At 47.6% G+C, this 144179-nt stretch overlaps 3 protein-coding genes and 1 pseudogene across 3 annotated transcripts in view; 2 read left to right on the top strand and 2 right to left on the bottom strand.

Moving 5' to 3' along the window:
- The window catches only part of LOC149326774 (uncharacterized), a 53921-nt gene extending 37636 nt beyond the window's left edge, over positions 1–16285 (top strand). The window contains exon 6 of the mRNA XM_089563967.1: positions 16143–16285. Coding sequence (XP_089420093.1) covers positions 16143–16285 — 143 coding nt within the window. The remainder of the gene's footprint in view (positions 1–16142) is intronic.
- Positions 11203–15560, bottom strand: LOC149326775 (uncharacterized; annotated as a pseudogene).
- A 33996-nt stretch (positions 16286–50281) lies between the features above and the next one.
- Positions 50282–51469, top strand: LOC149326776 (uncharacterized). Its single transcript, XM_089564672.1, has one exon. The coding sequence runs from the start codon at positions 50282–50284 to the stop codon at positions 51467–51469; it is 1188 nt and encodes a 395-aa protein (XP_089420798.1).
- A 2-nt stretch (positions 51470–51471) lies between these two features.
- LOC149326777 (uncharacterized) lies at positions 51472–113378 on the bottom strand. The gene is made up of 8 exons (XM_089564673.1): positions 113259–113378; positions 109536–111869; positions 109411–109452; positions 107219–107305; positions 105269–105516; positions 102999–103158; positions 102127–102446; positions 51472–51546 (listed from the first exon to the last, which is right to left on the bottom strand). The coding sequence occupies exons 2-8, from the start codon at positions 109642–109644 to the stop codon at positions 51472–51474; spliced, it is 1041 nt and encodes a 346-aa protein (XP_089420799.1). The 5' UTR covers positions 109645–111869; positions 113259–113378.
- Positions 113379–144179: the final 30801 nt, after the last annotated feature.

The raw sequence follows: 144179 nt of genomic DNA on the forward strand, positions 1-144179 counted from the left end.
AATTCTGGTGTAATGAACTTCACGTGGGATATGCCAAAAGAGAACAGGATCCAGTTTTTAGATCTGTTGCTGGTTTTTAGTGGTAAGCGAGTGTGTTGGTCGTACAACGTTAGATCGAAGAAAGGTTTACTCCCCTTCGACAGTGCGCATTCCAAACTTGTCAAGCGGGCAGTCGCAACTAGCGCACTTCATGCGTCACTAACAAAAAGTTGCGAGCACATGGCTGATTGCAGCTTTGATAACCAGGTTAAACGCCTTCTTTTAGCTGGCTACTCACCTTTCCTCATAGCAGGCCTGTGCGAAGCCTTACTACAGAAAATGAAGCTAGGAGAGGGAAGGAGAGAGCCCAGGGAAAGGAAACGTGTTGCCGTAATTCCTTATATCCATAAGCTATCGCACAATGTTAAGAAGGTTGCAGCCAGGTACGATGTGAACGTTGTGTTTTCTGCCCCAGGTAAGTTGGCAAGAGTGTGTCCGATGGTAAACCGGAAGAAGCGGGCGACCTGCTCAGTAAAACATTCCCGTCAGTACACCGAATGTCGATCCGCAGTTGTCTACCAGATATCCCTCACTTGTGGAAAAGTATACATCGGCCAGACCGGACGCTGCTTCAATGACAGAGCAAGCGAACACTTCCTGAACGTAAAAAACAAGTCTGGGAGCCACATGGCACTACATTGTAACCAACCCCGTCACGATTGTCGACCTATGTTTTCAGACACCAAGTTTCTGGCGACCGCAAGGAGTAGAATAGAAAGGGAGATTATTGAAGGTTTTTTGATTGAAAAGGCTGGGGACGAGTGCATCAGCAGCTCATCTGTCTGTTTACAGGAGAAAGAAAGGTCCTTTCTTGAACGGACGCGATTCTTGCGTTTTAACTGCTAGACATCCTGACAAACGGTTTTTCCTGCATCTCACCTTATAGTGTTTTATTTTGCGTTGTTTTGTTTGTTGACCTTATGCGGAACTTTGCTCCTCTGTCTTTTAAAGACTTTTAGTTGTTTTACCGTCTTCATTGCTTGGCCGGTGGTGGTTCATGTTTTTGTTGTTTCTTTCAGTTTTCCCTTTTTAACGATTGTTACTTTTACCGTGTTATTTGTTGGTGTCGGTTTCTTGTTTTCGCTTTTAGCCTGCTGACTGTGCCTATTGCCTAGCAACTTTTACTTTTTTCATCGCCATTTTGCTCATGCTTTTCTCATGCTTTTACGCCTTCTCGCTCTCTTGAATGTTTTTTACGTAGCCCAAAGATTCCGCTTTGCTTTGAAGTACTCATTTTCTTGCCTATCTGAGCTGCAGTTGTCATTGGCTGTAGCTGGTCCATGCACATCTTTTAATAATATAAGAACGATAAAAAAGTTTAGTAACACACAACAAAAACTAACGTGCCCATCGGAATCAACATTTGTCTAGGAATTATGCTTCATCATCAGTGAGAAACCAGGTAGCCATGCTGTTGTAATTATTTTAAGTTTTAGTGATATGAGACGCTTCAACTATCTGTCGTGTTGTGTTATTTAAATGTATGTAGAAAACTCTTGTGGAGCTGAACCCCTCGCATGCGAGTTAGTGAGCTGCAATGCCTGCATTCAGATTTGCGTTCATCATATTTTTTCCGCGCTCTTGAGGGCATTAAGAGAAACAGCAGCCTGTCTGCCTTATTACTAGGCTCCGCATGCTGAATTTATCTGACAGACACCTTCGGTGCTCTGAACAAATTATTCCTCATCACAGATAGTACTGCCGTTGCCAGCAGCACTGTTTGGAGTCTAGTTTCCGATGCATAAATTTGCAGATAGCTTGTAGTTTCATAGCTCGAGATATCGCCTGATATCGCCTTGTACGTTCTTGATAACACGTGAGTTTGGTGAAATGTGATTTGTGAATTTGTTTCTCTTATTCCCATCGAGTGGCAGGGTACTGTGCAAGGGTGTCAGTTTCATTTATTTCGACCAGTTCTCAAAAGATGCGTGCTTAAAGCTGTCGCTGGTATCCTCCTTTCTCTAATCTGCTGAACTGAGCTTCGAAGCTGCTATCCATTGACTGGAAACGCATATTTAAGGCATTCTTGAGGCATGTTTTAGCTGCGCAGCTGATCATTATCTTTCAGTGCCCTGAGCTAAAAGGAATTATTGGTTTTACTTATCATATGTTATAGCACCAGCATAGACGATTTATTTCCTGCCTGGCCTTTATGCCTAAAAAACTCTAAAGATTGCGTTTGGTAGCCTCACAAAGAATTTTATTCCTCAACCACATGCCTTGAAAACTTTCAGGATGTTTATCATCTTGTTACTGAAACCCGAATGATCAACAAATACCAGGTAATCGTGGACAATCCCGACAGTTTATTGTTGAAGCCCAGTTAACGGATGTTCGAGCGATCTACCAACACAGCTTAGCTAGATTTTACTTTGTATCGGTGCTGCACTCCATCAAATGCAGACTCCCGCTTTGTGGGTAAAGAGTTGCTATGCCCAGCGAGCAAACATACAGCGTAGAAAAAAAAATGGTGCAGTTCTAGAAAACTATCAACTAAAATTACACATCTGTCTCTCAAGGTGTGCTTTTCGTTGTCCTCCGTGATGCAGTTGCATGCAGAGCTCAGAAAACAGTCTTATGGAAGTGAATAATGCAAGTCCACTACGTCTGTACTGAAGGCCTCGCATGTCGTTGTGTTCGTGTAGCTGAGGTACTTTACAACGGCTATGTATATGATCTATGTACACACTCGAAAGGTGATGCTTCAGGTACTTACAGATTATTATTTGTCACGTGGCTTCTGCAGAGGCTATGGCTCGAAGTAGAAGGTCTTCCTTATGAATCTTGGAAAGAAAGAAAATTTCATGCTGAAGATTGGTGCCCCGTTGACAGGGCAAGCAGCGTTTTCAGATTTAGATTTGACAGAAGAAAAAAGGTGAGCTTTTCCACGGTGGCCTTTCTGACGGATATTGTTTCAAAGCTCGTTTCCACCGCTTGTGCTGCCTTAGATCGGGACATTTCCTCAGGAAATACTGTGAAGTAGCCTCTTTGTCGGACATTACAATCTACAGGTTCAGGAAAACAGTCAGTCAGAAACAATGCTTACTAGACTGCGCTTATCGATGCGCCCTTGTTGCGCTGGAGAACGAAAACACATGCGTTGATGCACGAGATTTTGTCTTCCTCTGGCACTAGCTTGCCGACAAACAAAGTTTGAAATAAAACAAACTTCAAATTAAAAAACTTAAAAAAAATACCCTGACATGGCTATTTTGTCCGCGGCGTTAAGGTACGGTTCGTGGGCGTACTATGGGCCTGGTTGAAGAAGTTTTCTTATCTGTTCTGGTAACTCTTGGCCACCGAAGACTTGAACGTTGTTGCTTCTTTGGTTTATGGTCTATGAGGTTTAATGCCCTAAAGTGACTCAGGCTTTGAGGGACGCCGTAGTGGAGGGCTCTGTAAAATTTCGACCACCTGTGGTTATTTAGCCTACACTGACATCTCAGAGTACACTGGCCTCTAACATTTCGACTCCATCGAAATGCGAACGCCGCGGCCGGGATCGAACTCGAAACTTTCGGGTCAGCAGCCAAACTCCATAACCACTGAGTCACCGCGGCAACCTCGCTGTCGTGTGTGCTGGCTCTCTTCTTTCTTGTCGGAAGTTGTGGTCTAACCGTGTTCCAGACGAATTCCGTTAAACACTCGGTGGTCCTTTTCCATTCCTGGGAAAGCTGACCTCTAGAATACTAGCCGGCAACTTGTTTACAGAAAAGTCGAAAACAGTCAATTAAGTGAAGGGCCTCTCGCCAACACCCGGAATTCAGAATGCGGCACATTCTTACCGGATGTCAGATAGACGTAAGGTGGAAAGTTGGGCGAGTTGAATCTTATTCATGATGAAGTTAGCGCCAAAAACGAGGACTAAAGTAGGAGAGAAGACACAACACGAGCGCTTTTTCGCAACTAAAACTTTAATGGAAGAACACATGACATATATATCAATCTTGTGAAGTAAATAAAAAAGAAACATACATGATATCGTCAAGATAAACCTTAGAGGGCGATACATCTGAAGAGTGCTGAGGGTGCAAAAGGTACATAAAAAGTGCAAAAACAGGAAACTTCATGGTCACAATCAAGAAGGGCAAACCAAAATACCCCAACCCCCCCCCCCCAAAAAAAAAGGAGGGAGAAGGAAATGATATTAATTCCACGTGTGATCCAGATATGCCAGATCCTTTGCTGTTAAAGAAATGGACGGCGCGCTTATGCATGAATTTCCCTGTCGCGAAATATAAAAAGCCTCGGTAATTTCGCGCTGGAGGCGTTCTTTATGATGTGATAGAATTTCAGCCTGCGCATAAAGTGGATTGCATTTTTTCTTGCACACTGGCCCACATTCCGGCACACAATCCAGCTTACACTCTTTACATCCTTGGCAATGGTCAACCAAATGCGAGGACTTCGACCCAGAGAGCGATTTCTCGTGTTCTTTTAGCCGCACGTTTACACAACGCCCTGTCTGACCTATGTAGGTCTTGCCACAGGAAACGGGCAGTTAATACACCACACCCGTTTTGCACGCGATGAATCCCGAAGTATGGCATGTCTTCTTTTTTTTGTTTTGTCCTCTCTGGTTCCCTATTGTTCTGCTTACTAGGCCGCACACTTTCTTGAGCTTGTTTGGAGCCGAGAAGATTACCTGTACGCCATAGCGCCTGGCCACATTGGCAAGGTTGTGCGAAAGTTGATGCTTATATGGTATCACCACTTTTTTCTTCTTTATCTTCTCGTCCTTTTCCTTCTCTGGGGCAATACCTTTTACCCAGCGGATAAGTTTTTCGCATGCAAAACTAAATGCACTGTCCGGATAGCCTGATGACTTTATTCTATTTACCTGTTCATGAAAACTTTTACCCATGTCGTGCGTGCAGGACTTTACCAGGACTGAACGTAGGCATGAGAGTACAATGCCATTTTTAACAACTTTCGAGTGGCCTGAGGCGCAATTCAGTAGGGGTTTTACTGATCGCGGATGATAGCGCCAACAAACATGAGTCTGGTTGAAAGATAGCAGCACATCAAGAAACTGCAATTTATCTCCGACTGGTAATTCGAATGTGAAAACGAGACCATGTCCACATTCCCGGAAGACCTTCGAAATATTCACAACGTTGTCGGTGAAGCGTGCACTTTCCACAAATACCAGATAATCGTCCACGTACCTAAACACATGAGAACACATGCCGTTTAGACGGCTTTCAAGACATCTGTCCACGCTACCCAGGAAGATGTCGGAGAGTACGGGCGCCACACATGAACCAATACATACACCTGACTTCTGTATGTACGTTTTGCCTTCCCAGGTGGCATAGGTAGACTTTAGGTAAAACGAAAGCAATTCAAAGAAAGACTCCACCGGGATTCCTCAACTATTTCTTAATATTAACTCATCATTTGATTCACAAATGCAGTTCTTCACGCTATGCATAAGGGCCGAGTGAGGCAAAGAATAAAAGAGGTCGGTGACATCAATGCTGAAAGCTTTGCTGCTACCAGGGTTACACTTCAACAACACATCTACCAGTTTTTCAGAGTTTGGAACCAAATATGGGTCATTAATATGTAGGCCGGACAAGTACTTTACTAGATAGCTCGAGATGGCATGTTGTCATGTGTTTCTTAATGTAACAATCACACGGAAAGGGATATCTGGCTTGTGTGTTTTCGCCGAAAAGAACATATCTGAATGAGTTCTTTTCGCATACGTGACTGCCGTGGCAAGTCTGTGCAGGTTCATGCCTTTACGTAGCTCGATAGCTTGCTTTTTGACCTTCGAGGCTTTCACGTCTACACCGTTGAAATTCTTTACGATCGCCTCCTGTCCTTTGACTGCATGCATGCTCTCGGGAATAACAACGAAGAAGCCTTCTTTATCCGACAGAAGTAACCGTAACCCGGAATAGACAAGGAAGTTAGCTAAGCCATAGCTTGGATCAGACTTACAAGGTTGTGTCCCAGTGTCAGTTCTTGCAATCATGTCGACACATTCCTCTACACACCTGGGGCGAGTCTGTTCAGGCATGCACTGGGCGATGGTTCTACCAAATGACAGTTTATCGATGGGTGTCCAGGACGGTAGGTAGGCGAACTTCGGTCCCTGTTGGAGGGTCCTCGTTATGGGGAACTAGTGCCTTCCGGATCGACACCTAAAGACCCTTCAACAGGGACCGAAGTTCGCCTACGAACCGTCCTGGACACCCATCGACAAACTGTCACGGAGTCTTTCTTTGAATTGCGTTCGTTTTACCTGAAGTCTACCTATGCCACTTGGGAAGGCAAAACGTACATACAGAAGTCAGGTGTGTGTATTGGTTCATGTGTGGCGCCCGTACTCTCCGACATCTTCCTGAGTAGCGTGGACAGATGTCTTGAAAGCCGTCTAAACGACATGTGTTCTGATGTGTTTAGGTACGTGGACGATTATCTGGTATTTGTGGAAAGTGCACGCTTCACCGACAACGTTGTGAATATTTTGAAGGTCTTCCGGGAATGTGGACATGGTCTCGTTTTCACATTCGAATTACCAGTCGGAGATAAATTGCAGTTTATTGATGTGCTGCTATCGTTCAACCAGACTCATGTTTGTTGGCGCTATCATCCGTGATCAGTAAAACCCCTACTGCATTGCGCCTCAGGCCACTCGAAAGTTGTTAAAAATGGCATTGTACTCTCATGCCTACGTTCAGTCCTGGTAAAGTCCTGCACGCACGACATGGCTAAAAGTTTTCATGAACAAGTAAATAGAATAAAGTCATCAGGCTATCCGGACAGTGCATTTAGTTTTGCATGCGAAAAACTTATCCGCTGGGTAAAAGGTATTGCCCCAGAGAAGGAAAAGGACGAGAAGATAAAGAAGAAAAAAGTGGTGATACCATATAAGCATCAACTTTCGCACAACCTTGCCAACGTGGCCAGGCGCTATGGCGTACAGGTAATCTTCTCGGCCCCAAACAAGCTCAAGAAAGTGTGCGGCCTAGTAAGCAGAACAATAGGGAACCAGAGAGGACAAAACAAAAAAAAAGAAGAAGACATGCCATACTTCGGGATTCATCGCGTGCAAAACGGGTGTGGTTTATGAACTGCCCGTTTCCTGTGGCAAGACCTACATAGGTCAGACAGGGCGTTGTGTAAAAGTGCGGCTAAAAGAACACGAGAAATCGGTCTCTGGGTCGAAGTCCTGGCATTTGGTTGACCATTGCCAAGGATGTAAAAAGTATAAGCCGGATTGTGTACCGGAATGTGGGCCAGTGTGCAAGAAAAAATGCAATCCACTTTATGCGCAGGTTGAAATTCTGTCACATCATAATGAACGCCTCCAGCGCGAAATTACCGAGGCTTTTTATATTTCGTGACAGGGAAATTCATGCATAAGCGCACCGTCCATTTCTTTAACAGCAAAGGAGCTGGCATATCTGGATCACACGTGGAATTAATATCATTTCCTTCTCCCTCCTTTTTTTGGGGAAGTTTTTTTGGGTATTTTGGTTTGCCCTTCGTGATTGTGACCATGAAGTTTTCCTGTTTTTGCACTTTTTATGTACCTTTTTCACCCTCAGCACTCTTCAGATGTATCGCCCTCTAAGGTTTATCTTGACGATATCATGTATGTTTCTTTTTTATTTACTTCACAAGATGGATATATATGTCATGTGTTCTTCCATTAAAGCTTTAGTTGCGAAAAAGCGCTCGTGTCGTGTCCTCCTACTTTAGTCCTCGTTTTTGGCGCTAACTTCATCATGAGTCAGATAGACGGTCAGAGAAAGCAACGAGCTGCTTGAAGCTCAGGTGGCCAGACTCCTAACCCGATGTACCTGGGTGAAACTTTCTCTCCAGACTGAAATTTGCAATTCAGGCTGCCAAAGACGACCTTCTATAGTTTTTAGACGTACAGGCAAGGTAGGAAATGAATATTTTACGGTGGTCGTATAACACAAGAACAGTAAAAGAAATCAGTAGTTTCATCTCGGGGCACTCAGGAATAGTGAAGAAATATGTAGCTAAACATGCCTCAAGAATGTCTTAAATATACGTTTCCAGTCAATGGATAGCAGCTTCAAAGCTCAGATCCGCAGATTATTTATTTATTTATTTATTTAAAGTACCAACAGCGCCCATGAGGCGTTATTGTAAGGGGGATATTACTTAATACAATAACACATGCAAAGAAGATATTGGGAAACATGTCAGCATCACGGAAGACAACGAAGAGAACACCTTGAGAGACAGGTATGTAATTTTAGTTGGTGGTTTTCTAGAACTGCACCATTTTTTTTTACTCTTTATGTTTGCTCGCTGGGCAGGGCAACTCTTTACCTACAAAGCGGGAGTCTGTTTGATCGAGTGCAGCACCGACAATAAGTAAAATCTAGCTGAGCTGTGTTGGCAGATCGCTCGAACATCCGTTAATTGGGCTTCAACAATAAACTTTCTTGACTGTCGACCAACCAAGATAATCAACGTCCTGAAAGTTTCCAAAACATGTGGTTGAGGTCTAAAATTCTTATGTGAGGCTGCCAAACGCAATCTTCTACAGTTTTTAGACATAAAGGCCGGGCAGGAAATAAATCGTGTATGCTGGTGCTATAACATATTATAAGTAAAACCAATCATTACTTTTAGCTCAGGACACTCAAAGATAATGAAGAACTGCGCTGCCTAAAACATGCTTCAAGAATGCCTTAAATATGCGTTTCTAGTCAATGGATAATAGCTTCGAAGCTCAGATCCGCAGATTAGAGAAAGCAGGATACTAGCAACAGCTGTTCGCACGCATCACCGGAGAACTGGTCAAAGAAATGAAACTCACGCATTCGCACATTACCCTTCAACACATTTGAGATAACAGCAACAGATTCACAATCATCCCGTATATCATCCTCCTCTCACATGGTATCAATAACATGGCAGAGCGATATCAGCTGGATGTGCTTCTCTACACCCCTATGGAACTGACCGGTATCTGCGCATCCATGGATTGCAAACTAGACTCCGAATCTTGGTGCTGACAACGGCTGAATCATCCGTCATGACGAATCATTTCTTGAATGCATCGAAGGTGTCGTCTAGCATACAGATTTATCACGCGGAGCCCAGTACATTAGGCAGAAAGGGCGTTATTTCTCTACATGTCCTCGAGAGCACGGAAAAAATGCGGAAAACCAAGACCCAGATTCACGCAGTGTAACCTAGTGTCTTGCACGCAATGGGTTCAGCACCAAAAGCGTGTTGTAGAAAAATTTAGACAACACAACATTGGAGATTGTTGTAGCGTATGATATACGAAAGCGAAATCATTGGCGTCAGCAAAGCCACCGTGTTTCTCGCAGGCGGTGAAGTTCAGTTCCTTCAAAAAAGCTGACTTCACTGGGCACTGTTTTTTGTTTTATGTTTTCAAACTTTTTATATTTCATAATTATGTGATTACAACCTGTCATGCGTATAATTGTTTTCGATAGCCTTTAAAGTCAGTTACGAGTCCGTGCTGGTCATGTGTCCTTTGTTTTTGTCTTTGTCTTTTTTTGCGCAGTTTGTTGCAATGGATAACTACCGACTTGATCAAGCAGCTTTACTTCTAAAACAAAGTGATAAAGCTGCGTGCCAGCGACTACGAACGTAACCAAACAAACATTGCAAACATTCGCGACATTCATCTCTGCCTGCTGACTCAACCAGTTCAATCGTGCGGCCAAGACTAACAGCACAGGTATTAGGAAGCCCACAGAGATTGGATGAAATACAAGGACGGCGGGAAAAGATTTAGGGCGACATGCTACCATCTCGAACTGTCAAGCGAGGGCCTGACTTAGTGGTCTATGACAACTAGAAACAAATGCTTCTGTGTTTGCTCAATCACTGATTGGAAAGCACCAGAGGCTATAATACATTGTTTTTTCCCGCTCCCTATTTTCCTGACGGAGAATTTCGGTAGTTACCGGATACGTGTTACTTTATGCGGCCGCAGTTTATCATCGTTTGTGAGAAATGTTCTCCTGATTTTGTCGAGCATGCGAGGTGGACGAACATCAATTTGTTTTGTTTATTACGTACTGCGGACCCTTGGGTCAAAGCAGGGGTGCGGGAGAGGAGATGGTCTGTTAGAATGCATAATATAATGTCGAAAAAGTCAAGAACAAGGAAGCAACATTTTACACAATGTTTAATCGCACTGTGTAGCTGCCTGTAAACCATAGTTCGAGTCCAATATTCACCGAAGGAAAAAAAAAGTTCAAAGTATCTATTCGAGCATAGTTGGACAGGGTTACAAAATTATAGAATGTTCTCAGTATTCCCGTCCTAGAAAGCGTGAAGAATTGAAAGATTTACAAACCGTGCGAAGTTTTTCGGTCTATCTTTGCTTGATAAAGTTTTAGCATGCAGGTACAACAAAGAAAAAACGTTTTACGACTAGAATTATCCTGATAAAAATCTTATATCTTGAGGATGAGAGCAGAGCATATAAGGAGCCATTCCACGAACTCTGTGACGTTTAGCGCACAAGATGCGGACATAGGCAGCGTCCGGGAGACACACTCGAAACTGATAATAGTATGTGCCTGCTTGTGCAGTTTGAAAAGAAAGCATTCCATGGCTCAGGAATGGAAATAGGTCTCCATCATTGATCTGAACCAGCTCTGCTCTCATTGTGCTATGCACATTGCAAACGCCTGTGGCATCGCGTTCAGTAAGGCAATAATAACCTGTCATTTTAAAGCCTGAAGAAGTTTACACACCTTCAAATCTTGTAAACAACTTTAGGTATTCCCCTTTATTGTTTACTTTGTATTATCAAGAACCGTATGTCCTCGCTCTCTATACGAGAGAGGAGCTAAACTAAATTGCCGTCACAAATTTTGTTCTTGCAACGTTAGATACGAGCAGAGCTATTGAGAATCAGGGTGTTTCATTGCCCTGCATCACCTTCTTGTATATAAAACGAAGTGTTTACAAAATAACATCATCGGTATCGTTTTCACGTAATATAGAATATAAGCCAGCAACAGGCACGCACGTTTGTGCCGTAAAGGGGGTCAAAAGATGTTTCGGTGCCACCGTCATTAAAGATTCTTAGAGGAGCATGTATGTTCACAGCCTCAAATCCGTCCACTTATTTTGATAAATAAGTACCCATTTTTCGTTTTGGATGGCTTTCATTTTTTTTCACTTGGGTGGAGTGCCAAGGAAGGAGTGGAATATTCTACTTGAAGGAATTGATGGGCGCTGCAGAAACACAGAAAAAGGATGAACACACAGGACGAAGCGCTTTCTAACAACTGTTTAATCTCTGAAGAAACATGACTATATACACACAGTTGACGTCATATCATACACAGAAGAGAGACCAACGCACGCGCTGACGACAATGGAGGAAAAACCCTCCCTTTTCTGTGTATGATATGACGTGAAATGTGTGTATATAGTGATGTTTCTTCAGAGATGTTGTGTATCAGATGGACGCCAGGCTGGAACTGAACAAACGTTTATTGAAACAGTGCCTTTTTATAGGCCGATGAACATGTGATCTGCCGACGACTGCTTGCGTGGCTGATAAGCGATACATGAAAATGCAGTTTTTAAAACATGCGCTTGCGCTATCAGTACACCACAATCCTTTCTCCTAAGATTATTTGCACAATCCAAAACTGACTAGCTAGACATCAATGCCATAACGCAGGACAGGTCGTCGAACACGCGTTGATCTTCGCGGCTCGACCGGTACTTGGGTGGCTTGGCCTGGACTCGCCCCAGGGGTTGCTTCTGGGCTAGCAGACAGCGGCTGTGGCTGCCTAGCTGTAGGAGGAAGCCTGACGTGGTAGTCCTCACTTGTGACTGGGTCAACTTCGAGCCGCGTCCAGGCGCTCCTCAACTGGTTGCGGTGCCTGTGATGACGCTCACCGTTGTTTAGCTGTACCACGTACGACACCGCACCTCTGACTGCCACAACCCTGGCAGCCTTCCACCTTGGACCTGGACAAAAGCTTTTAGCGTAGACCGCGTCACCGACACGAAACCTTTTAGTCTCCGGTCGCTGTAGCTCAGGCGCGTGTTGCCGGTCCGGATGAAGTCTGTCTAACGCTGACCTCAGTCTTCGTCCGAACATTAACTCTGCTGGCGATTTTCCCGTGACCGAATGTGGCGTCGTGTGTTGCTTAAACAGAAACCGGGAAATCTTGCACTGCGTCGAACCTTCCTGCTGCTTCTTCAATGCTTCTTTAACTTCTCTCACCATCCTCTCCGCCCTACCATTGCTGGCTGGGTGATAAGGTGCAGTGAAAATAGCACGCACGCCATTACACTTCAAAAACATTTGCAACTCTGTGCTAGTGAAAGCTGTGCCGTTATCTGAAACGATAACGTCAGGTACACCATGTGTCGCAAACATCTTCCTTAAGCTGTTGACGACAGCCGTAGCTTTCATGGATGGCATGATTTCGACTTCAGCCCAATTGCTGTACGCGTCTACCACGACTAAGAAAACTTCTCCTTTCACTGGGCCAGCGAAATCAATGTGCAGTCGACTCCAAGGCTGATCTGACTTGATCCAAAAATGAACTGGAGCCTTGGGATCGCTTTGCCGGTTACTCTGGCATGGATGACAGTGCCAAACGAACTCCTCAATTTCGTGGTCCATCTTCGGCCACCACATGAGCCCTCTAGCTGATGCTTTCATGGCACTGATCCCTGGATGATTTGCATGCAGGAGTTGCAGCACATTCTCTCTTGCTGCGGTTGGAATTATGACGCGATTCCCCCACAGTATGCAATCACGATGCAATGACAACTCCGACCGTCTCACCTCATAAGGCGCAAACTTGCTGTCCACTTGTGTTGACGGCCAGCTACTGAGCAGCCATTCCTTTACCCGGGATAGAACCGAGTCCTTTTTTATCAGTGCAGAAATGTCTGCCGCTTGCAGCGGTGCGCAGTCGACCGCTTCCAACAAGAGCACGTCCCCAGGCGGTCTTGGCTTGTCCTCGTCTCCCGGGGCGGGTAGACGACTGAGTGCATCGGCGTTGGAGTTGTCTTGGCCTCGTCTGTACTCAAGGTGGTAGTTATACGCAGACAACAGTAAAATCCAACGAAGCATTCTAGGCGACACAACTTCGGGCACTCGCTTGTCCGTGTTAAACAGGCCGAGTAACGGCTTGTGGTCTGTTATCACTGTAAATTCTCGCCCAGCTAGGTACTGGTGGAACTTTTTTACGCCAAAGACCACAGCCAAACCCTCTCTATCAATCTGAGCATAGTTGCGTTCACTGACGCCAAGAGTGCGAGAAGCATAAGCTATGGGCTGCTCCTTCCCCTCATCCGCACGATGGGCTAGAACTGCTCCCACCCCCACAGGCGATGCGTCGCAGCACAAAATTAAAGGACGCTTGCAATCGTAGGGCACAAGTACGGAGTTTGAGCCGAGTAAATTTTTCAGTCTCTCAAAAGCCCGCTGATGCTCACCTGCGCACTTCCATTCGTGGTCACGGTCGAGCAGTCGATAAAGCGGTTCGGCGGCTTCCGTCCTGCCCTTGAGGAAACTGCTGTAGAAATTCAGCAATCCCAAAAAGGCTTGCAGCTCCTTTTTGCTTGCGGGCGCAGGCGCTTGCCGGATGGCGTCCGTCTTGCTTCGGCTGGGATGTACTCCTGAGTCATCAATCCTGTGTCCCAAGAATTCGATGCTCGTTTGGTTAAATTCGCACTTGTCCTTGTTTACTCGTAGCTGTGCCTTCTGCAGACGCGATAGCACAGTCTCTAATCTCTCGGCGTGCTCTTCAGCGTTACATCCAGAAATTAATATGTCATCCAGATAAGCTTTCACTCCGGGAATGCCCGCTAACAGCGTGTCGATGACTCGTTGAAACACCCAAGGTGCGACCGAAATTCCAAACGGCAGCCGCTTAACCTTGTACAGTCCCTTTATCGTGTTGACTGTGAGCACCTCAGCCGTCTCGTCGTCTAGCGTAAGCTGCTGATAAGCTTGGGCTAGATCCAACTTGGTAAAAAACTTGCTTGAACTTAGAGCTGTCAGCATTTCAGCTGTAGCGGGCAAGGGGTATCCACTGCTCTTAATAGCTTTGTTTACGGTACTGCGATAGTCGCCGCAAAGACGTAAAGTTCCATCTTTTTTTCTTACCACTACCAGTGGTGTTGCCCAGTTGGAGTAGCTGACGGGCTCCCATACACCTTGTTGCACCAAGCGGTCTATTTCGTTGGCCACGTCATCCTTGAGGGCCAGTGGAACTGGTCGACTTTTGAGGAACACCGGTTGGGCGTCATCTTTCAGTTCGATGTGAACTGGCGGTCCGTTGAAGCCAGGAAGGTCCCTGCGAAACACCTCGGGAAATCGCGAAGGCACGTCCTCCACGTTTACTTGCTGTATTCCCCGCAAGCCAATACCTAACGGGTTAAACCAGTTTCGCCCAATCAGGCTGTTGCCTTGCTTCTGTACTACGAGCAAAGGTAGCTTTGCCTTTCTGCCTTTGAATTCCACCAAGACACTTGCTTGACCCAGCACGGGTAACGCCTCCTTTGACCAGGTTACGATAGTTGTCCCAGAATCTTGCAGTGGTATTTTACCGTGAATCCTTTCAATAACTCTGAACGTATCTTCACTCACAATTGAGCACGATGCGCCAGAATCAACCTCCATCGGAACTTTTTGCCCTTCAATCATTACTTGAACCATGAACTTCTGTTCATGCTCATTCACTTCGCACAGGGAAAACAACGCACTCATTTCGTACACGCCCTTGCGCTTATCTCCTTTCTTCTTTTGCTCATACGCTGTCTTCCGAGCAGTTCTACTATCGTCTTTCGACCGACAAGCCTTAGCTATGTGTCCAACCCTTTTGCAGTTGAAGCATGTCGCCTTTCTAAAAGGGCACAAATGTGGAGCGGCTTACCGCAGGTGGACCCCTCCGCTGGGGTGTCTTGCTTCGCACGGGTTGCTTGTACCATTTCCTGGCCGTCCGTCTCGTATCGACCGTGCTTGCGTATGTCTCGCTGTTGCTTAGCGGTTGCTTCTGCAGTTGTGGCCAAGTCATACGCAACCTTAAACGTAAGGCTGTGTTCTGCGAGAAGTCGCTGCTGAACACCTTCGTTCCGGAGTCCGCATACGAAACGATCCCGCATCATGACGTCCAACGGAAGTTGGGCGCTGCCAAAACCGCAGTCTTCGGCTAGCTTCCGAAGCGCCGTGACGTAGTCCGCAACCGATTCCTCGGCAGCCTGGTTTCGCCTGTAGAACAAAAACCTTGCATACAGCTCCGGAGGCTTTGGATGCAGGTGCTTGCGAACGGCAGTCTTGATTTCTTCGTAGGTGTCTGTCTGTCTGCTGTCTGTCTTTCTGGTTTCACCAAAGTTACGATGAGCCCGTACACTTCTTCGCCGCAGCTGCTCAACAGGACTGCTCTTTTCTGCTCTTTCGTTATCTGGTTCGCTTCGCAGAACATTTCCAGGCGCTCGACGTATTCGTCCCATGACGCGTTCGTGCCGAGACGATACTCGCCGATCCTGCCGACGGCCATCGCCGTCGCTGCCTCGTCGCCAACTGTTGTGTATCAGATGGACGCCAGGCTGGAACTGAACAAACGTTTATTGAAACAGTGCCTTTTTATAGGCCGATGAACATGTGATCTGCCGACGACTGCTTGCGTGGCTGATAAGCGATACATGAAAATGCAGTTTTTAAAACATGCGCTTGCGCTATCAGTACACCACAAGAGATTAAACAGTTCTTAGAAAGCGCTTCGTCCTGTGTGTTCGGCCTTTTTCCGTGTTTTTACAGCGCGCACCAATTCTTTCAAGTATGTATTCCAATTAGCCCCAGTAGTAGCTCTTTTGGAATATTCCAGAATGCTTAACCCAGGGAGCAAAAAGACGACGCTGATGTTCTCCACACAGCCGGCATCATATTCACACTTCTTGTCGCATGTCAGTAGTTGAACGATTCTGGCATAAGCGGAAATTTCGTTATTCATTCTCCAATTTTTAAGCTGATGTCTATTTCTTTCTTGCATGGCATCCAGCCTATACTCACGCAGTGTGGCTACCAGCAGTGAGTCGCTTATACGATTTTATGTTTCTGCATTTTTTTTGTGGTCCTGCAGAGCGGCTGGCACCGTACAAGCACCTACATGGTGGAATATACTTCGCGGAATCCATACCGAAGACCAGTTTCGGGAAGTTCAAGAGGAGGCTGCTTCCTGATTTTCTGAGGTCACTCAAGAGGATGGACAAGCCTTGCGCCTAACTGCGTAGGAAGGAAACCCCGTAATTAGCTCAGATGGGACATTCCACTGTATGCCATGTTAGCTTTAATGTATTGAGCGCTGGAAAGCGCTTGAAATTGCTTACAAGCTTGAAAGTTGGAATTCAGAAATACCGCACAGTAAATATTCCAGTCTTTCTAAAAGACTGGAAAGAAAAAAAAATTGATGCTGATGGGACACTACGCTTTCTCATCGAGAGCACAGCCTACTTTTTTCATGCTCAAAGTTGAATACGGAGAAAACAAATAGAATTTCTTTGGAGAGCATTGGCTGGACTATTTATCAGTAGTGTCACTTTGGTATCGAAGAGAAGGAAGGTAAGCTACTGTAAAGAAATATATATATAACATTGTGTGCTTTCAAGCGCGTGAAATTCATGAGCACGCTGCTCTAACCGCGTTCACAATGAAATTGTAGAAAGGGCGTCAAATCAAGTAAGTAAGATAACCATTATTAAATTAGACTTACCTGTGCACTTAGCAAGCGTTGTCTGAGGGAGATAGGATTTCACGGTGGGAGTTTATTTAAACTCCCACCACAAATGAATGTATTGAACCTAAATTATAAAACTTTATCTCGTCCACAAGCACAAACTGTTTCAAAGTGGTCCCCATCAGCAACCTTACATTTTCGCGAACTAACCATTAGTTTGTTTTTTCTTTCACAGAGGTAGCCTAAAGTCCCAGCAGGGCATTACTTGAGGGGGCGGGGGGGGAGGGCAAAAAACACAGTCATAACTACGAACAGCATAATAGATGGTGTTATCATTATAAGCCAGAGTAACAAAAAGATGGCAAGTAAGCGGGAATAAAAAAAAATAAAGAACACCTTTCCCTGTACGAAAAATGGCGGCTGCTGGAAATACACCAAACTCATGGGTGACCACTTTCTAGGGTGAAAAAAAAAAGTAGATTCTGGTAGTCCTTGACCCTGGAAAACACAAAAGAGCAAGGAATTGGGCTAACACAGGAAAGCGCAAAACAGCACGGAATTGGGCTAGAATCGGCGCATCTTGTAATCACATACCGCGGCTTTCCTGGACATCATCAATTGAGGGCATCTGTCCGCTCCCAGTACCCAAGATCGCGTAAAAGGAAAAATGATATTTTGTCACTGAGAGAAAAACTAAAGAATGCGGTGCGAGGTTGCGGTAGGATGCTGTTAGCGATGACCTACTCTTCCTACATGCTGCTGAATCTACCCTACAAAATGCTTCCTCCGCTCGCACCCAGTTGTTTTACCAGCCGTAAAAATAAATGAGATGTCCCGAAGATGAAGACCCCGCTGTTTTTCTATGTTCAGCGTCGTGCAGCCAGTGGTGGCGGCTGTAGAAACAGAAGTATTTTTTCAGATTTTGTGGGGCTTGCTTTAGCGCCAAGTGGCAAACAGGATAAGGATGAAGAGAAGCGTACCGCCAGTAAATATCGCTCCTAATATCTTAGCTCTACATCCTGTGCTGTCGTGTGTATCACTCCCAGTCTTGTTTGCTCTCATCAGTAAAACTACGAAGCCGAAAGGACGCTGGCACGAGCTGCGAGTCGTAAGATAAAGAGTGCAGCTAGTTTTCGTCACCGTCGCGCTCGGTTTTTTTCTTGCGTCGGTGTCATACGCAGTACAAAAAAGAGCGCATTATAAATTATTTTCATAATTTTTACCTAGATAGTAGCTGTATTTTTTTAACTGTTTATAAAAACGAATGCCAAGATAAAACAGCGCAGTACGCCAAAATTGAACCTGAGAAAAAAAAACTGATCTGAAAGCTTGGTGAGTTAGAAGCAAAAATTGGTCACACCTCCATAGGAACCCACATTGGCGGACATTGCAGCGCCAGCACGTTGAGGGGGCTCGCACTGGCACAGGCAGCGATAAGAAAGTAAGTCGGGCAGGTTCATACATGAACAGCTACGCGCAGGTGACAGCTAGGAAGTCGGGAGGCGATGGAGAGAAGGGGACCAAGGTAAACAAAAAAAAAAATACGGCCTCAGTCACTGATCACTCAGGCAGAAAAATTCGAAAGTTAGGAGTGGGGAGAGAGAGTACCCTAGTGCTTATCGCTGGTGACTTAAACATGAGGAGGTGCAAAAGAGCTATAATGGAGGGTGTAAAGTTTGAAGGCGGGTAGCAGTAGGGGTATTACCAGGGAGGACAATAGACTAGGTACTGTAAGAGACAAAAAGTGAACTTTCTGAGAATGTTGCAGGGCGTAGTTTGATAGTGGTAGCACCGGGGCTAAATGTTGTCCTGCGTAGTGACGTTTACAAGTAGTGGAGAGATTAGCTGAGCGAGTTGACGGTATAAAAGCGATAGTAAAGGAAGTGCAGGTAGTGGTGTGCGCAGTGCCTTAGGTGCAAGGAAGGAACGGAGACGTTGCCAACGACGTTGTGAATCTTAATTTGAGAGATAAGAAAGTTAAGCCTGGAAAAAGGCTTTGAAGAGGCAGACATAAACAGGGAAGTGCACACAGCAGTCGTTGGCAGAGGCTTTACACGAGATGGCATCTATTTTAGTGGAAGGGTACGAGCAGAGATCGGCTGGCGCATGGCAGGCCGCGCGTTAGCATTTTTAGGGGGTCCACGGCGGCTGAGGGCGTAGAGGTAGGGAGAAGCGAAGTAGAAAGTGTAACAATGGCGGCTGAGCCCAACAAAATGGCCACCAGGAGGCCCAGCAAGAGAACTACTAAAAAGAATTGTGATGCCAGGATCAGTTGCATAAATATTCGAGGGGGTTGAAAGAAATCGAATGTGCCTAGAAATAGAACCGCTGTTAAAGGACGAAGAAGTAGGTGTGTACACTCTCTGCCAGACACATCTCAGGGATCTAGAAGATCTACCGTTAATCTATAACTATGTCTGGGAAGCGTGCAACCGAACAACGGTGAAGAAGGAAGGAGGAGTAGGCATGCTGATCCATGAAGAAACAAACTGGCAGTGAATAAAATGAACTTGCAAAGAACGTGCCTGGGTATCAGGTACGATAGCCGGTAAAATGAAATGGCTAGGGGTAGCTTACTTAGGGACAGGGCACAAATGTAGGCAAGAAAACAAGGATCTAGTTAAGTGTCTAAATGACGATATAATGCAGTTTGGAGGCGGTGCCCCTATTATTCTGCTTGGTGACATGAATGGCCACTCCGATTAACTAGATGGACACATAGATTGTAAAGGGAAGTTAATGCTAGACTTCTGTCACCAGCACAACCAAGCTATTGTCAATAAACTAAATGTGAGGAAGGAATCACGGGGAATTTCGTAACAGACAGAGGACCATTGACTACTGCCTAATGTTGCAGGGAATATATAGCAAGCTCGCAATAATAGAAATAGATGGAGAGGAGAATTACTGCCTAGGAAGTTATCATAAATGTATTAGTCTACAGTTGGGAGCCCTGTTTAAAAGAGAAATGCAGAGAAGTCAAAAAAAGAAAGCAAAATAAACGACGAACAAATAGCTCTAATAGCAGCCGACATAGAAGAAGCAATCGAGAAACGCCCCATGTAAAAGTGGGATTATAATCAGCTAGATAGATTATAATCAGTAGAAAATTGAATCAAGTAAAAGGACTAAGACGCGGGAGAGGAAAGAGGAAGCCGCGAAGCTGCTGGAATATGGAAATTAAGTAAGCCATCGAACACCGACGAGTGGCTTCAAGGGACAGAGAGAAGCAAAGAGGGCGCATTTACTTGAAGAGGAAGTAGGCCAAACACGAGAATCTTATCGACAAAAGAAACAGAAAGTTAATATCTTTGTCCAAGCTAAAATAAAGAAGTTCTCTGATCACTGGCTGGCTGAAGTTCACGATGCAAATAAAGGGAGGCTAAGAAAATTCTGGAACAATCATAGCTGGCTGGGTGAAACGAATCAAAGAAAGCAGCTAGGAACAGATTCGAGGTGCTGAGATAAAATGTTTACAGAGAGAAGATGCTGTGAACTATATTACATTAGTTATAGCTGCTTCAGCTAGGAACGACGATAGGGTAATCTCCCCAAGTGAGGGAGCAACACGGGGCAGCAGAGTAGAGAAGAGCTCCGAACTGAACTCGAAAAAGGTGTAAGCAAATATTCGTAAATAAACATCCGCAGGGATAGACGAAATTTCAATTAAGCTGACTAATGAACTGGTCCCAAAAACCAAGGAAATGTTAATAAAAGCATTGAAGAGAGTCATAACAAATAAGCAAATTCCGCACAGCTGGTGACAGAGTAAAATGAATTTGATTTATGAAGGGGATGGATATTAGAGGAACATAAAATCCTTCCGACCAATTACTATATCATCTGTTATGTACAGGCTGGCAATGCAGTCGGTGAAATTAGAAATGCACTCATGGGTAGAAAGTAATAGGATATTCGGAGAACTTCAGAACGGGTTCAGAAGGAGTAGACGCTTAGATGATAGCCTGTTCGTGCTTGCCCAATGCACAGAAAAAGCTAAGGCGGCAAAGAGACCTCTGTTTTTAGCCTGTGAAGGCCAGTGTTGAGGTCGCCCAGGAGGCGACCACGGCCACGTTTATTTGAGGCTGCCTTAGAAGAGGTAGCGACAGAGCAGCGGCGGCAGCGTCTGGCCAGGCCGAAGTCCAGAGCGTTCTCTTCTGCGTGAGCCGCGTTCTCCTGCGCGTGTCCACCGCTTCGTCGTCTTCCGCGTGCCGAAGCGGTGGCACTACACAGGCCCCCACCCAGCACCAACGAGTAGTTTGTGCGAAAATAACAGAAAAGTCCCAAGGAGAGCGTTGAACAAAAAAAAGCATAAATATAAATAAGCGCTATAAATAAGCGCTGCATACTGTTGTGATCGGGGGTCCAGCCAGCGGAGAACGGCGAGCCGGGCTGGCGCCATCGGGCTACGCTGACCTTTCGGAAAGCGCTGCTGGTTTTCGGAGAAGACGCAAGGAAAAGCTGGCCTGGGGGCGGCTTCTGGCGACGGCATCCGCGGGGACAAAGGCTCTAATCCCCTTCACCGGCGATGCTGAATGCGGCACTGGTGCGCTCTGCTGTGGACTAGCAGAGGAGACGGCGACGGCGGAGGCGACGGCGGCGCCAACCCAGTGCCCGCGTGCGCCCTGAGCAGCCGACAAAGCGGGGGTGGTCACGGCTGATATGTCTCTTCCACCGACCTGAAGAGGTCACCGGTGGGAGTCGTCAGCACTCGCGTCTCCCACGATCAGGATCGTCACTCAGCAGCGAACGACCTTTGGGCCTGGTCGGCCCGCGCCAAACCAAAAAGTTCGCGACGGCCAGGCGCCAAGTTCCTCCTCGCCAGTGTGTGTGTCTGTGCGGTGTGCGTGGTCACGTCGGGAGGACGGAGCCTAAGAAGAAGCTAAACGCCCATTGGACGCTCAACCAGAGATCAGATTCCCTAACAGGGTGCCGGGGAATGCGAACTGCATTTAAGCAGCAATCTGTGCTGTGTCACGGAGCTTCTTCCCTGACCTCTTGTCGAGAGCTTCTTCCCTGACCTCTTGTCAGGAGCTTCATCCTTTTCTGACTTTTGGTCACCCTGCTTCTGTAAATAATGTAAATAAGCCTTCAAGTTTCCTAGCTCCTCCTAAAGACTTCCCTCCGTAGTCTGCCCACTTCGTCCTCATGCGGTCCTCGTGCCCTTCCTGCTTGGACCTAACCATGGTCTGCAGTATGTACATAAATAAATAATAAATAAATAAAAATAAAGACCCTGGTGCCGACCACCAAGCACATCAATACGACCACGTGAACAAGGAAGTCCTCTGGAATACATTAAATGATCAAGGTATCGGTCATGAAATAATTGATTTCTTACCGGAAATACACCGAGATAATAAAACTGAAACTACATGGGAATGGATAAAAAGTACGACAACTATCGAGGTACAGAAAGGATTAAGGCAAGGTTTTCCTCTATCACCGCTCCTATTGATGCTTTATGTGATAAATATGAAAAGAAGGCTAAAAGGAAGTAATCTAAGTTACCTGTCGTGCAGATTACGAGGAAATGCCGTTGAGCAACGGCTTCCCAGTGTAATGTATGCGGACGATATTGTACTGTTAGCACATAGCCAAGAAGATTTGCAAACTCTGGCTAATTGTTGTGGAGACGAAGGAGAGGCTCTACATTTCGGTCAGTTGTGATAATTTTCAACGATACAACTGACCAGGTGCTACAATACAAGCCCATGAAATACCCAGAGTGGAGGAATACAAATACCTCGGCTTATGGCTGAACAAAGAGCATATATACATGGAACAACCTGAACACTCTCTTAGAGCAAAAGGGCGAATAGATGCCGGGATAACGAAACATAGGCATTGCGGTAGTACAAAAAATATGAAGTACTGAGAGGTATTTCGAAGGGAATGATAGTGCCGGTGCTTACTTTCGGGAATGCGGTTCTGTGCTTAAGGGCAGAAGTTAAGTTAGATAAGAAGTAAATCGGAGAGCTGTTGGAAGATTGGCAGTTGGAAGATTTGCAGTGGGCACTTGGTGCCCACTGCAAAACCACAAACGCGACAGTACAAGGGGTAATGGGCTGGGCATCGATCGAAGCACGGGAAGCTCAGTGTAAAATATTATACGAAGAACGCCTGAGGAATTTGACGATGACAGTTGGGCAGTTAAGGTACTTAAATTCCTTTACAGAAAAATGACAGACTCATAGTGGGGGTAAAGAACTGGGAAACTAACCAGTAAGTATGTCGGACACGAAGACAGAGAAAGAAATAGCCTTAAATGACAGGTTAAAACCGCGCTAGTTAAAAATTGGATTAATTAGGTGGAAAAGAAGCACAGTGTAGAACTATATCTATGCTGCAAAAGACAGATCAGGAAGTAATTGTTTTATGACAACTCAAGAGGCCGTGTCCTACTCATTGAAGCTAGGTCACAGTTTCTTAGAACGCGTAGCCGCAAAAATTTTCACGAAGATCATGACACATGCGCTGTGTGTGTGTGTCGTAGATCTGTCGAAACAATTGAACACGTTGTACTCAAATGTGATGGTATCCATCCGGATATCGATGCAGGCACAGTCACTGTTCTTGAGGCCGTAGGGTTTAGAGATAACAAATATCATGCAAACAAATCTGTGGTGGAAGTTATCAAAACGTGATTGGAAGATTGGTGGCGGGAAAGTAGACAAGTGTCATAAGGTTAAAAGTGTAGGAAACTATAGCGAAAGAAAATTTTAATGGCAGTTTAAAGCACAGTTAAACAAAAATAAAGAAAATAAAAGCCGAGCATGGTGGCAGTTGCCACCCCCCCCCCCCCCCCCGTTTCAAAGGGGAGGTTCCTACCTGCCATCCATTCATCGCAGTTTGAATTTCGAATGGTCGATACGAACCACCAACTTTCTATGACCGTCGGAAACAGTTCGTAAAAGCACTGAAAGAATTTTATAGGTCAAAATTTGCACTGATGAGCAAAAGTATCCCGTGATAACCACCATTCTCACTCATAATCTCTCGAGACTCTTCAGGTTTCTCAGTATTACATGCTTAATATACCTCATTAAAGTCATGTGCTTCTTGGTAGTGGCAGCCAACAGAGGGCGCTAGTTCCTGCTGTCTGAGATGGTTCCTGGTGTCTGAGAAAAGCAGAGATGTGGCATAAGGTTAGAATTGTAGGAAACCGTAGGTAAAGGTGATTGCGAATCTTAATGAAAACTGACAACACAGTAAACAAAAAACAATAAAGAGAGAAAAGCTGAGCATGGTGGCAATTGCCACCACCCCGTTTCAAAGGGGGCGCTCCTATCCATCCATCCATCCATGAGAAATTAACGGCTTGTCCATTCTGGAGCGACCGGTCCGATTTTGCCAGCGGAGGGGGTGCGGTTGACTTCCCAGATTTGTGGCGCAATATGGGTACAGGGGTGTTGCCGGGATGTCGTCGTTGTTCTTGTCCTCAAGAAGATAATGGTACGTACTCACAGAGGAGGATCAGCCAAGACACAGGCGTCGACTGAGAGGTGCTTAAAACGTCTTTATAAAAATAAAAGGGAATGTAGATTTCGGTATTTAAATTAACAAATCCAACACTGTGAGATGTCTGACTGAAAATAGGAATGGGCTAAAGGTGATGCGTTTAGGAAGCTTTGGTTACAGATGAATTTTGAACATTAGTAGCCAGAAGATGGAATGCAGAAAGACTATGGATATTCGGGAAGATTTTCGAATTAAGAAGGTTTTAGGATGTGGCTGACGTATATTTTAGAAGAAAGACAGCGATGCCGTTTAACAAGAAAAAGGCGGAGAAGAAGCGTAGTCATGTTAACTGAGGCGAGAAGAAGAAGAACGGAGAAGATTGACGCTTGTCCAACGTACAGCAAAATTTCTTGACTTGTTATCGACGTAATGAAGACACCAGACTCTACAGTGTCCCTCCCGGCGACACCGATGACTTCTCGAGACGACGAGACGCAGATGGTCAAGCCGCGTTCAAGACAGCTGCTGAGATTAAGCGTATTCCTTGGCGCCGTGTTCTCTGCAGTCCTGTTCGTCACGCTGCTGGCGACTTTACTGGGAAAAAGGAAAGCCGACCCTGAGGCAGCAAACCTGGAGCCATTCTGCTGCCCGGATGAAGCTCTGATGGTGCTGCGTGCTGTCAACACCAGTGTGGACCCTTGCGAAGACTTTTACAGGCACGTCTGCTCCAGGGCCAACGAGGCCGACTACGAGCATGTGTCACCTCTGCTGAGGGCCGGCATGGTGTGGAGCGTCATGGATCTGGCCGGAATGGGACCAGGCAGCAGCGCAGCCGGCCACCTGCTGACCTCTCTTTGGCAGGGCTTATGGGACAGAGATCACTCTTCTGGTAAAGACGTTGCTGAATACGCCACAGCGATCGCGCAAACCGGCGTACCTTCCCGCAAGATGACCGAGTATGAAATGGTCTATTTTCTCGCCCAGCTTAGTTTCAAGTACAGCATACCAGCCGTAGTTTCTTTCAATGTATACGAAGGAGGCACTCTCTTGAATATAAAACGAACTGATGACTGCTTCTCCAACTCGGCGTACGAAGATATTTTGCCCCCTGTGCTCGAGGCGGTCAATGGGGCTCTTAACACATCTGTATCAGCCAAGCAGCTTTTACGACTCAAAGATGACATGGCCGCAATAACAGACACCAGTGACTCAAGAAATCAGGCTCACAGCATTCAAATGTCACCGTTTACTCATTTATCTCAGCGTGAATGGACTGATATTTTAAGCGACCTGGTATTGCCCGTGCATCCGAACGTCACCAGTGTTGCGACGCTACAGCCGGAGGGCATCAACCACTTCCTCAGCATCCTAGCCAACGAGACTCTTAAGCCCGTTGCAGGGGCCTATGTCATCGTATGTGCCGCTCTCAAGACGAGAGAAGCTTTGGAAGAAGCGCCGGTCAGCAATGGCATAATGCCAACGAGCACATCATGCCACGCCCTCAATATCTGTGAACTTGAATACGCGTTTAAAGCTGAAGTGGTGAGCAGTCGTCGCCTCGAAGACTACGTGCGATCCTTATTAATGCAGATAAAAGACACCGTGACTCGTGATGTGTCAGGGCACCCACTTTTCTACGGAATTACTAGGCAGGAAATCACAGAGAAGTTAAGCCAGCTCAAGCTTGTCCTTCCGGAACAAATCGCAGTCTTGGACATTGCCGTTCCGGCCGTGTCGGACTCGTTCGCCGCCAACTTGCTCGCTGCGCGCTCGTATTCATTCGACGTAAGGAGAGCCAAGATTGCACGCCGCTTGCCAGACGCGGAAAGCTTTTTTCTTCCAGTCGTTGTGCGACAGGGTAACACCATCTTCTTTCCGACGAACCTGTTGGCCTTACTGGCCCAGAACCATCGCCGGAACATCGCGCTCGACCTTCCCGTGGCAGTAATCGATATGGCGGCACAGTGCTGGTCGTTCCTTCTGGAGTCCTCGTGGTCCGGCGAGTCACGGTCGAACATTGAGGGCCGCCTGCAGTGCATAGAACAGACTCACCTCAACGGGTCCGACACCAGCGACCCTCTCCAGACGGCGGCTGCTGCTCTCGCACTTGTGTCAGCAGTCGACGCCATTGCGCCGCTTCAGTGGAGCGTGTTGAACAACGTAAACAACACTGAGATCTCGCTGGCGCGCTTGGTGTTTCTCATGTGGGCGTACAACAACTGTGCCAACATACCAGGAGTGGTCACGCATTTTGACGTCAACTTAGCCCTCAGGAGCTCACGTGTATTTCGAACAGCATTTGGCTGCTCGCAGCGGTCGGCAATGGTTCAGCGCGTCTGCTGCCTAGACAACTGTTAGACAGAAAGATGTCCACAGAATAAATGCTGTTTCAGCGTGGCCTACTGCATGGAAATGAAAGCGGTATCTCGTCTCGAATATACATGGTCTGTTCTGAAAGTAGTAGGACTCATTTTTTAAACAAAATTTATTCAAGAGAATAGTACAAACGATTACAATCTTTAGCACCCTTCCGCACCTACTCACTGCTGCTAATGAGTTTTACAGTTTTCGTACGCCTCCAGGAACGCCTGGACCGGAATGCTGTTTAGCTCCCTCGTCACGGCCTGTTGAACCACCTCTACCGATCCGTGATGTTTCCCCTCGAGCGTCGATTTTATTCTCGGGAATAGAAAAAAGTCTCGCAAGGCCAAGTCGAGGCTGTAGGGGGCTGAGACAGCGTTGCCGCCTTGCGCGGGACAAAAAATCGGGGTCCTCATTCAGATGACGAAGAAGATCCTACCGGTTGGCCTTTTCCTCCTCTGACAACACTCCCGGCACCAACTTCGCGCACGCTTTCCTCATGGATAAGTTTTCTGTCACGATGCCAAAAACTTGGGTTTGAGGAATGCTCAAGTCATCAGCAATCATTCTGATAGATCACTGTTAAGTAAATGTTTCCCTCGCTACACATTTTCGTTGGTATTGCTGGTCGAAGGGCGTCTGAAGCGGTCGTCTTCCTCCACTCTTTCCTTACCTTCTCGGAAAAGCTTGTACCTATCAAAAACACCTTATCTACACATGGAAGCGTCACCGTAGGCCTCCTTAATCATGTTGTGAATCTCTTTGCCCGTTTTACCAAGATTTACTCAAAATGTGATCGCGTATCGCTGATGCAGTAAACGCTCGACGATTCTGCGTGACGAGACGTTTCGACAGGGGTTCACAGTACAAGCGACCTCCTCTTTTTAACGGCCGAGAGCCGACTGCCGATTTTCCCCAGCATTCCCAATATCCCCCTTCAACGATCCTGACCGCGCAGACCACCTCTCGTCCGCCCGTTTGCTCAGGAAAAAACCAGTCCTACTACTTTCAGAACAGACCATGTATATCGGTGATCATGTGCTTGCACCTGTAAGGCTCCTTATTTCTGCACTGTGCAGACTTTTCTACCGAATTCATAATTCATACCAGCCATGCACCAGTAAATGAAAAGGTATTACACCCATGTGCAGCAGTTTAAAACAAAAAGGAGGGGACACTTAAGCTCCGCCCTCAAGCTTATGCTGAAGAGTGTGACGCGAAAGCGTCAGTAGTTTAACCGTTGCTACGTAAAAAAAGATACGACGCGCACGAAGTTCGCTTACATTTGATTTTCTATTGTGCATCCAGAAAAAGCAAAGAAAAAATTTCATCAAGTCAAATGTATATTTCACAAGATACATAATGTCCCGCCGAGTGGACAGCATGACCTCCAGCTTCGGTGAATCAGTGCCGGTAATTCTGTTTTTCAGAAGCCGTGCTTTCCTCCTTGCACCAACGAAGGCTTGAACACCAAACGTTGCACTTGGTGCACGTCATTTTAAGGCGAAAGCCTTTAATGTCTCATCGTTGTAAGCAGCAGTTGTCGACAGAAATGTCACGCTTTTCAATTGGTCGAAACGGTCGTGACGTCACAGTGCGCGAATTTCAAACGGGGCCAATTGCACTTTGGCTAGTAACCATGCAACCAATTGAAGGGATCATGTAGTGATGCTCCAAATAAGTGGGATTGAGCTTAGTGAATTGCATAATTACCCAATTAGACTAATTAACTTTTCTAGTCAGGCCATATAAATAAATAAAAACGAGTAGGAAATTGGTCGAGCTCGGGAATCGAACCCCGGTCTTCGGGGTGCGAGACGAGCATGCTATCCACTCCGCCATGCCAGCTCTTTTTTTTTCTTTCATGGTATTTATTTACATGGTTTTGCATACAAAGCATATATATACATATGTGTGTGTGTATATACACACACAAAAACAACTATTTACAGGGCACCTAGGTAGGCGCTACGTGGCAGAAACATAATAGTAACATAATATAACTAAAAGGCCGGTAAGGATATACAGCGCATCAGGAGAGGAAACCAATCCGGCACAAAGTCCAATTTTTTGTAAATGTCCGTTACCTGCAGCAACATTCGGCTAAAGTGAATTCTGGGCGAAACAACAGGTTCAACGTTGCGATCTTGCATGCGCGTTTTCCAGAGACTATGAAGTCCAATTAGAAGAATCATATCATAAGGATTCGAGTCAGGTTGGGAAACAACAAGGTAGCGCACACTGTAGGAATTTAGGAGAAAATCTTTCTGTAGCGTCCTTTGCAACACATCCCAAAACAAAATCGCGTCTTTGCAGTCTATAAAACAATGTTCAATTGTTTCAGGCACATTGCACAAGCGACAGTTGACAGAAGACACAAAAATGTTTTAGAGCGCAGCTCTTTGGCGTCCGTTCCTGGGTTTCGCGTCGTCGTCGGCGTCGGCCTCGTAACCAGCTCCGCCCCCCTTGCATCCCCCCAGCGCTATCGGCGTCAGCGGCATCAGTCAGTCGCTGCTATCTCTTCCCTCCTCCCTTTATCGTGTTGTCCGCTTGCTGCGCGCGCTTCTGCCCCCATCGTTTGCCGCTGGGTGTACACGCCGCCCCCCTCCCTTTGCCGAAATTACCAACCTCTACAGAGAGATGAGACGCCAGTTCCCGCCTCCACACCCCGACTTGAATCGAGCGCAAGCCACCTTGCTCCGCAGGTTGCAGACACACTCCATCCTTAGCCATTCTAGACTTTCACTCATCACAGACGGGGAATACGACCCCGTCTGCCAAAATTGTTACCAGGGAGAAATCGCCACCCAGGCTCACATCCTCTGGGGTTGCGCGGGAAATCCGCCCCCTCTAACCTTACTGCCAGCTCCCTCCGAAGACGGATGGAACCAACTCCTCAGAAGGCCAGACAAGAGCATCCAACTGGCACTCATTTCGTGGGCCCAGGAAGTCGCCCCCACCTGGGGGCCACACCAAGCCCACCTGCCCTAAATCCCGCCAATCTATGGCAATAAAGTTGTTTCTCTCTCTCTCCCCCTCTTCCTGCGAGTCTCCGGTTGTCAAAGCGCCGGCTCGAACTTAATTCCTTTCTTCGCTCCTCCTCCAATGCAACCCCTGTGCGGTGGCAATCAGAGAGCCAGATCGGTGGCGGCGGATCTGTATATGTGCACCGCCCGAGCCGAAATTGCGAATACGTGTGAAAAATAAAAAAAAAATTCTGTGATAGCGCATACATGTGTTGCTCGATTTCTTTGCCTCAATCTATCGAAAAGGTGAAACAGCTTATTTGCTGCGCTCAAATTTCGCATTAGGAAGTAACGTAATCGTCGGTAATTTTTCCTATCGAGCCATGTCTTGACAGGTAGAGTTTCAGTGTGTAATTTATAGAAAAATGTTTTGGTGCAAGGAGAAATTCGCATTTTACGCACTCGCTTTAAAACATCATGACCCATGAGCCCAACGTAGACGGAACGATACAGTGGGGCCGGGAAGAGCATGGATATCAAATCCCTGTACAGATTTTTGCGCGAAACAGAAATTAAGTACTCATTTGAAAACCGAACTGTCAAAAAACGCACAGGGGCATAAACTTCCTGCATAAAGCGTAGTAAACGGGGTCGTTCAGCAAAATTGGAAGAAACTACTAAGTTCGGAAGTAGAGTCATGAAGTTAACCTGCAAGAATACTCTAATAATCGGAAGGGAACAAGCACGAAAAAAGAAGAAACGGGCAACCAACTGTCTCACATACAGGTGCTCTAGGCCCAGGCCTCCTGCACAAACAGGCCTGAAAAGGTTATCACGCCGCATGGGCTCAAATTTGGAGGACCAAATAAACGTCGCAAATATACGATGGAAACGCTGTATGTAATGTCTGGCGCAGTGAAGGACCTGGAGTACGTAATAAATCCTTGTTGCCAGAAAGGTGTTGCAAGCCTGGGCTCGACCAAAAATTGAGAGGCGATGCGGTACAAACGTCTGAGCATAACGCTCAACAGCCGGAACTCGCTCTCTCCAGTAATGGGCGCTGGATTTGTAGGCATGAAGTGGAACGCCAAGATATTTAGGAGGCACACAAGACCATTCTATGCCAGCGTACAGAGGTGGACTTGTGCCCCATGAACCAAACCATAGGCCAGAACTTTTGGAGCGATTCATTTGAGCACCAGAAACGATGCCGAATTGATCTATTGTGGACAACACATCATCAATGCTGGGCTTGTCAATGCAGAAAAATGCAAGGTCGTCAGCATATGCCAGCAATTTGACTTCATTACCCAAAATAGGGAACCCATGGATATTACTGTTACGCAAAACACTCAAGCAAAGCGGTTCCAGGTAAAGAGCAAAAAGTAGAGGAGACATCGGACAGCCTTGCTTCACAGAAGAGCGGATTGGCACAGGGTTCGAGAGCTGGCCATTAATGATCAATCGCGTTGAACAGTTGCTGTAGCAAAGTTGCACCCCTTTAAGTACAGTAGAACCCACGTTTGCTCGCTCTAGAAGTGAAAACAGAAATGAATGGCGAACGCGGTCAAATGCTTTCGCAAGGTCAATCTGAAGGAGGGCAAGCTGCTCATGACAGCTGGAGGAATATTCAAGTATTGTCCGCGCAATGTGAACATTACTTTGAATGGAGCGGCCTCTCAAACCGCAAGTCTGGTGAGATCCAATGAGTACCGACATTGCAAATTGCAGGCGATTTGACAAGACTTTAGCAAAAATTTTGTAATCCACATTTGCCAATGTAATGGGCCGATAACCTTCTACGGAGCGCAGTTTTCCTTCATCAGTTGTTTTTGGAATTAGGACTGTGTGGCTTTTTGTAAAAGACTGAGCCGCCATGCCAGCTCGATGGTTCGGAACGAACAAAGGCGCGTCTAGTGAATACGGTGTCTTCGCTCACTCCCATCCTCCTCCCTTCCCTTCCGGCGGGGTTTAGGTGTGCACCGAGATATGAGAGACAGATAGATTTCCTTTCCTCAAAAACCAATTTACTGACAAGCGAGGCGTAGAACCGAATGGGCGATGGCGTTCTGTGGACTCCCTGGCATCGTTGCAAGACGCTGTCGCGTTCCACTTAGAGGCGAAGCTTAGCATCTTAACCACACATCAGTGACACAAGCAGCAACCCCGCGCCAAAACTGCCATACTAAATTTTGCTCGCGGGAGAGCTCACGTCCCTGCATTTCGCATACTGGACTCCCTCGCCGCGCACCCGCCGCGCCATGTGGAGCTGGTATGGGTGCCTGCCCACTCCGCGAATCCCGGAAACGAGGCCGCCAACGCTTTAGCCCGAGCTTCTCTCAACCGGGCACCGGCGGCCTCCGACCTGGGGTTCTCGCGGAAGCGCATGCGCTCATTCAGTGAAATGACGCAGGAATGCAAAGCCGAGCGTGGGCTCTACCCCCCACCTCATCCTTCCCTCGACAATTAGCATCAGACACTTTGGAGGCGGCTCCAAACACGCACTTTGCCCTCCCCTTATATACGCTCGCGATATCACCCAGTCCACACGAACCCTTCCTGTACCCTCTGCCACCACCCCAAAGCCACTGTCAACCATATTCTTTTCCTCTGCCCGGCGGATCCTCCCCCGCGGGGCCTGGAGCACCTTACCACTTGGGAGGCTTGGGAGACCCTACTGCGCTCCGAGTACCCGGCCAAGCAAGCCATCGCCACCGGCCGGGCTTCCAGCGTCATGAGCCTCCGGGACATGAACGTTTGAGTGCAGTGGGGCCGTGCGGGGGCCCAAGGACCGACGTGTCCAAAACTCCCTTGATACAAATAAAGTTTTCATCATCATCATCGGTTAACCTCCCTGCCTTTCCTCTTCTATATCCTCCTCCTCCTCCTTCATCATGATCATCAGTGACCGCACTTTAGGCAAAAAACAATCCCCCTGAATTTTGACGGGTGTCCATTGAGATATGAGAGACCGTTACTGCGGAATTTCCTTTCCTGAAATACAATTTTCGTTTTCCTCATTACGGCCCATCTTTATCTTTCTTCTTTCACTCCCCATCCTCCCTTCCTCTACGGTGCAGTTGAGGTGTCCACCGAAATGACAGAGAATTACTGCGCCATTTCCTTTACTCAAAAAGCGTTGCGTTCAAAGGGAAACGCATCGCGCCGAACGGGTGGTGGCGTTCTGTGGACTCCCTGGCAGCACTACAACACGCTGTCGCGTTCCACTCCTAAAGGCGAAGCTTAAGCGTCATTAATTAGCAGCTAATTAGTATTCAGGGATTAATCAGTAATTAACCATTAATTGGTGATTTGTCATCACTTAGTAATTAGTACTCAATTACATGTGACGCCCCCAGTGCCACACAAGCAGTCAAAATGGTGCGGAAATCGCTTTCGCCTCTACGCACTTTAGACAGTCAAAGTGCCCCCTGAATTATTGCGTAATGAAAAAGGGAAAACAGTAACTTTTTGGGTAAACGGACAAGTGCACCTTGCACTTTCCGCAAAGACATGTAGTCTTGCGCTTTCATTCGCTCATGTTAAATCTTGGAGCTGTAGATGCTTCCTTAAAAGGAAAATGGCTGACATTGTCTAACGCACGTCTGTGGAAACTGAACATACTTTTTGACAAGGTAAGTTGCTGGGCGAGTTGGTTCCGATATTCCGTGACTACAGCGAAACGAACGGGACGAGAAGAATGAAGTTCACAAGAGCAAGTTGCTGGGCTAGTTGGTGCTGTTGCATCGTGGTGGAGCAGCGCAAAGGATGGGACACAAGAAACAAGGAAGGACGTACACAGGCGCTGACTATCAACTGAATTTTTATTGCGAAATACAGAGAATATATAGAAATCATGAGGGGGTGGAACATAGATAAAAGGTCGCTCGGTCACCGGAATCCAGAAGACAGTCACGTCAGTAGATCAAATATGTTGGTGAATGTGGTGGCGGTGAAAGACGATAAAGAGAAGCGGAGGGTGTATAGGACCAAGGCGCGAAATAACGGATGATCGGCTTCTCTTGTGGAAGGCGTCGTCCTCCGGCATGACGCTCCAGCACTAATTATCACAGATAGAGGCACCGCTTACGCTTTCACTGCCAAACTCTTGGAATCCCTCATGCGGCTGAGTGTCACTACTCACGGGAAAACAACCGCCTACCATCCCCAGACGAATGGCCTGACCGAGCGCCTCAACAAAACTCTCGTCGACATGCTGCCCACGTATGTTCACGTTGAGCATCGATCTTGGGACGATATCCTGCCATATATTACTTTCGCGCATAACACGGCTCAACAGGAAACCACGCGGAGGACGCCCTTCTGTCTGTTGTACGGCTGCGAAGTGTCGACAATGTTGGAAGCAATGCTGCCCCATGATGGCAGCGACCCCGACGTTGGCGCCAAGGAGTTCACGCTTCGCGCAGAAGAAGCTCGACAACTTGCAAGAGTGCGCATCCTGAACCAACAAGAACGTGACGCCCGACATTACAACCGCCGCCACAGACTAATGACGTTCGCCCCGGACGACCAAGTGTGGGTATGAACCCCCATTCGACGCCGTGGTCTTTCCGAAAAACTGCTCAAGCAGTATTTCGGCCCCTACCGAGTTCTCCGTCAGCTAAGCGAAGTAACCTATGAAGTTCTCCCGGATAGGGCTTCCCGGACTACTCGCCGTCAGCAGAGACCAGAGATTGTTCATGTAGAGCGGATGAAGCCCTATTTTTCGCGAGACATTTAGTGGCTAAGTGCCGCGCGTTGCTCAGTCTTTTTTTTCTTTCTCTCTATTTTCTTGTTAAAGCATCCAGCCGATGCTCTCTCCGACAGGGAGGTTAATGCCGCGTCGACAACAATAGCCGCTCGGCGGCTGTTCGGAACGCAGCTCGTGCGCCACGCTGTTTGCTGCTGAAGAAGACGAAACTGGACGTTCCGTCCTGGCCGTCGCGGTGTGCGTTCGCATCTTCTCGGTGTTGGCGTTCCTCTGCCGTCTAGACGCGGCGCTACTTGTTCCAACTGCTATGTGACAATATCTCTCAATATACAACCAGGAGCGCTTGCGCTTCCAGAAAAGTATGCAGATTGCGCTATTGAGGAGAATCCTGATGCATAATTTCACAGATATCGATAAGAATAGGAGTGCTTACGCATGTGTCGTAGTTCCTGCTCCGCAGGAGCGCGAAGCGTAGAGGGTGGAGAGGGAAATTAATTTTCAAGGGCCTTCATGCATCCGTCGTCACTGTCGAAGAAAACTGTTCGGAAAAATTTTTACTCCAGATACCCTCTAACCCGACATTCCTTTTTGATGTATTGTTATTGAACGTGCCACTTGGAAGCGTGCAGTTCCTAGTTTTTTACAACGCAATTGATGTGTTCTTGCAATTGATGATCCGCTTGTTTTCTCGAGTTCCTTGGAAGCGTTGAATATTTGAAGCACAATAACCCCAATTCATGCGGTGTGTTTAGCAACGATGTGCCGGACTTGCTTTAATCACTTTCGCGTGATAGGCACTTCCGCGACAAATGACGAGAAATTCATTTTAAAGTGCAGGCTCTCTCTTTCTTGTTTTTTCGAGCTATTCTTTTTTGTTATCTTCGATCCACTTTTTTATTGTAGGGCAGACTGTACTTTGAACAAAGCGGGTTTACATTGACTCAAAACTGGCTCCGGCGCTAAGTAATAAATTCCTGTGCTGTGACAAGAAGACTGTCAAAACAGTTTAGGGGACAATGGTAAACAGGTGTTGCAGTATATAGACTATTAACTAAGTATTGCGCCCGAAAGACGCGGGTTCGATCCCGGCCGCGGCGGTCGAACTTCGATGGAGGCGAAATTCTAGAGGCCCGTGTACTGTACGATGTCAGTGCATGTTAAAAGAACCCCAGGTGGTCGAAATTTCCGGAGCCCTTCACTATGGCGTCTCTCATAGCCTGAGTCGCTTTGGGATCTTAAACCCCATAAACCAAACCAACCAAATCAACTAATTATTGCGCAGAACATATTTTAGAGATTTTTTATGTTGGTGGTTAAGGCATGAAATTTTTTTAACCTCGGACATAAAGGAGCTGCAATTCTTAGGTATAAGAAAGGATACGAAGCCACACCATGTTTGTTGATCTTTTCTACAAGGGTTCGAAAAGCGCTGGCTTAGTTACCGTTCAGCCATTCGAAAATAGCGAAAATTTGCGCAGTTGTGATGTGCTTGGGATCAGAAATATGGAAATCATGTGTGCATTCTGTTGGCAACAGTTTCAGACACCATCACCATATGCTAGGATCAGCGGGCTTCCCAAACAATACTATAATACTTGCTTGCAGTAAAATCCTCAAAAATCTCGTCACATGGCAAGTTCTAACTACTGGGGCCTTACATGCTGTAGTAGGATAAAAAAGGAGCATCTAAGTAAATAAATAAGCACACAAAAAGGTGCCGGACCTGCATGCGCCTAATTTCATCCTACTTACATTGTAGGTTTGATTGCAGCAAGGTGGCGTCTATTCACTACACATTAGAGCGCACTCAAGGATTTATACCTGGCTGAGAAGACCGACATTTTGATGCAGTTGCAGTTGCACTTATATACACACAGTACTTTTCGCTGGTTTCTTGCTCTTGTTATGCTCAAAAATTAACACGGGCTTGTTTTCATTTTTGTTAACAGGCTGTCATTCGCTGCTGTAGACGCGTTCATATTTATGGAAATTGATGCGTGACGTTGGCTTTGCGCGTAGTTATGCCGGTTACGTAAGATGCTGTCTTGCTGCCTCTCGTAAAGTGATGTGTGAAGTCGTTGGCTTTGCACGTAAATGTAATAGTTCTGCACCGATTACTTATCGCATTCTGGGGGTCGATATCGCAGACGCACCTGATGTAGTCTGAAGAGGATGGAGGGGGATCGCCCTTCTCTGGTTTGCTCATTCGTTCTTCCACTATGTCGAGTCTCCGTATACCCTCGTAAGCAGATCGAGGCATTAGACGGACGGACGAGTGGATGGAACGGACGGACGGACGAGTGGATAGATGTAAAGAAGGAAGGAAGATAGGAGCGCCCCTTTTCAACATAACGGTGGGAGTTATCACTATGTTAACGCAGTAATAATAATAATAATAATAATAATAATAATAATAATAATCAGCCTGACTACGCCCACTACAGGGCAAAGGCCTCTGTCCATTAACCCTGTCCTTCACCAGTTGAGGCCACCGTATACCCGCAAATTTCTTGATCTCTGTTGTGTCCCCTTATTGCTTTTGTGTGTGTGCGCCCCCGCATCCTCCTCCTAACGACCACTCGCATCCTCCTCCTAACGACCACTCGCATCCTCCTCCTAACGACCACTTGCCCCTCGTCGCACGCTGTCGCCAGATGCCCCCCCATGGTGCGCCCCCGCACCCTCCTCCTGTTTTGGGAAGCCACTCCCTCCCGTGGACGCTTCTCCGCTCCCTCCTTTCTTCGGGCGGCCAGTTCGGCTCCTGCCTCGGTCGACGCTGGTCGCACCCTCATCGGCTTTAAATAAACGAAGTCTTAAAGTACCGTGTGCGTCTTTCGCTGCATTCAACACAGCGACCGGACACGACAGTGGCGACGAGAAAGTGGATTCGACCCGCGCTACGCAACGCTATTGACAAGCCATGGCTACGCGAGGGTTTCCCAATCAGATACCAGAGTTCAACGGCTCATCGTGGTCATCGTGGGTTGGACGCCTTCAGTTCTACTTTGAAGCTAACAACATCACAGACCCAGCCTTGAAGAGGGCCAACCTGCTGACGCTGTGCGGGGAGCAGACCTACGATACTGTCTGCGCCCTTATTCAGCCAAGCACACCAGCGGCAGTGTCTTACGACGACATCGTAAAAGCGCTGCAAAAGCACTACGACCCAAGGCCATCCGAGGTCTACAGCCGGGCTCGCTTCCAACGACGAGATCAACTGGGAGGAGAAACTGTGAGCGCCTACGTAGCCGCGCTCAAGAAGCTCGCCGCCGACTGCAATTTTGGAACGCTGTCGACAACAGCTACCGGGCAGGAGGGAGACGCAGCTTCTTCTGCTAACACCACCATGCTTCCCTTGGACGTGATGTTACGCGACAGATTTGTGTGCGGACTGAGTGACGAGTCACTGCAGCAGCGCCTGTTCGCTGAGAAGGACCTCACATTCAGCAAAGCTTACGACATCGCCGTTCGAGCGGAGAGCGCCGGTCACCAGCAGAGAGGGATTCGCCGGAACACCGAGCCGGTACACCAGACAAGCAACCAGGTGCGCAAGCCTTCTGTTGTTGTAAAATCGGTCAAAAAGGCACAACGCTGCTGGCGGTGTGACGACCAACACAACCCCCAGGGATGTCGATTCCAGTCAGCCACGTGTAATTTTTGCCACAAGCGAGGGCATATCGAAAGAGCATGCATTACGAAACGGAGACTTGCCAAGATAAAGTCACCTTCCCAGCCTAATCACAGCGTCAACGCCTCAGAGAATACGCCGCTATCTGATCTCCATGGAGCAACATCAGCAACACCATCTGTGTTGTACGACCTGAACACCATGAATCTCGGCACGCGACCGAAGATTTTTACAGAAGTAAGCGTACATCACCAGCTGATTAAGTTCGAGGTGGACTCCGGCGCAGCCTGTACTCTGATCAGTGAGGACACGTTCCGAACTTCATGGCCATCTGACGCACCCGCCCTGCAACAAGACGACACGCACCTGCGAACGTGGTCAGGACAGAATCTGCCACTATTGGGCTCTGCCAACGTGCAGGTTAACTACAACGGCCAGACCCATACGCTACCTCTGCTTGTTGTGAAGGGCACAGGATCAAGCCTTCTAGGGAGAAACTGGTTTTCTCCACTAGGCGTGATGATATGCGGCATACACCAGACGCCGAGCCAGAACATGGTTGAGCAACTGCAAGAGAAATACGAAAGAGTATTCTCGGAAGAGATTCCAGGAAACGAAGGGCCCCCGGTCACACTGGAGTTGTTGGACAACGCGCAACACAAATTTCTGAAGGCCAGGCCGGTGCCGTTTGCTCTCCGAGATTCAGTTGAAAAAGAGTTGGACAAACTGGAGCAGCAAGGTGTCATCGAGCCGACGCAGCATTCAGAATGGGCCACACCACTTGTCGTAGTTCGCAAGAAGAACGGAACCATACGCCTCTGCGGAGACTACCGGAGCACCGTCAATCTTGCGACTAAAGCGTCCTCTTACCCGCTACCGACACCTGAAGAAGTATTCAGTGTACTACGTGGCGCAAGAGTCTTCAGCACATTGGACCTCACCCAGGCGTATCAGCAGCTGAAGGTGAGCGAGTCAACTGCTGAATTATTGGCAATTAACACACTGAAAGGCTTGTACAAAGTCAAGCGACTGCCTTTTGGCGTAGCTGCAGCCCCGGCCATATTTCAAAAATTCATGGAGACAGTGCTTCAGGGCATCCCAGGAGTTTGTGTCTACATTGACGATGTCATCATCAGTGGCACTTCCACTGAAGAGCATGCAGTGCGCCTAGAGCTCGTTCTCGAAAGGCTAGCAAACGCTAATTTGTGCATAAGCAAATCGAAGTGCTGTTTTGCGGTGCCAGAGGTGCAATTTCTGGGACACCGAATTGATGCGGAAGGCATTCACCCTACCGAGGACAAAGTGCGAGCGATCACAGAAGCACGAGCTCCAACAAACAAGCAGGAGCTACAGGCTTTTCTCGGACTCTTGACGTTCTACGACCGGTTCTTGGAACAAAGAGCTACCGTGGCCAACGACTTATACCAACTCCTTCGGAAAGATGTGACATGGACATGGTCGCCACGCCATCAGCAGTCATTCGATGCCCTGAAAGACCTGATTCGAAGATGTACAGTCCTCCGCCACTACGACGAAAGGAAGCCTCTGCTTTTGGCTTGCGACGCATCACCGTACGGAGTCGGCGCGGTTCTATCGCAAACTGACGAGCAAGGAAGGGAAGCTCCCATCGCCTTCGCCTCACATACGTTGTCGCAAGCAGAACGCAACTACGCGCAACTTGACAAAGAAGGGCTAGCCATCGTCTACGCGGCGACACATTTTCACCAGTACATTGCCGGCCGAAAGGTGACCTTTATAACCGATCACCGACCGCTATTGGGCATTCTGGGACCACAAAGGCCTATGCCACCAACTTTGTCTCCGCGAATGACACGTTGGTGCATCAAACTCTCAGCGTACGACTACGCTCTGGTCTACCGCAATGGGAGTAAACATCAAAACGCCGATGCGCTAAGCCGTCTGCCACTAGACGCAACTGTTGACGAACCATTTCCACCAGGAGACGTTCTGATGTTCGAAGCACTGCCAGAACCTCCGCTTACAGCAGGCACAGTTGCAGCATCTACGCAGAAGTGCGCAGCTCTCCGGCTAGTTTACACAGCTGTTCAACAAGGCAACGTGCATAAACTCAAAGGGGACAACTTCGACGCTTACCGCAGGCGAGCTACAGAGTTGAGCACCCATCGCGGCTGCATCATATTTGGGTCCCGAGTTGTGATGCCGAGAGAACTACGCGCACAAGCTATGTCTCTCATCCACGCCGGACATCGGGGCATCGTTGCAATGAAAAAGTGTGCCAGAAGCTACATGTGGTGGCCTGGCATTGACAACGACATCGAAACAGTGGTGCGAGAATGCAAGCCTTGCCAGAGCAGCCGGAGCGCCCCGCCGAAAGCTCCTGTCCCAGAATGGGAAAAGCCAGACACACCATGGCACACACTGCACATTGATTTTGCAGGACCAATTGAGGGCTGCACTTTCCTTGTGGTCGTAGATGCCTACACAAAGTGGCTTGAGATAAGGCAAATGGGACAGACGACTTCGGCAGCAGTCATTGACAACCTCCGATCACTATTTGCAGCGTTCGGCCTGCCGCGCAAGGTAGTGTCGGACAACGGAACACCGTTTGTGTCTGCGGAGATCCTCAAGTTTTATCGCGACAACGGGATCTCATCAGTTACATCGGCCCCCTACCACCCAGCGACAAACGGACAAGCCGAGCGCTACGTAGCCGAGCTAAAACGCGCCCTTGAAAGAGATCAGACAGGCTCGCTGCAGCGCCGCCTTGCGCGCTTTCTCTTCAAGCAGCACACGACGGTTCAGAGCACAACAGGCGAGACCCCCTCGAAAATGATGTTCGAGCGTGAAATGCGAACCCAGCTCACAGCCATCCTCCCCGAGCCAAAGGCAGAGACGTTCCGGGAAGAAAAAGCAATTCCGCGCTGCGGCACGCTTAATGAGGGGCAGCGCGTCCTCGCCCGACAGTTTCTGAAAAAGCCACGCTGGGAGGAAGCTACAATTGTCAGACGCATAGGCCTGCGCTCTTGGCTCGTCAGCATACATGGCACAGTAGCACGCCGACATCTCAACCAGCTGCGTAGATTTACGACGCCGTCTGAGAGCTGTCCGCCAGCGGAGAGAACACGTGCACCATCTTCCCACATAGCCTGGCACCTCTTCCCGGAAGAAGAGACTTCGCCCAGGACAGACCTAGGAGACACAGCGAACAACAGCCAGCCTACAAGTGTTTCTCCCCCGAGCGCACAAAGCCAGCGCGCCTCCACGCGTGAGCGCCGACCCCCTGCACGATACCAGGCAACTTTCTAAGGGGGAAGGAAGTGTTGTGTCCCCTTATTGCTTTTGTGTGTGTGCGCCCCCGCATCCTCCTCCTAACGACCACTCGCATCCTCCTCCTAACGACCACTTGCCCCTCGTCGCACGCTGTCGCCAGATGCCCCCCCATGGTGCGCCCCCGCACCCTCCTCCTGTTTTGGGAAGCCACTCCCTCCCGTGGACGCTTCTCCGCTCCCTCCTTTCTTCGGGCGGCCAGTTCGGCTCCTGCCTCGGTCGACGCTGGTCGCACCCTCATCGGCTTTAAATAAACGAAGTCTTAAAGTACCGTGTGCGTCTTTCGCTGCATTCAACACAGCGACCGGACACGACAATCTCATCTGCCCACCTTACTTTCTGTCGCCCCCTGCTACGCTTGCCTTCTCTTGGAATCCACTCCGTTACCCTTGAGCACCAGCGGTTATCTCGCCGTCGCATTACATGCCCTGACCAAGCCCACTTCCTCTTGATTTCGACTAGGATGTCATTAACCCGCGTTTGTTCTCTTACCCACTCCACCCGCTTGCGATCTCTTAACGTTACACCTATCATTTTTCTTTCCACAGCTCGCTGCGTTGTCCTTAATTTAGCCTGAACCCTCTTTGCTAGCCTCCACATTTCTGCCCCATAGGTGAGTACCGGTAAGATACAGCTGTGGTGTACTTTTCTCTTGAGGGATATTGGTAAACTGTCATTCATGATCTATGAGAACATGCCATATGCGCTCCACCCTATTCTTATTCTAGTTATTTTCCTCTCATGGTCGAGATGAGCTCAAATCAAATCAAAATTCATTTGTCTGTATGCGTACACATTCATATATTCCGATCTGCCTAAGCACATTTTGCTAATTGGCTGATCAGGCAGCTGGTGTAGAAATACCTCCATATGCATACATTTTTTGTCTAAACAGTAATGCTAACATAGCGAAAAAGAAGTGTGTGAACACAAAATAGCACATACGAAAGAACTCAAGCTTTACACAGGCAATACATTTGCATACCGTTCCTATTGACTCCTCAACCTACTCCAATACTACAATACTACTACAAAAGATTGACTCCTCAACCTACGGTGAGGAGTCAATAGATTATTTATTTATTTATTTATTTATTTATTTATTTATTTATTTATTTATTTATTTATTTATTTATTTATACATACTGCAGCGCAATTATATGCGCTATGGCAGGAGTGGGAAAAACACAAAATGCAAGGTAACAAAATGCAGCAAAATGTACAAAGTGAGCCCTACAAAAAGTGAAAATCACAAACGAAATATCAAAAAATAAAGGACCTGTTAACGACAGGGTAAGAATACACAGCTATTATGCGTCTTCAACGGCAGTTACAAAGTTTTGAAATAGACAAGAACGAATGGACCCAAGTAGAGAATTCCAGGCTTCTATTGAACGGGAAAAAAAACTGAATTTGAACAAATTAGCATGCGCAAAATACGTTATCAAATTAAGCTCGTGATGACTTCTTGTAGATGATAATGGTGCAAAGTTAATGTGGTTAGCTGAGAGCCTTACTGAGGAATTGACGATACGATGTAAGAATTTTAATTGTTCAGTGTGGCGACGGGCAGACAGCGTGGTTAAATTCAATGAGAGAAGTGTAGAAGACGGTGAGAAATCGCGATCATAACGATGACATATAAAACGCACAGCTTTCTTCTGGACTGCTTCTAACCTGTTAATTTCGAATTGCTTGTACGGGTTCCAGACTACAGCTACGTAATCAAGAACAGGGCGCATTAGAGATTTATACAACAGTAGCTTTGTGTCTTTTGGTGAATTGGGTAGCGTGCGTCGTAGATAACCTAGTTTGTTTAGTGCTTTATTACATACGTAATCAATGTGTTCAGACCAAAACCTGTTATGCGTGAATATGACACCAAGATATTTTTACTGAGAGAGCCTACCTACCACACGGCCATTGAAAGAGTAACTAAAATGGGAAACGGAAGATTTGTTGCAAAAAGACATGAGGACGATTTTGTCGAAATTAATTCTCATTTGCCAGGTACTACACCAACTACAAAACATTGCAAATGACTCTTGCAGGTGACGATGATTATTAGGGCCATTAATTACTTCGTATAAAACGCAGTGATTGGCGTAAAGACGAATTTTAGAAGAAACGTTATGTGGCAAGTCATTTATATATATTGTCACGACCAGAGGAGCCGTGAAGGAGCCCGACCCATCCATCAGCAGCCCTATCGTGTGTCCCCTCGTGAGCGAGATGCTATTCAAACACAGGTCGAAGAGATGCTCACAGACGGCGTCATCCAACCGTCAAGCAGTCCGTGGTCGTCTCCTGTCGTCCTCGTGAAAAAGAAAGACGGGACACTACGGTTCTGTGTCGAAGCTGAACAGTGTGACCAAGAAAGACGTGTACCCGCTCCCGCGTATCGACGACTCCCTCGACCGACTTCGTCAAGCCAAGTACTTCTCTTCGGTCGACCTCAGAAGTGGTTATTGGCAGATAGAAGTTGATGACAGGGACCGTGAGAAAACCGCCTTCATCACACCGGACGGGCTGTATGAATTTCGTGTCCTCCCATTCGGGCTCTGCTGTGCTCCTGCCACGTTCCAAAGAATGATGGACACCGTTCTCACCGGTTTGAAGTGGCGGACCTGTCTTGTTTATCTTGATGATGTCATCATTTTTTCTGCAACGTTCACGGAACATCTGCACCGCCTCAGGACTGTCCTCGAAGCCGTTCGTTCCGCCAACCTCTCCCTCAAACCAGAAAAATGCCACTTTGGGTTCACCGAATTGAAGTTTCTCGGGCACGTCATTAGGGCTGACGGAATCCGCGCTCACCCAGAGAAACTTGCTGCCGTTGCTGCCTTTCCGGTTACCGCCCACAGAAAAGCAGTCCGACGCTTCCTGGGCCTGTGCTCCTACTATCGCCGCTTCATTAGAAACTTCGCCCAGCTCGCCAGCCCCCTGACACTCCTAACCCGTGATAACACGTCATTTTCCAGGGGCAACGAACAGCAGACGGCCTTCGACGAGTTACGACGCCGACTCCAATCGCCGCCCATCCTGGCACATTTCGACGAAGATACTGACACGGAGGTGCACACGGATGCGAGCAACGTCGGTCTTGGCGCCGTTCTAGTACAGCGGCAAAATGGTGTCGACAAAGTAATTGCCTGCGCCAGCCGCGCACTGTCGCGCGCTGAGTTGTTCTACTCTACTACGGAAAAAGAATCCTTGGCGGTAGTCTGGGCCGCCGCTAAGTTCCGCCCATACCTGTATGGTAGACCGTTTTGTATCGTCACCGACCGCCACTCGCTGTGCTGGTTGAAAAATTTAAAGGACCCCTGCGGCCGCCTAGCACGTTGGGCATTACGCCTGCAGGAATTCGATTTCACCGTCACCTACAAGTCAGGCCGGAAGCACACCGACGCTGACAGCTTGTCACGCGCTCCTGTCGAACCTCCCCCAGAAGGCACCACCGATGATGATAGCTTTCTTGGAGCGGTCAGCACATCTGAGCTCGTTTCCAGACAGCGTGCCGACGCCAAGCTGGGTCTGCTCATGGAACATCTCGAAGGCGGGCGCCCTGAAATACCACGATACCTAGCTCGTGGACTATCATCATTCTGCCTGCGGAGAGGGGTGCTTTATGAAAAGAACTCTACTTCAAGTCCGACAACTTACCTGCTCGTCATACCGTCCGATCTCAGGGATGAAGTCCTCCTTGCCTGCCATGATGAACCGACTTCCGGCCACCTTGGAGTTACACGCACCTTATTCCGAATCCGGAAGAAATATTACTGGCCCAACCTAACTTCAAGTGTCAAGCATTATGTCCGGACATGCCGGCAATGCCAGCGGCGGAAAAAAACCCGCGCTGAAGCCTCCTGGACTGCTTCAGTGCATCGAGCCACCACAAATACCATTCGACAAAGTCGGCATGGACCTTCTGGGGCCACTTCCTTTCTCGTCGTCCGGCCACAAGTGGATCGTAGTAGCCACACACTACTTGACCCGCTACGCTGAAACAAAGGCCCTTGCTCGAGGTACTGCCGCCGAAGTTGCCCACTTCTTTATGCACGACATCGTGCTTAGACACGGCGCCCCATCGGCCATCATTACTGACCGAGGCAAGGCGTTTACAGCCCGACTCCTACGAGACGTCTTAACGCTTAGCCATACTGCGCATAGACCAACAGCAGCGTATCATCCCCAAACCAATGGTCTAACGGAACGGCTCAACAAAACATTGGCGGACATGATCTCGATGTACGTCGATGTTGAACACAAAACCTGGGATGAGGTCTTGCCGTACGTCACCTTCGCATATAATACCGCGACGCATGAAACCACCCAGTTCACCCCGTTCCGTCTCGTGTATGGCAGAGAGGTCCGCATGATGCTAGACGCCATGCTGCCGTATGGCGACGCAGAGCTCCCCCCTGAAGCAGGCCACTTCGTGGAACAAGCAGAGCAGACCCGTCAGCTGGCCCGCTTGCACATCAAGGACCAGCAATCCGCCGATGCCCGACACTATAACCTTCGGCACAGGGACGTGCACTACAAGCCCGGCGACCACGTGTGGGTGTGGACACCCGTGCGCCGCAAGGGATTGTGCGAAAAGTTTATAAATAGGTATTTTGTTCCTTACAGAGTACTGCGCCGCCTGAACAGCGTCAACTACGAAGTTGTTCCCCATGGAACGGTGATCGTCGGCCCTCAGCGTCAACGGCCTGAAATTGTGCATGTAGTGCGCTTGAAGCCGTACATTGTACAGTTCACTTCACCCCTATTCTTCTTGTTTTTGCTCCTCCTCCTCTCACTGTACATACCCCATTCCACATCGAGACGATGTTTGCTTTCGCGGGGGGGGGGAATAATGCCACGCGCCTAACGCGCCGCGCGGCCTCCGCGCTGAATCGAAGACGACGACGAAGCGGCGGTGGCCTCTCGCGGCGCGCTTGTTCTGTTTGGTGTCGTGGAAGCTGGCTCGATAATTAAAAGAAGGCTCCCAGTCTTGGGTTCTTCCCGACGCCTACCTTCACGGCTCCTCTGGTCGTGACAATATTAAAAAGAGTAAAGGTCCAAGGACGGAGCCTTGAGGCACTCCTGACGTTACATCAACAGCAGCAGAATGAGAAGAATTATAGGATACGAAGTGAAAACGAGATGAGAGAAAGCTAGAAATCCAATCAACCAAGTGAGGATTGTTTAGTATAGCATTTAGTTTAGCAAGAAGCTTGGACTGTAGAACAGTATCGAATGCTTTCGAGAAGTCTATAAATATGGCATCAACTTGGTTACCGACATCGAGGTTATGTAATATATAATGAGCGAATTCTGTTCATTGTGTTACCGTTCTAAAACCGCGCCTAAACCCATGCTGAATGTTAGATAGCAAATTATTGGATTCAAGAAAAAGCATGATGTGTTTATGAATGACGTGTTCCAACATTTTGCATGACTGTGATGTCAATGAAATCGGTCTGTAGTTCGACAAGCACTGTCTATCACCGGATTTAAAAAGAGGGAGCACTTTGGCTAATTTCCAAGAAGAAGGAACGGTAGCAGATGATAAGGACTTGTTGAATATGATGGTCAGATATTTCGAAGACCACATGGAGTAACGAACCAGGAAGGCATTGTGTATTCCATCTGGGCCGGTACATTTCTTAACATCGAGGATAATACAAGATTTAGGATGCCATCAGTGTTCACGACAGCATCACTGACTGCTGGAGAAGAAATTATATTAGTGAGTGGTGGAATGACGTTGTTATCCGGAACGAACACCGAGTGAAAATATTTGTTGAAAGCATCCGATATTATAGCCGGCTCACTGATGACATCATTATCTAATCTGAACGAAGTGGATGAAGTATCACGAGGTAACATGGATGACCGAAATTTTCGGGGGTTAGTTCTTAACAGATCGCGCAGGTGGACACGAAAAAAGAAATCCTTGACCAAGCGCAAGTTAAGATTAAGTTCTTTTTTGCCTTGTGAAATCTGTCTAAGGTTATGGGATCGTTGCTTCGTCTAGAACGCCTTAGCCTACGAATGCGACGAGATAAATGCAAAATGTCTCGAGTCATCCAAGGAACATTAGTATTTCTTTTCTTAGTTTTAATAGGAAAAAGCGTTGGACACAATCCTTGACAAGACATTCAAAGTAATTAGTAAGGAAATTTACGTCGTGGCTTGCTTAGAAAGCAGAGAATGTATCGAAACGATCAGCTAAAACCTCAATAATGAAATTGTCGTCAGCACGAGTGAAGTCAGGAAAAGTAGTAAACAAATAGGGTGATTTGGAGGCTGGACAAGAGAGTGAAAACTAACTAACAATGTTTATTAGTTCTTTACAAATTGTAATGTCACGACCAAATGCAGACAACGATGGCCAGTGGATGTCAGGAGTGTTGAAGTCTCCCAGACAGATAAATATTGATGAAGTAATGTTGGTCTTGGTCATGAAATTTGCGACAGCGTGAAGGACATCAAGGGAAGAACCAGGTGGGCGATAAATAACACTGATTAGAATACTGTTTAGACAAACTTTGCACCACAAGGATTCTGTATCAGGGGGAGAAGGCAAAACTGAGAATCGTAAATTCGATCTGATAAGCAGTGCCACACCGCCACCAGTACTGCAACTTCTGTCTAAGCGCACGGTAACAAAACCTATTATCAGCTATCAGGTACCGTTATTACGAAACACATTTCTAGAACTGCATTCCATCGCAAATGTTTCTAAAACACGGTATTCTTTTAAAAAACAAGTGAAAGAAGCACTGCTGCTCATGGTTGCAGATTATTATCAAATCTGAGTTTCTGAGTCCACATCCTGTCAAGCAGGAAAACTTAATCATTGCAGTTAGAAATACACCCACAAGCATTTACAGTTTGACCGGATTCGTGGCCGAGTGGGCACTGCTCCTTACCACGATCCGAGCTGTGAAGGGTGGCCATGACTAATGTCCAAGCCCAAGTTGGGCCCTTCTGAATGTTCATGAAGGAGCAAGCTTTGCACGGAATGGTTGCCCCCGGGTCGATAGCACTGGACGGCAGTCCAGCGGTCAGGAAGACACCAGAAATACTTGCAAACGAAGCTCTTTATTTGGGCTGACTTGCGCCCGCAAAATAACTGACTCACTCGGTGGCGGCGTAAGCAACAAGCGTGCTCGTCAGTCGTCGAACTACGAATGTCCGCCGCTCGCGGCATCGCTCAATTTAAAGCCGGGAAGGAAACTTCCAGATAACAGGCCAAGATCATCTACGGTAATCTGGAAAAACCTAGATGCAGCCTTTCATGGCTGCGAACAATCGAGATTAGTCTGGTCGCTTCTCGCGCCACGAACAAAAGTGATAACAACCCTTTCCTGCAGCCTTGAGCGTGAACGAACAAACACTACAATGATACGTGGCATTACCCCCCTTCCAAAGAAGCATCGTCTCGATGCTTTAAAATGAAATTAAACACGGAGAATGCTTCGAGAACTTAGAGTCGTTTAGCGTTCCTAATAAGGTGTAGGGGCAGCGGTAAAAGCTGCAAGTGTGGCCGTGTCGTCGTCGGTGTTGTCGTATTTGTCGTCGTATTTGTAGTCGTAGTAGTCGTCGTAGTAGTCGTCGTAGTAGTCGTCGTAGTAGTCGTCGTAGTAGTCGTCGTAGTAGTCGTCGTCTTCGTAGGGGTCGTCGTCGTCGTAGGGGTCGTCGTCGTCGTAGGGGTCGTCGTCTTCGTAGGGGTCGTCGTTGTCGTAGGGGTCGTCGTTGTCGTAGGGTTCGTCGTCGTCGTAGGAGGCATGGTCTTCTGTTTTCGTCGATGGAGGATCTTAGTTCTTGCGCTTAGAAGCAACCTCACCTCCAGAGGCTGCTTTATTTAGTTTAACCTTCGGGGGCTGGGGGAGCGTCCACGCACGGCGTAACCTCGGCTAGGGGATACAAAGCGCGGGGACGATGGCGACGGGGAACGTGATAGGCGGCTTGGCGATGAGTATTCTTCCCGACGTAAAAACTCCTCGATTTCGGCTGGTCGCTGGCCGGGTCGGGGTCGTGGGGCGTCGTAAGGGAACCCTCGGATGCCCATTCTCCTGTATGGGCAGTACCGGAGAATGTGACCGGCTTCTCCGCAGTGGAAGCATTGTGGGCGGCGCTGGTCGGGTGTTCTCCACACGACGCATTTCCTCGGCCGTGTACGACGCTCGTAGGACGGGCGAGTTGGGGCGAGAGGGCGGCGCTCCAGCGCAGCTGGCTAAGGGCGATAGGCGCTTGGGTCCCGTCGTCGAGGTACAGGACGGCGCACTGCTGCGGCGTAAGCTATGGCTGGAGGCTGCAGAGGCTGCGTGGTGGACTGGAGTCAGGTCTTCCGGCGAATAACTCAAAGGGCTGGCGTCACGACTTGCAGGGGTTGTCCGGTACCTGGAAGGCTACCCAGCACCTCCACCAGATGTCACGTTGTAGTGACGGCAGTCCAGCGGTCAGGAAGACACCAGAAATACTTGCAAACGAAGCTCTTTATTTGGGCTGACTTGCGCCCGCAAAATAACTGACTCACTCGGTGGCGGCGTAAGCAACAAGCGTGCTCGTCAATCGTCGCACTACGAATGTCCGCCGCTCGCGGCATCGCTCAATTTAAAGCCGGGAAGGAAACTTCCAGATAACAGGTGAAGATCATCTACGGCAATCTGGAAAAACCTAGATGCAGCCTTTCATGGCTGCGAACAATCGAGATTAGTCTGGTCGCTTCTCGCGCCACGAACAAAAGTGATAACAACCCTTTCCTGCAGCCTTGAGCGTGAACGAACAAACACTACAATGATACGTGGCAATATGTAAATAGTTTGTTTAGTGCAGTTAACGCGTTCATTCACTCATCACTCAGAAACAAGGCACAAGGAGCAGCCGCGGTGCTTATAAACAGTATTGCGCGGTTTTTCTACAAAACATAAAATACAAAAAAATGTTTGCTATCGGCTCGGGGGCACAAAAAAAAATTTTGCCTCCTTCCCGCGTCCACATCCTGTCAAGCAGGACAACTTAATCATTGCAGTTAGAAATACACCCACAAGCATTTACAGCTTGACCGGATTCGCGGTCTTCACTTCCGGCCACCGTAGTGTTTGGACGTGGGATCATGGGCTCCGTAGGAGCGGCTTCAGCGGCCTTGTCTGGCCGCGGAAACAGGGTTACTGAACAGGAAAGTTCCTACCAGGTTGTTCTGCCAGGTCTGCCTACAGGGCGTTTTGTTTTAAATACCGTTTTTTTGCACGCCGACATCACGGCCCGTCCTTACCGGGTGGAAGATTTCCGAGACGCGTTAGCCCAGCATGCGCTGCTCCCTGACGTTATCGCCCTGGGGGCGTATCGCATGAGCCACGTCTGGGCTATCACAATGAAGGATGCCGATGCAGCGCGGAAGATTGCAGGCGTCGGTGAGCTGCTGGTGAAGGAACGCCGCTGCTTAGTGATCGACCCGACGAACCAGGACGTGCGCCTCAAGCTCCATTGGCTGCTCCATAACGTGCCCGACGAGGACGTGCGTGTCGCCCTTGCGCCGTATGGGAACGTCGCAGAAGTGTCCCGGGAACGCTGGCGCGTGAAAGGCGTCTCAAAGAAGGGGTCGACCACAAGGCTTGTCACCCTGAAGTTGAAGGCTGGTGTTAAACATGACGATTTGCCTCACCAGCTCAACGTCGGAGGTGAGTTGGCACTCGTTGTGGTACCCGGAAGACCCCCTTTGTGTCTTCGCTGCCGAAGTACGGGCCACATTCGTCGGGAGTGCCGAGTCCCGCGTTGCGGAAGTTGTCGGCGTTTTGGCCATGAAGAAGGCCAGTGTTCTCGCACTTACGCGAACATCGCAGGACCTGGGACTAGTGAAGATGCGTCCGAGCATCTCATGGATGAGGCGGACGCGGAAGAGGCAGCCAAAACAACTGGGCAACCAGTTGTGCAGGATGGACCTAAGTTGACGCCTCTTCAAAAAAAGGTGACGACGACGACCAGTCAAGTAGCAGCTGCAGCATCAGTGGAGCATGGCTCTCAACAAGACGACAGTGGCCAGGAGACGGACGCGACGGAAGTCGCGTTCGACACCCCGAGCAGCGTGGAGAGTGATGACAACGTCGCCATGGACACAAGCAAGGAAGAGGCCGCTATGACAGCTGCGAATCGGTTGCATGACGAGAGCGTAGGCGAGGAGATGCCGCCTGATGGGGGCAATGATGAACCGCCGCCGAAGACATCGGGAGTCAGACGCTCGACGCTACGGCCACGGCCGAACTTTTCGGCCGACACGCGGCAGGCGGTTAAACCGCCTCCGTAGCTCTAGTGAGACCGTGTTGGTGTGAATGTCAACTCTTCGTCGATCATCTTGAAGATGATCCGGCAGCGGCGATGTGTCTGTGTTCGAAAAAAAAAAATCGGGGTTGCTCCTCCGACGTGCTTCCAATCGCCACCGGACGTTTCTTTGGGAAGCCGCATGGTCACGCGGACGATGCGGACCGTCCACCGACGTAAGCCACATCGACCACGGAGGTAGGAATGCGACGGCCAGAAGCGTGTTTTACCTCTCTATAACACATGGTATTTAAGCTGGACACACCACTTCGTGTAGCCACACTGAATGTTAGAGGGCTAGGAGCAAGAAGGCGGCAGTATCAGCTTCACCGCCTCCTTTTAGACAATGATCTAGACCTGATAGCAGTCCAAGAGTCTAAGATAGAGTCAGAGGAACATGCCGGCCGCATGTTGGTTCCTTTTCAGGCAAATTTTCATGTGTGCGTTTGCCACTCTGTAGGTGCATCTGGTGGATGCCTCTTATTTATACCCAACACTTTGGGTATAGGCGTGGAGTCGGTTTTTTCGAGTGAAAGTGGCCGTCTTTTGGTTGTTGATTTTACCTTTTCGAAATTATGTTGGCGTGTTATTTGTGTATATGCTCCGAATGTGGAAAGAGAGCGTCAGAATTTTTTTGAATCCTTGGAGTCATGGTTCAAGTGCGACAAAATTTTGGTTCTTCTTGGGGACTTCAATTGCGTGTGCATGGCTGTTGACAGAGCTAAGTGCAGAAAATTTAGAGATAAGAGTGCTGAAATGCTGACCGCATTTGTTAGTGACTACAGCTTAGAGGATATTGGCAGTGTGTTCTCTACTGGGAGCTGTCCGGAATACACGCACTTTCAGCGCGATAGTCATGCGAGATTGGACAGAGTATATGTGTCAGTTGATCTTGTTCTCTTATGCTCTAGTTATCATGTACAACCAGTGACTTTCAGTGATCATTGTCTTGTGAGTGCCACTTTTGGAAAAAAGAGCAGGAAAGCACGCTTTAACTGGCACTTGTGGAAACTGAATGCCAAACTTTTGGAGGATGAAGAGTTCGTGATGAAAATTAAGGCTGATTTTGAGAACATTCTTATTGCTCAACCAGTTTCTTTTGCAATGGCATGGGAAAGATTCAAAGAGCAGGTGAAGCTTAAAGCAATAGAAAGGAGCAGTGTGATTAGGTATAAAAAGAAAGAAAAAGAAAGAACCCTGCACGCTGAACTGGAATGCTTGTTGAACATGGAAAGCACAGCTCCTGGAATGTTCACAAAAGCAATCAGAGATGTGAAATGCGAACTGGAACGCAATGACACAGAAAAATATAAAGCTGCTGTCGTACGCGCAAGGTCCGAAAAATTGTGGGCAGGCGAAATGCCTACAAAACGAGCGCTCGCGGACGAAAAACGGTACGCTTGCCAGAAAGAAATCAGAAAGATAAGATACAGAGAAGCAATTACCAGCGATCCAGGAGATATTCAGAACGCCTTTGTGGACCACTTCACAGAACTTTTCAGTAACAAGCGCCAGACTGTAGAAGGTTTTCATGTAAACTTCTTACAATTGATGCCAACACTTGACGATGAAATCAAGCAGCGCCTAGAGCTGCCAATTACCTTGCAAGAGATAGAAAAAGCAATAGACGACCTACTATCTGGGAAAGCCCCTGGGCCAGATGAGTTGAGTGCTATATTCTTCAAAACATTCAAACACTACGTCGCTCAACTGATGCTCAAAGTATTACCAGAAGCTTATGAAAATAATCAAGTTCCATTGTCTTTTACTACCTCCCACATTGTTTTAATTTCCAAGACTGATGACACGGAGAAACGTATGTTGGTGGGGTCCTATAGACCAATCAGCCTCACAAATGTGGATTACAAGGTGTTCATGAAGATTTTAGCCAGCAGATTGCAAAGTGTAATCACCAAGTTAGTTGGGCCGCATCAAACCTGTGGCATCAAAGGTCGCAGCATTGCCACAAATATACATGTTGCACGAAGCGTATTAGAATGCGTTGACGCGCTTGGCAGTCAAGTAGCTATGATGCAGCTAGATTTAGCAAAAGCTTTTGACCGTGTTTCTCATGACATTCTTTTCTCCATTCTGGAGCATGCCAGCCTGGGTGACGTAATGGTGGAAGGGGTAAGGGTGGCTTACGCAAGTTGTACGACGGGAATTATAGTTAACGGCGAACTTACCAACAGCCTCATAGTGCGCTCGTCGGTGAGACGAGGATGCCCGCTCTCTCCCCTGCTTTTTGCAGTATATCTCGAGCCGTTGTGCTTGGCCATTCTTAACAGTGACTGCATTTCTGGATTCAAGCTTCAGGCAGCCGAAGTGAAAATCCTTGCATACGCGGACGACATAGCGGTATTTTGCACAAACAGAGACAGCATTCGTGAAGCTACGAATGTGGTCGAAAAGTTCTGCGACCAAACTAGATGTCAGATAAACTGGTGAAAAAGCTCAGGATATTGGCATGGGGAATGGGATATTTCACCAGATTTTTTTTCTCGACTGCAATGAACTGACTTACCGACGCGGTACCTTGGGGTGCCCCTAAAAAGTTATCGCGATCCCAGCACACACTGGAACGAGGAGACGTTAAAGGCAAGAGAGAAAGCGGACGCGTGGCAAGGAAGGCAGCTGTCAATCTTTTCACGTGCCTTTGTGTGCAATGTTTTCTTGATTTCTAAGATATGGTACGTGATGAATGTGCTCTGTGCGTCGCGCAGCAATATTCAAAAAATCCATCGAGTGTTTGCAGTTTTTCTTTGGGCGTCGATCTGGGAGAAAACCAGGCGAACAAACTTGTTTATTTATGTCAAAAGCGGTGGCGTTGGACTGGTTCATTTGTTTTTGCGTCAAGTGGTGTCGCGCTTTATTTTCCTTCGTGATCAAAATGACATATTTTTGAGAACTGTTATGCAAATGCGGATGCGAAGGCTGCTCCCCGGAATCATAGTGTCATCGTGTGAAAACATGTGTGGTGCTGTAAACGGATATTTGCGTGAGGTTGTCCTTTCCTTCAGGTTGTTGGAAGTGCGTTTTTCACTATCATACCAGTATAACGTTCCCAAAAAGAAGCTGTATAAGGATCTGGTTGATATTATGCTGCCGCCACCTTTGTATCGTGCGCCTTACCGTGGAGGCCCAGGGCAGGATATTTTAAAACGGGTGAAAATGATGCCGGTCCGGCCGACAGTGAAAACATTCTTTTTCAAATTGCACTCTAATACACTACCCGTTAAAACCTGGCTCCATGAAAAAGGAATCTTTGTCCCATGGACAACAAATTGCCTGTTATGTAAGCAGCCGGAGACAATTGAACATGTTTTCCTAGACTGCTGGGACGCCATACTTTTCTGGGATGTCCTGCAGAGAACCATCAAGAAAGAACTACCACTGCACCCTTATGGTATCAGATTTCTACCAGTTGATTGCAAAGAGGTACCCTATGACAGCTTGTGGAAAACGCGAATGCAAGTAAGGCATGCTGATATAAACACTCGTAGTACACGTGAGAACATTGTTTAAAGTACTCTTTATCTGCGGGAATATTACCAGGCGCAGCGTGACCCACCCCAGTGGGTAACACTACTAGATGATCTAGTGAAACTTAAGAAATTTTAACTTCACCCGTATCAGCTCAAATGTAGCGGAAGTGGTCTTATTGTTTTTATGTCAATCACGAAAATAAAGAAAAAAAGATTCGTGGCCGAGTGAGCACTGCTCCTTACCACGATCCGAGCTGTGAAGGGTGGCCGTGACTAATGTCCAAGCCCAAGTTGGACCCTTCTGAATGTTCATGAAGGAGCAAGCTTTGCACGGAATGGTTGCCCCCGGGTCGATAGCACTGTACATATGTAAATAGTTTGTTTAGTGCAGTTAACGCGTTCATTCCCTCATCACTCAGACACAAGGCACAAGGAGCAGCCGCGGTGCTTATAAACAGTATTGCGCGGTTTTTCTACAAAACATAAAATACAAAAAAATGTTTGCTATCGGCTCGGGGGCACAAAAAAAATGTTTGCCTCCTTCCCGCGTCCACATCCTCTCAAGCAGTACAACTTAATCATTGCATTTAGAAATACACCCACAAGCATTTACAGTTTGACCGGATTCGTGGCCGAGTGGGCACTGCTCCTTACCACGATCCGAGCTGTGAAGGGTGGCCGTGACTAATGTCCAAGCCCAAGTTGGCCCCTTCTGAATGTTCATGAAGGAGCAAGCTTTGCACGGAATGGTTGCCCCTGGGTCGATGGCACTGTACAAATGTAAATAGTTTGTTTAGTGCAGTTAACGCGTTCATTCACCCATCACTCAGAAACAAGGCACAAGGAGCAGCCGCGGTGCTTATAAACAGTATTGCGCGGTTTTTCTAAAAAACATAAAATACAAAAATTGTTTGCTATCGGCTCGCGGGCACAAAAAAGTTTTTGCCTCCTTCCCCCGTCCACATCCTGTCAAGCAGTACAACTTAATCATTGCAGTTAGAAATACACCCACAAGCATTTACAGCTTGACCGGATTCGTGGCCAAGTGGGCACTGCTGCTTACCACGATCCGAGCTGTGAAGGGTGGCCGTGACTAATGTCCAAGCCCAAGTTGGCCCCTTCTGAATGTTCATGAAGGAGAAAGCCTTGCACGGAATGGTTGCCCCCGGGTCGATAGCACTGTACATATGTAAATAGTTTGTTTAGTGCAGTTAACGCGTTCATTCACTCATCACTCAGAAACAAGGCACAAGGAGCAGCTGCGGTGCTTATAAACAGCATTGCGCGGTTTTCTACAAAACATAAAATACAAAAAAATGTTTGCTATCGGCTCGGGCTCAAAAAAAATTTTTGCCTCCTTCCCGCGTCCACATCCTGTCAAGCAGTACAACTTAATCATTGCAGTTAGAAATACACCCACAAGCATTAAGAGTTTGACCGGATTCGTGGCCGAGTGGGCACTGCTCCTTACCACGATCCGAGCTGTGAATGGTGGCCGTGACTAATGTCCAAGCCCAAGTTGGCCCCTTGTGAATGTCCATGAAGGAGCAAGCTTTGCACGGAATGGTTGCCCCGGGGTCGATAGCACTGTACATATGTATATAGTTTGTTTAGTGCAGTTAACGCGTTCATTCACCCATCACTCAGAAACAAGGCACAAGGAGGAGCCGCGGTGCTTATAAACAGTATTGCGCGGTTTTTCTAAAAAACATAAAATACAAAAATTGTTTGCTATCGGCTCGCGGGCACAAAAAAGTTTTTGCCTCCTTCCCCCGTCCACATCCTGTCAAGCAGTACAACTTAATCATTGTGTAAGATGGGGTTGTGGCTGAGCAGAACCTAGGTCGCTTTGCAACGTTCAGCAAAGGTGCAGGCCAAGCGTTCGGGCTGCGAGCGAGCGTCACACCTCAGGATCGTCGTCTTCTTTCACTACTACAGTTCACCACAGTGAGCGAGCACGGCTGCTACACTACAATTACCCCCCGGCGAAAAAGGAGGCATCCTGCCGACTTAGGGCGCACAGATGGTAGGCGGATCGTAGTACGGCTTGAGACGGTCAACGTGCACGGTTTCACGGCCACGACGGCGCGCATCTTGCGGCGGCGAAAGCGGTTCAATGATGTAGTTGACTGGAGAGGTCTGGCATACGACACGGTACGGGCCGTGGTACTTTGAAATGAGTTTTGTGGAGAGACCGGGACTGGTGGAGGGAACCCAAAGCCACACGAGCGAGTCTGGGGTATAGGACGGAAGCGGACTGGTAGGGGCGCGAAGGTGCTTCTGGCGATTCTGATCTTGCGTTGTAAAAGAGCGGGCAAGCTGGCGGCATTCTTCAGCATAGGTCGCTGCTTGAGAAAGGGTAAGAGACTCGGAGATATCAGGGCGATACGGAAGCACGGTATCCATGGTACAGGAAGGCTCGCGGCCGTGAAGAAGAAAGAACGGAGAGAAGCCAGTTGTGCTCTGTGTGGCAGTGTTGTACGCATATGTCACAAATGGGAGAATGCGGTCCCAGTTTGAGTGGTCCGAGGCAACATACTTGGCGATCATGGCGGTCAATGTGCGATTGAAACGTTCAGTAACGCCGTTCGTTTGAGGGTGGTAGGCCGTAGTAGAGCGGTGAACAATGCGGCATTGGCGAAGTAGGGCTTCGACGGTGTCTGAGAGGAAGACACGGCCGCGGTCACTCAGAAGCTCCTTAGGAGAACCATGGCGTAGAACGAGATGATGCAGGATGAAAGACGCAACGTCGGGCGCAGACGCGGATGGCAAAGATGACGTTTCGACGTAGCGGGTAAGGTGATCGACTGCCACTATGACCCAGCGGTGTCCAGCCGGAGTTATGGGAAGGGGCCCGTAGAGATCGATGCCAACGCGGTCGAATGGGCGCATGGGGCAAGGCAAGGGCTGCATCGGAGCAATGGAACGGCGAGAAGGGGTTTTGTGGCGTTGGCATTCCGGGCAGGAGCGAACGTACTGTCGAATGAAACGGTACATTCCCCGCCAGTAGAAGCGGAGTCGAAGGCGCGTGTAGGTCTTCACCACACCGGCGTGAGCGCACTGGGGGTCGGCGTGAAAAGAGGCGCAGATGTCGGAACGCAGGTGGCGAGGAATGACAAGGAGCCATTTGCGACCGTCGGGAAGGTAGTTGCGGCGGTAAAGGAGGCCATCCCGTATTGCGAAGTGGCGGGCTTGACGACGGAGAGTGCGGGTCGCAGGTCGCTGAGATGGTGTAGACAGGAGAGCGAGGAGGGAAGCGATCCAGGGGTCCCGTTGTTGTTCAAACGGCATGTCGGCAATATCAAGGGAGGACGCATCAGCGGTGGCGAAAGATGTGGAGTCTAAGTCACAAGGTAGCGGGGACCGCGATAGTGCGTCGGCATCAGAATGCTTACGGCCAGATCGATAGATGACTTCAATGTCGTATTCTTGTAAGCGCAACGCCCAACGAGCAAGACGGCCTGAAGGGTCTTTGAGGGACGACAGCCAGCAGAGGGCATGGTGGTCGGTAACGACAGAGAACGGGCGACCATATAGGTAAGGGCGGAACTTTCCAATAGCCCAAATTATTGCCAAGCACTCCTTCTCTGTCACGGAATAATTGCGCTCGGCCTTTGTCAAAGTGCGGCTGGCATACGCAACAACATGTTCGGCGCAGCCGGGCTTGCGCTGAGCCAGCACGGCACCGAGGCCCACGCCGCTGGCGTCAGTGTGAATTTCAGTGTGCAGGCTGGGGTCGAAATGGCGGAGGATCGGCGGGGACACAAGCAGGCGCCGAAGCGTTGTGAACGCCGCGTCACAGTCTGGTGTCCAAGACGAGAGGCTGGTGTCGCCGGCAAGCAGATCAGTCAGGGGTGACAGGATGGAAGCGAAATTGCGTACGAAGCGGCGAAAATAAGAGCACAGCCCGATGAAGCTACGCAGCTCTTTCAGGGAGGTGGGTCGGGGAAACTCGGCGACTGCGCGCAGTTTTGCAGGATCGGGAAGGACGCCTTCTTTGGACACGACGTGGCCCAAGATGGTAAGCCGCCGGGCTGCGAAGCAGCACTTCTTTAAATTCAGTTGCAAGCCGGCGTCGGTCAAACATTGCAGGACACGCTCGAGGCGGGCCAGGTGGGATGAAAAGTCTCGAGAAAAGACGACGATATCGTCCAGATAGCACAGACACGTGTGCCACTTGAGTCCGCTGAGAACTGTGTCCATCATGCGCTCGAATGTGGCCGGCGCATTGCACAAGCCGAACGGCATGACATTGAATTCGTAGAGGCCGTCGGGCGTAACAAAGGCCGTCTTTGGCCGATCAGCAGCAGCCATGGGCACCTGCCAATAGCCGGAGCGGAGGTCCAATGAGGAAAAGAATTCTGCGCCTTGCAGGCAGTCGAGGGCATTGTCAATACGGGGAAGCGGATACACATCCTTGCGCGTAATCTTGTTGAGGCGACGGTAATCAACGCAAAAGCGGATGGATCCGTCCTTCTTCCGCACGAGAACAACGGGGGAGGCCCAGGGGCTGTGAGAAGGCTGGATTACGCCGCGCTGAAGCATGTCGTCCACTTCCTTGGTAATGACGGTGCGTTCAGGGGCCGACACGCGATAAGGACGCTGGCGCAAAGGGGCATGCGTTCCGGTGTCAATGCTGTGTGTGACGACGGATGCGCGGCCAAGAGAGCTGTGTGGGAAGTCGAAGGACGTACGGAAACGTTGAAGTAATGCGACGAGCTGATCACGTTGGTGCGGCGAAAGGCTGGCATCGATAGATCGGGAAAAAACAGAAACGGTGTCTTGGTTTGGCGTAAGATGGGGTTGTGGCTGAGCAGAACCTAGGTCGCTTTGCAACGTTCAGCAAAGGTGCAGGCCAAGCGTTCGGGCTGCGAGCGAGCGTCACACCTCAGGATCGTCGTCTTCTTTCACTACTACAGTTCACCACAGTGAGCGAGCACGGCTGCTACACTACAATTACAGTTAGAAATACACCCACAAGCATTTACAGCTTGACCGGATTCGTGGCCAAGTGGGCACTGCTGCTTACCACGATCCGAGCTGTGAAGGGTGGCCGTGACTAATGTCCAAGCCCAAGTTGGACCCTTCTGAATGTTCATGAAGGAGCAAGCTTTGCACGGAATGGTTGCCCCCGGGTCGATAGCACTGTACATATGTAAATAGTTTGTTTAGTGCAGTTAACGCGTTCATTCACTCATCACTCAGACACAAGGCACAAGGAGCAGCCGCGGTGCTTATAAACAGTATTGCGCGGTTTTTCTAAAAAACATAACACAAAAAATGTTTGCTATCGGCTCGGGGACACAAAAATATTTTTGCCTCCTTCCCGCGTCCACATCCTGTCAAGCAGTACAACTTAATCATTCCATTTAGAAATACACTCACAAGCATTTACAACTTGACCGGATTCGTGGCCGAGTGAGCACTGCTCCTTACCACGATCCGAGCTGTGAAGGGTGGCCGTGACTAATGTCCAAGCCCAAGTTGGCCCCTTCTGAATGTTCATGAAAGAGCAAGCCTTGCACGGAATGGTTGCCCCCGGGTCGATAGCACTGTACATATGTAAATAGTTTGTTTAGTGCAGTTAACGCGTTCATTCACTCATCACTCAGAAACAAGGCACAAGGAGCAGCTGCGGTGCTTATAAACAGCATTGCGCGGTTTTTCTACAAAACATAAAATACAAAAAAATGTTTGCTATCGGCTCGGGGGCACAAAAAAAATTTTTGCCTCCTTCCCGCGTCCACCTCCTGTCAAGCAGTACAACTTAATCATTGCAGTTAGAAATACACCCACAAGCATTTACAGTTTGACCGGATTCGTGGCCGAGTGGGCACTGCTCCTTACCACGATCCGAGCTGTGTATGGTGGCCGTGACTAATGTCCAAGCCCAAGTTGGACCCTTCTGAATGTTCATGAAGGAGCAAGCTTTGCACGGAATGGTTGCCCCCGGGTCGATAGCACTGTACATATGTAAATAGTTTGTTTAGTGCAGTTAACGCGTTCATTCACTCATCACTCAGACACAAGGCACAAGGAGCAGCCGCGGTGCTTATAAACAGTATTGCGCGGTTTTTCTACAAAACATAAAATACAAAAAAATGTTTGCTATCGGCTCGGGGGCACAAAAAAAATTTTTCCGTCCTTCCCGCGTCCACATCCTGTCAAGCAGTACAACTTAATCATTGCAGTTAGAAATACACCCACAAGCATTTACAGCTTGATCGGATTCGTGGCCGAGTGGGCACTGCTCCTTACCACGATCCGAGCTTTGAAGGGTGGCCGTGACTAATGTCCAAGCCCAAGTTGGCCCCTTCTGAATGTTCATGAAGGAGCAAGCTTTGCACGGAATGGTTGCCCCTGGATCGGTAGCACTGTACATATGTAAATAGTTTGTTTAGTGCAGTTAACGCGTTCATTCACTCATCACTCAGAAACAAGACACAAGGAGCAGCCGCGGTGCTTATAAACAGTATTGCGCGGTTTTTCTACAAAACATAAAATACAAAAAAATGTTTGCTAACGGCTCGGGGGCACAAAAAAAATTTTTGCCTCCTTCCCGCGTCCACATCCTGTCAAGCAGTACAACTTAATATGTACAGTTAGAAATACACCCACAAGCATTTACAGTTTGACCGGATTCGTGGCCGAGTGGGCACTGCTCCTTACCACGATCCGAGCTGTGAATGGTGGCCGTGACTAATGTCCAAGCCCAAGTTGGCCCCTTGTGAATGTTCATGAAGGAGCAAGCTTTGCACGGAATGGTTGCCCCGGGGTCGATAGCACTGTACATATTGACACATGCCTTCCTTAGAAGATGAGGAAGAACGCAACGGGCCATTGGAGAAAGACGAAGTGACTCTGCTCCGTCTCGTGCTGACCTGACTGGCTGCTGGTGTTCCTCGGCGCAGGAGACTTCTTTGCAACGTTACGTTACAAATCTGGTGGAGGTGCTGGGTACGCTTCCAGCGCATAATCTACCTCTCACTACGGAGCTTACTCCGGTACATCAGCGCCTCGGCCGCCGCCTACGTGGAGAGCCCCCGGAATTTGGACCCCTTCCGGCCGCTACGAGGTCGACGCAGCCTCGGGCCCCTGTAACACCTGCGGCAATGACATCTGAGAGTAGGCTTCCCGCAAACATCCTCTGCCATCAGCCGCGAACACCACCGTCTTTTAATGGAGACGTGTTCGAGGACGCCGAGGACTGGCTTGAGGCCTTCGAGCGTGTGGCACGTTATAACGGGTGGACTGATGAGCGTAAGCTCCACAACGTCTACTTTGCTCTTGAAGAGTCGGCGCGGACATGGTTTGAAAACCATGAGGCTTCCTTTCCATCCTGGGAAGCCTTCTGTCGTGACTTGAAGACCACTTTTCCAAGCGCCGACCGCCGGGAGCGAGCAGAAGCTGCGCTGCACTCGCGCAACCAGCGCCAAAACGAGAGCTGCGCATGTTTTATGAAGACATGACGCGTCTTTTCAAGCGCGCAGACCCACAGATGCCAGAAGACAAGAAGCTGCGCCACCTGATGCGAGGCGTGAAGCAAAAACTTTTCGCAGGACTAGTGCGCAGCCCACCGCGCACTGTTGCGGAGTTCCTCAGTGAGGCTACCACCATGGAGACGACGCTGCAACACCGGGCTCGTCAATACAATCGCGACGTGAACATCATTGGGTCCGACGCACTACCTATGCAGGGCGGAAGCGATATGGATGCACTACGCAACCTCGTCCGTGCTGTCGTGCGAGAAGAACTGCAAGCACTCCGGATGCCTTGCAACACGCCGTCCTTTCCATCACTAGCTGAAGTCGTCCGGGACGAGGTGCGTATGGCAGCTGAGCGAGTTCCTGACGTTTCCTACCAGCTCGACGCGAGACCCACCTACGCGTCCGTCCTACGTAGGGCTCCCACGCAAGACAACAGTATCAATACCGCAGCTCCAGCAATGGAGCCGCAGGGTCCTCCTCGCTACACCCCTGCGCCAACCTATCAGCGACCCCGTAAGAGTCAAGTATGGCGGGCCCGCGACCGTCGGCCCCTCTGCTTCCATTGCGGTGAAGCAGGTCACCTCTACCGGGCGTGCCCGTACCGCCGCGTCGGCCTGCGCGGTTTCGCACCGGACGACCCCTGCCCTCAAAATGGCGAGCGGCCTACTGAAATCGAAAGCCACCTTGCTGCGCAACAGCATCCTGTTACGTCCGGCTACCAAGAACGTCGGTCTACGTCCCCAACAAGTTACCGTTCTTCAAGTCCGAGCTATCCCCGACGCCGACGCTCTCCCAGCCCTCGCCGGGAAAACTAATGTCAGCGGCCTTCGGAGGCAGGGTCGCTGATGTCGCGAAATGTGAAGATCCTCCGTCCTCGTCACGCCGACTCGACGAGATTTCGCTGGGGTCAGGTAGCAACAGCATCCGACGGGCTACCTTCGACCGATACGACGACATTCCGCTTGGGACAGGTGGCGACAGCATCCGACACACTACCTCCGATTTGCGCGTAAAGATTGATGGAGCCGATGTAACGGCGTTACTAGACACCGGTGCAGATTACTCGGTAATGAGCCACGGCCTCGCCCGCGAATTGAAGAAAGTTTTGACGCACTGGTCCGGCCCGAAAATTCGCACGGCGGGAAGTCACTTGATTACCCCTGTAGGCAAGTGCACAGCGCGTGTCGGCATCCGGGGTTTTGTGTATGTCGGAGAGTTCGTCGTACTTCGCGAGTGTTCCAAAGACTTGATCCTTGGCCTAGACTTCCTGCAGACTAACGGCGCTGTCATTGACCTGAAAGAAGCGCGTGTGACGTTCTCGACGAAACGGGCCGTGGAGCGCATTGAAATCGAGGATCCGGAACTCAACGTTCTGCGTATTGTCAACGATGACGTGAGGGTGCCAGCACGGTCTAGTGTGCTTGTTCTTGTGCGTCATGACTTGTTTCACGACTACGAGGGCATCGCGGATGGGCACCTCCCGCTACTTCTCGAGAAGGAGATAGCCGTTGCTCGAGGACTCGTTCAACTCCATAACGGTTGTGCTACTGTCCTCCTGACGAATTTTGCTAAGGAGATGCGGCACCTCGCCAAGGAAACGGCTGTTGCCTTCCTTCACGACGTTACTGCCTCGCCTCGTTTATGCACCGCCGGGGCCAACCCTCAAGAGGAGGCTACATCTTGCCGTCTCCTTCAAACCGTTAAAATTAGCCCGGACTTGACGCCCGATCAAAGGAATCTTCTTTCGGCTCTTCTGACTGATTTCGCTGACTGCTTCGCCACTGGCTCCAAGGTCGGTCGTACTCCTGTCGCCAAGCACCGCATCATAACGGATGAGGCCACGTTACCGGTATGCCAACGCCCGTACCGGGTTTCTCCTAAGGAACGTGAAGCCATTCAAACGCAAGTGAATGAGATGCTTGCGGACGACGTAATCCAGCCTTCGACGAGCCCATGGGCGTCGCCAGTAGTCCTCGTCAAGAAGAAAGATGGCACCCTGAGATTCTGTGTCGATTACCGGAAACTAAACAACGTGACCAAAAAGGACGTCTATCCGCTCCCCAGGATTGATGATGCCCTCGACCGTCTACGCGATGCCAGGTACTTCTCCTCATTAGACCTCAAAAGCGGATACTGGCAAATCGAGGTGGATCAGAGAGACCGAGAGAAGACTGCATTTGTGACGCCCGACGGCCTATACGAGTTTAAGGTGCTTCCGTTTGGTCTTTGCTCTGCGCCGGCCACGTTCCAACGTATGATGGACACGGTTTTATCAGGTCTGAAGTGGCAGTCGTGCTTAGTGTACTTAGATGATGTCGTCGTTTTCTCGCCTACTTTCGGGCAACACCTGGACCGGTTGCGCATTGTGCTTCAAGCACTCAAAGGCGCACAATTAACGATCAAGCCGGAGAAATGCCATTTCGCTTTCAAAGAACTTCGCTTTCTCGGCCATGTTGTCAGTGCACAGGGCGTTCTCCCTGATCCCGACAAGACTACCGCAGTGTCAAGTTTTCCACGTCCCAGCGATAAAAAGGCACTTCGGCGATTTCTGGGCCTTTGCTCTTACTACCGACGCTTCGTCCAAGATTTCTCCAAGATAGCTGAACCATTGACAGCACTAACCAGAGAAGACATACCCTTCCTGTGGGGAGGCGATCAAGAACAAGCTTTCCAGGAGCTCCGAAGCCGCCTCCACAGGCCCCCCATACTCGCCCATTTCGATGAAAACGCAGCAACTGACGTCCACACTGATGCCAGCAACGTTGGCCTTGGGGCTGTACTTATCCAGTGGCAAGATGGCGTAGAACGAGTTATAGCTTACGCGAGTCGAACACTATCCCTATCGGAGGCGAACTATTCAACGACCGAGAAGGAGTGTCTTGCGGTAATCTGGGCCATAAGCAAGTTTCGACCATACCTGTATGGACGACCCTTCCGTATTGTCAGCGACCATCATTCGCTGTGCTGGCTGGCCAGCCTCAAAGACCCGTCTGGACGCTTGGCTCGATGGAGCCTTCGTCTTCAAGAGTATGATGTTACCGTTGTTTATAAGTCGGGACTTAAACACCAAGACGCAGATTGCTTATCACGCGCGCCCTTAGACTCCGCTGCAGTGGAAAACGCCGACGATTTTCCCTTCATTGGGGCCATTACTCAATCCCATATGGCTGACCTTCAACGCAAGGACCAGGAGCTGGCGCCGCTCATCGAGTATCTAGAAGGCCGCGGTGGTCGGGTACCGCCTGTTTTTCGTCGTGGCTTGCAGTCATACACTTTACGAAGTGGGGTTCTCTACAAGCGCAATTTTGAAAGATCACAAGAGACATTCCTGCTCGTAGTACCTATGGACCTACGGCCTGACATCTTGAGCGCTTGTCACGACGAACCATCCGCCGGCCACTTGGGAGTTAGTCGCACGTTTGCCAGAATTCGGGCGAAGTATTATTGGCCGAAATTATTACCTTCAGTACGATCCTATGTTAAAACCTGCCGTGACTGTCAACGTCGAAAATCTCCCCCCATAAAACCAGCCGGATTTCTTCAACCTATTGCTCCACCGAAAACTCCTTTCCAACAAGTGGGAATGGATCTTCTTGGCCCTTTTCCAAAGTCAACTAATGGAAAGCGTTGGATTGTTGTCGCGACGGATTACCTGACCCGGTATTCTGAGACCGCGTCGCTCACAAATGGAACTGCCACCGAAGTCGCCGCATTCTTTGTTCACGACGTCGTATTGCGCCATGGCGCCCCGGCTATTATTATTACCGACCGTGGGGCAGCTTTTACGGCCCGCCTGACTAAAGCAGTGCTGAATCTTACACACACTAGCCATAGACGGGCCACGGCGTACCACCCGCAGACTAACGGCCTGGTGGAACGGCTAAACAGAACTCTGGCCGACATGCTGTCCATGTACGTGGATATAGAGCATAAGACCTGGGATCAAATTCTCCCATATGCCACGTTCGCATACAATACGGCACTTCAAGAGACGACGCGGATTACTCCCTTCGAGCTTGTCTTCGGCCGCCGAGTGACCACTCCCCTGGATACGATGTTGCCCGTATACCCCGACTGCGAAAGTGAACTTGATATGGACGTCGCTAGTTTTGCTCAGCGTGCAGAAGAAGCGCGGCAGCTGGCACGGCAGCGCATATACCTACAACAGCAACTAGACGCTGATCGCTACAACCAGGGACGGCGCTTCGTTTCCTACGAGCCTGGAGACTATGTATGGATTTGGACACCCGTTCGCCATCGCGGACTGTCTGAAAAATTACTGCGCCGGTACTTCGGACCATACCGTGTCCTCCGCCGCATCAGTGACGTTACTTACGAAGTAGAATCTGCCACCCGAGACCCCTCAAGACGCAGACGACACAAGCTCACTGACGTTGTACACGTCGTCCGAATGAAACCCTACCACGACCGCCCTGCTGACCGATCTGAAGACTGATAGTGCCCCGTTTTGTGTTGTGCTCCTCCTGTACCAACTGTACCAACTGTACCACTATCTGTCAGCCCGTAGCTCACCAGTATGCTCCTAGTCGGCCGCATCGAGGCGATGCTGCAAACAAGGGGGGCAATGACACATGCCTTCCTTAGAAGATGAGGAAGAACGTAACGGGCCATTGGAGAAAGACGAAGTGACTCTGCTCCGTCTCGTGCTGACCTGACTGGCTGCTGGTGTTCCTCGGCGCAGGAGACTTCTTTGTAACGTTACGTTACAATATGTATATAGTTTGTTTAGTGCAGTTAACGCGTTCATTCACCCATCACTCAGAAACAAGGCACAAGGAGGAGCCGCGGTGCTTATAAACAGTATTGCGCGGTTTTTCTAAAAAACATAAAACACAAAAAATGTTTGCTATCGGCTCGGGGACACAAAAATATTTTTGCCTCCTTCCCGCGTCCACATCCTGTCAAGCAGTACAACTTAATCATTCCAGTTAGAAATACACTCACAAGCATTTACAACTTGACCGGATTCGTGGCCGAGTGAGCACTGCTCCTTACCACGATCCGAGCTGTGAAGGGTGGCCGTGACTAATGTCCAAGCCCAAGTTGGCCCCTTCTGAATGTTCATGAAGGAGCAAGCCTTGCACGGAATGGTTGCCCCCGGGTCGATAGCACTGTACATATGTAAATAGTTTGTTTAGTGCAGTTAACGCGTTCATTCACTCATCACTCAGAAACAAGGCACAAGGAGCAGCTGCGGTGCTTATAAACAGCATTGCGCGGTTTTTCTACACAACATAAAATACAAAAGTATGTTTGCTATCGGCTGGGGGGCACAAAAAAAATTTTTGCGTCCTTCCGGCGTCCACATCCTGTCAAGCAGTACAACTTAATGATGCAGTTAGAAATACACACACAAGCATTTACAGCTTGACCGGATTCGTGGCCGAGTGCGCACTGCTCCTTACCACGATCCGAGCTTTGAAGGGTGGCCGTGACTAATGTCCAAGCCCAAGTTGGCCCCTTCTGAATGTTCATGAAGGAGCAAGCTTTGCACGGAATGGTTGCCCCCGGGTCGATAGCACTGTACATATGTAAATAGTTTGTTTAGTGCAGTTAACGCGTTCAGTCACTCATCACTCAGAAACAAGGCACAAGGAGCAGCCGCGGTGCTTATAAACAGTATTGCGCGGTGTTTCTAAAAATTATAAAATACAAAAAAATGTTTGCTATCGGCTCGGGGGCACAAAAAATTTTTTGCCTCCTTCCCGCGTCCACATCCTGTCAAGCAGTACAACTTAATCATTGCAGTTTGAAATACACCCACAAGCATTTACAGTTTGTCCGGATTCGTGGCCGAGTGGGCACTGCTCCTTACCACGATCCGAGCTGTGAAGGGTGCCCGTGACTAATGTCCAATTCCAGCGCCTTCCGGCTGTCCTCGAAGCCCTGCGCTCGGCAGACCTTACCCTGAAGCCCCAGAAGTGTCATTTCGGTTACGAAGAGCTGAAATTTCTTGGTCACGTTGTGAGCGCTGAGGGAGTGCGGCCGGACCCCGAAAAGACTGCCGCCGTCGCACGTTTTCCCGTTCCGACCGACAAGAAAGCTGTCCAGCGCTTCCTGGGTCTCTGTGCGTATTATCGGCGCTTTATTGCGGACTTTTCCACGATTGCTGAGCCGTTGACGCGCCTCACCAGGAATACCACCTCCTTTGTCTGGACCACTGAGCAACAGACCGCTTTCTCTACGCTCCGCCAGCGCCTTCAAACACCTCCCGTTCTTGCGCACTTCGACGAAGATGCCGATACCGAGGTCCACACCGACGCCAGTAACATCGGTCTTGGCGCGGTCCTTGTTCAACACCAAGAGGGCCGTGAGAGGGTTATCGCCTATGCTAGCCGTACTCTCTCCCGCGCCGAGAGCAATTACTCCACGTGTGAAAAGAAATGTCTTGCGGTCGTGTGGGCCACCATGAAGTTTCGCCCTTATCTTTACGGCCGCCCATTCAAAGTGGTCACCGATCACCACTGCCTATGCTGGCTGGCAAATTTGCGAGACCCTCGATGCCTGGCACGCTGGAGCTTGCGGCTCCAGGAATTTGACATTACTATTGTCTACAAGTCCGGCCGCAGACACGAAGACGCCGACAGACTGTCGCGTGCACCAGTTGATGCTGCCGACGCAGCGCCCGATGACGACAGCGCCTTCCTTGGTATTCTCACCGCCTTCGACCTACTGACTCGGCAGAGGGCGGACTCGGACCTTCGCCCTCTCATTGACGCCCTTGAAGGTAGTGATACGGCTATACCTCGCCACTTCTCTCGACGTTTTGGCTCCTTCTGTTTGCGGCAAGGTCTCTTGTACAAGAAGAACTCGAGAGGCAACGATAGATCTTACCTTCTCGTCATTCCAGCCAACCTCCGCTCAGACGTTCTTTTCGCCTGCCACGATGAGCCCACGTCTGGCCACTTGGGCTTTTCACGTACGCTCGCCAGAGTGCGGAACACGTATTACTGGCCTGGACTTTCTGCTGATGTCAAACGATACGTTAAGAGCTGCCGAGAATTCCAGCGCCGGAAAACGCCCCCACTTAAGTCGGCGGGTTTTCTCAAGCCCATTACTGCCCCTCGCGCTCCGTTCGACCAGATCGGCATGGACCTCCTCGGCCCTTTCCCCTTTTCGCAGGGCGGCAATAAGTGGATCACAGTTGCTACCGACTATTTGACTCGCCACGCCGAGACCAAGGCGATATCGCCTTGGTCTCGCCCTCGTGGCACAGCTTCAGAAGTCGCAGAGTTTTTCATGCACAACATCGTCCTGCGACATGGCGCTCCTTCGCACGTGTTTACAGACAGAGGGACGGCGTTTACAGCGCAACTAATCGACCACATCTTTCGGCTGAGCTGCACAACACACCGCAAGACCACGGCCTACCATCCGCAGAGCAATGGCTTGACCGAACGATTAAACAGGACCCTTGCGGACATGTTGTCCATGTACGTAGATGTTCAACACAAAACTTGGGATGAGGTCCTGCCGTATGTCACCTTTGCCTACAACACCGCCCTGCAGGAAACTAAGCGCTTCTCCCCGTTTCGCCTTGTGTACGGACGCGAAGTCCAGAGCAGGCTTGATGCCATGCTCCCGTGCCCAGAGGATGACCAACTCGCCCCAGACGCCCAACAGTTTGCCCAACGTGCTGAAGAAGCCCGTCAGCTGGCCCGCGTCCACATCGGGCAACAGCAGAGCTCGGATGCGCGCCGTTACAACCTTCACCACCGACAGGTTGACTACAAACCCGGTGACCAAGTCTGGGTGTGGACTCCTGTTCGTCGGCAAGGCTTGTGTGAGAAACTGCTCTCCCGCTATTTTGGCCCTTACAGAGTGGTACGGCGTGTGAGTGAGGTTAACTATGAAGTGGTTCCGGACGGTGCTGCGCAACCGCGACGCCGACAGCCCGACTCTGACATTTTGCACGTTGTGCGGCTTAAGCCGTACTATGCACGGTGACGCAACCGTGCTGATGTTTTCGCGCGCTTCACTTGCGGCAGTTTGCTTGTTTTTTTTGTTTTTTTTGTTTCACCCTTACGTCGACAGCGCTCTCTTTTTTTCATAAGGGGGGAATAATGCCACCTAGTCTTGCCAGGTGGCGCATACGAAGTAGGGCGACGACGACGAAGTAGGGCTCGCGCCGTGTGGAGTCTGTCGCCGTTGTTGCCCCAGCTTGCCTGGACTTCCCTTTCGTGCCTGCTAATAAAGCCCCCTTCGTCAGAAAGTACGTTACAATATGTAAATAGTTTGTTTAGTGCAGTTAACGCGTTCATTAACTCATCACTCAGAAAGAAGGCACAAGGAGCAGCTGCGGTGCTTATAAACAGCATTGCGCGGTTTTTCTACAAAACATAAAATACAAAAAAAATGTTTGCTATCAGCTCGGGGGCACAAAAAAATTTTTGCCTTCTTCCCGCGTCCACATCCTGTCAAGCAGTACAACTTAATCATTGCAGTTAGAAATACGCCCACAAGCATTTACAGTTTGACCGGATTCGTGGCCGAGTGGGCACTGCTCCTTACCACGATCCGAGCTGTGAATGGTGAGCGTGACTAACGTCCAAGCCCAAGGTGGCCCCTTCTGAATGTTCATGAAGAAGCAAAGGAGCAAGCTTTGCGCGGAATGGTTGCCCCCGGGTCGGTAGCACTGTACATATGTAAATAGTTTGTTTAGTGCAGTTAACGCGTTCATTCACTCATCACTCAGAAACAAGACACAAGGAGCAGCCGCGGTGCTTATAAACAGTATTGCGCGGTTTTTCTGCAAAACATAAAATACAAAATAATGTTTGCAATCGGCTCGGGGGCACAAAAAAAATTTTTGCCTTCTTCCCGCGTCCACATCCTGTCAAGCAGTACAACTTAATCATTGCAGTTAGAAATACACCCACAAGCATTTACAGTTTGACCGGATTCGTGGCCGAGTGGGCACTGCTCCTTACCACGATCCGAGCTGTGAATGGTGAGCGTGACTAACGTCCAAGCCCAAGGTGGCCCTTCTGAATGTTCATGAAGGAGCAAGCTTTGCACGGAATGGTTGCCCCCGGGTCGATAGCACTGTACATATGTAAATAGTTTGTTTAGTGCAGTTAAAGTGTTCATTCACTCATCACTCAGAAACAAGGCACAAGGAGCAGCCGCGGTGCTTATAAACAGTATTGCGCGGTTTTTCTACAAAACAAAAAGTACAAAAAATGTTTGCTATCGGCTCAGGGGCAGAAAAAAAATTTTTGCGTCCTTCCCGCGTCCACATCCTGTCAAGCAGTACAACTTAATGATTGCAGTTAGAAATACACACACAAGCATTTACAGCTTGACCGGATTCGTGGCCGAGTGCGCACTGCTCCTTACCACGATCTGAGCTTTGAAGTGTGGCCGTGACTAATGTCCAAGCCCAAGTTGGCCCCTTCTGAATGTTCATGAACAAGCAAAGGAGCAAGCTTTGCGCGGAATGGTTGCCCCCGGGTCGATAGCACTGTACATATGTAAATAGTTTGTTTAGTGCAGTTAACGCGTTCATTCACTCATCACTCAGAAACAAGGCACAAGGAGCAGCTGCGGTGCTTATAAACAGCATTGCGCGGTTTTTCTACAAAACATAAAATACAAAAAAATGTTTGCTATCGGCTCGGGGGCACAAAAAAAATTTTTGCCTCCTTCCCGCGTCCACATCCGGTCAAGCAGTACAACTTAATCATTGCAGTTAGAAATACACCCACAAGCATTTACAGTTTGTCCGGATTCGTGGCCGAGTGGGCACTGCTCCTTACCACCATCCGAGCTGTGAAGGGTGCCCGTGACTAATGTCCAATTTCAGCGCCTGCGGGCTGTCCTCGAAGCCCTCCGCTCGGCAGACCTTACCCTGAAGCCCCAGAAGTGTCATTTCGGTTACGAAGAGCTGAAATTTCTTGGTCACGTTGTGAGCGCTGAGGGAGGGCGGCCGGACCCCGAAAAGACTGCCGCCGTCGCACGTTTTCCCGTTCCGACCGACAAGAAAGCTGTCCAGCACTTCCTGGGTCTCTGTGCGTATTATCGGCGCTTTATTGCGGACTTTTCCACGATTGCTGAGCCGTTGACGCGCCTCACCAGGAATACCACCTCCTTTGTCTGGACCACTGAGCAACAGACCGCTTTCTCTACGCTCCGCCAGCGCCTTCAAACACCTCCCGTTCTTGCGCACTTCGACGAAGATGCCGATACCGAGGTCCACACCGACGCCAGTAACATCGGTCTCGGCGCGGTCCTTGTTCAACACCAAGAGGGCCGTGAGAGGGTTATCGCCTATGCTAGCCGTACTCTCTCCCGCGCCGAGAGCAATTACTCCACGTGTGAAAAGGAATGTCTTGCGGTCGTGTGGGCCACCATGAAGTTTCGCCCTTATCTTTACGGCCGCCCATTCAAAGTGGTCACCGATCACCACTGCCTATGCTGGCTGGCAAATTTGCGAGACCCATCTCGATGCCTGGCACGCTGGAGCTTACGGCTCCAGGAATTTGACATTACTATTGTCTACAAGTCCGGCCGCAGACACGAAGACGCCGACAGACTGTCGCGTGCACCAGTTGATGCTGCCGACGCAGCGCCCGATGACGACAGCGCCTTCCTTGGTATTCTCACCGCCTTCGACCTACTGACTCGGCAGAGGGCGGACTCGGACCTTCGCCCTCTCATTGACGCCCTTGAAGGTAGTGATACGGCTATACCTCGCCACTTCTCTCGACGTCTTGGCTCCTTCTGTTTGCGGCAAGGTCTCTTGTACAAGAAGAACTCGAGAGGCAACGATAGACCTTACCTTCTCGTCATTCCAGCCGACCTCCGCTCAGACGTTCTTTTCGCCTGCCACGATGAGCCCACGTCTGGCCACTTGGGCTTTTCACGTACGCTCGACAGAGTGCGGAACATGTATTACTGGCCTGGACTTTCTGCTGATGTCAAACGATACGTTAAGAGCTGCCGAGAATTCCAGCGCCGGAAAACGCCCCCACTTAAGTCGGCGGGTTTTCTCAAGCCCATTACTGCCCCTCGCGCTCCGTTCGACCAGATCGGCATGGACCTCCTCGGCCCTTTCCCCTTTTCGCAGGGTGGCAATAAGTGGATCACAGTTGCTACCGACTATTTGACTCGCTACGCCGAGACCAAGGCGATCCCTCGTGGCACAGCTTCAGAAGTCGCAGAGTTTTTCATGCACAACATCGTCCTGCGACATGGCGCTCCTTCGCACGTGATTACAGACAGAGGGACGGCGTTTACAGCGCAACTAATCGACCACATCTTTCGGCTGAGCTGCACAACACACCGCAAGACCACGGCCTACCATCCGCAGAGCAATGGCTTGACCGAACGATTAAACAGGACCCTTGCGGACATGTTGTCCATGTACGTAGATGTTCAACACAAAACTTGGGATGAGGTCCTGCCGTATGTCACCTTTGCCTACAACACCGTCCTGCAGGAAACTAAGCGCTTCTCCCCGTTTCGCCTTGTGTACGGACGCGAAGTCCAGAGCATGCTTGATGCCATGCTCCCGTGCCCAGAGGATGACCAACTCGCCCCAGACGCCCAACAGTTTGCCCAACGTGCTGAAGAAGCCACTCAGCTGGCCCGCGTCCACATCGGGCAACAGCAGAGCTCGGATGCGCGCCGTTACAACCTTCACCAGCGACAGGCTGACTACAAACCCGGTGACCAAGTCTGGGTGTGGACTCCTGTTCGTCGGCAAGGCTTGTGTGAGAAACTGCTCTCCCGCTATTTTGGCCCTTACAGATTGGTACGGCGTGTGAGTGAGGTTAACTATGAAGTGGTTCCGGACGGTGCTGCGCAACCGCGACGCCGACAGCCCGACTCTGACATTGTGCACGTTGTGCGGCTTAAGCCGTACTATACACGGTGACGCAACCGTGCTGTTGTTTTCGCGCGCTTCACTTGCGGCAGTTTGCTTGTTTTTTTTGTTTATTTTTTGTTTCACCCTTACCTCGACAGCGCTCTCTTTTTTTCATAAGGGGGGAATAATGCCACCTAGTCTTGCCAGGTGGCGCATACGAAGTAGGGCGACGACGACGAAGTAGGGCTCGCGCCGTGTGGAGTCTGTCGCTGTTGTTGCCCCAGCTTGCCTGGACTTCCCTTTCGTGCCTGCTAATAAGGCCCCCTTCGTCAGAAAGTACGTTACATTATGTAAATAGTTTGTTTAGTGCAGTTAACGCGTTCATTCACTCATCACTCAGAAACAAGGCACAAGGAGCAGCCGCAGTGCTTATAAACAGTATTGCGCGGTTTTTCTACAAAACATAAAATACAAAAAAAATGTTTGCTCTCGGCTCGGGGGCACAGAAAAATTTTTTGCCTCCTTCCCGCGTCCACATCCTGTCAAGCAGTACAACTTAATCATTGCATTTAGAAATACACCCACAAGCATTTACAGTTTGTGCGGATTCGTGGCCGAGTGGGCACTGCTCCTTACCACGATCCGAGCTGTGAAGGGTGGCCGTGACTAATGTCCAAGCCCAAGTTGGCCCCTTCTGAATGTTCATGAAGGAGCAAGCTTTGCACGGAATGGTTGCCCCCGGGTCGGTAGCACTGTACATATGTAAATAGTTTGTTTAGTGCAGTTAACGCGTTCATTCACTCATCACTCAGAAACAAGACACAAGGAGCAGCCGCGGTGCTTATAAACAGTATTGCGCGGTTTTTCTACAAAACATAAAATACAAAAAAATGTTTGCTATCGGCTCGGGGGCACAAAAAAATTTTTGCCTCCTTCCGGCGTCCACATCCTGTCAAGCAGTACAACTTAATCATTGCAGTTAGAAATACACCCACGAGCATTTACAGTTTGACCGGATTAGTGGCCGAGTGAGCACTGCTTTCCACGATCCGAGCTGTGAATGGTGACCGTGACTAATGTCCAAGCCCAAGGTGGCCCTTCTGAATGTTCATGAAGGAGCAAGCTTTGCACGGAATGGTTGCCCCCGGGTCGATAGCACTGTACATATGTAAATAGTTTGTTTACTGCAGTTAACGTGTTCATTCACTCATCACTCAGAAACAAGGCACAAGGAGCAGAAGCGGTGCTTATAAACAGTATTGCGCGGTTTTTCTACAAAACAAAAGTACAAAAAATGTTTTCTATCGGCTCGGGGGCACAAAAAAAATTTTTTGCGTCCTTCCCGCGTCCACATCCTGTCAAGCAGTACAACTTAATGATTGCAGTTAGAAATACACACACAAGCATTTACAGCTTGACCGGATTCGTGGCCGAGTGGGCACTGCTCCTTACCACGATCCGAACTTTGAAGGGTGGCCGTGACTAATGTCCAAGCCCAAGTTGGCCCCTCCTGAATGTTCATGAAGAAGCAAAGGAGCAAGCTTTGCGCGGAATGGTTGCCCCCGGGTCGATAGCACTGTACATATGTAAATAGTTTAGTGCAGTTAACGCGTTCATTCACTCATCACTCAGAAACAAGGCACAAGGTGCAGCCGCGGTGCTTATAAACAGTATTGCGCGGTTTTTCTACAAAACATAAAATACAAAAAAATGTTTGCTATCGGATCGGGGGCACAAAAAAAAATTTTTGCGTCCTTCCCGCGTCCACATCCTGTCAAGCAGTAAAACTTAATTATTACAGTTAGAAATGCACCCACAAGCATTTACAGTTTGACCGGATTCGTGGCCGAGTGGGCAGTGCTCCTTACCACGATCCGAGCTTTGAAGGGTGGCCGTGACTAATGTCCAAGCCCAAGTTGGCCCCTTCTGAATGATCATGAAGGAGCAAGCTTTGCACGGAATGGTTGCCCCCAGGTCGATAGCACTGTACATATGTAAATAGTTTGTTTAGTGCATTTAACGCGTTCATTCACCCATCACACAGAAACAAGGCACAAAGAGCACCTGCGGTGCTTATCAACAGCATTGCGAGGTTTTTCTACAAAACATAAAATACAAAAAAATGTTTGCTATTGGCTCGGGGGCACAAAAAAAAATTTTGCCTCCTTCCCGCGTCCATATCCTGTCAAGCAGGACAACTTAATCATTGCAGTTAGAAATACACCCACAAACATTTACAGTTTGACCGGATTCGTGGCCGAGTGGGCACTGCTCCTTACCACGATTCCAGCTGTGAAGGGTGGCCGTGACTAATGTCCAAGCCCAAGTTGGCCCCTTCTGAATGTTCATGAAGGAGCAAGCTTTGCAGGGAATGGTTGCCCCCGGGTCGATAGCACTGTACATATGTAAATAGTTTGTTTAGTGCAGTTAACGCGTTCATTCACCCATCACTCAGAAACAAGGCACAAGGAGCAGCCGCGGTGCTTATAAACAGTATTGCGCGGTTTCTCTAAAAAACATAAAACACAAAAAAATGTTTGCTATCGGCTCGGGGACACAAAAAATTTTTTGCCTCCTTCCCGCGTCCACATCCTCTCAAGCAGTACAACTTAATCATTGCAGTTAGAAATACACCCACAAGCATAGAAATACAGAAAGCAGAGAAATACAAACAGGGTGAGCCCGTGAGTTCATCCTGTTTAAGCATTTACAGCTTGACCGGATTCGTGGCCGAGTGAGCACTGCTCCTTACCACGATCCGAGCTGTGAAGGGTGGCCGTGACTAATGTCCAAGCCCAAGTTGACCCCTTCTGAATGCTCATGAAGGAGCAAGCCTTGCACGGAATAGTTGCCCCCGTGTCGATAGCACTGTACATAAGTAAATAGTTTGTTTAGTGCAGTTAACGCGTTCATTCGTTCATCACTCAGAAACAAGGCACAAAGAGCACCTGCGGTGCTTATCAACAGCATTGCGAGGTTTTTCTACAAAACATAAAATACAAAAAAATGTTTGCTATTGGCTCGGGGGCACAAAAAAAATTTTGCCTCCTTCCCGCGTCCATATCCTGTCAAGCAGGACAACTTAATCATTGCAGTTAGAAATACACCCACAAGCATTTACAGTTTGACCGGATTCGTGGCCGAGTGGGCACTGCTCCTTACCACGATTCCAGCTGTGAAGGGTGGCCGTGACTAATGTCCAAGCCCAAGTTGGCCCCTTCTGAATGTTCATGAAGGAGCAAGCTTTGCACGGAATGGTTGCCCCCGGGTCGATAGCACTGTACATATGTAAATAGTTTGTTTAGTGCAGTTAACGCGTTCATTCACCCATCACTCAGAAACAAGGCACAAGGAGCAGCCGCGGTGCTTATAAACAGTATTGCGCGGTGTTTCTAAAAAACATAAAATACAAAAAAATGTTTGCTATCGGCTCTGGGGCACAAAAAAAATTTTTTGCCTCTTTCCCGCGTCCACATCCTGTCAAGCAGGACAACTTAATCATTGCAATTAGAAATACACCCACAAGCATTTACAGTTTGACCGGATTCGTGGCCGAGTGGGCAGTGCTCCTTACCACGATCCGAGCTTTGAAGGGTGGCCGTGACTAATGTCCAAGCCCAAGTTGGCCCCTTCTGAATGATCATGAAGGAGCAAGCTTTGCACGGAATGGTTGCCCCCAGGTCGATAGCACTGTACATATGTAAATAGTTTGTTTAGTGCATTTAACGCGTTCATTCACCCATCACACAGAAACAAGGCACAAAGAGCACCTGCGGTGCTTATCAACAGCATTGCGAGGTTTTTCTACAAAACATAAAATACAAAAAAATGTTTGCTATTGGCTCGGGGGCACAAAAAAAAATTTTGCCTCCTTCCCGCGTCCATATCCTGTCAAGCAGGACAACTTAATCATTGCAGTTAGAAATACACCCACAAGCAATTACAGTTTGACCGGATTCGTGGCCGAGTGGGCACTGCTCCTTACCACGATTCCAGCTGTGAAGGGTGGCCGTGACTAATGTCCAAGCCCAAGTTGGCCCCTTCTGAATGTTCATGAAGGAGCAAGCTTTGCACGGAATGGTTGCCCCCGGGTCGATAGCACTGTACATATGTAAATAGTTTGTTTAGTGCAGTTAACGCGTTCATTCACGCATCACTCAGAAACAAGGCACAAGGAGCAGCCGCGGTGCTTATAAACAGTATTGCGCGGTTTCTTTAAAAAACATAAAACACAAAAAAATGTTTGCTATCGGCTCGGGGACACAAAAAATTTTTTGCCTCCTTCCCGCGTCCACATCCTGTCAAGCAGTACAACTTAATCATTGCAGTTAGAAATACACCCACAAGCATAGAAATACAGAAAGCAGAGAAATACAAACAGGTTGAGCCCGTGAGTTCATCCTGTTTAAGCATTTACAGCTTGACCGGATTCGTGGCCGAGTGAGCACTGCTCCTTACCACGATCCGAGCTGTGAAGGGTGGCCGTGACTAATGTCCAAGCCCAAGTTGACCCCTTCTGAATGCTCATGAAGGAGCAAGCCTTGCACGGAATAGTTGCCCCCGTGTCGATAGCACTGTACATAAGTAAATAGTTTGTTTAGTGCAGTTAACGCGTTCATTCGTTCATCACTCAGAAACAAGGCACAAAGAGCACCTGCGGTGCTTATCAACAGCATTGCGAGGTTTTTCTACAAAACATAAAATACAAAAAAATGTTTGCTATTGGCTCGGGGGCACAAAAAAAATTTTGCCTCCTTCCCGCGTCCATATCCTGTCAAGCAGGACAACTTAATCATTGCAATTAGAAATACACCCACAAGCATTTACAGTTTGACCGGATTCGTGGCCGAGTGGGCACTGCTCCTTACCACGATTCCAGCTGTGAAGGGTGGCCGTGACTAATGTCCAAGCCCAAGTTGGCCCCTTCTGAATGTTCATGAAGGAGCAAGCTTTGCACGGAATGGTTGCCCCCGGGTCGATAGCACTGTACATATGTAAATAGTTTGTTTAGTGCAGTTAACGCGTTCATTCACCCATCACTCAGAAACAAGGCACCTGGAGCAGCCGCGGTGCTTATAAAGAGTATTGCGCGGTGTTTCTACAAAACATAAAATACAAAAAAATGTTTGCTATCGGCTCGGGGGCACAAAAAAAAATTTTTGCCTCCTTCCCGCGTCCACATCCTGTCAAGCAGTACAACTTAATCATTGCAGTTAGAAATACACCCACAAGCATTTACAGTTTGACCGGATTCGTGGCCGAGTGGGCACTGCTCCTTACCACGATCCGAGCTGTGAATGGTGGCCATGACTAATGTCCAAGCCCAAGTTGGCCCTTCTGAATGTTCATGAAGGAGCAAGCTTTGCACAGAACGGTTGCCCCCGGGTCGATAGCACTGTACATACGTAAATAGTTTGTTTAGTGCAGTTAACGTGTTCATTCACTCATCACTCAGAAACAAGGCACAAGGAGCAGCCGCGGTGCTTATAAACAGTATTGCGCGGTTTTTCTACAAAACATAAAATACAAAAAATGTTTGCTATCGGCTCCGGGGCACAAAATAAATTTTTGCGTCCTTCCCGCGTCCACATTCTGTCAAGCAGTACAACTTAATGATTGCAGTTAGAAATACACCCACAAGCATTTACAGCTTCACCGGATTCGTGGCCGAGTGGGCACTGCTCCTTACCACGATCCGAGCTTTGAAGGGTGGCCGTGACTAATGTCCAAGCCAAAGTTGGCCCCTTCTGAATGTTCATGAAGAAGCAAAGGAGCAAGCTTTGCACGGAATGGTTGCCCCCGGGTCGATAGCACTGTACATATGTAAATAGTTTGTTTAGTGCAGTTAACGTGTTCATTCACTCATCACTCAGAAACAAGGCACAAGGAGCAGCCGCGGTGCTTATAAAGAGTATTGCGCGGTGTTTCTACAAAACATAAAATACAAAAAAATGTTTGCTATCGGCTCGGGGGCACAAAAAAAAATTTTTGCCTCCTTCCCGCGTCCACATCCTGTCAAGCAGTACAACTTAATCATTGCAGTTAGAAATACACCCACAAGCATTTACAGTTTGACCGGATTCGTGGCCGAGTGGGCACTGCTCCTTACCACGATCCGAGCTGTGAATGGTGGCCATGACTAATGTCCAAGCCCAAGTTGGCCCTTCTGAATGTTCATGAAGGAGCAAGCTTTGCACAGAACGGTTGCCCCCGGGTCGATAGCACTGTACATATGTAAATAGTTTGTTTAGTGCAGTTAACGTGTTCATTCACTCATCACTCAGAAACAAGGCACAAGGAGCAGCCGCGGTGCTTATAAACAGTATTGCGCGGTTTTTCTACAAAACATAAAATACAAAAAATGTTTGCTATCGGCTCCGGGGCACAAAATAAATTTTTGCGTCCTTCCCGCGTCCACATTCTGTCAAGCAGTACAACTTAATGATTGCAGTTAGAAATACACCCACAAGCATTTACAGCTTCACCGGATTCGTGGCCGAGTGGGCACTGCTCCTTACCACGATCCGAGCTTTGAAGGGTGGCCGTGACTAATGTCCAAGCCAAAGTTGGCCCCTTCTGAATGTTCATGAAGAAGCAAAGGAGCAAGCTTTGCACGGAATGGTTGCCCCCGGGTCGATAGCACTGTACATATGTAAATAGTTTGTTTAGTGCAGTTTACGCGTTCATTCACTCATCACTCAGAAACAAGGCAGAAGGAGCAGCCGCGGTGCCTATAAACAGTATTGCGCGGTTTTTCTACAAAACATAAAATACAAAAAAATGTTTGCTATCGGCTCGGGGGCACAAAAAATTTTTGCGTCCTTCCCGCCTCCATATCCTGTCAAGCAGTACAACTTAATTATTGCAGTTAGAAATACACCCACAAGCATTTACAGTTTGACCGGATTCGTGGCCGAGTGAGCACTGCTCCTTACCACGATCCGAGCTGTGAAGGGTGCCCGTGACTAATATCCAAGCCCAAGTTGGCCCCTTCTGAATGTTCATGAAGGAGCAAGCTTTGCACGGAATGGTTGCCCCCGGGTCGATAGCACTGTACATATGTAAATAGTTTGTTTAGTGCAGTTTACGCGTTCATTCACTCATCACTCAGAAACAAGGCAGAAGGAGCAGCCGCGGTGCCTATAAACAGTATTGCGCGGTTTTTCTACAAAACATAAAATACAAAAAAATGTTTGCTATCGGCTCGGGGGCACAAAAAATTTTTGCGTCCTTCCCGCCTCCATATCCTGTCAAGCAGTACAACTTAATTATTGCAGTTAGAAATACACCCACAAGCATTTACAGTTTGACCGGATTCGTGGCCGAGTGGGCACTGCTCCTTACCACGATCCGAGCTGTGAATGGTGGCCATGACTAATGTCCAAGCCCAAGTTGGCCCTTCTGAATGTTCATGAAGGAGCAAGCTTTGCACAGAACGGTTGCCCCCGGGTCGATAGCACTGTACATATGTAAATAGTTTGTTTAGTGCAGTTAACGTGTTCATTCACTCATCACTCAGAAACAAGGCACAAGGAGCAGCCGCGGTGCTTATAAACAGTATTGCGCGGTTTTTCTACAAAACATAAAATACAAAAAATGTTTGCTATCGGCTCCGGGGCACAAAATAAATTTTTGCGTCCTTCCCGCGTCCACATTCTGTCAAGCAGTACAACTTAATGATTGCAGTTAGAAATACACCCACAAGCATTTACAGCTTCACCGGATTCGTGGCCGAGTGGGCACTGCTCCTTACCACGATCCGAGCTTTGAAGGGTGGCCGTGACTAATGTCCAAGCCAAAGTTGGCCCCTTCTGAATGTTCATGAAGAAGCAAAGGAGCAAGCTTTGCACGGAATGGTTGCCCCCGGGTCGATAGCACTGTACATATGTAAATAGTTTGTTTAGTGCAGTTAACGTGTTCATTCACTCATCACTCAGAAACAAGGCACAAGGAGCAGCCGCGGTGCTTATAAAGAGTATTGCGCGGTGTTTCTACAAAACATAAAATACAAAAAAATGTTTGCTATCGGCTCGGGGGCACAAAAAAAAATTTTTGCCTCCTTCCCGCGTCCACATCCTGTCAAGCAGTACAACTTAATCATTGCAGTTAGAAATACACCCACAAGCATTTACAGTTTGACCGGATTCGTGGCCGAGTGGGCACTGCTCCTTACCACGATCCGAGCTGTGAATGGTGGCCATGACTAATGTCCAAGCCCAAGTTGGCCCTTCTGAATGTTCATGAAGGAGCAAGCTTTGCACAGAACGGTTGCCCCCGGGTCGATAGCACTGTACATATGTAAATAGTTTGTTTAGTGCAGTTAACGTGTTCATTCACTCATCACTCAGAAACAAGGCACAAGGAGCAGCCGCGGTGCTTATAAACAGTATTGCGCGGTTTTTCTACAAAACATAAAATACAAAAAATGTTTGCTATCGGCTCCGGGGCACAAAATAAATTTTTGCGTCCTTCCCGCGTCCACATTCTGTCAAGCAGTACAACTTAATGATTGCAGTTAGAAATACACCCACAAGCATTTACAGCTTCACCGGATTCGTGGCCGAGTGGGCACTGCTCCTTACCACGATCCGAGCTTTGAAGGGTGGCCGTGACTAATGTCCAAGCCAAAGTTGGCCCCTTCTGAATGTTCATGAAGAAGCAAAGGAGCAAGCTTTGCACGGAATGGTTGCCCCCGGGTCGATAGCACTGTACATATGTAAATAGTTTGTTTAGTGCAGTTTACGCGTTCATTCACTCATCACTCAGAAACAAGGCAGAAGGAGCAGCCGCGGTGCCTATAAACAGTATTGCGCGGTTTTTCTACAAAACATAAAATACAAAAAAATGTTTGCTATCGGCTCGGGGGCACAAAAAATTTTTGCGTCCTTCCCGCCTCCATATCCTGTCAAGCAGTACAACTTAATTATTGCAGTTAGAAATACACCCACAAGCATTTACAGTTTGACCGGATTCGTGGCCGAGTGAGCACTGCTCCTTACCACGATCCGAGCTGTGAAGGGTGCCCGTGACTAATATCCAAGCCCAAGTTGGCCCCTTCTGAATGTTCATGAAGGAGCAAGCTTTGCACGGAATGGTTGCCCCCGGGTCGATAGCACTGTACATATGTAAATAGTTTGTTTAGTGCAGTTAGCGCGTTCATTCACCCATCACTCAGAAACAAGGCACAAGGAGCAGCCGCGGAGCTTATAAACAGTATTGCGCGGTTTCTCTAAAAAACATAAAACACAAAAAAATGTTTGCTATCGGCTCGGGGTCACAAAAAATTTTTTGCCTCCTTCCCGCGTCCACATCCTGTCAAGCAGGACAACTTAATCATTGCAATTAGAAATACACCCACAAGCATTTACAGTTTGACCGGATTCGTGGCCGAGTGGGCACTGCTCCTTACCACGATTCCAGCTGTGAAGGGTGGCCGTGACTAACGTCCAAGCCCAAGTTGGCCCCTTCTGAATGTTCATGAAGGAGCAAGCTTTGCACGGAATGGTTGCCCTCGGGTCGATAGCACTGTACATATGTAAATAGTTTGTTTAGTGCAGTTAACGCGTTCATTCACCCATCACTCAGAAACAAGGCACAAGGAGCAGCCGCGGTGCTTATAAACAGTATTGCGCGGTGTTTCTACAAAACATAAAATACAAAAAAATGTTTGCTATCGGCTCGGGGGCACAAAAAAAATTTTTGCCTCCTTCCCGCGTCCACATCCTGTCAAGCAGTACAACTTAATCATTGCAGTTAGAAATACACCCACAAGCATTTACAGTTTGACCGGATTCGTGGCCGAGTGGGCACTGCTCCTTACCACGATCCGAGCTGTGAATGGTGGCCTTGACTAATGTCCAAGCCCAAGTTGGCCCTTCTGAATGTTCATGAAGGAGCAAGCTTTGCACAGAACGGTTGCCCCCGCGTCGATAGCACTGTACATATGTAAATAGTTTGTTTAGTGCAGTTAACGTGTTCATTCACTCATCACTCAGAAACAAGGCACAAGGAGCAGCCGCGGTGCTTATAAACAGTATTGCGCGGTTTTTCTACAAAACATAAAATACAAAAAATGTTTGCTATCGGCTCGGGGGCTGAAAATAAATTTTTGCGTCCTTCCCGCGTCCACATCCTGTCAAGCAGTGCAACTGAATGATTGCAGTTAGAAATACACCCACAAGCATTTACAGCTTGACCGGATTCGTGGCCGAGTGGGCACTGCTCCTTACCACGATCCGAGCTTTGAAGGGTGGCCGTGACTAATGTCCAAGCCCAAGTTGGCCCCTTCTGAATGTTCATGAAGAAGCAAAGGAGCAAGCTTTGCACGGAATGGTTGCCCCCGGGTCGATAGCACTGTACATATGTAAATAGTTTGTTTAGTGCAGTTAACGCGTTCATTCACTCATCACTCAGAAACAAGGCAGAAGGAGCAGCCGCGGTGCCTATAAACAGTATTGCGCGGTTTTTCTACAAAATATAAAATACAAAAAAAGGTTTGCTATCGGCTTGGGGGCACAAAAAAATTTTTGCGTCCTTCCCGCCTCCACATCCTGTCAAGCAGTACAACTTCATCATTGCAGTTAGAAATACACCCACAAGCATAGAAATACAGAAAGCACAGAAATACACCCACAAATACACCCACAAACAGGGTGAGCCCGTGAGCTCACCCTGTTTAAGCATTTACAGTTTGACCGGATTCGTGGCCGAGTGAGCACTGCTCCTTACCACGATCCGAGCTGTGAAGGGTGCCCGTGACTAATATCCAAGCCCAAGTTGGCCCCTTCTGAATGTTCATGAAGGAGCAAGCTTTGCACGAAATGGTTGCCCCAGGGTCGATAGCACTGTACATATGTAAATAGTTTGTTTAGTGCAGTTAACGCGTTCATTCACCCATCACTCAGAAATAAGGCACAAGGAGCAGCCGCGGAGCTTATAAACAGTATTGCGCGGTTTCTCTAAAAAACATAAAACCCAAAAAAATGTTTGCTATCGGCTCGGGGACACAAAAAATTTTTTGCCTCCTTCCCACGTCCACATCCTGTCAAGCAGTACAACTTAATCATTGCAGTTAGAAATACACCCACAAGCATAGAAATACAGAAAGCACAGAAATACACCCACAAATACACCCACAAACAGGGTGAGCCCGTGAGCTCACCCTGTTTAAGCATTTACAGCTTGACCGGATTCGTGGCCGAGTGAGCACTGCTCCTTACCACGATCGGAGCTGTGAAGGGTGGCCGTGACTAATGTCCAACCCCAAGTTGGCCCCTTCTGAATGTTCATGAAGGAGCAAGCTTTGCACGGAATGGTTGCCCCCGGGTCGATAGCACTGTACATATGTAAATAGTTTGTTTAGTGCAGTTAACGCCTTCATTCGCTCATCACTCAGAAACAAGGCACAAGGAGCAGCTGCGGTGCTTATAAACAGCATTGCGCGGTTTTTCTACAAAACATAAAATACAAAAAAATGTTTGCTATCGGCTCGGGGGCACAAAAAAAATTTTTGCCTCCTTCCCGCGTCCACATCCTGTCAAGCAGTACAACTTAATCATTGCATTTATAAATACACCCACAAGCATTTACAGTTTGTGCGGATTCGTGGCCGAGTGGGCACTGCTCCTTACCACGATCCGAGCTGTGAAGGGTGGCCGCGACTAATGTCCAAGCCCAAGTTGGCCCCTTCTGAATGTTCATGAAGGAGCAAGCTTTGCAGGGAATGGTTGCCCCCTGGTCGGTAGCACTGTACATATGTAAATAGTTTGTTTAGTGCAGTTAACGCGTTCATTCACTCATCACTCAGAAACAAGACACAAGGAGCAGCCGCGGTGCTTATAAACAGTATTGCGCGGTTTTTCTACAAAACATAAAATACAAAAAATGTTTGCTATCGGCTCGGGGGCACAAAATAAAATTTTGCGTCCTTCCCGCGTCCACATCCTGTCAAGCATTACAACTTAATCATTCCAGTTAGAAATACACCCACAAGCATTTACAGTTTGACCGGATTCGTGGCCGAGTGGGCACTGCTCCTTACCACGATCAGAGCTGTGAAGGGTGCCCGTGACTAATATCCAAGCCCAAGTTGGCCCCTTCTGAATGTTCATGAAGGAGCAAGCTTTGCACAGAATGGTTGCCCCCGGGTCAATAGCACTGTACATATGTAAATAGTTTGTTTAGTGCAGTTAACGCGTTCATTCACCCATCACTCAGAAACAAGGCAGAAGGAGCAGCCGCGGTGCTTATAAACAGTATTGCGCGGTTTCTCTAAAAAACATAAAACACAAAAAAATGTTTGCTATCGGCTCGGGGACACAAAAATTTTTTTGCCTCCTTCCCAAGTCCACGTCCTGTCAAGCAGTACAACTTAATCATTGCAGTTAGATATACACCCACAAACAGGGTGAGCCCGTGAGCTCACCCTGTTTAAGCATTTACAGCTTGACCGGATTCGTGGCCGAGTGAGCACTGCTCCTTACCACGATCCGAGCTGTGAAGGGTGGCCGTGACTAATGTCCAACCCCAAGTTGGCCCCTTCTGAATGTTCATGAAGGAGCAAGCCTTGCACGGAATGGTTGCCCCCGGGTCGATAGCACTGTACATATGTAAATAGTTTGTTTAGAGCAGTTAACTCGTTCATTCACTCATCACCCAGAAACAAGACACAAGGAGCAGCCGCGGTGCTTATAAACAGTATTGCGTGGTTTTTCCACAAAACATAAAATACAAAAAATGTTTGCTATCGGCTCGGGGGCACAAAATAAAATTTTGCGTCCTTCCCGCGTCCACATCCTGTCAAGCAGTACAACTTAATGATTGCAGTTAGAAATACACCCACAAGCATTTACAGCTTGACAGGATTCGTGGCCGAGTGGGCACTGCTCCTTACCACGATCCGAGCTGTGAAGGGTGGCCGTGACTAATGTCCAAGCCCAAGTTGGCCCCTTCTGAATGTTCATGAAGGAGCAAGCTTTGCACGGAATGGTTGCCCCCGGGTCGATAGCACTGTACATATGTAAATAGTTTGTTTGGTGCAGTTAACGCGTTCATTCATTCATCACTCAGAAACAAGGCACAAGGAGCAGCCGCGGTGCTTATAAACAGTATTGCGCGGTTTCTCTAAAAAACATAAAACACAAAAAAATGTTTCCTATCGGCTCGGGGACACAAAAAATTTTTTGCCTCCTTCCCACGTCCACATCCTGTCAAGCAGTACAACTTAATCATTGCAGTTAGAAATACACCCACAAGCATAGAAATACAGAAAGCACAGAAATACGCCCACAAATACACCCACAAACAGGGTGAGCCCGTGAGCTCCCCCTTTTTAAGCATTTACAGCTTGACCGGATTCGTGGCCGAGTGGGCACTGCTCCTTACCACGATCCGAGCTGTGAATGGTGGCCGTGACTAATGTCCGAGCCCTAGTTGGCCCTTCTGAATGTTCATGAAGGAGCAAGCTTTGCACGGAATGGTTGCCCCCGGGTCGATAGCACTGTACATAAGTAAATAGTTTCTTTAGTGCAGTTAACGTGTTCATTCACTCATCACTCAGAAACAAGGCACAAGGAGCAGCCGCGGTGCTTATAAACAGTATTGCGCGGTTTTTCTACAAAACATAAAATACAAAAAATGTTTTGCTATCGGCTCGGGGGCTGAAAATAAATTTTTGCGTCCTTCCCGCATCGATATCCTGTCAAGCAGTAAAGCTTAATGATTGCAGTTAGAAATACACCCACAAGCATTTACAGCTTGACCGGATTCGTGGCCGAGTGGGCACTGCTCCTTACCACGATCCGAGCTTTGAAGGGTGGCCGTGACTAATGTCCAAGCCCAAGTTGGCCCCTTCTGAATGTTCATGAAGGAGCAAGCCTTGCACGGAATGGTTGCCCCCGGGTCGATAGCACTGTACATATGTAAATAGTTTGTTTAGTGCAGTTAACGCGTTCATTCGCTCATCACTCAGAAACAAGGCACAAGGAGCAGCTGCGGTGCTTATAAACAGTATTGCGCGGTTTTTCTACAAAACATAAAATACAAAAAAATGTTTGCTATCGGCTCGGGGGCACAAAAAATTTTTTTGCCTCCTTCCCGCGTCCACATCCAGTCAAGCAGTACAACTTAATGATTGCAGTTAGAAATACACCCACAAGCATTTACATTTTGACCGGATTCGTGGCCGAGTGGGCACTGCTCCTTACCACGATCCGAGCTGTGAATGGTGGCCGTGACTAATGTCCAAGCCCAAGTTGGCCCCTTCTGAATGTTCATGAAGAAGCAAAGGAGCAAGCTTTGCACGGAATGGTTGCCCCCGGGTCGATAGCACTGTACATATGTAAATAGTTTGTTTAGTGCAGTTAACGCGTTCATTCACTCATCACTCAGAAACAAGGCACAAGGAGCAGCCGCGGTGCTTATAAACAGTATTGCGCGGTTTTTCTACAAAAAATAAAATACAAAAAAATGTTTGCTATCGGCTCGGGGGCACAAAAAAAATTTTTGCGTCCTTCCCGCGTCCACATCCTGTCAAGCAGTACAACTTAATCATTGCAGTTAGAAATACACCCACAAACATTAGCATTTACAGTTTGACCGGATTCGTGGCCGAGTGGGCACTGCTCCTTACCACGATCCGAGCTGTGAATGGTGGCCGTGACTAATGTCCAAGCCCTAGTTGGCGCTTCTGAATGTTCATGAAGGAGCAAGCTTTGCACGGAATGGTTGCCCCCGGGTTGATAGCACTGTACATATGTAAATAGTTTCTTTAGTGCAGTTAACGTGTTCATTCACTCATCACTCAGAAACAAGGCACAAGAAGCAGCCGCGGTGCTTTTAAACAGTATTGCGCGGTTTTTCTACAAAACATAAAATACAAAAAATGTTTGCTATCGGCTCGGGGGCACAAAATAAATTTTTGCCTCCTTCCCGCGTCGATATCCTGTCAAGCAGTACAACTTAATGATTGGAGTTAGAAATACACCCACAAGCATTTACAGCTTGACCGGATTCGTGGCCGAGTGGGCACTGCTCCTTACCACGATCCGAGCTTTGAAGGGTGGCCGTGACTAATGTCCAAGCCCAAGTTGGCCCCTTCTGAATGTTCATGAAGAAGCAAAGGAGCAAGCTTTGCACGGAATGGTTGCCCCCGGTCGATAGCACTGTACATATGTAAATAGTTTGTTTAGTGCAGTTAACGCGTTCATTCACCCATCACTCAGAAACAAGGCACAAGGAGCAGCCGCGGTGTTTTTAAACAGGATTGCGCGGTTTCTCTAAAAAACATAAAACACAAAAAATGTATGCTATCGGCTCGGGGACACAAAAATTTTTTTTGCCTCCTTCCCACGTCCACATCCTGTCAAGCAGGACAACTTAATCATTGCAGTTAGAAATACAGCCACAAGCATTTACAGATTGACCGGATTCGTGGCCGAGTGGGCACTGCTCCTTACCACGATCCGAGCTGTGAAGGGTGGCCGTGACTAATGTCCAAGCCCAAGTTGGCCCCTTCTGAATGTTCATGAAGGAGCAAGCTTTGCACGGAATGGTTGCCCCCGGGTAGATAGCACTGTACATATGTAAATAGTTTGTTTAGTGCAGTTAACGCGTTCATTCGCTCATCACTCAGAAACAAGGCACAAGGAGCAGCCGCGGTGCTTATAAACAGCATTGCGCGCTTTTTCTACAAAAGATAAAATACAAAAAAATGTTTGCTATCGGATCGGGGGCACAAAAAAAATTTTTGCCTCCTTCCCGCGTCCACATCCTGTCAAGCAGGACAACTTAATCATTGTATTTAAAAATACACCCACAAGCATTTACAGTTTGACCGGATTCGCGGCCGAGTGGGCACTGCTCCTTACCACGATCCGAGCTGTGAATGGTGGCCGTGACTAATGTCCAAGCCCAAGTTGGCCCCTTCTGAATGTTCATGAAGGAGCAAGCTTTGCACGGAATGGTTGCCCCCGGGTCGATAGCACTGTACAGAAGTAAATAGTTTGTTTAGTGTAGTTAACGCGTTCATTCACTCATCACTCAGAAACAAGGCACAAGGAGCAGCCGCGGTGCTTATAAACAGTATTGCGCGGTTTTTCTACAAAACATAAAATACAAAAAATGTTTGCTATCGGCTCCGGGGCACAAAATAAATTTTTGCGTCCTTCCCGCGTCCACATCCTGTCAAGCAGTACAACTTAATGATTGCAGTTAGAAATACACCCACAAGCATTTACAGCTTGACCGGATTCGTGGCCGAGTGGGCACTGCTCCTTACCACGATCCGAGCTTTGAAGGGTGCCCGTGACTAATATCCAAGCCCAAGTTGGCCCCTTCTGAATGTTCATGAAGGAGCAAGCTTTGCACAGAATGGTTGCCCCCAGGTCAATAGCACTGTACATATGTAAATAGTTTGTTTAGTGCAGTTAACGCGTTCATTCACCCATCACTCAGAAACAAGGCAGAAGGAGCAGCCGCGGTGCTTATAAACAGTATTGCGCGGTTTCTCTAAAAAACATAAAACACAAAAAAATGTTTGCTATCGGCTCGGGGACACAAAAATTTTTTTGCCTCCTTCCCAAGTCCACGTCCTGTCAAGCAGTACAACTTAATCATTGCAGTTAGAAATACACCCACAAACAGGGTGAGCCCGTGAGCTCACCCTGTTTAAGCATTTACAGCTTGACCGGATTCGTGGCCGAGTGAGCACTGCTCCTTACCACGATCCGAGCTGTGAAGGGTGGCCGTGACTAATGTCCAACCCCAAGTTGGCCCCTTCTGAATGTTCATGAAGGAGCAAGCCTTGCACGGAATGGTTGCCCCCGGGTCGATAGCACTGTACATATGTAAATAGTTTGTTTAGAGCAGTTAACTCGTTCATTCACTCATCACCCAGAAACAAGACACAAGGAGCAGCCGCGGTGCTTATAAACAGTATTGCGCGGTTTTTCCACAAAACATAAAATACAAAAAATGTTTGCTATCGGCTCGGGGGCACAAAATAAAATTTTGCGTCCTTCCCGCGTCCACATCCTGTCAAGCAGTACAACTTAATGATTGCAGTTAGAAATACACCCACAAGCATTTACAGCTTGACAGGATTCGTGGCCGAGTGGGCACTGCTCCTTACCACGATCCGAGCTGTGAAGGGTGGCCGTGACTAATGTCCAAGCCCAAGTTGGCCCCTTCTGAATGTTCATGAAGAAGCAAAGGAGCAAGCTTTGCACGGAATGGTTGCCCCCGGGTCGATAGCACTGTACATATGTAAATAGTTTGTTTAGTGCAGTTAACGCGTTCATTCACTCATCACTCAGAAACAAGGCACAAGGAGCAGCCGCGGTGCTTATAAACAGTATTGCGCGGTTTTTCTACAAAAAATAAAATACAAAAAAATGTTTGCTATCGGCTCGGGGGCACAAAAAAAATTTTTGCGTCCTTCCCGCGTCCACATCCTGTCAAGCAGTACAACTTAATCATTGCAGTTAGAAATACACCCACAAGCATTAGCATTTACAGTTTGACCGGATTCGTGGCCGAGTGGGCACTGCTCCTTACCACGATCCGAGCTGTGAATGGTGGCCGTGACTAATGTCCAAGCCCTAGTTGGCGCTTCTGAATGTTCATGAAGGAGCAAGCTTTGCACGGAATGGTTGCCCCCGGGTTGATAGCACTGTACATATGTAAATAGTTTCTTTAGTGCAGTTAACGTGTTCATTCACTCATCACTCAGAAACAAGGCACAAGGAGCAGCCGCGGTGCTTTTAAACAGTATTGCGCGGTTTTTCTACAAAACATAAAATACAAAAAATGTTTGCTATCGGCTCGGGGGCACAAAATAAATTTTTGCCTCCTTCCCGCGTCGATATCCTGTCAAGCAGTACAACTTAATGATTGGAGTTAGAAATACACCCACAAGAATTTACAGCTTGACCGGATTCGTGGCCGAGTGGGCACTGCTCCTTACCACGATCCGAGCTTTGAAGGGTGGCCGTGACTAATGTCCAAGCCCAAGTTGGCCCCTTCTGAATGTTCATGAAGAAGCAAAGGAGCAAGCTTTGCACGGAATGGTTGCCCCCGGGTCGATAGCACTGTACATATGTAAATAGTTTGTTTAGTGCAGTTAACGCGTTCATTCACTCATCACTCAGAAACAAGGCACAAGGAGCAGCCGCGTGGTTTATAAACAGTATTGCGCGGTTTTTCTACAAAACATAAAATACAAAAAAATGTTTGCTATCGGCTCGGGGGCAGAAAAAAAATTTTTGCGTCCTTCCCGCGTCCACATCCTGTCAAGCAGTACAACTTAATCATTGCAGTTAGAAATACACCCACAAGTATTTAGAGTTTGACCGGATTCGTGGCCGAGTGGGCAATTCTCCTTACCACGATCCGAGCTGTGAAGGGTGCCCGTGACTAATGTCCAAGCCCAAGTAGGCCCCTTCTGAATGTTCATGAAGGAGCAAGCTTTACACGGAATGGTTGCCACCGGGTCGATAGCACTGTACATATGTAAATAGTTTGTTTAGTGCAGTTAACGCGTTCATTCACCCATCACTCAGAAACAAGGCACAAGGAGCAGCCGCGGTGTTTATAAACAGGATTGCGCGGTTTCTCTAAAAAACATAAAACACAAAAAATGTATGCTATCGGCTCGGGGACACAAAAATTTTTTTTGCCTCCTTCCCACGTCCACATCCTGTCAAGCAGGACAACTTAATCATTGCAGTTGGAAATACACCCACAAACATTTACAGATTGACCGGATTCGTGGCCGAGTGGGCACTGCTCCTTACCACGATCCGAGCTGTGAAGGGTGGCCGTGACTAATGTCCAAGCCCAAGTTGGCCCCTTCTGAATGTTCATGAAGGAGCAAGCTTTGCACGGAATGGTTGCCCCCGGGTAGATAGCACTGTACATATGTAAATAGTTTGTTTAGTGCAGTTAACGCGTTCATTCACTCATCACTCAGAAACAAGGCACAAGGAGCAGCCGCGGTGCTTATAAACAGTATTGCGCGGTTTTTCTACAAAACATAAAATACAAAAAATGTTTGCTATCGGCTCCGGGGCACAAAATAAATTTTTGCGTCCTTCCCGCGTCCACATCCTGTCAAGCAGTACAACTTAATGATTGCAGTTAGAAATACACCCACAAGCATTTACAGCTTGACCGGATTCGTGGCCGAGTGGGCACTGCTCCTTACCACGATCCGAGCTTTGAAGGGTGCCCGTGACTAATATCCAAGCCCAAGTTGGCCCCTTCTGAATGTTCATGAAGGAGCAAGCTTTGCACAGAATGGTTGCCCCCAGGTCAATAGCACTGTACATATGTAAATAGTTTGTTTAGTGCAGTTAACGCGTTCATTCACCCATCACTCAGAAACAAGGCAGAAGGAGCAGCCGCGGTGCTTATAAACAGTATTGCGCGGTTTCTCTAAAAAACATAAAACACAAAAAAATGTTTGCTATCGGCTCGGGGACACAAAAATTTTTTTGCCTCCTTCCCAAGTCCACGTCCTGTCAAGCAGTACAACTTAATCATTGCAGTTAGAAATACACCCACAAACAGGGTGAGCCCGTGAGCTCACCCTGTTTAAGCATTTACAGCTTGACCGGATTCGTGGCCGAGTGAGCACTGCTCCTTACCACGATCCGAGCTGTGAAGGGTGGCCGTGACTAATGTCCAACCCCAAGTTGGCCCCTTCTGAATGTTCATGAAGGAGCAAGCCTTGCACGGAATGGTTGCCCCCGGGTCGATAGCACTGTACATATGTAAATAGTTTGTTTAGAGCAGTTAACTCGTTCATTCACTCATCACCCAGAAACAAGACACAAGGAGCAGCCGCGGTGCTTATAAACAGTATTGCGCGGTTTTTCCACAAAACATAAAATACAAAAAATGTTTGCTATCGGCTCGGGGGCACAAAATAAAATTTTGCGTCCTTCCCGCGTCCACATCCTGTCAAGCAGTACAACTTAATGATTGCAGTTAGAAATACACCCACAAGCATTTACAGCTTGACAGGATTCGTGGCCGAGTGGGCACTGCTCCTTACCACGATCCGAGCTGTGAAGGGTGGCCGTGACTAATGTCCAAGCCCAAGTTGGCCCCTTCTGAATGTTCATGAAGGAGCAAGCTTTGCACGGAATGGTTGCCCCCGGGTCGATAGCACTGTACATATGTAAATAGTTTGTTTAGTGCAGTTAACGCGTTCATTCACTCATCACTCAGAAACAAGGCACAATGAGCAGCCGCGGTGCTTATAAACAGTATTGCGCGGTTTTTCTACAAAACATAAAATACAAAAAAATGTTTGCTATCGGCTCGGGGGCACAAAAAATTTTTTTGCCTCCCTCCCGCGTCCACATCCAGTCAAGCAGTACAACTTAATGATTGCAGTTAGAAATACACCCACAAGCATTTACATTTTGACCGGATTCGTGGCCGAGTGGGCACTGCTCCTTACCACGATCCGAGCTGTGAATGGTGGCCGTGACTAATGTCCAAGCCCAAGTTGGCCCCTTCTGAATGTTCATGAAGAAGCAAAGGAGCAAGCTTTGCACGGAATGGTTGCCCCCGGGTCGATAGCACTGTACATATGTAAATAGTTTGTTTAGTGCAGTTGACGCGTTCATTCACTCATCACTCAGAAACAAGGCACAAGGAGCAGCCGCGGTGCTTATAAACAGTATTGCGCGGTTTTTCTACAAAAAATAAAATACAAAAAAATGTTTGCTATCGGCTCGGGGTCACAAAAAAAATTTTTGCGTCCTTCCCGCGTCCACATCCTGTCAAGCAGTACAACTTAATCATTGCAGTTAGAAATACACCCACAAGCATTAGCATTTACAGTTTGACCGGATTCGTGGCCGAGTGGGCACTGCTCCTTACCACGATCCGAGCTGTGAATGGTGGCCGTGACTAATGTCCAAGCCCTAGTTGGCGCTTCTGAATGTTCATGAAGGAGCAAGCTTTGCACGGAATGGTTGCCCCCGGGTTGATAGCACTGTACATATGTAAATAGTTTCTTTAGTGCAGTTAACGTGTTCATTCACTCATCACTCAGAAACAAGGCACAAGGAGCAGCCGCGGTGCTTTTAAACAGTATTGCGCGGTTTTTCTACAAAACATAAAATACAAAAAATGTTTGCTATCGGCTCGGGGGCACAAAATAAATTTTTGCCTCCTTCCCGCGTCGATATCCTGTCAAGCAGTACAACTTAATGATTGGAGTTAGAAATACACCCACAAGCATTTACAGCTTGACCGGATTCGTGGCCGAGTGGGCACTGCTCCTTACCACGATCCGAGCTTTGAAGGGTGGCCGTGACTAATGTCCAAGCCCAAGTTGGCCCCTTCTGAATGTTCATGAAGAAGCAAAGGAGCAAGCTTTGCACGGAATGGTTGCCCCCGGGTCGATAGCACTGTACATATGTAAATAGTTTGTTTAGTGCAGTTAACGCGTTCATTCACTCATCACTCAGAAACAAGGCACAAGGAGCAGCCGCGTGGTTTATAAACAGTATTGCGCGGTTTTTCTACAAAACATAAAATACAAAAAAATGTTTGCTATCGGCTCGGGGGCAGAAAAAAAATTTTTGCGTCCTTCCCGCGTCCACATCCTGTCAAGCAGTACAACTTAATCATTGCAGTTAGAAATACACCCACAAGTATTTAGAGTTTGACCGGATTCGTGGCCGAGTGGGCAATTCTCCTTACCACGATCCGAGCTGTGAAGGGTGCCCGTGACTAATGTCCAAGCCCAAGTAGGCCCCTTCTGAATGTTCATGAAGGAGCAAGCTTTACACGGAATGGTTGCCACCGGGTCGATAGCACTGTACATATGTAAATAGTTTGTTTAGTGCAGTTAACGCGTTCATTCACCCATCACTCAGAAACAAGGCACAAGGAGCAGCCGCGGTGTTTATAAACAGGATTGCGCGGTTTCTCTAAAAAACATAAAACACAAAAAATGTATGCTATCGGCTCGGGGACACAAAAATTTTTTTTGCCTCCTTCCCACGTCCACATCCTGTCAAGCAGGACAACTTAATCATTGCAGTTGGAAATACACCCACAAACATTTACAGATTGACCGGATTCGTGGCCGAGTGGGCACTGCTCCTTACCACGATCCGAGCTGTGAAGGGTGGCCGTGACTAATGTCCAAGCCCAAGTTGGCCCCTTCTGAATGTTCATGAAGGAGCAAGCTTTGCACGGAATGGTTGCCCCCGGGTAGATAGCACTGTACATATGTAAATAGTTTGTTTAGTGCAGTTAACGCGTTCATTCGCTCATCACTCAGAAACAAGGCACAAGGAGCAGCCGCGGTGCTTATAAACAGCATTGCGCGCTTTTTCTACAAAAGATAAAATACAAAAAAATGTTTGCTATCGGATCGGGGGCACAAAAAAAATTTTTGCCTCCTTCCCGCGTCCACATCCTGTCAAGCAGGACAACTTAATCATTGTATTTAAAAATACACCCACAAGCATTTACAGTTTGACCGGATTCGCGGCCGAGTGGGCACTGCTCCTTACCACGATCCGAGCTGTGAATGGTGGCCGTGACTAATGTCCAAGCCCAAGTTGGCCCCTTCTGAATGTTCATGAAGGAGCAAGCTTTGCACGGAATGGTTGCCCCCGGGTCGATAGCACTGTACAGATGTAAATAGTTTGTTTAGTGTAGTTAACGCGTTCATTCACTCATCACTCAGAAACAAGGCACAAGGAGCAGCCGCGGTGCTTATAAACAGTATTGCGCGGTTTTTCTACAAAACATAAAATACAAAAAATGTTTGCTATCGGCTCCGGGGCACAAAATAAATTTTTGCGTCCTTCCCGCGTCCACATCCTGTCAAGCAGTACAACTTAATGATTGCAGTTAGAAATACACCCACAAGCATTTACAGCTTGACCGGATCCGTGGCCGAGTGGGCACTGCTCCTTACCACGATCCGAGCTTTGAAGGGTGCCCGTGACTAATATCCAAGCCCAAGTTGGCCCCTTCTGAATGTTCATGAAGGAGCAAGCTTTGCACAGAATGGTTGCCCCCGGGTCAATAGCACTGTACATATGTAAATAGTTTGTTTAGTGCAGTTAACGCGTTCATTCACCCATCACTCAGAAACAAGGCAGAAGGAGCAGCCGCGGTGCTTATAAACAGTATTGCGCGGTTTCTCTAAAAAACATAAAACACAAAAAAATGTTTGCTATCGGCTCGGGGACACAAAAATTTTTTTGCCTCCTTCCCAAGTCCACGTCCTGTCAAGCAGTACAACTTAATCATTGCAGTTAGAAATACACCCACAAACAGGGTGAGCCCGTGAGCTCACCCTGTTTAAGCATTTACAGCTTGACCGGATTCGTGGCCGAGTGAGCACTGCTCCTTACCACGATCCGAGCTGTGAAGGGTGGCCGTGACTAATGTCCAACCCCAAGTTGGCCCCTTCTGAATGTTCATGAAGGAGCAAGCCTTGCACGGAATGGTTGCCCCCGGGTCGATAGCACTGTACATATGTAAATAGTTTGTTTAGAGCAGTTAACTCGTTCATTCACTCATCACCCAGAAACAAGACACAAGGAGCAGCCGCGGTGCTTATAAACAGTATTGCGCGGTTTTTCCACAAAACATAAAATACAAAAAAATGTTTGCTATCGGCTCGGGGGCACAAAATAAAATTTTGCGTCCTTCCCGCGTCCACATCCTGTCAAGCAGTACAACTTAATGATTGCAGTTAGAAATACACCCACAAGCATTTACAGCTTGACAGGATTCGTGGCCGAGTGGGCACTGCTCCTTACCACGATCCGAGCTGTGAAAGGTGGCCGTGACTAATGTCCAAGCCCAAGTTGGCCCCTTCTGAATGTTCATGAAGGAGCAAGCTTTGCACGGAATGGTTGCCCCCGGGTCGATAGCACTGTACATATGTAAATAGTTTGTTTAGTGCAGTTAACGCGTTCATTCACTCATCACTCAGAAACAAGGCACAATGAGCAGCCGCGGTGCTTATAAACAGCATTGCGCGGTTTTTCTACAAAACATAAAATACAAAAAAATGTTTGCTATCGGCTCGGGGGCACAAAAAAAATTTTTGCCTCCTTCCCGCGTCCACATCCTGTCAAGCAGTACAACTTAATCATTGCATTTAGAAATACACCCACAAGCATTTACAGTTTGTGCGGATTCGTGGCCGAGTGGGCACTGCTCCTTACCACGATCCGAGCTGTGAAGGGTGGCCGTGACTAATGTCCAAGCCCAAGTTGGACCCTTCTGAATGTTCATGAAGGAGCAAGCTTTGCACGGAATGGTTGCCCCCGGGTCGGTAGCACTGTACATATGTAAATAGTTTGTTTAGTGCAGTTAACGCGTTCATTCACTCATCACTCAGAAACAAGGCACAAGTAGCAGCCGCGGTGCTTATAAACAGTATTGGGCGGTTTCTCTAAAAAACATAAAACACAAAAAAATGTTTCCTATCGGCTCGGGGACACAAAAAATTTTTTGCCTCCTTCCCACGTCCACATCCTGTCAAGCAGTACAACTTAATCATTGCAGTTAGAAATACACCCACAAGCATAGAAATACAGAAAGCACAGAAATACACCCACAAATACACCCACAAACAGGGTGAGCCCGTGAGCTCCCCCTTTTTAAGCATTTACAGCTTGACCGGATTCGTGGCCGAGTGGGCACTGCTCCTTACCACGATCCGAGCTGTGAATGGTGGCCGTGACTAATGCCCTTCTGAATGTTCATGAAGGAGCAAGCTTTGCACGGAATGGTTGCCCCCGGGTCGATAGCACTGTACATATGTAAATAGTTTCTTTAGTGCAGTTAACGTGTTCATTCACTCATCACTCAGAAACAAGGCACAAGGAGCAGCCGCGGTGCTTATAAACAGTATTGCGCGGTTTTTCTACAAAACATAAAATACAAAAAATGTTTGCTATCGGCTCGGGGGCTGAAAATAAATTTTTGCCTCCTTCCCGCGTCCACATCCTGTCAAGCAGTACAACTTAATCATTGCAGTTAGAAATACACCCACAAGCATTTACAGCTTGACCGGATTCGTGGCCGAGTGGGCACTGCTCCTTACCACGATCCGAGCTTTGAAGGGTGGCCGTGACTAATGTCCAAGCGCAAGTTGGCCCCTTCTGAATGTTCATGAAGGAGCAAGCTTTGCACGGAATGGTTGCCACCGGGTCGATAGCACTGTACATATGTAAATAGTTTGTTTAGTGCAGTTAACGCGTTCATTCACCCATCACTCAGAAACAAGGCACAAGGAGCAGCCGCGGTGCTTATAAACAGCATTGCGGAGTTTCTCTAAAAAACATAAAACACAAAAAATGTTTGCTATCGGCTCGGGGACACAAAAATTTTTTTGCCTCCTTCCCGCGTCCCCATCCTGTCAAGCAGTACAACTTAATCATTGCAGTTAGAAATACAACACCTAAAATACACCCACAAACAGGGTGAGCCCGTGAGCTCACCCTGTTTAAGCATTTACAGCTTGACCGGATTCGTGGCCGAGTGAGCACTGCTCCTTACCACGATCCGAGCTGTGAAGGGTGGCCGTGACTAATGTCCAAGCCCAAGTTGGCCCCTTCTGAATATTTATGAAGGAGCAAGCCTTGCACGGAATGGTTGCTCCCGGGTCGATAGCACTGTACATATGTAAATAGTTTGTTTAGTGCAGTTAACGCGTTCATTCGCTCATCACTCAGAAACAAGGCACAAGGAGCAGCTGCGGTGCTTATAAACAGTATTGCGCGGTTTTTCTACAAAACATAAAATACAAAAAAATGTTTGCTATCGGCTCGGGGGCACAAAAAATTTTTTTGCCTCCTTCCCGCGTCCACATCCTGTCAAGCAGTACAACTTAATGATTGCAGTTAGAAATACACCCACAAGCATTTACATTTTGTCCGGATTCGTGGCCGAGTGGGCACTGCTCCTTACCACGATCCGAGCTGTGAATGGTGGCCGTGACTAATGTCCAAGCCCAAGTTGGCCCCTTCTGAATGTTCATGAAGAAGCAAAGGAGCAAGCTTTGCACGGAATGGTTGCCCCCGGGTCGATAGCACTGTACATATGTAAATAGTTTGTTTAGTGCAGTTAACGCGTTCATTCACTCATCACTCAGAAACAAGGCACAAGGAGCAGCCGCGGTGCTTATAAACAGTATTGCGCGGTTTTTCTACAAAAAATAAAATACAAAAAAATGTTTGCTATCGGCTCGGGGGCACAAAAAAAATTTTTGCGTCCTTCCCGCGTCCACATCCTGTCAAGCAGTGCAACTTAATCATTGCAGTTAGAAATACACCCACAAGCATTAGCATTTACAGTTTGCCGCCGCGGTGGCTCAGTGGCTATGGTGCTCGGCTGCTGACCCAAAAGACGCGGGTTCGATCCCGGCCGCGGCGGCTGGAATTTCTTTGGAGGAGAAATTCTAGAGGCCCGTGTACTGTGCGATGTCAGTGCACGTTAAAGAACCCCAGGTGGTCGAAATTTCCGGAGCCCTCCACTACGGCGTCTCTCGTAGCCTTAGTCGCTTTGGGACGTTAAACCCCATAAACCAACCAACCATTTACAGTTTGACCGGATTCGTGGCCGAGTGGGCACTGCTCCTTACCACGATCCGAGCTGTGAATGGTGGCCGTGACTAATGTCCAAGCCCTAGTTGGCGCTTCTGAATGTTCATGAAGGAGCAAGCTTTGCACGGAATGGTTGCCCCCGGGTTGATAGCACTGTACATATGTAAATAGTTTCTTTAGTGCAGTTAACGTGTTCATTCACTCATCACTCAGAAATAAGGCACAAGGAGCAGCCGCGGTGCTTTTAAACAGTATTGCGCGGTTTTTCTACAAAACATAAAATACAAAAAATGTTTGCTATCGGCTCGGGGGCACAAAATAAATTTTTGCCTCCTTCCCGCGTCGATATCCTGTCAAGCAGTACAACTTAATGATTGGAGTTAGAAATACACCCACAAGCATTTACAGCTTGACCGGATTCGTGGCCGAGTGGGCACTGCTCCTTAGCACGATCCGAGCTTTGAAGGGTGGCCGTGACTAATGTCCAAGCCCAAGTTGGCCCCTTCTGAATGTTCATGAAGGAGCAAGCTTTGCACGGAATGGTTGCCACCGGGTCGATCCCAAGCAGCACACCAACAATGGACCGACGCTGGCATAATGCTGGTCAAAACCGGCTCGAAAGTCGTACCGACGTCGGCATTGGGGCAAAAAGTTACTTTTTCCAACCTTGGCCTGATGTTCGGACCAACACTGAACCGACATTCATGCCACTATCAGACCACTGTTCAGCCGCTCTACCAACACTGAACCGACATTCATGCCACTATCAGACCACTGTTCAGCCGCTCTACCAACACTGAACCGACATTCATGCCACTCTCAGACCACTGTTCAGCCGCTCTACCAACACTGAACCGACATTCACGCCACTATTGTACCCACTTTCAGCCACTCTACCAACACTGAACCGACATTCATGCCACTATCAGACCACTGTTCAGCCGCTCTACCAACACTGAACCGACATTCATGCCGCTATTGTACCCACATTCAGCTGCTCTACCAACACCGGCTTGACATACCACAATTAGGCCACTGTTCAGCCTTTCTGCTAACGCTTGCCCGAAGTTTATGCCATTGCATTTCCAGTTCAGCGAATATTCACATTCCAGTTAATGTTCGCATTGGGAAAGCCATGGGTTTTGGCATTGCAAAGCTGCAATCATCTCTTCTATACACATGCACAACAAAATGAGGCAACGAAAGAATCCAACTGAGAAACTATTTATTAAATAATTAGGCACCGTGGCTGGGGACGCGCGGTTGCGTGAGTCCTGCGAGGCAGCGAGGGCCGCGCAGGAGGCGGGACCTTGGGAAGGAGCCAGGGCCGCGCGGGAGGAGGATTTCTGGGAGGTGGGGGCCGCTTGGGGAAGGGAGGGCACTGTGCTGGGGGCTGAAGCACAGGGGCTCGCAGTGGTTGCCAGGCCGGCAGCGGTACTTGGCAGAAACGCTTCGGCAAAACGCCTTTTGCGTCCGCCGCCACGGTCCACCGAACCTGGCAACCACTTCCTAATAAACCCCTGCGCTTCCACCACATCCGCCCCCGTCTTCTCACAGATGGCATCTGCATAAGATAAGCGTTCATTTTAGGCCAGCAGAAAAAGTTTGCTCGTTAACAGAAATCAAGATTATTTCAGCAACAGAGAAAACAGAAAAGGCCACAAGTACATGTTAACTCAAAGTGCGTGCCAAAATGAAAGGACTACAGTATCCAAATACAACTTGAGGAGAAAATCCACCTGAAAGCTCTTCTAACCAACTGTATAAAGCTGCTGCGACATCACGGTCGACCACTTTGCACTACTAACATATGGGAGCACAAATGGCTGGCAGATACAAGGCACGACTACGATCCATGACAAGAGATGGATGTGACTGATGGGAGGGCTTTCTTTGAAAGGCATCTGCTGACTCATATATCTTCAGATGCACATGGAAGAAAACTGCTGATGACTACCCCCATAAAAACAGTAACAAAATATTCACCTGTAATGAAAAAGAAAACTGGTAAAGTATCAACTGAAAAGAAGAAAAGAAAACAAAGCGCAGCAGAACCTGGTGCATGTTCTTCCACTCATCTTCTAAAATTCAGTTAAACGCTACTGCAACAACATACCTGTTGCCACCTTGCATAACTTCAGGGCAATAAATGACCACTTGCCCTTGCGGCCATGGAGGCTGTACATCCTCTGTACAGCCACCCCCATGATGGCGGTCATTATGTTGGAGCCCACCTCCCTCAGGCCCTTGCCCCCCAGGCGGACCAGCTGCTTTCGCTGAAAAGAAACACCACAGGTGCACAAGCTATTAGGCACAAACATCAATTATAATTTCATTTAGTTTAGCAGAATCGAATAGCTAAGACATTTGTGTGACTACCTGTCAACAGCCCATGCGAGTACCTACAATCATAATGCATAATTTCTGTATGATACAATAGCTTGACTAGTTGCTACCAGCAGAAAGCACCACCACCAATATGGACATTCTTTTTTTTCCCAGTTTACTAAGAGCAGGGAAACTTTAGCGATTAAGCAAAGGTGGCCAACTCCTACCCATTATGCTTTGCATCTTGGACATTATTATATTATAACTATAACGCTTTTTGCAGATATCTATGTGCTGGATGTGTTTTCTCTGCACAGCCGTTACGCTAAAATTGATTTGGTTTGTAGAACTTAAAGTTCCAAAGTGACTCAGGCTATGATGAGGGACACCATAGTGGAGGGCTCCGGAAGTTTCGACCACGTGGGGTCTTTAACATGCGCCACTGACATCACACTGCACACGGGCGCCTTGCTTTTCGCCTCCATGGAAAACTGGCCATCACGGCTCGGTTTGAACCCGAGTCTTTGGGTTCAGCAGTCGAGTGCCCTAACCACTGAGCCACCATGGCGGGGCTCACTACCCTGAAATTGAGCAGTCTAATTAATGCTATACAAAGGGCGCTTATTTAAATCCCCAAGCACCTGAGTAAAGCTGCGTGCTTAGCAACCACATTTAATTAAACGATGTTGCTTGTTTTTGGCAGCAGATTAAGTAATGAAATGTGCATAATGTGAGCAAAAGACAGGGAAGAGGTGGGTTAAAGCTGCCCCATTATTTGGGAAACCTAGCCGAAATTAAAGACGCACTGAGAGAGGACCAACTTCCAGCTGTGTTCACAGCAGTTCATGCAACAGTATATTAACCGAAAGCTCAGCTTCCTGTAAAACAGACCTTACAACATCCTTAATGTTAGCTACAAAGTCCACTGCTGAACTAAATTAAAACAGCACAACAATAAATGACAAATGTAAGGAAAATGAGGGGCTCGTTATGAGACACATACGAAGAAAGGCAGCCACAGGCAACAAAAGCATAGGGGATTTTTTTTTGCTGTTGATCGATGTAAAACAATAATGTAATCACAGAAATATTTGACTGAGAAAAAAAATTTGTTGGAACCAAGTCTGTTATGCAACGACCGGCCACCGGCAGAGCTCTGGAAAACTACATCGAATGACATTGAGTGACACCATCTGAGAGCAACTGCCCCAAAAAAGCCTGTGACTGCACCGCCAAATACCAAGCTACTACAAGATGTGATAGGTGCAATGCTTCGCACAGAACCAGCATCAGTAGCTTGGTTTGCTGTTTAGCGCTCCTTCTCGCCTAAACGCTCTGATGCGACAGCAGTCTCGCAGGTGGCATTTTCTTTGCATTGCGTGGCTGAAACATGATGTGACAACTGGCACTTGCCGTAAGCAATATTGCGAGCGCCACATGTTCAGCACTGCTACTGAGCCCAACAAATTGATAGGAGCCAAAGAGCAGATAAAGAGAGTCCCCTAACAGCTGTCCCGACACGTGATGCAGTTTTTGCAAGCTCTGCTACCGGCTGGGCATTGCGTACCACTTTTGCTTCGAACAGTAAATCTCACCACACAAGGAATCGACAGGGCGTTCCAGTGAACACTCAAAAATTCCTAAAGAAGCGCATGTTCGATATGGGAAAACAATTTTTTTTTTGGAGGAACGATCTCTCAGCAGTGGTGGACATAATTTACTGCATAACTGTGCGTGTGTACCTGCAAATATTTCTTCTATTTTGAACTCCCTATTCTTAGGAATTCCTGAAAATGTTCACTGAAACAGCCAGTGTGTATATCAGCGAGCAACTTTCATGAACAAGACATTTACATTAACAAAACACACTGTGACAGCACACTCCAGCACAACAGTATTAATTATATCTATGAAGAGCACGTTATTCACAGAGCACGGCATGCAAATACTCTTGGAGCTCAAGATTTCTTCACAAACCTCGGAATTACATTATGCATGCAATTCGTTAGTAGGCATTCATTTTTTTCCAGACACGAATTATCAGAAACATTAAATCACCAGTCCAGCAGCCACGCTGTCGTCCTGGACGGCAGCTTCCACAGTGTCCAACTCCTCGGGGGAGAATGCGGGCAGTGCAAGGGTGGGAGGCGGTGGCGAGGGGGACACTGGCCGAGTCCTCTGCTCCAGCTGCCGGTCCGACCGCAGCAGCACGTGATCCTCCAGCCTTTGTAACCGCTGCATTAAGTCGCGCTGCTGCTGTCGGACCTCCAGCACCAGGCACATCAGCTTCAGCAGGGTAGCTGAAACTGAAGCAATCAACAATTTCAGTGAGAGCAGGGTTAACCTGGGCGCAATAATATCATTTGCGTACTGAGGTACAATAAAGAACAGTATGAGGCTAACAGTAGGCAGCAACACACTCTGTACTATGCTCCTAAACTTCCCCCAGTTTTTATCCTCCAGGACACTTCTAATTCATGTTCTATTCCTTGCTAGCCTAATTTAAATGCCATAAATGTCACCATGCACTGACAAACACCTAGGTGAAATGGAGCTGCTCTATGTGTGATAGCTAGCACAGAACCTGCAGCCTTGTTGTGTAAAGGACTTCTCAGTCTATGAGCTTCGCCAATTTTTACATTGCTTCATGGGCATTTCCACTGCTATTGCACCATGGCAGAGATGGCAGCAGTTAGTCGCAAATGGATTCTTCCAGTGTCATGAGAAGCATGTGCTAATAGAAGCGAGAAAGCAGAGCAGGCCTGTGCCCTTAATATAGCATTGCACCATTTGGAAAGTATTGCTCACGGCAAAACCCACATTGGCCAAAATGCTGGAGGTAGACATCTGTTCTAACTGCAAGTGCTGGCAGGGATCAATGCATTAAAACTGCAACAAAGATAGCCCTTATGGAATTATAGCCCTTAGCTGACAAGCGAAATGCAACAAAGAGGTGGACCAAATGTTTCTTGCTAGGCACAGGAGGTCCCAAACCGTTGAGAAATAAAACAAGGTCACATTTATCTCTTACCACGCATCCATTTTCTGCAGGCAAGACAAGACTAGGAGCCAGCTGATGTGCTCCACAAGGCAGTTAGGCTGTTCAGTTCTTTCCTAAGCAAGAGGTCCTCCTTCAGAGCATGCCACTATTATTGGCTGCTTATCTCCTTCAGCACCCTTTATGGGAGCTTTGTGATAGCGCAATTAATTTTTTTTCAGCACATTTCGCTGCATCCAAGGCACTGCATTGACTTCCAACCAGTAAACTTTTAAAATACTTTGAAAGACAATGAAAAATTACAATATGGGCCTTGCTGACCAACCGCGACCAAGCGACCAAATTATGCTGGTAAGGAAACAAATGCACAGAACATGGGACTACTGTGTAGAGTGCAATTCGTAGGAGTGGCTTCCTGGTGGTGATGTAGGCCGAGAGAGGCAACAGAAATGCCAGGATCCAAAAGAACCCAACAAAAGCACAACATACAGCACTTGGGAAGGGCACACAACAACCACTCCACTATGAATCACAAGAGGAGAAAGCAATGGAAGTACTAGGTTGTAAAGTCCAATACCACTTCAGTTCAATACAATGGTTTTTGAGAAATACATGTGATGATTTTCAGAGTGACCCCTTTCAAAGCACATAGTTTGAAACTAGAAATGTGCTCCTAGCACCGTTTCAAGAGCCACTGAGGAGAACTCCGTGCAAATATCTTCCTGAATAAGTATATTCTCTAGGTCTTTCTGGGCCTGTTGACTGCTGCTCGGCAGCAGCAGGTACAATGAGAAATTTAAAATTTGCTCTGTTTTTCTTTAAGGCAAAGCAGATCTAGCTTCTATATTTTGTTGTGTCACTTGATACTAGACAAAATAGGAGTGTAATTAAAAGAAAGGAACACAGTGAAAAGACGGGACAAGCAGCATTTGTTCTGTCCTCTCACTGTGTCCCCATGTTTGGCTTGCATTTCTCTTTTTGCACAAAAGTAAACAAAGTGAAAATCTCACCATCAACAGTCCCAGCTGTCGACCCCTCCAGCTTGCTGGGTGGCGCACTGTTTTCGTTCACGCTCTCCCCAGCGTGATTCAGTGGGGCTGGAGATGAACATGCGTCATTGATGGCAATCCAGGAAGTACAGAACACACTACTGTGTACAACCACAATGTCACATTTCTATCCTAATTGAATGCAGAAATGCTACTTCAGGATATTTTTGGAGAAGGGACAGAACAGTTGCATGGCCAGGCTGTTTTTCATACAGGTGATCTTTTTAAAACACAATAGACACAAAATTACGAAGTTCAGAAACAAATTCCTGGTTATATAGAGATGCCCCCCAGGCAATAGTAACACTTCCTTTGGCCGAAAAGATATTTTAATTTGGTTTCAATCACAGGCTGTACAAAGACTTCATAATTCAAAACCCATCAAAACCGACACCTCCATGACAAGTAGTTGACGTGACAAACAATGTCACATCATGCAGATACCTATGACACATAAAAGAACGTTGTGATCCGACTGCGGCGGCGCGTTTCGATGGAGGCGAAACGCAAGAGGTGCCCGTGTGCTGTGCGATGTCAGTGCACGTTAAAGATCCCCAGTCGGCTGAAATTATCCCAGGGCGCTACGGCACCTCCTTCTTCCTTTCTTCTCACACTCCCTCCTTTATCCCTTCTCTTATGAATGTCCACCGAAATGCGAGAGAATTACTGCACCACTTTCTTTCCTGAAAAATCAGTTTTCAATTTTTTAAAGATGTGTCTATAGTACTTCAATAATTACATTTCTCATGCACCAGCATGGTGCATTGGTACCGTATTTTCCGGTGTATAAGACGCGGCTTTTTTCAAAAATCTTGCTGGTGCGTCCTATACAAGGGTGCGTCTTATATGCGAATTTTTCGTTTTTTTTTAGAGTTCAGAAATTACTCAGGTTCATGTTCAAGCCTTTTTTACCGAAAAAATATCACTAGCAATGAAGCGGTTGTAACACGGTTAATACTTCAATACGGGGACCACCGTGCGCAACTTTTTTTAGGTGAACTTTATCATGAAACGACGGGGATGACGACTTCCGGGATCACAAACACACCACCGTTTCGGAGGCCCCAAGCAAAAGTAATGTGAAATGCCAAAAGATGACGACAATCACGCTTCTCGCCATTGTCAAGACAAGCCAGGACAAGCCGGCGTTCTTTTTTCAGCCACCCTTTGCCACTTTGTTTGCTCCATGTACGTAGTGCGAAGAGAATATTTCAGTCGCGTTGCCACCAGAAATGGGTGAACTTTTTGATAGCGCATCCGAAGGTGAAGACTTCCAAGGTTTTAAGTAGAAATAAAATGTTCTTATGGACATGTTGGAGAGTTTTTTTTGTTTTTCTTTCTTTTTTTCCAAAACGTGAGCAGGAATGGCGTGAGTGTTGCCTTTTTCGACCACTTAGCGTTGCTTAAGAATTTCTCACAAGTACGGTGAATTTCGTGATGGTTGCGCAAGCGTGTTTAATTGATCCTCACTAGCCCAACTGGGAAAACTGGGGTGCGTCTTATATAGCAACTTTTTCAATTACAGCCTGCATATATGGCGGGTGCGTCTTATACACTGGAAAATACGGTACATTTAAGGACACAAAAGAAACTGTCATGGCGAAACCAAACACAGAGAGCAGAATATATGTCATGTGAATAGAAACCTGTTCGCAGTACTGTTAACGTGGGTAAGAGAGTTTGCCACGAAATGGTTACTGGCAGAATCACTGCTGATCTGAGAGCATGGCAAATGTAAAAAGCTGATGCCAAGTCTGAGCACGTTCCATTTCTCTGCAAGTGCAATTAGCTACGGTGGAGTTTTTTTCCCAGATTTTGCAAGCATACTACCATAAATCCCCAATCAAAACTAACACAATGTCGACCTTACATTAAATAGAAATGAGAAATGGTGTTTTAGTTTTAAGGCGGTTAACATCCAAAGGCGACTCAGGCTATGAGGGACGCCGTAGTGAAGGGCTCCGGAAATTTCGACCACCTGGGGTTCTTCAACGTGCACTGACATCGCACAGCACACGGGCCTCTAGAATTTCGCCTCCATCAAAATTCGACCGCCTTGGCCGGGATCGTACCCGCGTCTTTCGGGTCAGCAGCCGAGCGCCGTAACCACTGAGCCACCGCGGCGGCTTAACAAATGAGAATTCATGTCTTACGTGGTGACGGCAGCTGTACAACATCGTTGTGGCCCTCATTTCCTAAAAAAGAATTGCACATGAACGTCTTGTTGAGTATGCAAAATAATTTCTCATCAATAAAGAAATATGAGAATTTCAATTACCAGAAACTGCCGAGCTTTCTAGGGCTGAAGTGAACTCGTAGCGCCGCACCTTTTTTTCGGCGCTCTTGTAGGATCCTGCAAACATTCTCAATATCTCGACAAAAACCATGTCATCTCCAAGCAACAGTACGGATTTCAAAAAAACAAAACAACTGAGGCCGCCTTACTGGAAATCAAAGAAAAGCTAATTGAAAACATAGAAAATAAACTGCTAACAGTTGGCATATTCCTTGATATGAGGAAAGCGTTTGACTCGGTTAACCATAAGATATTGCTTGAAAAAATGCATTGTTATGGAATATGCGGTGTTCCTTTAACCTTATTTGCTAGCTACCTTGACAACCGATCTCAAACAACTATCATTAACGGTATTTCATCTGGGATCGGTCAGATTGTGTCTGGTGCGCCACAGGGCTCCGTTCTAGGACCAACGTTGTTCTTATTATATATTAATGATATCGTCAACCTTCATCCAGCAGACAACATTATAATCTATGCAGACGATACTAACGTATTTTTTCCAGGACAAGATAGTAATATTTTGCAAGCAGCCTCCAATAGTTGGTTATCCCAATTGTCTGTTTGGTTAAAATCAAATAGGTTAGAACTTAATGTCAGGAAAACAAAGTACATACTGTTTAGAGCCAAAAATAAGGAAGTTCCGAACAACTTCCAAATTCACTTCGAGCAAGCTCCTATAACTCGTGTCAGCTCTACAATGTTCCTTGGAGTCATTTTTGAAGAACATTTACTCTGGACAGATCGTGTAAACTACGTTTGCACTAAAATGGCTCGCTCTGTTGGTATCCTAAATAAATTTCGCACAATACTGCCTCGAAAATTCAAACTACAAATTTATTTCTCTCTAGTCTTTTCGCATGTACAATATTGTTTGTTGATCTGGGGAACGACTACCTCAACCAATTTTGTGAAAGTACTTACTTTACAAAAAAGAGCTGTACGAGCGATTGATAACTTACATTACAGTGAGAGCACGGGTCCTTCCTTCCTCAACCATAGACTGCTAACCATCACGGCCGCTTACCACAAGAAGCTTGCTGTTTATATCAGAAACCTTATGAAAGGAAACTGGCAGACTTTCGAGAGCACATATTTAATTGCCCAAACAGCATACAGTCTTAGGCACCCTCAATACCATGCACCAAAATCTCGTACAAACTATGGGTTCCAAAAACTAACTCACATAATTCCTCATAATTAAACACGTATCCATACTTAACAGAATTGTCGCTACAAAATATGTCCGAGGGCTGCTTTGCTGACTTGATGCCCGTTCAGCTGCCTGTATAGCAACACTCAGGCCAACAGACTATCAGTTTGAAAGCCTGTGAAACACTCATGTGGCAGAGGCATTGTTTTATTTACAATTAAAAGTGTGATTCTGGTTTCTAGGATTTAACAGCTTTAAGCTATGAAGAATGACGTAGCGGAAGACTCCAGATTAATTTAGACCACATGGGGTTGTTTAACATGCACTGATATTACAGAGCACAAGCGCATTCTGCACTGCTCCATTTCACCACAGACAGGATGTAACCTGGGCCCTCGGCTCAGCAGCATGGACCACTCAGCTACTGCGACAGGCTAACAATTCAAACTGAACTAAATGTAAACAGCTGGATGAGTTGGTTCTGAATTTGCATTATGAAACACTGTCTCAGTGCACAACAAAAATGGATGAGGAAAGAGCACACAACGCAAAGCATCAATTGATGTCTGGCATTTGTATTGTGTGCTCTTTCCTTGTCTGTGCTTTTTTTGTGCCAAAAAATGTTTCATAATGCAAAAAAAAAAAAATTACCATACTAAACCTTTCTGTACTAAATATTATTAAGCATACTGAGTGCAGCACTAATTCTGGGAACTACAGGTCTTCAAAAACAAGGCACTAATGAGTTTCAGATGTAGTTCATCAGCTTACAAGTGCAATAGCTAACAGTTCATTCTGCTCCTCTTTTTGACAGCTGGCTAAGCGGTGGCTATCAACATGACTTCTTAGTCGTAATTTAGCCATGCAGAGGTGCAGACTCACAGAATCTAGCAAAGAGGCCTTTACAATCGCTGATGAAGCTACCATCAATATGTCTACAATAAGACTACTTATGGCAAGTGATAACGACGACCACTGGGCAACGGATCCACTCCCCTCCGAGAGCTGGCTCGGCCTCAGCTTTTGCGAGCCGCGTCACCTCCGAGCTCCTGGCCACAGGCCAGTAGCACTCTTCTTTTGTCTCTGTGAGCCATCCGACAGGAATGACTGCAAGGCAGTCGTCCTCAAGAGGAAACTTCACCACAGCGAATGGTTTTGACATGCTGCACAGAGGAAACACAACAACAGATTAATGGGCAAACAAGGATTTTTACCAGACACTCTCTGTGCCATTCTCTACTGGCACTTGCCTGTTTGGGTGCCGAAAACTTCACACTACCATGACAACTGACAGGTACTCTTACAACCATCTCGTTCTACTTCGCAACGCACTTCTGAACTTTCATGAGTTGAGAGTTACAAGTGTCACGAGCGCCTGCAATTTGGGACTTATTTAAACAATATTTCTGTGTCTGCTGTCATGTGAAACAAATAACAGCCAGCAATAGTGGTGTGCAACTTCACTGCATTGAACATCAAACTGAGTGCAGTCTACCAGGAGCATAGTGATGAAAAAAGAAACCAGTAAAACGCAAGATTGACCAAATGAGGAAGAGAGAAAACAAGCGTGTTCAATTAGCGAGCTCGAAACTAGCACTCGCTATATGTAGAGTCACACTGATCTAGACTTTGTAATACAAGGCTCTGAGTAGCGGGAAGGGACACACATAAATAAAAAGTACTCTCAATTTTTTTTCTGTAACCGATCACTGGCAGGAGCAGCATTACTTCTGGCAGTACAGAAGAATTGTGTTCATTCATCCTGTTCTTGTCACATTTCTCTCATCGCACGGAGACTCGCAACGCAACAATGTCAACACTGCCATGGAAGCATTTGTCAATCAAGCACAAGGCATGCAGGCTGCGACTCTATGACGTCTGACATGCATGCCTGAACCAAGCGATTAGCCTCACAAAAGCAAAAATTGGCGATGAAAAACACTCAACTGCATCGCACGTGGCAACTGGTTGGTCATGGGGGGCGCCGCAGAGAACGGCTCCGGAAATTTCGACCACCTGGGGTTCTTTAGAGTGCACCGATATCGCGCACAGTACACGGGCCTCTAGAATTTCGCCTCCATCGAAATTCGACCGCCGCAGCCGGGATCGAACCCGCGTATTTCGAGTCAGCAGCCGAGCGCCGTAACCACGTGACGACTGTCATTGCGATCATGATCATAATATCTATACACGTACATAAATGTACGATGTGCCGAGAAACAAACCCTCTCAGAAGCAATGCGCCAAGAAGATTTGCCGGGATAGTGCGTTCACCCTGATGAAGGAACACACAAACACACACGACATTTAGAAGCGCTTCCCTTCGTGTACGTGTGTGTTACTTCATATTACCCCAACCCTTACACGCAGTTACACCTTGCAATGCGCCGCTGAGTTAATCAAAAGACAACTGCTGACAGATGCCTACAGACAAGTTAGATAAAGGGGCGACACACGAGGCGTGCTCATTGTCCTCACTCGCGACAAGTTCACAAGTAAATATTAGCTGACAACTAACATGAAAGGGAAAAAAGGACAGAATGTATACTTACGCAAGCAGTGCCTCCTGGTTCCCCTCGGTGACTCACGCGTGCCGCCAACAAACTTCAAAAAGCTTGAAGAAATAAAAATTCACAAGAGCGCTTTGCTGCCAAACGTCCAAACGAAATGACCACAAGCTATGGATTGGGATTGGCTTGGAACGTACGTAGGAGCGAGAGCGGATGCCTACGTTTATGCGTAAAGCGGTGTTTAGTTTCGAAAAATTTCTTTGAAGCTTAGTGTTGACAACACCGCCAAGAATAATTTTTATCAATTTTTTTACACTTCAATTTATTAATGAGCAAAAGATCTTATTTTACGCGACAGCTAAGATGAAATGGCATGGCTACTTTTGACTACTTTCAGCTCAAGTTTTGGCTCCTTTTAAAATGTTCCCAACGGCAACCCTGCCCGCGAGTCATGCCGCGAGTGCTCGCGCTTGTTTTTCTTTTGTGGTGTGGAGGTGTTGGTCGTACTGCCTGTCCGCTGTCCCTTTGTGCGGCTGTTGCGGTCCTCGTCTTTCACCGCAAAGCTTCTGCATTTCGCCATGAATGCAAAGCAACGCAAGTACCGTATCGTTGAAAAAGAATACCGTGAGATCTTGCAAGATCTCGGTATTTCACAACGGCCGGTCGCATCTACGTCTTCAAGCTTGGATCAAGGCGGCAGGAAACGATCGCACTCCGAAACATCAGTCGACGTACGCACCCCCCAACTCTTGCTACCGTCCGAAGCAACCACGCGACGCAGAAGCGAAGTGCGCGCTGAAGACGCGTGATTGAAATCTATGACCGTAATCAATATGAAGACGATTAACCGATAGCGATTAATACGTCCCTATCGAAAAATCTCGTATATATGTGTCATATGTGTCTGGTTCATACGAGATTATGGAATATCTCGTATGTGTCATATGTGTCTGGTTTGCAATTTTTGGGAAAGGAAAGGGAAGGGCTGGGGTGGAATTATAAGGCAATTAACAATAAAATAGCTTCCATTGAAGTTAGTAAACTAAAGAAAGTAAAAAAGAAATTCGGACGCGAAAAAAAAAAACTACGCGCCGTTCCGGATTCGAACCACCGACCTAGAGATCTACAGCTCACTACACTACCCACTACACCACTGCTGGCATGGCAAAAACTGCTTTACATTTCGATGACAAGACTTATGCTATGCTTCCCACTATAGAATTCGACGGTTAGGTGCGAGGACAAATGTTTATTTTTAAGGTATAAGGAGCTGAACTACAGCCGATTGCACTTCCACTGATTTTGTGGATCTTGATGTGCTCTGTGATAAGCACTGAAAGATCTGATATTTGTATGTATTTTAATTTTCACAGCGCCTGCACCATTGATCGTAGTACACTCATTGCGCACATATTGTTAACTACAGTCGGAGCTCTTGCATGAAAATACCTGGCGTTATTAGCTCAACTAAGCCCAGAAGGCAACATTTGCCTTCTGGCTGAACGTTTGTCCAAGCACATTGGAAACGCCTAACGTCATACTGTTTGGATAGGCGCGGTTTACAACAGGAGGGCACAAGCAGAGAATCAAGGAGAAAAATATTTGAAACAGGCCAAGAGTTTTTTTTATGCGTTGGTTGGGCACTTGTTAATCGCTTGTTCATCCCTTCTTTTCCGCGTGTTTCAAACAGCAAGGCCCACTCTATGAGAGGCACTCATCAGCGGCTATGTGTTTCGCTCGAGATTGATGTAAGCTGATACGGTGCATATCGGAGCTCTTGTGTACGCACGAGTGTCGCGTGTCAGTTAAGGTATGCCACATATGTAATCCATACAAGTCACCTTTCCGTAGCGCGTGAACTACTATATATGCAGCAGATGTGTTCATCTGTGACATTTGTGACGCGTATGAGCTCGTAAGCAGCCTATACGCGTTCATACGAGACACATTAATTTGTGACACACATGAACTCGTATGAAGTATATGTGCTGATACGAGGCGCATTTGTCGACACATGGCTCATATGGTGCCCATATGAGTCAAACGAGGCACATATGAACTCGTATGAAGCCTATATGTGTTCATATGAGGCACATATACTGACACATATAACTCATATGGGCTGCATACGAGGCAAAGGGAGAGAACGAGTACCGTGGAGGCGCAATGCCTTCGCATTCTTCCAATTCGAGTTCCCGCAGACGATGTAACGTTTTTTTTCTTAAGCTATATGTATCTCTTATATAAGCGCATGGTCAGCGCTGTCCTATCATGGAGCAAACGCACGTTACTCTTTACCCATTCCTGCTTTAATGGAGTGCTCGACACGTTGCGCCATACATATATGTTTTGGTGCTGTTCTGCAGGTATACCGCATTAACTGCGACGCCCAAGCACATCAAGGTACAGCGTATTTAACGTTAGAGTCGAGAAGTTATTTTTATAAAATGCTATTTATAGTTTTTGAAATTCAGGCCTGAAAATCGGTGCTGCATATGTTTCTCCGACTCGCATTCTTTCATTGCACGACTGGACTTTTTACATTTACACAGAACGAAGACCACAACCTTAAAGGGGGAAATAATCGCACGCAAGTATGCAACTTTGCTTATTTTAGTTTAAAAAACTGAGATTTAAAAAATCTCACAGGAGGTTATGCGGGTTTTTACGAAGATATCATTATCTACGCCCCGGACTATATATGCTAATAAATAATTAACAATGTGCGAGCTATATATATATATATCGCGCCTATCGCCGCAATTGAGAAAACTAAGAAGTCACAATAGCAACTGCATGATGCTCCATAGCAGTCGGCACTTCAAAGTTGCGTTGCCTATTGCAGGAATTGGCCAGCTTCTAAATATGGCAAAGTCAATGCAGGGGAAACATTCGAGAAAGTGGTCCAATACTGCCAACTTCTAAAAATGGCTGAGCCAAGGCGGGTGAAACGTCCGAGAAATTGGTCCAATACTACCAACTTCTAAAAATGGCTGAGCCAAGGCGGGGAAAACGTCCGAGAAATTGGTCCAATACTACCAACTTCTAAAAATGGCTGAGCCAAGGCGGGGAAAACGTCCGAGAAATTGGTCCAATACTACCAACTTCTAAAAATGGCTGAGCCAAGGCTGGGAGAACGTCCGAGAAACTGGTCCAATACTGCCAACTTCTAAAAATGGCTGAGCCAAGGCTGGGAGAACAGAGGCAACGCGGGGCCTTCACAGGGCTGTCGTTTGCCAACTCAGATCCTACATTGGACCGATGTCATGTGCTGCTTGGGATAGCACTGTACATATGTAAATAGTTTGTTTAGTGCAGTTAACGCGTTCATTCACTCATCACTCAGAAACAAGGCACAAGGAGCAGCCGCGGTGTTTATAAACAGTATTGCGCGGTTTTTCTACAAAACATAAAATACAAAAAAATGTTTGCTATCGGCTCGGGGGCAGAAAAAAAATTTTTGCGTCCTTCCCGCGTCCACATCCTGTCAAGCAGTACAACTTAATCATTGCAGTTAGAAATACACCCACAAGTATTTAGAGTTTGACCGGATTCGTGGCCGAGTGGGCAATTCTCCTTACCACGATCCGAGCTGTGAAGGGTGCCCGTGACTAATGTCCAAGCCCAAGTAGGCCCCTTCTGAATGTTCATGAAGGAGCAAGCTTTGCACGGAATGGTTGCCACCGGGTCGATAGCACTGTACATATGTAAATAGTTTGTTTAGGCAGTTAACGCGTTCATTCACCCATCACTCAGAAACAAGGCACAAGGAGCAGCCGCGGTGTTTATAAACAGGATTGCGCGGTTTCTCTAAAAAACATAAAACACAAAAAATGTATGCTATCGGCTCGGGGACACAAAAATTTTTTTTGCCTCCTTCCCACGTCCACATCCTGTCAAGCAGGACAACTTAATCATTGCAGTTAGAAATACACCCACAAGCATTTACAGATTGACCGGATTCGTGGCCGAGTGGGCACTGCTCCTTACCACGATCCGAGCTGTGAAGGGTGGCCGTGACTAATGTCCAAGCCCAAGTTGGCCCCTTCTGAATGTTCATGAAGGAGCAAGCTTTGCACGGAATGGTTGCCCCCGGGTCGATAGCACTGTACATATGTAAATAGTTTGTTGAGTGCAGTTAACGCGTTCATTCGCTCATCACTCAGAAACAAGGCACAAGGAGCAGCCGCGGTGCTTATAAACAGCATTGCGCGCTTTTTCTACAAAAGATAAAATACAAAAAAATGTTTGCTATCGGATCGGGGGCACAAAAAAAATTTTTGCCTCCTTCCCGCGTCCACATCCTGTCAAGCAGGACAACTTAATCATTGTATTTAAAAATACACCCACAAGCATTTACAGTTTGACCGGATTCGCGGCCGAGTGGGCACTGCTCCTTACCACGATCCGAGCTGTGAATGGTGGCCGTGACTAATGTCCAAGCCCAAGTTGGCCCCTTCTGAATGTTCATGAAGGAGCAAGCTTTGCACGGAATGGTTGCCCCCGGGTCGATAGCACTGTACATATGTAAATAGTTTGTTTAGTGTAGTTAACGCGTTCATTCACTCATCACTCAGAAACAAGGCACAAGGAGCAGCCGCGGTGCTTATAAACAGTATTGCGCGGTTTTTCTACAAAACATAAAATACAAAAAATGTTTGCTATCGGCTCCGGGGCACAAAATAAATTTTTGCGTCCTTCCAGCGTCCACATAATGTCAAGCAGTACAACTTAATGATTGCAGTTAGAAATACACCCACAAGGATTTACAGCTTGACCGGATTCGTGGCCGAGTGGGCACTGCTCCTTATCACGATCCGAGCTTTGAAGGGTGGCCGTGACTAATGTCCAAGCCCAAGTTGGCCCCTTCTGAATGTTCATGAAGAAGCAAAGGAGCAAGCTTTGCACGGAATGGTTGCCCCCGGGTCGATAGCACTGTACATATGTAAATAGTTTGTTTAGTGCAGTTAACGCGTTCATTCACTCATCACTCAGAAACAAGGCAGAAGGAGCAGCCGCGGTGCCTATAAACAGTATTGCGCGGTTTTTCTACAAAACATAAAATACAAAAAAAGGTTTGCTATCGGCTCGGGGGCACAAAAAAATTTTTCGTCCTTCCCGCCTCCACATCCTGTCAAGCAGTACAACTTCATCATTGCAGTTAGAAATACACCCACAAGCATAGAAATACAGAAAGCACAGAAATACACCCACAAATACACCCACAAACAGGGTGAGCCCGTGAGCTCACCCTGTTTAAGCATTTACAGTTTGACCGAATTCGTGGCCGAGTGAGCACTGCTCCTTACCACGATCCGAGCTGTGAAGGGTGCCCGTGACTAATATCCAAGCCCAAGTTGGCCCCTTCTGAATGTTCATGAAGGAGCAAGCTTTGCACGGAATGGTTGCCCCCGGGTCGATAGCACTGTACATATGTAAATAGTTTGTTTAGTGCAGTTAACGCGTTCATTCACCCATCACTCAGAAATAAGGCACAAGGAGCAGCCGCGGAGCTTATAAACAGTATTGCGCGGTTTTTCTACAAAAAATAAAATACAAAAAATGTTTGCTATCGGCTCGGGGGCACAAAAAAATTTTTGCGTCCTTCCCGCGCCCACATCCTGTCAAGCAGTACAACTTAATGATTGCAGTTAGAAATACACCCACAAGCATTTACAGCTTGACCGGATTCGTGGCCGAGTGGGCACTGCTCCTTACCACGATCCGAGCTTTGAAGGGTGGCTGTGACTAATGTCGAAGCCCAAGTTGGCCCCTTCTGAATGTTCATGAAGAAGCAAAGGAGCAAGCTTTGCACGGAATGGTTGCCCCCGGGTCGATAGCACTGTACATATGTAAATAGTTTGTTTAGTGCAGTTAACGCGTTCATTCACTCATCACTCAGAAACAAGGCACAAGGAGCAGCCGCGGTGCTTATAAACAGTATTGCGCGGTTTTTCTACAAAAAATAAAATACAAAAAAATGTTTGCTATCGGCTCGGGGGCACAAAAAAAATTTTTGCGTCCTTCCCGCGTCCACATCCTGTCAAGCAGTACAACTTAATCATTGCAGTTAGAAATACACCCACAAGCATTTACAGTTTGACCGGATTCGTGGCCGAGTGGGCACTGCTCCTTACCACGATCCGAGCTGTGAATGGTGGCCGTGACTAATGTTCAAGCCCTAGTTGGCGCTTCTGAATGTTCATGAAGGAGCAAGCTTTGCACGGAATGGTTGCCCCCGGGTTGATAGCACTGTGCATATGTAAATAGTTTCTTTAGTGCAGTTAACGTGTTCATTCACTCATCACTCAGAAACAAGGCACAAGGAGCAGCCGCGGTGCTTATAAACAGTATTGCGCGGTTTTTCTACAAAAAATAAAATACAAAAAAATGTTTGCTATCGGCTCGGGGGCACAAAAAAAATTTTTGCGTCCTTCCCGCGTCCACATCCTGTCAAGCAGTACAACTTAAATCATATCAGTTAGAAATACACCCGCAAGCATTTACAGTTTGACCGGATTCGTGGCCGAGTGGGCACTGCTCCTTACCACGATCCGAGCTGTGAATGGTGGCCTTGACTAATGTCCAAGCCCAAGTTGGCCCTTCTGAATGTTCATGAAGGAGCAAGCTTTGCACAGAACGGTTGCCCCCGGGTCGATAGCACTGTACATATGTAAATAGTTTGTTTAGTGCAGTTAACGTGTTCATTCACTCATCACTCAGAAACAAGGCACAAGGAGCAGCCGCGGTGCTTATAAACAGTATTGCGCGGTTTTTCTACAAAACATAAAATACAAAAAATGTTTGTTATCGGCTCCGGGGCACAAAATAAATTTTTGCGTCCTTCCCGCGTCCACATCCTGTCAAGCAGTACAACTTAATGATTGCAGTTAGAAATACACCCACAAGCATTTACAGCTTGACCGGATTCGTGGCCGAGTGGGCACTGCTCCTTACCACGATCCGAGCTTTGAAGGGTGGCCGTGACTAATGTCCAAGCCCAAGTTGGCCCCTTCTGAATGTTCATGAAGAAGCAAAGGAGCAAGCTTTGCACGGAATGGTTGCCCCCGGGTCGATAGCACTGTACATATGTAAATAGTTTGTTTAGTGCAGTTAACGCGTTCATTCACTCATCACTCAGAAACAAGGCAGAAGGAGCAGCCGCGCTGCCTATAAACAGTATTGCGCGGTTTTTCTACAAAACATAAAATACAAAAAAAGGTTTGCTATCGGCTCGGGGGCACAAAAAAATTTTTGCGTCCTTCCCGCCTCCACATCCTGTCAAGCAGTACAACTTCATCATTGCAGTTAGAAATACACCCACAAGCATAGAAATACAGAAAGCACAGAAATACACCCACAAATACACCCACAAACAGGGTGAGCCCGTGAGCTCACCCTGTTTAAGCATTTACAGTTTGACCGGATTCGTGGCCGAGTGAGCACTGCTCCTTACCACGATCCGAGCTGTGAAGGGTGCCCGTGACTAATATCCAAGCCCAAGTTGGCCCCTTCTGAATGTTCATGAAGGAGCAAGCTTTGCACGGAATGGTTGCCCCCGGGTCGATAGCACTGTACATATGTAAATAGTTTGTTTAGTGCAGTTAACGCGTTCATTCACCCATCACTCAGAAATAAGGCACAAGGAGCAGCCGCGGAGCTTATAAACAGTATTGCGCGGTTTCTCTAAAAAACATAAAACCCAAAAAAATGTTTGCTATCGGCTCGGGGACACAAAAAATTTTTTGCCTCCTTCCCACGTCCACATCCTGTCAAGCAGTACAACTTAATCATTGCAGTTAGAAATACACCCACAAGCATAGAAATACAGAAAGCACAGAAATACACCCACAAATACACCCACAAACAGGGTGAGCCCGTGAGCTCACCCTGTTTAAGCATTTACAGCTTGACCGGATTCGTGGCCGAGTGAGCACTGCTCCTTACCACGATCGGAGCTGTGAAGGGTGGCCGTGACTAATGTCCAACCCCAAGTTGGCCCCTTCTGAATGTTCATGAAGGAGCAAGCTTTGCACGGAATGGTTGCCCCCGGGTCGATAGCACTGTACATATGTAAATAGTTTGGTTAGTGCAGTTAACGCCTTCATTCGCTCATCACTCAGAAACAAGGCACAAGGAGCAGCTGCGGTGCTTATAAACAGCATTGCGCGGTTTTTCTACAAAACATAAAATACAAAAAAATGTTTGCCATCGGCTCGGGGGCACAAAAAAAATTTTTGCCTGCTTCCCGCGTCCACATCCTGTCAAGCAGTACAACTTAATCATTGCATTTATAAATACACCCACAAGCATTTACAGTTTGTGCGGATTCGTGGCCGAGTGGGCACTGCTCCTTACCACGATCCGAGCTGTGAAGGGTGGCCGCGACTAATGTCCAAGCCCAAGTTGGCCCCTTCTGAATGTTCATGAAGGAGCAAGCTTTGCACGGAATGGTTGCCCCCGGGTCGGTAGCACTGTACATATGTAAATAGTTTGTTTAGTGCAGTTAACGCGTTCATTCACTCATCACTCAGAAACAAGACACAAGGAGCAGCCGCGGTGCTTATAAACAGTATTGCGCGGTTTTTCTACAAAACATAAAATACAAAAAATGTTTGCTATCGGCTCGGGGGCACAAAATAAAATTTTGCGTCCTTCCCGCGTCCACATCCTGTCAAGCAGTACAACTTAATCATTGCAGTTAGAAATACACCCACAAGCATTTACAGTTTGACCGGATTCGTGGCCGAGTGGGCACTGCTCCTTACCACGATCAGAGCTGTGAAGGGTGCCCGTGACTAATATCCAAGCCCAAGTTGGCCCCTTCTGAATGTTCATGAAGGAGCAAGCTTTGCACAGAATGGTTGCCCCCGGGTCAATAGCACTGTACATATGTAAATAGTTTGTTTAGTGCAGTTAACGCGTTCATTCACCCATCACTCAGAAACAAGGCAGAAGGAGCAGCCGCGGTGCTTATAAACAGTATTGCGCGGTTTCTCTAAAAAACATAAAACACAAAAAAATGTTTGCTATCGGCTCGGGGACACAAAAAATTTTTTGCCTCCTTCCCAAGTCCACATCCTGTCAAGCAGTACAACTTAATCATTGCAGTTAGAAATACACCCACAAGCATAGAAATACAGAAAGCACAGAAATACACCCACAAATACACCCACAAACAGGGTGAGCCCGTGAGCTCACCCTGTTTAAGCATTTACAGCTTGACCGGATTCGTGGCCGAGTGAGCACTGCTCCTTACCCCGATCCGAGCTGTGAAGGGTGGCCGTGACTAATGTCCAACCCCAAGTTGGCCCCTTCTGAATGTTCATGAAGGAGCAAGCCTTGCACGGAATGGTTGCCCCCGGGTCGATAGCACTGTACATATGTAAATAGTTTGTTTAGAGCAGTTAACTCGTTCATTCACGCATCACCCAGAAACAAGACACAAGGAGCAGCCGCGGTGCTTATAAACAGTATTGCGCGGTTTTTCCACAAAACATAAAATACAAAAAATGTTTGCTATCGGCTCGGGGGCTCAAAATAGAATTTTGCGTCCTTCCCGCGTCCACATCCTGTCAAGCAGTACAACTTAATGATTGCAGTTAGAAATACACCCACAAGCATTTACAGCTTGACAGGATTCGTGGCCGAGTGGGCACTGCTCCTTACCACGATCCGAGCTGTGAAGGGTGGCCGTGACTAATGTCCAAGCCCAAGTTGGCCCCTTCTGAATGTTCATGAAGGAGCAAGCTTTGCACGGAATGGTTGCCCCCAGGTCGATAGCACTGTACATATGTAAATAGTTTGTTTAGTGCAGTTAACGCGTTCATTCACTCATCACTCAGAAACAAGGCACAATGAGCAGCCGCGGTGCTTATAAACAGTATTGCGCGGTTTTTCTACAAAACATAAAATACAAAAAAATGTTTCCTATCGGCTCGGGGGCACAAAAAAAATTTTTGCCTCCTTCCCGCGTCCACATCCTGTCAAGCAGTACAACTTAATCATTGCATTTAGAAATACACCCACAAGCATTTACAGTTTGTGCGGATTCGTGGCCGAGTGGGCACTGCTCCTTACCACGATCCGAGCTGTGAAGGGTGGCCGTGACTAATGTCCAAGCCCAAGTTGGACCCTTCTGAATGTTCATGAAGGAGGAAGCTTTGCACGGAATGGTTGCCCCCGGGTCGGTAGCACTGTACATATGTAAATAGTTTCTTTAGTGCAGTTAACGTGTTCATTCACTCATCACTCAGAAACAAGGCACAAGGAGCAGCCGCGGTGCTTATAAACAGTATTGCGCGGTTTTTCTACAAAAAATAAAATACAAAAAAATGTTTGCTATCGGCTCGGGGGCACAAAAAAAATTTTTGCGTCCTTCCCGCGTCCACATCCTGTCAAGCAGTACAACTTAATCATTGCAGTTAGAAATACACCCACAAGCATTAGCATTTACAGTTTGACCGGATTCGTGGCCGAGTGGGCACTGCTCCTTACCACGATCCGAGCTGTGAATGGTGGCCGTGACTAATGTCCAAGCCCTAGTTGGCGCTTCTGAATGTTCATGAAGGAGCAAGCTTTGCACGGAATGGTTGCCCCCGGGTTGATAGCACTGTACATATGTAAATAGTTTCTTTCGTGCAGTTAACGTGTTCATTCACTCATCACTCAGAAACAAGGCACAAGGAGCAGCCGCGGTGCTTTTAAACAGTATTGCGCGGTTTTTCTACAAAACATAAAATACAAAAAATGTTTGCTATCGGCTCGGGGGCACAAAATAAATTTTCGCCTCCTTCCCGCGTCGATATCCTGTCAAGCAGTACAACTTAATGATTGGAGTTAGAAATAGACCCACAAGCATTTACAGCTTGACCGGATTCGTGGCCGAGTGGGCACTGCTCCTTACCACGATCCGAGCTTTGAAGGGTGGCCGTGACTAATGTCCAAGCCCAAGTTGGCCCTTTCTGAATGTTCATGAAGAAGCAAAGGAGCAAGCTTTGCACGGAATGGTTGCCCCCGGGTCGATAGCACTGTACATATGTAAATAGTTTGTTTAGTGCAGTTAACGCGTTCATTCACTCATCACTCAGAAACAAGGCACAAGGAGCAGCCGCGGTCTTTATAAACAGTATTGCGCGGTTTTTCTACAAAACATAAAATACAAAAAAATGTTTGCTATCGGCTCGGGGGCAGAAAAAAAATTTTTGCGTCCTTCCCGCGTCCACATCCTGTCAAGCAGTACAACTTAATCATTGCAGTTAGAAATACACCCACAAGTATTTAGAGTTTGACCGGATTCGTGGCCGAGTGGGCAATTCTTACCACGATCCGAGCTGTGAAGGGTGCCCGTGACTAATGTCCAAGCCCAAGTAGGCCCCTTCTGAATGTTCATGAAGGAGCAAGCTTTGCACGGAATGGTTGCCACCGGGTCGATAGCACTGTACATATGTAAATAGTTTGTTTAGTGCAGTTAACGCGTTCATTCACCCATCACTCAGAAACAAGGCACAAGGAGCAGCCGCGGTGTTTATAAACAGGATTGCGCGGTTTCTCTAAAAAACATAAAACACAAAAAATGTATGCTATCGGCTCGGGGACACAAAATTTTTTTTGCCTCCTTCCCGCGTCCACATCCTGTCAAGCAGGACAACTTAATCATTGCAGTTAGAAATACACCCACAAGCATTTACAGATTGACCGGATTCGTGGCCGAGTGGGCACTGCTCCTTACCACGATCCGAGCTGTGAAGGGTGGCCGTGACTAATGTCCAAGCCCAAGTTGGCCCCTTCTGAATGTTCATGAAGGAGCAAGCTTTGCACGGAATGGTTGCCCCCGGGTCGATAGCACTGTACATATGTAAATAGTTTGTTTAGTGCAGTTAACGCGTTCATTCGCTCATCACTCAGAAACAAGGCACAAGGAGCAGCCGCGGTGCTTATAAACAGCATTGCGCGCTTTTTCTACAAAAGATAAAATACAAAAAAATGTTTGCTATCGGATCGGGGGCACAAAAAAATTTTTGCCTCCTTCCCGCGTCCACATCCTGTCAAGCAGGACAACTTAATCATTGTATTTAAAAATACACCCACAAGCATTTACAGTTTGACCGGATTCGCGGCCGAGTGGGCACTGCTCCTTACCACGATCCGAGCTGTGAATGGTGGCCGTGACTAATGTCCAAGCCCAAGTTGGCCCCTTCTGAATGTTCATGAAGGAGCAAGCTTTGCACGGAATGGTTGCCCCCGGGTCGATAGCACTGTACATATGTAAATAGTTTGTTTAGTGTAGTTAACGCGTTCATTCACTCATCGCTCAGAAACAAGGCACAAGGAGCAGCCGCGGTGCTTATAAACAGTATTGCGCGGTTTTTCTACAAAAAATAAAATACGAAAAAATGTTTGCTATCGGCTCGGGGGCACAAAAAAAATTTTTGCGTCCTTCCCGCGTCCACATCCTGTCAAGCAGTACAACTTAATCATTGCAGTTAGAAATACACCCACAAGCATTTACAGTTTGACCGGATTCGTGGCCGAGTGGGCACTGCTCCTTACCACGATCCGAGCTGGGAGTGGTGGCCGTGACTAATGTCCAAGCCCTAGTTGGCGCTTCTGAATGTTCATGAAGGAGCAAGCTTTGCACGGAATGGTTGCCCCCGGGTTGATAGCACTGTACATATGTAAATAGTTTCTTTAGTGCAGTTAACGTGTTCATTCACTCATCACTCAGAAACAAGGCACAAGGAGCAGCCGCGGTGCTTATAAACAGTATTGCGCGGTTTTTCTACAAAAAATAAAATACAAAAAAATGCTTGCTATCGGCTCGGGGGCACAAAAAAAATTTTTGCGTCCTTCCCGCGTCCACATCCTGTCAAGCAGTACAACTTAATCATTGCAGTTAGAAATACACCCACAAGCATTTACAGTTTGACCGGATTCGTGGTCGAGTGGGCACTGCTCCTTACCACGATCCGAGCTGTGAATGGTGGCCTTGACTAATGTCCAAGCCCTAGTTGGCGCTTCTGAATGTTCATGAAGGAGCAAGCTTTGCACGGAATGGTTGCCCCCGGGTTGATAGCACTGTACATATGTAAATAGTTTCTTTAGTGCAGTTAACGTGTTCATTCACTCATCACTCAGAAACAAGGCACAAGGAGCAGCCGCGGTGCTTATAAACAGTATTGCGCGGTTTTTCTACAAAAAATAAAATACAAAAAAATGCTTGCTATCGGCTCGGGGGCACAAAAAAAATTTTTGCGTCCTTCCCGCGTCCACATCCTGTCAAGCAGTACAACTTAATCATTGCAGTTAGAAATACACCCACAAGCATTTACAGTTTGACCGGATTCGTGGCCGAGTGGGCACTGCTCCTTACCACGATCCGAGCTGGGAATGGTGGCCGTGACTAATGTCCAAGCCCTAGTTGGCGCTTCTGAATGTTCATGAAGGAGCAAGCTTTGCACGGAATGGTTGCCCCCGGGTTGATAGCACTGTACATATGTAAATAGTTTCTTTAGTGCAGTTAACGTGTTCATTCACTCATCACTCAGAAACAAGGCACAAGGAGCAGCCGCGGTGCTTATAAACAGTATTGCGCGGTTTTTCTACAAAAAATAAAATACAAAAAAATGCTTGCTATCGGCTCGGGGGCACAAAAAAAATTTTTGCGTCCTTCCCGCGTCCACATCCTGTCAAGCAGTACAACTTAATCATTGCAGTTAGAAATACACCCACAAGCATTTACAGTTTGACCGGATTCGTGGCCGAGTGGGCACTGCTCCTTACCACGATCCGAGCTGTGAATGGTGGCCTTGACTAATGTCCAAGCCCAAGTTGGCCCTTCTGAATGTTCATGAAAGAGCAAGCTTTGCACAGAACGGTTGCCCCCGGGTCGATAGCACTGTACATATGTAAATAGTTTGTTTAGTGCAGTTAACGCGTTCATTCACCCATCACTCAGAAACAAGGCACAAGGAGCAGCCGCGGTGTTTATAAACAGGATTGCGCGGTTTCTCTAAAAAACATAAAACACAAAAAATGTATGCTATCGGCTCGGGGACACAAAATTTTTTTTTGCCTCCTTCCCGCGTCCACATCCTGTCAAGCAGGACAACTTAATCATTGCAGTTAGAAATACACCCACAAGCATTTACAGATTGACCGGATTCGTGGCCGAGTGGGCACTGCTCCTTACCACGATCCGAGCTGTGAAGGGTGGCCGTGACTAATGTCCAAGCCCAAGTTGGCCCCTTCTGAATGTTCATGAAGGAGCAAGCTTTGCACGGAATGGTTGCCCCCGGGTCGATAGCACTGTACATATGTAAATAGTTTGTTTAGTGCAGTTAACGCGTTCATTCGCTCATCACTCAGAAACAAGGCACAAGGAGCAGCCGCGGTGCTTATAAACAGCATTGCGCGCTTTTTCTACAAAAGATAAAATACAAAAAAATGTTTGCTATCGGATCGGGGGCACAAAAAAATTTTTGCCTCCTTCCCGCGTCCACATCCTGTCAAGCAGGACAACTTAATCATTGTATTTAAAAATACACCCACAAGCATTTACAGTTTGACCGGATTCGCGGCCGAGTGGGCACTGCTCCTTACCACGATCCGAGCTGTGAATGGTGGCCGTGACTAATGTCCAAGCCCAAGTTGGCCCCTTCTGAATGTTCATGAAGGAGCAAGCTTTGCACGGAATGGTTGCCCCCGGGTCGATAGCACTGTACATATGTAAATAGTTTGTTTAGTGCAGTTAACGCGTTCATTCGCTCATCACTCAGAAACAAGGCACAAGGAGCAGCCGCGGTGCTTATAAACAGTATTGCGCGGTTTTTCTACAAAATATAAAATACAAAAAATGTTTGCTATCGGCTCGGGGGCACAAAAAAATTTTTGCGTCCTTCCCGCGCCCACATCCTGTCAAGCAGTACAACTTAATGATTGCAGTTAGAAATACACCCACAAGCATTTACAGCTTGACCGGATTCGTGGCCGAGTGGGCACTGCTCCTTACCACGATCCGAGCTTTGAAGGGTGGCCGTGACTAATGTCCAAGCCCAAGTTGGCCCCTTCTGAATGTTCATGAAGAAGCAAAGGAGCAAGCTTTGCACGGAATGGTTGCCCCCGGGTCGATAGCACTGTACATATGTAAATAGTTCGTTTAGTGCAGTTAACGCGTTCATTCACTCATCACTCAGAAACAAGCCACAAGGAGCAGCCGCGGTGCTTATAAACAGTATTGCGCGGTTTTTCTACAAAAAATAAAATACAAAAAAATGCTTGCTATCGGCTCGGGGGCACAAAAAAAATTTTTGCGTCCTTCCCGCGTCCACATCCTGTCAAGCAGGACAACTTAATCATTGTATTTAAAAATACACCCACAAGCATTTACAGTTTGACCGGATTCGCGGCCGAGTGGGCACTGCTCCTTACCACGATCCGAGCTGTGAATGGTGGCCGTGACTAATGTCCAAGCCCTAGTTGGCGCTTCTGAATGTTCATGAAGGAGCAAGCTTTGCACGGAATGGTTGCCCCCGGGTTGATAGCACTGTACATATGTAAATAGTTTCTTTAGTGCAGTTAACGTGTTCATTCACTCATCACTCAGAAACAAGGCACAAGGAGCAGCCGCGGTGCTTATAAACAGTATTGCGCGGTTTTTCTACAAAAAATAAAATACAAAAAAATGCTTGCTATCGGCTCGGGGGCACAAAAAAAATTTTTGCGTCCTTCCCGCGTCCACATCCTGTCAAGCAGTACAACTTAATCATTGAAGTTAGAAATACACCCACAAGCATTTACAGTTTGACCGGATTCGTGGCCGAGTGGGCACTGCTCCTTACCACGATCCGAGCTGTGAATGGTGGCCTTGACTAATGTCCAAGCCCAAGTTGGCCCTTCTGAATGTTCATGAAAGAGCAAGCTTTGCACAGAACGGTTGCCCCCGGGTCGATAGCACTGTACATATGTAGTTTGTTTAGTGCAGTTAACGTGTTCATTCACTCATCACTCAGAAACAAGGCACAAGGAGCAGCCGCGGTGCTTATAAACAGTATTGCGCGGTTTTTCTACAAAACATAAAATACAAAAAATGTTTGCTATCGGCTCCGGGGCACAAAATAAATTTTTGCGTCCTTCCCGCGTCCACATCCTGTCAAGCAGTACAACTTAATGATTGCAGTTAGAAATACACCCACAAGCATTTACAGCTTGACCGGATTCGTGGCCGAGTGGGCACTGCTCCTTACCACGATCCGAGCTTTGAAGGGTGGCCGTGACTAATGTCCAAGCCCAAGTTGGCCCCTTCTGAATGTTCATGAAGAAGCAAAGGAGCAAGCTTTGCACGGAATGGTTGCCCCCGGGTCGATAGCACTGTACATATGTAAATAGTTTGTTTAGTGCAGTTAACGCGTTCATTCACTCATCACTCAGAAACAAGGCAGAAGGAGCAGCCGCGCTGCCTATAAACAGTATTGCGCGGTTTTTCTACAAAACATAAAATACAAAAAAAGGTTTGCTATCGGCTCGGGGGCACAAAAAAATTTTTGCGTCCTTCCCGCCTCCACATCCTGTCAAGCAGTACAACTTCATCATTGCAGTTAGAAATACACCCACAAGCATAGAAATACAGAAAGCACAGAAATACACCCACAAATACACCCACAAACAGGGTGAGCCCGTGAGCTCACCCTGTTTAAGAATTTACAGTTTGACCGGATTCGTGGCCGAGTGAGCACTGCTCCTTACCACGATCCGAGCTGTGAAGGGTGCCCGTGACTAATATCCAAGCCCAAGTTGGCCCCTTCTGAATGTTCATGAAGGAGCAAGCTTTGCACGGAATGGTTGCCCCCGGGTCGATAGCACTGTACATATGTAAATAGTTTGTTTAGTGCAGTTAACGCATTCATTCACCCATCACTCAGAAATAAGGCACAAGGAGCAGCCGCGGAGCTTATAAACAGTATTGCGCGGTTTCTCTAAAAAACATAAAACCCAAAAAAATGTTTGCTATCGGCTCGGGGACACAAAAAATTTTTTGCCTCCTTCCCACGTCCACATCCTGTCAAGCAGTACAACTTAATCATTGCAGTTAGAAATACACCCACAAGCATATAAATACAGAAAGCACAGAAATACACCCACAAATACACCCACAAACAGGGTGAGCCCGTGAGCTCACCCTGTTTAAGCATTTACAGCTTGACCGGATTCGTGGCCGAGTGAGCACTGCTCCTTACCACGATCGGAGCTGTGAAGGGTGGCCGTGACTAATGTCCAACCCCAAGTTGGCCCCTTCTGAATGTTCATGAAGGAGCAAGCTTTGCACGGAATGGTTGCCCCCGGGTCGATAGCACTGTACATATGTAAATAGTTTGGTTAGTGCAGTTAACGCCTTCATTCGCTCATCACTCAGAAACAAGGCACAAGGAGCAGCTGCGGTGCTTATAAACAGCATTGCGCGGTTTTTCTACAAAACATAAAATACAAAAAAATGTTTGCCATCGGCTCGGGGGCACAAAATAATTTTTGCCTCCTTCCCGCGTCCACATCCTGCCAAGCAGTAAAACTTAATCATTGCATTTATAAATACACCCACAAGCATTTACAGTTTGTGCGGATTCGTGGCCGAGTGGGCACTGCTCCTTACCACGATCCGAGCTGTGAAGGGTGGCCGCGACTAATGTCCAAGCCCAAGTTGGCCCCTTCTGAATGTTCATGAAGGAGCAAGCTTTGCACGGAATGGTTGCCCCCGGGTCGGTAGCACTGTACATATGTAAATAGTTTGTTTAGTGCAGTTAACGCGTTCATTCACTCATCACTCAGAAACAAGACACAAGGAGCAGCCGCGGTGCTTATAAACGGTATTGCGCGGTTTTTCTACAAGACATAAAATACAAAAAATGTTTGCTATCGGCTCGGGGGCACAAAATAAAATTTTGCGTCCTTCCCGCGTCCACATCCTGTCAAGCAGTACAACTTAATCATTGCAGTTAGAAATACACCCACATGCATTTACAGTTTGACCGGATTCGTGGCCGAGTGGGCACTGCTCCTTACCACGATCAGAGCTGTGAAGGGTGCCCGTGACTAATATCCAAGCCCAAGTTGGCCCCTTCTGAATGTTCATGAAGGAGCAAGCTTTGCACAGAATGGTTGCCCCCGGGTCAATAGCACTGTACATATGTAAATAGTTTGTTTAGTGCAGTTAACGCGTTCATTCACCCATCACTCAGAAACAAGGCAGAAGGAGCAGCCGCGGTGCTTATAAACAGTATTGCGCGGTTTCTCTAAAAAACATAAAACACAAAAAAATGTTTGCTATCGGCTCGGGGGCAGAAAAAAAAAATTTTTGCGTCCTTCCCGCGTCCACATCCTGTCAAGCAGTGCAACTTAATCATTGCAGTTAGAAATACACCCACAAGTATTTACAGTTTGACCGGATTCGTGGCCGAGTGGGCACTGCTCCTTACCACGATCCGAGCTGTGAAGGGTGCCCGTGACTAATGTCCAAGCCCAAGTAGGCCCCTTCTGAATGTTCATGAAGGAGCAAGCTTTGCACAGAATGGTTGCCACCGGGTCGATAGCACTGTACATATGTAAATAGTTTGTTTAGTGCAGTTAACGTGTTCATTCACTCATCACTCAGAAACAAGGCACAAGGAGCAGCCGCGGTGCATATAAACAGTATTGCGCGCGTTTTCTACAAAACATAAAATACAAAAAATGCTTGCTATCGGCTCGGGGGCACAAAAAAATTTTTGCCTCCTTCCCGTGTCCACATCCTGTCAAGCAGTACAACTTAACCATTGCAGTTAGAAATACACCCACAAGCATTTACAGTTTGACCAGATTCGTGGCCGAGTAGGCACTGCTCCCTACCACGATCCGAGCTGTGAATGGTGGCCGTGACTAATGTCCAAGCCCAAGTTGGCCCCTTCTGAATGTTCATGAAGGAGCAAGCTTTGCACGGAATGGTTGCCCCCGGGTCGATAGCACTGTACATATGTAAATAGTTTGTTTAGTGCAGTTAACGCGTTCATTCACTCATCACTCAGAAACAACGCGCAAGGAGCAGCCGCGGTGCTTATGAACAGTATTGCGCGGTTTTTCTACAAAACATAAAATACAAAAAAATGTTTGCTATCGGCTCAGGGGCACAAAGAAAATTTTTGCGTCCTTCCCGCGTCCACATCCTGTCAAGCAGTACAACTTAATGATTGCAGTTAGAAATACACCCACAAGCATTTACAGCTTGACCGTATTCGTGGCCGAGTGGGCACTGCTCCTTACCACGATCCGAGCTTTGAAGGGTGGCCGTGACTAATGTCCAAGCCCAAGTTGGCCCCTTCTGAATGTTCATGAAGAAGCAAAGGAGCAAGCTTTGCACGGAATGGTTGCCCCCGGGTCGATAGCACTGTACATATGTAAACAGTTTGTTTAGTGCAGTTAACGCGTTCATTCACTCATCACTCAGAAACAAGGCACAAGGAGCAGCCGCGGTGCTTCTAAACAGTATTGCACGGTTTTTCTATAAAAAATAAAATACAAAAAAATGTTTGCTATCGGCTCGGGGGCACAAAAAAAAATTTTGCGTCCTTCCCGCGTCCACATCCTGTCAAGCAGTACAACTTAATCATTGTAGTTAGAAATACACCCACAAGCATTTACAGTTTGACCGGATTCGTGGCCGAGTAGGCACTGCTCCCTACCACGATCCTAGCTGTGAATGGTGGCCGTGACTAATGTCCAAGCCCAAGTTGGCGCTTCTGAATGTTCATGAAGGAGCAAGCTTTGCACGGAATGGTTGCCCCCGGGTCGATAGCACTGTACATATGTAAATAGTTTCTTTAGTGCAGTTAACGTGTTCATTCACTCATCACTCAGAAACAAGGCACAAGGAGCAGCCGCGGTGCATATAAACAGTATTGCACGGGTTTTCTACAAAACATAAAATACAAAAAATGTTTGCTATCGGCTCGGGGGCACAAAATAAATTTTTGCGTCCTTCCCGCGTCGATATCCTGTCAAGCAATACAACTTAATGGTTGCAGTTAGAAATACACCCACAAGCATTTACAGCTTGACCGGATTCGTGGCCGAGTGGGCACTGCTCCTTACCACGATCCGAGCTTTGAAGGGTGGCCGTGACTAATGTCCAAGCACAAGTTGGCCCCTTCTGAATGTTCATGAAGAAGCAAAGGAGCAAGCTTTGCACGGAATGGTTGCCCCCGGGTCGATAGCACTGTACATATGTAAATAGTTTGTTTAGTGCAGTTAACGCGTTCATTCACTCATCACTCAGAAACAAGGCACAAGGAGCAGCCGCGGTGCTTATAAACAGTATTGCGCGGTTTTTCTACAAAACATCAAATACAAAAAAATGTTTGCTATCGGCTCGGGGGCACAAAAAAAATTTTTGCCTCCTTTCCGCGTCCACATCCTGTCAAGCAGGACAACTCAATCATTGCAATTAGAAATACACCCACAAGCATTTACAGTTTGACCGGATTCGTGGCCGAGTGGGCACTGCTCCTTACCACGATTCCAGCTGTGAAGGGTGGCCGTGACTAATGTCCAAGCCCAAGTTGGCCCCTTCTGAATGTTCATGAAGGAGCAAGCTTTGCACGGAATGGTTGCCCCCGGGTCGATAGCACTGCACATATGTAAATAGTTTGTTTAGTGCAGTTAACGCGTTCATTCACCCATCACTCAGAAACAAGGCACAAGGAGCAGCCGCGGTGCTTATAAACAGAATTCGCGGTTTTTCTACAAAACATAAAATACAAAAAAATGTTTGCTATCGGCTCGGGGGCACAAAAAAAAGTTTTGCCTCCTTCCCGCGTCCACATCCTGTCAAGCAGTACAGCTTAATCATTGCATTTAGAAATACACCCACAAGCATTTACAGTTTGTGCGGATTCGTGGCCGAGTGGGCACTGCTCCTTACCACGATCCGAGCTGTGAAGGGTGGCCGTGACTAATGTCCAAGCCCAAGTTGGCCCCTTCTGAATGTTCATGAAGGAGCAAGCTTTGCACAGAATGGTTGCCCCCGGGTCGGTAGCACTATACATATGTAAATAGTTTGTTTAGTGCAGTTAACGCGTTCATTCACTCATCACTCAGAAACAAGACACAAGGAGCAGCCGCAGTGCTTATAAACAGTATTGCCCAGTTTTTCTACAAAACATAAAACAAAAAAATGTTTGCTATCGGCTCGGGGGCACAAAAAAATTTTTTGCCTCCTTCCCGCGTCCACATCCTGTCAAGGAGGACAACTCAATCATTGCAATTAGAAATACACCCACAAGCATTTACAGTTTGACCGGACTCGTGGCCGAGTGGGCACTGCTCGTTACCACGATTCCAGCTGTGAAGGGTGGCCGTGACTAATGTCCAAGCCCAAGTTGGCCCCTTCTGAATGTTCATGAAGGAGCAAGCTTTGCACGGAATGGTTGCCCCCGGGTCGATAGCACTGTACATATGTAAATAGTTTGGTTAGTGCAGTTAACGCCTTCATTCGCTCATCACTCAGAAACAAGGCACAAGGAGCAGCTGCGGTGCTTATAAACAGCATTGCGCGGTTTTTCTACAAAACATAAAATACAAAAAAATGTTTGCCATCGGCTCGGGGGCACAAAATAATTTTTGCCTCCTTCCCGCGTCCACATCCTGCCAAGCAGTAAAACTTAATCATTGCATTTATAAATACACCCACAAGCATTTACAGTTTGTGCGGATTCGTGGCCGAGTGGGCACTGCTCCTTACCACGATCCGAGCTGTGAAGGGTGGCCGCGACTAATGTCCAAGCCCAAGTTGGCCCCTTCTGAATGTTCATGAAGGAGCAAGCTTTGCACGGAATGGTTGCCCCCGGGTCGGTAGCACTGTACATATGTAAATAGTTTGTTTAGTGCAGTTAACGCGTTCATTCACTCATCACTCAGAAACAAGACACAAGGAGCAGCCGCGGTGCTTATAAACGGTATTGCGCGGTTTTTCTACAAGACATAAAATACAAAAAATGTTTGCTATCGGCTCGGGGGCACAAAATAAAATTTTGCGTCCTTCCCGCGTCCACATCCTGTCAAGCAGTACAACTTAATCATTGCAGTTAGAAATACACCCACATGCATTTACAGTTTGACCGGATTCGTGGCCGAGTGGGCACTGCTCCTTACCACGATCAGAGCTGTGAAGGGTGCCCGTGACTAATATCCAAGCCCAAGTTGGCCCCTTCTGAATGTTCATGAAGGAGCAAGCTTTGCACAGAATGGTTGCCCCCGGGTCAATAGCACTGTACATATGTAAATAGTTTGTTTAGTGCAGTTAACGCGTTCATTCACCCATCACTCAGAAACAAGGCAGAAGGAGCAGCCGCGGTGCTTATAAACAGTATTGCGCGGTTTCTCTAAAAAACATAAAACACAAAAAAATGTTTGCTATCGGCTCGGGGGCAGAAAAAAAAAATTTTTGCGTCCTTCCCGCGTCCACATCCTGTCAAGCAGTGCAACTTAATCATTGCAGTTAGAAATACACCCACAAGTATTTACAGTTTGACCGGATTCGTGGCCGAGTGGGCACTGCTCCTTACCACGATCCGAGCTGTGAAGGGTGCCCGTGACTAATGTCCAAGCCCAAGTAGGCCCCTTCTGAATGTTCATGAAGGAGCAAGCTTTGCACAGAATGGTTGCCACCGGGTCGATAGCACTGTACATATGTAAATAGTTTGTTTAGTGCAGTTAACGTGTTCATTCACTCATCACTCAGAAACAAGGCACAAGGAGCAGCCGCGGTGCATATAAACAGTATTGCGCGCGTTTTCTACAAAACATAAAATACAAAAAATGCTTGCTATCGGCTCGGGGGCACAAAAAAATTTTTGCCTCCTTCCCGCGTCCACATCCTGTCAAGCAGTACAACTTAACCATTGCAGTTAGAAATACACCCACAAGCATTTACAGTTTGACCAGATTCGTGGCCGAGTAGGCACTGCTCCCTACCACGATCCGAGCTGTGAATGGTGGCCGTGACTAATGTCCAAGCCCAAGTTGGCCCCTTCTGAATGTTCATGAAGGAGCAAGCTTTGCACGGAATGGTTGCCCCCGGGTCGATAGCACTGTACATATGTAAATAGTTTGTTTAGTGCAGTTAACGCGTTCATTCACTCATCACTCAGAAACAACGCGCAAGGAGCAGCCGCGGTGCTTATGAACAGTATTGCGCGGTTTTTCTACAAAACATAAAATACAAAAAAATGTTTGCTATCGGCTCAGGGGCACAAAGAAAATTTTTGCGTCCTTCCCGCGTTCACATCCTGTCAAGCAGTACAACTTAATGATTGCAGTTAGAAATACACCCACAAGCATTTACAGCTTGACCGTATTCGTGGCCGAGTGGGCACTGCTCCTTACCACGATCCGAGCTTTGAAGGGTGGCCGTGACTAATGTCCAAGCCCAAGTTGGCCCCTTCTGAATGTTCATGAAGAAGCAAAGGAGCAAGCTTTGCACGGAATGGTTGCCCCCGGGTCGATAGCACTGTACATATGTAAACAGTTTGTTTAGTGCAGTTAACGCGTTCATTCACTCATCACTCAGAAACAAGGCACAAGGAGCAGCCGCGGTGCTTCTAAACAGTATTGCGCGGTTTTTCTATAAAAAATAAAATACAAAAAAATGTTTGCTATCGGCTCGGGGGCACAAAAAAAAATTTTGCGTCCTTCCCGCGTCCACATCCTGTCAAGCAGTACAACTTAATCATTGTAGTTAGAAATACACCCACAAGCATTTACAGTTTGACCGGATTCGTGGCCGAGTAGGCACTGCTCCCTACCACGATCCTAGCTGTGAATGGTGGCCGTGACTAATGTCCAAGCCCAAGTTGGCGCTTCTGAATGTTCATGAAGGAGCAAGCTTTGCACGGAATGGTTGCCCCCGGGTCGATAGCACTGTACATATGTAAATAGTTTCTTTAGTGCAGTTAACGTGTTCATTCACTCATCACTCAGAAACAAGGCACAAGGAGCAGCCGCGGTGCATATAAACAGTATTGCACGGGTTTTCTACAAAGCATAAAATACAAAAAATGTTTGCTATCGGCTCGGGGGCACAAAATAAATTTTTGCGTCCTTCCCGCGTCGATATCCTGTCAAGCAATACAACTTAATGGTTGCAGTTAGAAATACACCCACAAGCATTTACAGCTTGACCGGATTCGTGGCCGAGTGGGCACTGCTCCTTACCACGATCCGAGCTTTGAAGGGTGGCCGTGACTAATGTCCAAGCACAAGTTGGCCCCTTCTGAATGTTCATGAAGAAGCAAAGGAGCAAGCTTTGCACGGAATGGTTGCCCCCGGGTCGATAGCACTGTACATATGTAAATAGTTTGTTTAGTGCAGTTAACGCGTTCATTCACTCATCACTCAGAAACAAGGCACAAGGAGCAGCCGCGGTGCTTATAAACAGTATTGCGCGGTTTTTCTACAAAACATCAAATACAAAAAAATGTTTGCTATCGGCTCGGGGGCACAAAAAAAATTTTTGCCTCCTTTCCGCGTCCACATCCTGTCAAGCAGGACAACTCAATCATTGCAATTAGAAATACACCCACAAGCATTTACAGTTTGACCGGATTCGTGGCCGAGTGGGCACTGCTCCTTACCACGATTCCAGCTGTGAAGGGTGGCCGTGACTAATGTCCAAGCCCAAGTTGGCCCCTTCTGAATGTTCATGAAGGAGCAAGCTTTGCACGGAATGGTTGCCCCCGGGTCGATAGCACTGCACATATGTAAATAGTTTGTTTAGTGCAGTTAACGCGTTCATTCACCCATCACTCAGAAACAAGGCACAAGGAGCAGCCGCGGTGCTTATAAACAGAATTCGCGGTTTTTCTACAAAACATAAAATACAAAAAAATGTTTGCTATCGGCTCGGGGGCACAAAAAAAAGTTTTGCCTCCTTCCCGCGTCCACATCCTGTCAAGCAGTACAGCTTAATCATTGCATTTAGAAATACACCCACAAGCATTTACAGTTTGTGCGGATTCGTGGCCGAGTGGGCACTGCTCCTTACCACGATCCGAGCTGTGAAGGGTGGCCGTGACTAATGTCCAAGCCCAAGTTGGCCCCTTCTGAATGTTCATGAAGGAGCAAGCTTTGCACAGAATGGTTGCCCCCGGGTCGGTAGCACTATACATATGTAAATAGTTTGTTTAGTGCAGTTAACGCGTTCATTCACTCATCACTCAGAAACAAGACACAAGGAGCAGCCGCAGTGCTTATAAACAGTATTGCCCAGTTTTTCTACAAAACATAAAACAAAAAAATGTTTGCTATCGGCTCGGGGGCACAAAAAAAATTTTTGCCTCCTTCCCGCGTCCACATCCTGTCAAGGAGGACAACTCAATCATTGCAATTAGAAATACACCCACAAGCATTTACAGTTTGACCGGACTCGTGGCCGAGTGGGCACTGCTCGTTACCACGATTCCAGCTGTGAAGGGTGGCCGTGACTAATGTCCAAGCCCAAGTTGGCCCCTTCTGAATGTTCATGAAGGCGCAAGCTTTGCACGGAATGGTTGCCCCCGGGTCGATAGCACTGTACATATGTAAACAGTTTGTTTAGTGCAGTTAACGCGTTCATTCACTCATCACTCAGAAACAAGGCACAAGGAGCAGCCGCGGTGCTTCTAAACAGTATTGCGCGGTTTTTCTATAAAAAATAAAATACAAAAAAATGTTTGCTATCGGCTCGGGGGCACAAAAAAAAATTTTGCGTCCTTCCCGCGTCCACATCCTGTCAAGCAGTACAACTTAATCATTGTAGTTAGAAATACACCCACAAGCATTTACAGTTTGACCGGATTCGTGGCCGAGTAGGCACTGCTCCCTACCACGATCCTAGCTGTGAATGGTGGCCGTGACTAATGTCCAAGCCCAAGTTGGCGCTTCTGAATGTTCATGAAGGAGCAAGCTTTGCACGGAATGGTTGCCCCCGGGTCGATAGCACTGTACATATGTAAATAGTTTCTTTAGTGCAGTTAACGTGTTCATTCACTCATCACTCAGAAACAAGGCACAAGGAGCAGCCGCGGTGCATATAAACAGTATTGCACGGGTTTTCTACAAAACATAAAATACAAAAAATGTTTGCTATCGGCTCGGGGGCACAAAATAAATTTTTGCGTCCTTCCCGCGTCGATATCCTGTCAAGCAATACAACTTAATGGTTGCAGTTAGAAATACACCCACAAGCATTTACAGCTTGACCGGATTCGTGGCCGAGTGGGCACTGCTCCTTACCACGATCCGAGCTTTGAAGGGTGGCCGTGACTAATGTCCAAGCACAAGTTGGCCCCTTCTGAATGTTCATGAAGAAGCAAAGGAGCAAGCTTTGCACGGAATGGTTGCCCCCGGGTCGATAGCACTGTACATATGTAAATAGTTTGTTTAGTGCAGTTAACGCGTTCATTCACTCATCACTCAGAAACAAGGCACAAGGAGCAGCCGCGGTGCTTATAAACAGTATTGCGCGGTTTTTCTACAAAACATCAAATACAAAAAAATGTTTGCTATCGGCTCGGGGGCACAAAAAAAATTTTTGCCTCCTTTCCGCGTCCACATCCTGTCAAGCAGGACAACTCAATCATTGCAATTAGAAATACACCCACAAGCATTTACAGTTTGACCGGATTCGTGGCCGAGTGGGCACTGCTCCTTACCACGATTCCAGCTGTGAAGGGTGGCCGTGACTAATGTCCAAGCCCAAGTTGGCCCCTTCTGAATGTTCATGAAGGAGCAAGCTTTGCACGGAATGGTTGCCCCCGGGTCGATAGCACTGCACATATGTAAATAGTTTGTTTAGTGCAGTTAACGCGTTCATTCACCCATCACTCAGAAACAAGGCACAAGGAGCAGCCGCGGTGCTTATAAACAGAATTCGCGGTTTTTCTACAAAACATAAAATACAAAAAAATGTTTGCTATCGGCTCGGGGGCACAAAAAAAAGTTTTGCCTCCTTCCCGCGTCCACATCCTGTCAAGCAGTACAGCTTAATCATTGCATTTAGAAATACACCCACAAGCATTTACAGTTTGTGCGGATTCGTGGCCGAGTGGGCACTGCTCCTTACCACGATCCGAGCTGTGAAGGGTGGCCGTGACTAATGTCCAAGCCCAAGTTGGCCCCTTCTGAATGCTCATGAAGGAGCAAGCTTTGCACAGAATGGTTGCCCCCGGGTCGGTAGCACTATACATATGTAAATAGTTTGTTTAGTGCAGTTAACGCGTTCATTCACTCATCACTCAGAAACAAGACACAAGGAGCAGCCGCAGTGCTTATAAACAGTATTGCCCAGTTTTTCTACAAAACATAAAACAAAAAAATGTTTGCTATCGGCTCGGGGGCACAAAAAAAATTTTTGCCTCCTTCCCGCGTCCACATCCTGTCAAGGAGGACAACTCAATCATTGCAATTAGAAATACACCCACAAGCATTTACAGTTTGACCGGACTCGTGGCCGAGTGGGCACTGCTCGTTACCACGATTCCAGCTGTGAAGGGTGGCCGTGACTAATGTCCAAGCCCAAGTTGGCCCCTTCTGAATGTTCATGAAGGAGCAAGCTTTGCACGGAATGGTTGCCCCCGGGTCGATAGCACTGTACATATGTAAATAGTTTGTTTAGTGCAGTTAACGCGTTCATTCACCCATCACTCAGAAACAAGGCACAAGGAGCAGCCGCGGTGCTTATAAACAGCATTGCGCGGTTTTTCTACAAAACATAAAATACAAAAAAATGTTTGCTATCGGTTTGGGGGCACAAAAAAAATTTTTGAATCCTTCCCGCGTCCACATCCTGTCAAGCAGTACAACTTAATCATTGCATTTAGAAATACACTCACAAGCATTTACAGTTTGTGCTGATTCGCGGCCGAGTGGGCACTGCTCCTTACCACTATCCGAGGTGTGAAGGGTGGCCGTGACTAATGTCCAAGCCCAAGTTGGCCCCTTCTGAATGTTCATGAACAAGCTTTGCACGGAATGGTTGCCCCCGGGTCGGTAGCACTGTACATATGTAAATAGTTTGTTTAGTGCAGTTAACGTGTTCATTCACTCATCACTCAGAAACAAGGCACAAGGAGCAGCCGCGGTGCTTATAAACAGTGTTGCACGGTTTTTCTCCAAAACATAAAATAGAAAAAAAAATGTTTGCTATCGGCTCGGGGGCACAAAAAAAATTTTTGCGTCCTTCCCGCGTCCACATCCTGTCAAGCAGTACAACTTAATCATTGCAGTTAGAAATACACCCACAAGCATTTACAGTTTGACCGGATTCGTGGCCGAGTGGGCACTGCTCCTTACCACGATCCGAGCTGTGAAGGGTGGCCGTGACTAATGTCCAAGCCCAAGTTGGCCCCTTCTGAATGTTCATGAAGGAGCAAGCTTTGCACGGAATGGTTGCCCCCGGGTCGGTAGCACTGTACATATGTAAATAGATTGTTTAGTGCAGTTAACGCGTTCATTCACTCATCACTCAGAAACAAGACACAAGGAGCAGCCGCGGTGCTTATAAACAGTATTGCGCGGTTTTTCTACAAAACATAAAACACAAAAAAATGTTTGCTATCGGCTCGGGGGCACAAAAAAAAATTTTGCCTCCTTCCCGCGTCCACATCCTGTCAAGCAGGACAACTCAATCATTGCAATTAGAAATACACCCACAAGCATTTACAGCTTGACCGGATTCGTGGCCGAGTGGGCACTGCTCCTTACCGCGATCCGAGCTTTGAAGGGTGGCCGTGACTAATGTCCAAGCCCAAGTTGGCCCCTTCTGAATGTTCATGAAGAAGCAAAGGAGCCAGCTTTGCACGGAATGGTTGCCCCCGGGTCGATAGCACTGTACATATGAAAATAGTTTGTTTAGTGCAGTTAACGCGTTCATTCACTCATCACTCAGAAACAAGGCACAAGGAGGAGCCGCGGTGCTTATAAACAGTATTGCGCGGTTTCTGTACAAAAAATAAAATACAAAAAAATGTTTGCTATCGGCTCGGGGGCACAAAAAAAATTTTTGCGTCCTTCCCGCGTCCACATCCTGTCAAGCAGTACAACTTAATCATTGCAGTTAGAAATACACCCACAAGCATTTACAGTTTGACCGGATTCGTGGCCGAGTGGGCACTGCTCCTTACCACGATCTGAGCTGTGAATGGTGGCCGTGACTAATGTCCAAGCCCTAGTTGGCGCTTCTCAATGTTCATGAAGGAGCAAGCTTTGCACGGAATGGTTGCCCCTGGGTTGATAGCACTGTACTTATGTAAATAGTTTCTTTAGTGCAGTTAACGTGTTCATTCACTCATCATTCAGAAACAAGGCACAAGGAGCAGCCGCGGTGCTTTTAAACACTATTGCGCGGTTTTTCTACAAAACATAAAATACAAAAAATGTTTGCTATCGGCTCGGGGGCACAAAATAAATTTTTGCGTCCTTCCCGCGTCGATATCCTGTCAAGCAGTACAACTTAATGATTGCAGTTACAAATACACCCACAAGCATTTACAGCTTGACCGGATTCGTGGCCGAGTGGGCACTGCTCCTTACCACGATCCGAGCTTTGAAGGGTGGCCGTGACTAATGTCCAAGCCCAAGTTGGCCCCTTCTGAATGTTCATGAATGAGCAAAGGAGCAAGCTTTGCACGGAATGGTTGCCCCCGGGTCGATAGCACTGTACATATGTAGATAGTTTGTTTAGTGCAGTTAACGCGTTCATTCACTCATCACTCAGAAACAAGGCACAAGGAGCAGCCGCGATGCTATATAAACAGTATTGCGCGGTTTTTCTACAAAACATAAAATACAAAAAAATGTTTGCTATCGGCTCGGGGGCAGAAAAAAAATTTTTGCGTCCTTCCCGCGTCCACATCCTGTCAAGCAGTACAACTTAATCATTGCAGTTAGAAATACACCCACAAGTATTTAGTTTGACCGGATTCGTGGCCGAGTGGGCACTGCTCCTTACCACGATCCGAGCTGTGAAGGGTGCCCGTGACTAATGTCCAAGCCCAAGTAGGCCCCTTCTGAATGTTCATGAAGGAGCAAGCTTTGCACGGAATGGCTGCCACCGGGTCGATAGCACTGTACATATGTAAATGGTTTGTTTAGTGCAGTTAACGCGTTCATTCACCCATCACTCAGAAACAAGGAACAAGGAGCAGCCGCGGTGTTTATAAACAGCATTGCGCGGGTTCTCTAAAAAACATAAAACACAAAAAATGTATGCTATCGGCTCGGGGACACAAAAATTTTTTTTGCCTCCTTCCCGCGTCCACATCCTGTCAAGCAGGACAACTTAATCATTGCAGTTAGAAATACACGCACAAGCATTTACAGTTTGACCGGATTCGTGGCCGAGTGGGCACTGCTTCTTACCACGATCCGAGCTGTGAAGGGTGGCCGTGACTAATGTCCAAGCCCAAGTTGGCCCCTTCTGAATGTTCATGAAGGAGCAAGCTTTGCACGGAATGGTTGCCCCCGGGTCGATAGCACTGTACATATGTAGATAGTTTCTTTAGTGCAGTTAACGTGTTCATTCACTCATCACTCAGAAACAAGGCACAAGGAGCAGCCGCGGTGCTTTTAAACAGTATTGCGCGGTTTTTCTACAAAACATAAAATACAAAAAATGTTTGCTATCGGCTCGGGGGCACAAAATAAATTTTTGCGTCCTTCCCGCGTCGATATCCTGTCAAGCAATACAACTTAATGGTTGCAGTTAGAAATACACCCACAAGCATTTACAGCTTGACCGGATTCGTGGCCGAGTGGGCACTGCTCCTTACCACGATCCGAGCTTTGAAGGGTGGCCGTGACTAATGTCCAAGCACAAGTTGGCCCCTTCTGAATGTTCATGAAGAAGCAAAGGAGCAAGCTTTGCACGGAATGGTTGCCCCCGGGTCGATAGCACTGTACATATGT

Source organism: Amblyomma mixtum, chromosome 10, assembly GCF_055824585.1.
Source record: "Amblyomma mixtum isolate Tamu chromosome 10, ASM5582458v1, whole genome shotgun sequence".
NCBI classification, from domain to species: Eukaryota; Metazoa; Arthropoda; class Arachnida; order Ixodida; family Ixodidae; genus Amblyomma; species Amblyomma mixtum.

Coding starts and splice junctions, on each gene's coding strand:
- LOC149326776 (XM_089564672.1), top strand. CDS start 50,282: ATGGGCTCCGTAGGAGCGGCTTCAGCGGCCTTGTCTGGCCGCGGAAAC.
- LOC149326777 (XM_089564673.1), bottom strand. CDS start 109,644: ATGGTTTTTGTCGAGATATTGAGAATGTTTGCAGGATCCTACAAGAGC. Junction 109,453..109,535: donor AGAAAGCTCGGCAGTTTCTG/GTAATTGAAATT, acceptor ATTCTTTTTTAG/GAAATGAGGGCCACAACGAT. Junction 51,547..102,126: donor ACCGCGCGTCCCCAGCCACG/GTGCCTAATTAT, acceptor TTTCGAACACAG/ACACATCGCCGCTGCCGGAT.